The 121,185-nt window shown below is 42.9% G+C and overlaps 1 protein-coding gene and 1 long non-coding RNA gene across 8 annotated transcripts; both read left to right on the top strand.

The window, feature by feature from the left end:
* The first annotated feature begins 2,790 nt into the window (after window positions 1–2,790).
* On the top strand, window positions 2,791–114,221 carry LOC147199093 (uncharacterized). Of its 7 annotated transcripts, none has more exons than XM_086122025.1 (5): window positions 2,791–2,980; window positions 21,196–21,333; window positions 92,482–92,554; window positions 107,173–107,333; window positions 113,981–114,221. In XM_086122025.1, exons 2-5 carry the CDS (start codon window positions 21,208–21,210, stop codon window positions 113,993–113,995), a joined length of 375 nt encoding a protein of 124 aa, XP_085978151.1. In that variant the 5' UTR covers window positions 2,791–2,980; window positions 21,196–21,207; the 3' UTR covers window positions 113,996–114,221. The 7 variants fall into 7 exon arrangements, 2 of the variants coding, with proteins under 2 accessions (XP_085978151.1, XP_085978150.1); XM_086122024.1 differs by lacking the exon at window positions 113,981–114,221 and adding an exon at window positions 110,565–112,433; XR_015102042.1 differs by lacking the exon at window positions 92,482–92,554 and having other exon boundaries at window positions 113,981–114,214.
* Window positions 88,085–91,996, top strand: LOC147199094 (uncharacterized). The gene is made up of 2 exons (XR_015102067.1): window positions 88,085–89,110; window positions 89,244–91,996. It is a non-coding gene; the product is annotated as an uncharacterized LOC147199094 (long non-coding RNA).
* Window positions 114,222–121,185: the final 6,964 nt, after the last annotated feature.

Below are 121,185 nucleotides of genomic sequence, written 5' to 3'. Positions count from 1 at the left end.
TCCATGTCGCCGTACTAACACTTTTAGCAACGACCGCAAACGACCCAGCAACATTTGTAGGATGACAATAAAACACCACTGTCATGTATTCGATTTATTTAGCAGAGAACGACGACTATTAATTCCCTTGAGAAGATTTGTCTGTCCACCCCCAAGTGGCCACAGTGGGCACACCAGAAAGAGCAGCTCAATGGTCATTCAAATGATGCGGTGCGACAAAATCTCTGGAATACTAGTATTTGGTTTGATCAAGTTGAATATGATGGCATGTATGTATCTTAAATCACGAGGAGTATTTGGAAACCCCATTTTAATTTAGTTTGAGTCACAAACTTCATCGCCAAGTTGAAGTCAAATCACAAAATAGCGGCATCTTGACAGAAGAGCTAAATATTTGATGGCACGCCACTAAAATGAGCAATCGCTTCACTCGGGGACTAGACACAGTAAGATGACTTATAAATAATGCTGATCAGCATCTCCCTTTTTCTGTTGCTAGTCCTGCGCCTTTACTTCATCATGTCGCTATCGACCACAAGTGTCTCTCCCAAACTCCCCCACACCTCCTGCATCAATCATTTTACAAACCCCAATGACATCGGATCAATACGCACAATAATTGTCATTCTTGGGGACTGAAAAGTTAAGTGGAATGCGCAGGAAATTGAGATACAAGTTTAGTTTGTTCAGCGACCATGCTCTTAACGCCGTACATTTGGGTAACAATCATTTTCAGTTATGAAAGCTGTACGGCTATGAAATGTCTTACGATGCGATTCAAACACCGGCTGAGCAAAATATGCGTAGACCCCCGCAGGTGCCTGGCCAGATAATTGAGGAACGTTATTTTCTGATTTTATTTTTCCACATTTTTCCCCATTCTCAATAGGGAACATACAGTGAATATTTATCTCAGTTTTCTAAAGAATTTTGAGGTTTATACAAATAAATAAATACATGCATCAAAGTGGCACTCAAAGTGCGGCCCATTGGTCACTCTCAGTTGCCCATCATTGTTCTATACTCCCACAGTGTGTGAACTAAGTGAAAAGTGTGAATATTAAATTAACCATTGACAAGGATCTATTTTTTCTGACATTATTTAGGATGAACGTTTATAAACACTGTGTGACAGGAAGTGATGCCAGCCTAGAGGTTGCAATAGGCTTTATCTTTTTAATAGAGTGTGGCGGGCCAGACAACTGCCACCTATTGACATTTTCGAGTCTCAACTGAATCCAATATGCATGTCTTTGCAAGGTGGAAAGAAATCTGAACATACAAAAGGAATATCGAACAGCCAAAATTCAAACCCAGAACCTCAGGGCTGGGAGGCAGACATGCTCACCACTAGCACATCATGCTGCTGTACTGTAACTACTGGAAACAAAAATGTCAAGTAGCTTTGGGATGATTCCATTTTTAGCACCGGTGGCAGTAATGTGGTCGCCGTGGCGACGGCTTGACAACCAGCAGGACCTGGGATTTCTCTAAACCCCTCGACTCAATACATGTGTGGCCTCATGGCATCAACGGTGTCACGTCGGGGCGCAAAACAGAATGGAAAGAGGAAATAGAGCATGGCGCTCACCGTGTTTTACAATTCAAACGGGCCTCGGAGAGCTGTTAAGTTGCTTTGCCTCAGGCAAGCCACTTCATGTATTATGAATATATAAAGCAAATGGATGGCTGAGGGTGTTTTTTTCCCCCCCACTTCATTTTTGTCTGTGAAGTGCAGTATCTATTTAGTTCAGAGGCATCTTGCTGAGGAAACAGGGCGCTTTGGTAATTTCACAAAATGTGAGTCAAAATGTGTTTGTGTGTTGTTTTACACATAACTGGACTGTTTAGATTTTCTGAGAAGTGGTCCAAGTTGTAGGCGCTTCCCAAACATAAATGGCATCGTTCTTTTGGAATGCAAAACGACAGTCGTTCAGATACCTTGCAGAGAGGCCTCTCTGTGTCCATCAACAAATGCCTGGCTGGAAAACTCCCTCATGAATATTCCATTCATTTGTAAAAGAGAAGTGAAGCTCCCTCAACAACATATTGTCATTTGTTGTCGTTCCATCTCCACATGAATCAGACCTCGGAAAAGTACGGCCCCCAGGGGCCACATCCGGACCTCCCACATTGTCTGACCGGCCCTCCCCCAGTGAGTATGAAGTCAAAGTCAAATATATGCTTTTATTTTATGTGCGCTAGTAGAAACGAGGTAGCAAGTAAGAGCTATCTAACTTTTGTCTGGAGTGATGCCAACGTAGCAACGCTTTTGCTCTACTCAGCAACTTTTCCAACCCCTCCAGCAACTATTTTCCCACAAAACACAACTTTTTTGAAACTGTGCATCAAAAGCAAATACTGTACATTTTTAGTTCAGGTTATAGTAGTATTTTTCTCCTGCAGGTGAAGAAGGAACAAAGAACATCAAGCTCTTGTCAACGAGCTCATCTTATCCTAAAAGCAGTGCAGTGAGGTCCCCATGTGGAGCGTTGGGTTATTACTACACGCTAAGCAGTAAAACCGTAACCGGAGGGAAGAATTATGACATAACATGATACTGTATGACATATCATAACATCATAACATCAGCATAAGTGCACCTAAAATACTTAAATCAAATCAACCTTTCCTTCCAAAACAAGACTCATACGTTTATTGTAGTGGAAAAACAAACTGCACGACTCCTCCTGTCCAGCAAGAGGCGCTCAAAAAGTTACAAAACATAAGCGCGATGACGCCACAAAAAAGCGACCGGCACGCCCGTGTCGTCATTAGTTGCGACACACAGACAAGGATGGGGACAAACTAGATGGGGCTTTTCTACATGTTGCTCTTTCTCCGCGGCAACGACGATGATGATCAGTTATCCTCCAGGACGTCGTCTGAGAACGATGAGGTGGAATTTACCAGCCATAGAGATGCTTGACCGAAAGGTGGACGGGTGACGCTGACGCCAGCAATCGCAAAGAAGACAAATGTGAGACCCTAAACTTGTATAGGATTGCACGTGTCCTCGTTTTTAATCACGACTTCAAAAGTTTTTTTTTCTCCCCATGCATGTTTCATTGCCAAATTAATCCACATATCGCTTGACCAACTACAGGGCCCTTGGCCTTGTCTGACTACCTTATTTACCCTTTGTAAAAGTATAAAATGGTGCATCGGGTTTAGTCCCAGAAAGTAAACACAAAGATCAGGTATAGGTAACTTAAATGCTTGAATTGACCACCATTTTTAATGTTATCTTTCATATTTTTGATTTTTCCAGGATTCTTTCCTTCCATTCCCACCGTTTTTCATGAAAAAAAATTGCAATTGTTTTTGAAATGTTTGCGGCGGTTTGTAAAAAAACATAAAATAAATTATAAAGGACAAAATTGGTCACCATTTTGTCATCTTGACTCCGAGCATAAGATGATACGCCTGGACCAGGAATGGTCAACTGATGGCCCCCTGAGTGGCCATTTGAATAATTTTCAGCTTGAAGGGGATGGTAAGAGGTGACCTGGTTGTCCAGTGGTTAGCGCGTCGACCTCACAGTGCAGAGGTACCGGGTTCGATCCCAGCTCTGGCCTCCCTGTGTGGAGTTTGCATGTTCTCCCCGGGCCTGCGTGGGTTTTCTCCGGGTACTCCAGTTTCCTTCCACATTCCAAAAACATCCATGGGAGGCTGATTGAACACTCTAAATTGTCCCAAGGTGTGAGTGTGAGCGCGGATGGTTGTTTGTCTCTGTGTGCCGTGGATTTGGCTGGAAACTGGTTCAGGGTGTCCCCCGCCTACTGCCCGAAGACAGCTAGGATTGGCTGAAAATGGATGGAGGAGATGGTAAGGCTGCAGTTGGGTGTTTTGTTGCAGAAACAAACAAGTTACCAGGAAGCACTCTTCAGAGTCAATACAGAGCTTTTCATACAAAAAAATGAATTCAAAAGTGCTTTGCATGGACTAACATCAATATTAGTTTTGCTGACTCAGGAGCAGACAAATTACAGTAGTTAATAGCCTTAATGTACAACCACGAAAAGTACCACTTGAGAAAAATGCACATTAAAAAAAAGCGTCCAGTTACCAAAGTGAACTGGTGTATCCAACCAATCGGCTGCCTTTCTTGTCGCTTGCGTTTTATTCTTTGTTCGATGAGTGTCACATCATTTGGCATTCTTCATGTTGGGTGTAATCCGTCGTCGTCTTCATATCCGTCGTGTTCCTAGTCGCTGGCTCTTTGTCTGACATCAAACCCAAACTTCCTCCCGCCTTGTCTCGTCTCGTTTCGCCTGCGTGTGGGTCCTTCTGTCTTCACTTTGTGATCAGCTTCACAGTGATTGTAAGAATAGAAACAGTTATCAAAGTGGGGGTAAAAAGACCTTCCTTTGACCTGTGCTTTTTTTTTGTGCATTTCCACTGTAAAGGATTCTAAAATATTTGAACTGAACCTTGCGAGTACCCCGTCGTTATGGTCTACAGTGTCTTTTGAGTACAACATGCATGCCTGGAGGAGTTGCTGCCTCTCAGTACATCACATCGTCATGCTGAACTTCAGGAGTGTCAGTAACTGCACCCATTGACACACGGGCTCTTGCATGCACCGCCACTGATCCTCCGGTGATGGAACACGGCTCGGGGCAGACGCGATGACGGCTCGAGTTCTTCCGTGTTCTCCTTGCGAGCCATCCTCAAAGAAACAAATTGATCCGGCGCACAGAAGCGGACGAGTGGGGGCGGGGGGGGGGGGGGGGGGGGGGGGGTTAAAAAAATCACCAAAATAGAGTTTCCTTTGTAAATTGAAAAGGGGGGGGTAGAGGATGTGGAGACTTGGTGTGAGTCACAGCGGGCTGGTGGCAGCCACAATTGTTTAAGTTAAATGTCTTCTAATTGTGGGGGTTATTTTTACTATCCGAACCGAGTTCTACGTGCGTGTGTGTGATACTTACGTGATCGTGTAAGTGTGTATGTGTCTTTGAAATAGTTCATGTACTTTCCTAACGTGTTATTTCACTTTTATCTGTGCTTTTTATTTGTCGTGCCACTTAAGTTAAATACGTTGGGGGTTAGTCCACTGTAGTTCACGAGGCAGAGTTCTATTAAAAACTCGTTGCCCATTGTCATCTTCTTTCAATTGAACCTTCAATTTAAGTCTTCAGACGAGCAATACACTCAAAATATTTCCATCCTGCCTCAGTGTGTAAAATCCTAACCAGCAGCTGTAACACTCTTCACTACCACTTGAGGGCGCACTGACCCCACCACAAAATCCCTCCGCCCCGAAGAAGTCAGTTTTATCTTCTCTTTACTGACCTACATCTTTCTCTTTTTACGACTCTGCGTTGTGAGGGCTAATTCCACCTGAAGCCATTTAACAACGCCTTTTATATCTCTGCGTTTACAATCTTAAAGTTCTTTTTGCTCAGGGTCTTTTTTTTCCTCCCAGTATGTTCTTCTACCTCTTTTTTCTTCAATTAACAGTTGACTTTAGTGGAAACCACCCCATTTTATTCCCATTTCGCAATTCCAAAATATTACTTCGAGAAAGCTATGTGGTGTTGCACTAAATGTGTAGTTTAAAGGCTAAAAATTCAATGTCTGTCTGACCATCTTCTATGCATTTGTCCTTTTAAGGGGTAATGTGGAAACTGGAGCCTATCGCAGCTGACTTTGGGTGTGAGACGGAGGTACCTTGGACTTGTTGCCTGGCAATCGCTGGGTACATATAGAAGAACACGCATTTACACTCATGGAACAAATTGGGGTCTTTAACTCATTCACTCCCAAAGACGTTTTTAAACGTCTTTTCAGATTTGGTCTAGAATTGGCTGGTACTGAATGAGTTTTAATTAAACCGACATACCAGTTTTTGGAATGTGAGAGGAAATCAGATTACATCTTTTAGCTTCAACCCAAAGACTGATACATGGGCTACACGTATGCACACACACACACACACACACACACACACACACACACACACACACACACACACACACACACACACACACACACACACACACACACACACACATATTCAGTCATGTCGTTTAGGGACACTGCACGCTTTGCCCTTGGTGCAAGATAGTGAGCCGTACAGCAGGAGCCCCGTCAAAGTGCCGATACACATGGGGGGTGGGGGGGATGTCAGGGACGCCGACGGTTTGGACATCCGGGCCGACAGTGGGGCGCAGTTCTCCCTCTTTCACCTGCAGTCGGACTAACTAGCAGCTCTGGCAGCCACAGAGACAATTAATTCTGCCGCACTCCATTAGCCAATAGTTGCCCCACTGCGAGGAGACGAGGGAAAGTTTCACCAGCGAGGAGGAGGAGGAGGACAGAGAGATAAGCCAAGGAGAGGATGAATGAGGGCGAATGAATGCAGTCGGGGGACACAGAAAGTGATGTCATTGCTTTGCTGCATTAATTCTGTCTGCGGCGATTTAAGGCTATGCTACAAGATCACAGAAATCCCCCACCTTTTCCTGATTCTCTCTTCACTTATTGACAACCAGCTTTTTACCTTTATTTGCAAAATTCATCGCTTAGTGTTTTTTTTGTGCACTTTCTGAAACACCCGTCGATGCCCCCCGACCCCATGCCCGCAAAACACTATCCAAATTGAAAAGTAGTACTGTAATTGGTGTCAAGGAAGTGGTACCTTGACGATGAGTTTATTTCCTGATTACGCTTGTATATCACTCTACTTATTTATCAAAGCAATTTTCCCAATTAGTTGAAATGCTATTAAACTGTTCCGCCAACCCCAAAAGCACGATTTTCGTCTTATATTTTTCATCTATCCATCCAATATTTAATGGAGAATAATAATACTGTATTGTAAAAGTACACCCACACAGTTCGAGAGTAATGGCTCTCTCTCCTTGTGTGGAAAGACAAGTGAATGTCCACATAAAAAAAATATTTACTCACATTTCTGAACAAAAACAAATGCTCGAGTGATTATGCGCGATTAATTTCTGACCCATGTCGTTATACTGTAAATTTCCCCAGTGTGGGACAAATAAAGGATATCTTATTCAAAGGTGAATTCAGCTCTGAAATTCCTCATCCCTGTACAGAAAGGTCAAAGGTTGAGCGCTGACTGAAACCGAACTCGGCTTGAGAAAACCTTCCACGGCTACAATAAATAAAGCAAAAATAAAACATCAGATATTATTTTCGAACTAAATACAAGAAGAGCTCCCTTCCCTCTTTTGACAACGGTGCACACGTTGTGTGAAGTCGTTCTTCGGCGCCACAGAGGGCATCTTCACTTACCAGTATGAGGGCGCAGATGCTAAAATTTTAATCTTGGGATTTTAGCATGCACTGGCGTTAGCTGCAGCAGCCGAAGTAGTCGAAGCTTGAATGTAAGCATGCATGGATTCTGCATAGGAAGTATGACATGGTAGACTGATAGACCGGCAATGTGTTCATGCTACTTGTTGATAATGCAGCAATACAGTGGTACCTTGACAAAATCTTTTTCAATTCAGCTAACTTGTCAGTTGCCGCAATCGGAAGTCACCCTTGTACTGACGAAAGAGAGGTGTGAAATGAGTAAAGAAATGTGGGTGATACTGCTGAGCTGGCATATTAGCTGTCAGTAGAGGAAAAAGCATAAAACAAGTGAGTTCCGGTGGGTCCTCGGTGGCCGGTCCTGCCCGCTGAGTGTCTGCTTCCAGTAGTGGAGAAACGCTTGAACTGCTGCAAAAGAGTTTGTGGAAATGTTTGGCCGGAGGGAGGTGGCACATTAGTGTCTGCAGTGCCGCAGGGCAGCTTTCATGCAGGCTTACGACTTCAACGCCACAGGCGTATTTTCCTGGGATGCTGATGATGGACTTTTCCTTGAAGTTAGTGTTATTATTTTTGTGTATTTTTTTTCCCCCTCGCTCTCTTTCTGCTCTATTTAGTGACACTGAGCACAAGGCTATACGGTGACTTACTGATGTGACATCTGTTAAGGACAGCTGGAGGCAGGGGATTTTTCAGATTCAAGAATTTTATTGATCATCTGAACTTTGACTGCTCTTTTGCTCCTATCAATGAGAAGATGTTAGCACTGGAAGCATATGTATTACACTGGTGGGCAGCGGGCACAATTCAGTTCAGTCCAACAACTTCACGCTTCAATGGGCTGCACCACAGACGGCACGATTAAGTTAAGCATCTAATTTGATGCATAGATGAGCTGCAGTAATCTTCAAAACCAGTTTAGGCCGCCGAGTTCTCTGCCTTGATATGCTGCGGGGAATGTTAAAATCAGTTCTGGCCAACTGGCTGGATGGGCTGTGGCAACCATCAAAACATGTCTAGTGTGGGATGTTTTTCCAATCAGCAGGAGGTATAATTATTCTCCTGCATAGATGGGCTGCAGTAAACCGCCGCAGCAGTTCAACCAAAACGAGTTTGCGTATTTCAGTTTAGTTATTTGTTTTCTTTCTCTCTTTGCTTCCTTCTTTGTTTCTTTCTTTCTTAAACATTTGAATGCATCTCAAACGCAGTTCAGAGGAACATTAGGTTTTAAATAAGCCAAAAGTGCAAAGATTTACTTAAAACCGTGGCCGACATCTCGCGCTGCTAGTTCACTCGCCTCCGGACCAGCTCTGATTCTATGAGTTAGTAAAGAAAAGGGATTATGGGACCGGTAAGTGGTGCCTAAGTGGCAGGTGTGGGATAATTTTACCCCCTCATCAATTGTTTGAGAACTAAAAGGGTTACCTCTCAACTTGATTGAGAGTTGCAAAGGCGGATAATGTGGAACCTTCTATTGCTTCTTATCAGAATAAGTGGCAATAAAGAGAATAAGATCTCCATACAACACACAACGGCGGTCTTCTGACATACCTATTCAATCAATTTGTTAGGATTTGGGCTTTCGTGTTCTTTAGCGTGGGCTTATTTTTTTATCAAGTCATTTTGAACAATTATGTGCTTTAAACTGTGTGTGATCGGTTTGTGAAAGGCCTTTTTAATTTCCAGCATGACTGTGCCCCATATAGATCCAGATGAGTGTGTTGCCACAGGATTTTGCATGGGAAGATTACAACAGACACCCAGAGTAATAATTAGTTAAGTGGAGTTCCTCAAGGAAATTTTTGCGGTACTTTCATTTTCAGTTCAATTTGAAAAAAAAAATCCTCCATATTCCCTTCACCTCCTTAATGGATGGATAGTCAAAAAGAAACAGTAAGGCTTCAGCATCCATCCAAAGTATCAAAAAGTAGTCATACATTTTTTTTTTTAAGAGAGTTCCACAGGGCAATGTTTGAGGTCCATTTCTTTTCAATGCAAGGTGAATAGACAATCCAGACTGATTCTTGCTGAGGTTACTTCAGAATTACATTAATCAAATGTCATCAATGGTTAAGGTATGGCGAGAATCTCTCGATTTAAAACGGCTGGTGTATTTAGCCGACATCATTCTCACACTGAATCACCGCGCCGTCCCCCCCACCGCCTGCCCCCCTCCTCTATGACTCCGACTGGTTCCCTGCCATCTGTCTGCCTGGGCGCCTGAGGTGCTGCTTGCTATTTAGATGATTTAGTCGGAGAGGGAGAAAGGGATTTCATTAGCTGTTTACCTACGGGCCTCTGGCACATGCAGTGCTGTACGGGCGCTTTATTAAAAAAAAGGGAGCCTGTGGAGGGGCAAGGTGGTTTCGTGGGTGAAAGGCCTAGGGCATCTGGCTGCAGGTGCGAGTCCTCGGGGGGGGGGGGGGGATCTTCATTTCATTGCTTTATTTATTATCCTTCAGGTCGAGGTGTCATTTTCTGGCTGGCCTGCCCACCGAGAACAAACTTGCGGGGTCCTGTGTGACGCCGCTTCGTGATCGGGATTTATGTTGTGCTTGCCAGTCCCTTTCAAAGGGAAAGAAGATCACAACTGTTTACCTGAGGGCCAACCCAGCCTGCAGTGCTTTCATTAGCTCTTTACAACAACACACTTGAAGGAATAATTGCCTTCGTTCACTTTTAATTTCATTTGCTCAGAAGAAATAAGTAAGATTGTTTCAGATAAGTACAACCACTACCCATTCTGCTTTTTAGTAACCTCATTTGTACTGGAGATGTGAATGACTGGATTTTTTTTTCTTTTAAGTCAGCCAAGCCTGGTACACACATAAGGATTTGTTCAAATCTTAAAAGACTTCTTATCTGTTCCAGAACCCACACATGAAGATTAAAAAAAAATATATCAGTTCCACCACTAATCTCAATCTAGGCAGCCACGAGAAAAAGGTTGCGTGATCGCACCAATTCTTTCCAAGTGATGCTGAAGGGTCTGGAGGTGCGATTGTTGTAGAATGGTGACGCCATCAATAAAAAGACTTACCTTGGAAAATACTTCTTGCCGTCTAGTGAACCCACATACTACAACAACAACAACATATTGAGTAGGGCAAGTTCATTTTTAATTACAGCCAGGTCATTTCATGATTGATGACAATCAGTGCGACATTACAGTTCAAGAAGTCAAGGCGTTGGCTTTCCTCACACGCATTGCGATTTTTGATCGTAAATATTAAACAACGGTCGAATGCTAAAATAAAATTAGCGACACATCAACATGCTTTGGACAAAAGTACTGAGACACTGATGGCAACATTTCGGGGTTCTTGCGAAGCATCTTTTCTTTTTTTCTGGCAGGTTCTGGTCAAACTCCGAATTACAGTGAACCACCGACTTTATTGTGATTCAGTGTTACAAAAAAAAAATAAATACTCCTACTATTGGATTTTGAGGAGGATATAGAAGGCGATACTACACAACATTTTTGGGCGTTAAACATAATGATACCGCCGTAAGGTATGTGCAGCTCTCCATTAAAAGATCATCCAATATGTATCTTGATACGTTACACCTCCGAATCACAGTATCGTGCGCGCATGTCATTAGCGTTTCAACTTTCTGATGTCCCGCCCTTGTTCTGAGACTCTTTGCCGACTTTCACGCTGGAAGTGTCTCAAGAAGTCATCCCAGGCGTCAGTCAGCGAGCACAAAAGAAGCCGAGCGTTCCTCGTGGCGTCACGCGCAAAGAAGCTGCGCTGACTGACAAGGGGCCCGCTGGAAAGGTTGCACTCAGGGAGAGGCCTCGGAGCAGGCAGCGCTTCGACAGGGTGGTCGCCCTGGGAGGGCCCCCTCCCACCCCACACAAAAACAGGCGCAGCTGGAGTTGAAACATCTCAGCCCCCCATCTTTGCTTTGCCCTCACCGCTTACATTTTCCTCCCCGCAACCTTTTCCCGTGACCTATTCTCCATCCTTTTTTTTCCATTCCACCTGCGCCTGGTTTCTTCTCCTCAGAGCCCCTCCCCTTTTCCCCCGTAGCCCCTTTCTGTCATCCCCCCCCCCCTCCCTCACCCACTTGTCCACCCCGAGTGCTTCCGTCACCTTTCCATCTTAAGCCGCTTTTTCAGCCCCTGCAGGTTTTCTCTGTCAACCTTGAGCCCCTCCCGAAGCCTTGAAAGCCTCATCCTGTCACTTCACCTTTACTCCCCCTCTCCCTCCTCTCCACCTCCACTTCCTCCTCCTCCTGTCAATCAAAGTGGATGCATGACCCACTTTCATCCAGTGATCCGTCCGTCCTCCTTGGCCGCTTTATGCTCCGGTCGGTTTGTGTGACAACACCGAATGTGACGACCCTCACCTTCAGGCAACCTCTACGACAGGAGCTACACACAAGTGGAAATTTTATTTACGTTTTGCGTCTTCTATCCTGAGTTTCTGTCCATCTTTACTTTGTTCTGTGACCGTCACTTAAAACACTTTCAAATCATCTTTGAAATTATTCATCTGTTCCTTCTCCAGCAGAAAGTCCAACACCCCCCAAAATTTGAATCAGTTAAATAGCACTGTATAAGCAATCACATTTCTTTATGGAAATATAATAGCGTAATTGGAATGTAAAAAAATTCAAGCGTTTGTACAAACCTTCTGGTTTGTGTGACTTGGCCACTTGGACGCAGATTAGTGCAGTTGTGCAAACACAAAAGTATAAGGCACAGGTGTCAAAGTCAAGGCCCGGGGGCCAGATCTATCCTGCCACATCATTTTATGTGGCCCGCAAGAGCAAATCAAGTGTGTCAACTTCCATGACGGTGGCTAAAATCTGAAAAAAAATATCAAATTGTCGTCTGTATTGAACAACGTTAAGATTCTGCAAGAGTTTTAAGGCGTTCACACTCACTTGAACAATAATTGAACAAAAAATATATATATATTGTTGACTGATTTCAAAAGTAGTAATTTTTTTTGTGGACAAAAATATGATGTTATGATTAAACATTTATTCACTTTCACTGTTGTAATGGCCCTGCAAGGGAAGACGTAAATCCAATGTGGCCCCCGACAAAAAAGAGTTTGACCCCCCTGGTATAAGTGTTTCACAACATGGTTGTTTTTTTTCACGGAAGATAAAGAATGTATGCCTGTGACAGAATTCTTTGACGATGATAACTAGGAGATGGGACACTGATAAAATCTTATCAATGCTTCTTTCTCATACTGCTTCATATTGTCAACTGCCCGCTCATGTTTTTCTATTAATTCAAGTGCACTGCCATCTACCGGCAAAGAGTCTGAAGCTACTTGCAACACAAAGCAAAAAAATAAAAATAAAAAATTGACGAGAGTGATGGTCCATACCTTGAAAAACTCATAAGTTGGGCCTTGGAGATTGATTACTCGAACAAAAGTACCTAGACCAAAAGCTTGCAAGAGTAGGCCTTGAGGTTCTAAGAGTTGTAGCCATAAATGGCTTTACATGAGTAGATGCTTGGAAGTATCCCACCAATTACCCATTGACGATAACATCAAGCAAGTGGGACCATGTAGTATTTAACAAAAAAAAAAAAAAATCATAATTTGTATGAGAACGTTCCCAATTAAACTAGTGAGCATTGAATGGACCGAGGAAGACTGAGAAGCACTGCTCTCTTCAACTCAAGTGTTTCTTTTCACACTCGCACTCGACCCGTGCCCTCCATCGGCGTCGACGCGCCGCTTCGGTGCTGTCCATGTCTGCGGCAATGCGTTTAAGTGCTGAATCACCGTGCAGCCGTTTCTATACGAGTGGCTGAGCACAAAGAAGGGAGGAAAAAAAAAGATGGTACTTCACCTGTTTCTTTCACTTGAGGGGAACAGAAAGGAGGCAGTGTTAAGAAGGCCATGCCATCGTTTAACTCGCATCATTTGGTGCAGTGACACCATTACGGGGGACGCACCTGCACATCCAAAATGCTCCATTCATAATCATAAGAGGCAAGATTGACGGTATTTTTTCAATATTTCAATTAAGTCTTCAAAAAAAAAATTTGTTGGGGTAAACATCAAGGCCATTTAGTGAGCCAATTTACGTGTTTTCGTAAGCATCAAAGACGATTTAGTCATCGAACAACCTCACAAAGGCGTTTTTCTGAACCTCAATCACAACTGTGTATTTAATGAAATGATGAAATTATGTTTTTTGTCACCATCAGAGATGAATTAGTTTCAAATGAGTACCGTATGTGTTTTTCTTAAATAGCCAAGGTGATTTTGGCGAAGGAATCAAACATAAGCTTTTGCGAACATCAATCACTTAGTATTAAAAAAAACAACAACCATGATGTGATTTTGTCTTACAAAAACAGTTGACGTTGTCTGTGAAAATAAAGGACAATGAAGAGCCTTAAATTAACCTATTTGTTTTTTTTTAAACAAAATACACATTCAATATATTGTTTTCATAAACATCAAAAACAATTTAGGGTCATCAACATGTTTTCATAAATCATCTGGGAAACGACTACTTTAGTAGAAGTACAAATACCAAATGCTAAAAAAGACTTGAGTACAGGTAGGAGTACAGATTTTTGAAGTACGGACTTATAGACTAGTCACAGCTCAGTTTCTAGCTGAGATTTGACAAAAAATTGAATTTTACAGGTCACTATTTACAAGACTCCAGCTAGATTCTTTTCGCTTTATTTATTTATTTTTTTTTTTTGCCGCAATGCGCTCTGTGACTCCAGTAAAACTCTAAAACCACCTCTTGACTTTCAATTTTTAGTCTGTGATTATGAAAATAATTTGGTGTAAGACCAGCCAATACAGAAAAAAAGTGTTTTTGCAGAAATCAATGCTGGAGCTGGCACCATCAAAAACAACAACAAAAAAAGTAAATAAATAAAAAACGGCTATGGATGGGGAGGATTTTGTTATTCTCTTGCTGTTCTCATTAATGCTCCCAGGTTCACGTTACTCCATGTCTCTGCCGTCCCCATTTCTTCCACCTGATAACCCCCCAAGATCTCAATCGATAACCGAATCGAGATCTCACCTGCAGTGTCGCTTACAGAGGTTGAAAAGCATCACAAGCCCATTTGAACAAAGTCATGAGTAGAAAATACAAATGCCTCTACCCACATGTAGGGTTTACAAGTAAACCGTTCTTAGAAAAATAAATACGTACTGAAGTACATATACCTGGAAAAAATACAGGATACTTCAGTACCAGTAACAATGTACGTGTACTTGGTCACTTCCCACCGGTGGAAGGAAGAAAGGGAGAAAGGAAAGACTAACGTTATCGAGAAGGAGGGATGAGAGGATAATGTGAGATTGTGTTGAGAGCTATATTAGACAGTGCAGGCTGGCAGGGGAAATTGGAGTGTGCGGGTGTGTGCGCGGTGGTGGAAATTGGTGTCGGCAGGACCCCAAATGGCTGTTTTCCTGCCTGACAGCAGATAAGAGGGAGAAAAAAAATATATAAACAAGGCAGTGTGATAGCAAAGAGGAGGAGGACGGGAAGGAAAGGTGGACGTGATGTGGTTTGTGAACGCTTTCCGCAACGCAAACGCCTCGGAGCCGCCCGATAACCCCCAATCCATGACTTATCATCGATATTTATTTATTTTTTTCTCTGCGGCTGGTTGAGCCGCTCGGATCGATGAGAAGAACGTCTTTCTCTCTCTGATTGGCTTAACAGTTTCACTGTCGCCCCAAACTCTCCTGCCTACTTTCTTCTCATGAGATCCAATATGAGAATTTGAATGTACGTATGTAGATTTTTCAGGTACCTGTACTTTACTGTATTTATTATTTTGACTTTTTTTAAACGTGTGTTCATATGACGGGTGCAGTTAGAAAGGGGTGTTTGCACCTTTGTGGAAGTGAACATAACTGACTTACTTCCCGACCAATGAAAGCGGCTCCACTCATTTGCAGGAGAGGCGTGCGCACATTATTTAACATTGCTGTTTAAAAAAAAAAAATACAATAAAGGTGATGAGAATAGTAATAGATTCAAATAATTTATTTCTACAAACAACCAGAGGGTTTGATATTTGCTGTTGTCATACTTATGAATGAAATCGGACGACGCCCACCGCACATATCAGAAGAGTGTCTGCCTGCGCTTTGATCAAATCCACCAAAATTGCGTCACACCACCTGTACCTAAACGTAGACCTGCTTTTACCTGGTCGAAGGTCTAGTCTACTTTCAGTCACCACATCACCACATTGTCAGGTGCAATGGGGGCATGACGCGCCATGGTCTGCTAATTTACCAAATGTGGTAAGATAGACTTGTCACTTAGGTACAGGAGTTGCATCACTCCACATCCTTTTACCAAAGTCTAGTTTTACACAAGTATCTGCGCTTCTTCTTAAAGTACAGATTATGAGTACTTTTTGCCACCTCTTTTTCCTTTCTATCTCCTTTTCACTTCTAATCCTCCTCGCTTGCACCCATCTATCCATCTGCAGTAATGAGAAATCAGGGACCCCTGGTTCGCCCACCTGAGCAGGCGCGCGTGTTGTGTGTGTGTGTGTGTGCATGCGTGTGTGTGTGTGTGTGTGTGCATGCGTGTGTGTGTGTGCGTGTGTGTGGTTATAAGACCATGGGGATTGCATTTCAGATTGCTCTGCTCTGGTTCCTTGCGCCATCTTTGTGTGTGTGTGTCTGTCTTTGGGGGCAGTCAGGGTGGGGGTGGGGATGTCTCACCATCTTGAGACCCTCCTGAGAGTCAGCTGATGTGTGTGTGTGTGTGTGCGTGTGCGTGTTTGTAGTCTTCTATAGTCGATTTAATCGAATATAATTCAAGGATTGAACCCTTTCATGCACCCTGTAACCCAGGGGTGTCAAACTCATTTTTTGCACGGGTCACATTTTACTGACCATTTCCCTTGGAGGGCCGTTATGCCGTTTTATTCAACTATTGTTTAAGTTACTGTAGTAAAGGGTTTGGTAACAAGAAAATGCATACAATAACTCTCTTATTTATTACATATAAGAATTTTAAAATTTTGGTCGAGATTTTACCAATCATCATGGAAGTTGACGTGTTTGATTTGCTTTCGCGGGCCACATAATCTGGTGTGGCAGGCCATATCAGGCCCCCGGGGCTTGAGTTTGACACCTGTGCTCTAACCTGATAACATAAACTGTCTGCAATAGTAACCACTATCCCTGAAAGGGTTAAAGGCACAAACCGGCTGATGTTGTTTTGCTTCGATGTTTATACAGTCTGGGATAAAGCAGGTGAGACGTGTAGGGAGGGGGCAAATTTATCAAGTTGAAGGAACCATCAACATTGTGTGTGCATGCATTCCACCTTGTGTTTTACATGTACAGCGCATCGTAAGGGGTTTATATTTGTGTGCTGTTGTGTGGGCTTTATGGATGTTTAGTGGAACTGGACAGTCTTTATCGCTGTGGGCAGGAACATCCTGCTGTAGGAAATCCTTTCTGCAACCACGGTGTAAAAGTCGTGCACAGAAGGAGCTGCAGAGGGACACTACAGTGGAACAGAAGGGGGTGGAAAGTGTTGTCCATGATGGATGTCAGCTTTGTCCGCCAGCTTCCTCGATGTAGTCCAATGAACAGAGCCATCTTCTCAATCCGATGGTCACGTCTCTTTTCTTTCTTTCAAAGGTTTAAAAAAAAAAAATTGAGCGAACTCAAAATTTCAAGGTAACGCATTTCAATAAAATTGGACAAAAAAAGTTGGACGATTCAAGACAAGATTTGACGTTTTCCCGTTGTGAAAATTGCCATTCCGTCATTTCGCGACAAAGGAATAAGAGTTGACACAACGACTTGCTCCTTGTGTTGACCACCAAATCTCGACGACAACAGGCAAATTGCTTTGGAGCAAACAACTTGCTTTGTTGTCTTCACTAACATTGTGGCCATGAATGCCCAAAACGTGCATTTTAAAGTTGTTCCAACTTATCTTAAAAGTTTTAGCCCCCCAAAAATGCTTTTTTTTTTTTAAAGGCGTATCGATGCAAAATGTTGTGATGATATTCCCTCAGAAATCTTGTTACGTTATCAAGAAGTTATGACAGTATTAGTTTGTGGTACATTTTTCATTGCTATATTACCGTATGTGTTGTTATAAGACCATTCATCCATCACATCTTTAATGTGTTCTTTAATATGAGTGAATGATGTCATATTTGTTACATTGGTTTGTCTAAAGATTAGATTGGATTGGATGTGTTTTTTAAATGTAATAATATTCATAAATTCATTTTCTGAGCCGCTTATCCTCACAAGGGTCGCGGGGGGTGCTGGAGCCTATCCCAGCGGTAGGCGTGGGGGACACCCTGAACCGGTTGCCAGCCAATCACAACACACACACAGACGAACAACCATCCGTGCTCACACTCACACCTAGGGACAATTTAGAGTGTTCAATCAGTCTGCCATGCATGTTTTTGGAATGTGGGAGGAAACCGGAGTACCCGGAGAAAACCTACGCAGGCCTGGGGAGAACATGCAAACTCCACACAGGGAGGCCGGAGCTGGAATCGAACCCACAACCTCTGCACTGTGAGGTCGACGCGCTAACCACTGGACCACCAGGCCGCCCTAATTTAATAATGTCATAAAAATATGAATCAAACAATTTTATACTGTATATCCAGTAGTTCACAGTGAACCGATTTAATGAAATAACGAATTAAATAATAAAGATAACAAGGGAGAGAAAAGGAAAGCAATCCAGAGACATGCGTCCGGGAATACATGCGAGTTTGTATCAAGCGTCAGTTTGCTCTTCATGTAGCAAGACTGATGCAAGCGACCAACGTCTCCCTCCAGCCACCTAGGTGTCGTCGCACATGATGAAAAGCCCCTGGTCTGGCTCTTAACTACCTTCGAGCTTATTTCTTCACTCAGGCTCCCCCTCCCCAACCCTCCCTCTCACATTGATTCACTTGATCCCCATGCCCCAAGCCATTCCTTTCCTCACTGATGCTAATCTCCCCACAGTAAAGCATTGTCAGACTTTTTGATCACACGCCAGGCTCTCTCCTCCGCCCGGCCGCTCTCGGGACTCCTTTGTGCCAATACTCTGCAGACTTTGGGAGTACTTGCCGTATAACTGACACTGAAGTGGGATGGGAGGGGGTGGGGGGGCGGCGACCAATAGCAGCTAAAATGCTGACTTTCCCTCAGAACCAGAATGAGGCAACAATTAGCAACAGGTTGCAGCACAGGAGGAAAGCCCATCTCCCGCGGTTAAGACATCCCATCATATCCTCACAAGACATGTCGGGTAAAACGGCAGACAAGATGAGGAGGATGTCTTTTCTGCTGTGTTATCCGAGGGCCCGTTTTGGCATAGTGGCCATGTTTGTAGAGAGCATTGCAAGATGGCCACCTTGTGTATGGTGTGTGCATTTTGGCATGTGTTTTTTCTCCTTCTGTTTTGGCATTCAGGAATGTATGACTCCCAATTCATGCCCCGGAAGAAGAAGAACTTTTTTTATTATTTTTTTAAATAACACCAAATCTAGCATTTCAGAAAGGGCATGTAGATTTTTTGTGTCCACTGTGTTTGTCTTTGCAGTTGTTGGCTAGCTCTCACTTGGTACCGGTGTACATCATTTTAAAGATCATGGGAAAAAAATCCGCCATTTTGATTGGCCGTGAGATCTGCACTTTTGTGATGACATTCACCTGTGAGAGGGTATTTGGAATGTCAGCCACACTAGTTGAAGAACCGCACCTGCAAGTGGTGCTATTTCATTCACAGGGATTAGCAATGTACGCTAATGCTCAGCTAATAGCTAGCATGTGGTTTGCGTCCATGCGTGATTCTCACTGTGCTCATCTGGTTAGAAAGGTGTCAAAATCAATCGTATTCTTGCAAATTTGTGGGAAGAAGGAGCTAAGTGCACTTTTCCACCAGGAGATCAAAAGGTGAGCAGCATCAGCAGAGGGTAAGAATGACACGGCGTGGCCGTAAAACACTTAGTTGGTGTCCACTGAAATTGGTCAGGGCTGAAATCAGTCAAAATCAATCTCATTCTGGCATGGACTGGTAAGCGTTGTGACCAAAGAGGCGAAATGTGCTTTTCTGCCAGGGGATCCTTTTGATCATCAAAACACTCAGCATTCAGTCCAATTGCTTGGGGATGAAATAGTCAAACCCTAACCCAGGCTTGAAACTCACTTCCTCACTGTTTCAATTTCAAACTTTCAAAACCTAACGCAGACTTGAAACTCTTGCCCTGGCATCAAACCCATACTTTGGATTCAGAACCTTGGCCAGAAAACCTAACTTGAAACCTTAACCCTGACTTGAAAACCTAATTTGAGACTGTAACCCTTATTTGAAAGCCCAGCCATCATTTAAAACCCAGGCAGAGGCTCAAAACCCCCTTTTGAAAATCAACCCTGGCTTATAACCCTAATTTGAAACCCCAATCCTTGTTCAAAACTTCAAACCTTGCCCAGGCTGGAAACCCAAATTTGAAAAATATTTTGATTTGAAACAATAACTGTTGTTAAAACCCAATTTTCATTTCAAATGGAACCCCTGACCCTCATTTGAACCCTTAACTCTTGAAATCCAAACCCTGTCTTGAAACTTTTTTTTGACATTACAATTTGAAACCCTAACTGTTGTTGAAACCTTTTTATTAAAACCAAACCCTGGTTTTATACCCCCATTTGAAACCTGAACCCCGGTTTAAATCCACTATTTGAGCCGCTTGCAGTTGTTCAATACCTAACTTGAAAGCCTAACCCTGGTTCGAAACCTTAATTTGAACCCCTAAACCTAATTTTACAACCTAATCAAGCCTTACAACCCCAATTTGATTGTCTAACACTACTTCGAAATCCTAACTCAGGTTAGAAGCCCTAATTTGAAACCCCAACCTTAGTTTGAAACCCTAATTTGATATCACTACCTCCATTTGAAATCCTAGTTCGAAACCTTAACCTCAGTTGGAAACCCTAATTTGAACCACTAACCCTAATTTGAAAACCAAACCCAGGTTCGAAACCTTAAATGGAAACCATAATGATCGTTTGAAACCCTTAACCCTGGCTTGAAGCCCTGCTTTGAAACCCTTAACTGAGGAGGCGGCACCGTCCGCGCGTCTATCCGTCATCTTTCCCTTGTTGGCTGTCGAGAGATTTCTCTTTGAGCGGCATGCCTTGCCCCCGCTGCTCCTCTTCATCCATCTTTCTCTTTCTCCGCCCGTCTTATCCTCACGCCTCAGGCCTCGCTGGTAGTTTTGCCGCCGTCAGCACTTCTGGGAAAAGATGAGAGGATGACTGCGAGGAGGCCCACAGATGTGTCGGCACACGAAGGAGACTAGTGGCTGAACACTGACTGACTGAGCCGAATATTCGTCCCGAATTGCTCCAGATGATTTACATGGCACAGTTGTGGCGCTGTTACATAATCTGATATCACAGCATTCATGCTCTGTATAATTGCGATGTGATCGTGTGTGTGTTTGTGTGTGTGTGTGTGGGGGGGGAAGTAGGGGGGGGGGGTCAAGAGGTGGATTAAGTCGGGTAAATCCTATCCCAAAATTCACCGCTCGCCGCAAGGAGCAAGATGGAGGCCAGGAGATAAGCGCGGACCTTACACTCGGCTGACAAATGGCCGCCGAATCACCGCCGCGATTAGCCGGCGCAGAGGTCGGCGTGTTGAGAGCAAGCCGAGGGAGGGAAAGCGAGGCGGGAGGAGAGAGGGAGTGAAGGACATGACGGCAAACAAGACGGAGATGAGAGGGAGAACGTGCTGGGCTGGAGGCTGAACTGTGTTAGTAACAACAACGAGACGGGAGTGCGCTTGCGGTGCGCGCGCGGGTTTTTGTCTACTAACATGACATCAAGCACACAACAAGTGAACTGAAATCACTGCCTTTTCACGACATGGCGCACATGAACTTCATCTCTCCCATTTTGTTGCCAGGAAGAAGAAGCGATGGTGCCATTGACCCGTGCTGCTAAATTAATGAATTCCAACAACGGAGCAAGTCAGAGGACATTTGGCAAAGAAAACGTGTGCGGCGCCGCCATGCCGGGTGAACTTGGAACTGCTTTAAACGTGGTAAGCAAAGGCTTTTTTCGCTAGCTTGAAAATAGCTCGCGTTTAAGTGGTCGAAGGAGGGAGGAGGATGAATGTTTTAGATGCAGGAGCGTTTATTGTTATTGATGCGTCTCGGCAAGATTAATAAGCGTCATTAATACTAATTAGCATTCTTCGGCGTCAATAGTCTTTTGCTGATACAGTGAAGTGAACCTGATTTTCTGGAGAACTGGACTAGAATTATTCACTGAGAAACTCCCCCATTCCCACCGGCTGTATGAGTGTATTTTTGTGCTTTTGTATCTTTCTAAGATGTGACAACCCTATCATTTGCTTCAAACCCTAATTCAAAAGCCGAACCCAATATTTCAACTCTGGGATTTGATTTAAACCCCAACCCAGGCTTGCAAGCCCGATCTTGTTGATTTTTTTTCCAATCTTTGTTTTTTTCAAACAATCCAGGCAAGAAATGCTCCTGTGAAAACCTGTTTTGAAACCCTACCCCTCACTTGAAGTCCTGTTCTTTAATTAAAACCCTAACCAGGTGTAGAGCCCTAATTTGAAACATGGACCTTTGATTACAATCATAACCCCAGTCTTGAAACCCTAATACTTACTCAAAACCAGAACCTTGGGATGAAACTATTACTTGAAACCCAAACACTAGTTGGGCATCCTCTTCTACATTTAAACACAAACCTTGACTTTAAAGTCTAATTTAAAATCCTAAACCTGCCTTGAGGCCCTAATCTGACACCTTAAAGGTGCTTTGAAACCCAGATTTTGAACCCCAATTATTTCACCTTCGAACCCTAATTTGAAACACTACCCCCATCTTGAAACGCTAACTTCAAACCCTAAGCCTTGATTACAACCCTAACCTAGATCACAAACCCTAACCCTTTTCTTTAAACCACAACGAATCCTTTCTTGAAGCCCTAACGCTGTTTTAAAACCATACTTTGAAACCATAGCAGTGGTTTCAAACACTAATTTGGAACACCAACCGTGGCTTGAAAATCTCTCATTCTGTGTGTGTGCGCATGTGTGGCTCTGATTGTCTTTCAGTCAAGGTGTAGCCTTTCACTTCAGCATGCTTCCTTGACACCATATTACTGTACTACTTTCCTATTTAGACAGGGCTATGGCTGCATCTTATCAGCAACTGCAAATAGGGAGTGTTTGTGAATTTTTTCCTATTTGCATCAACTAGCGAGGATTGACTGCTTTTCGACAAAAATAAACAAGAGAACCTCTCAAGAACATGTTTGTCCCGACGAGAGTGCTCTTGGTCGGTCCCTGTTGACAAAACAAGCATCCCGCCCCCTCAGAAGAGGCTGGAGGCAAGGAGAGCCCTTCACTGCTGACCAACTTTGGAAAAGAGGAGCACTCCAACACAAATAAATAAACACGCACGGTGCACTCAGCGGCAGCGGCTCATAAATCAAGCGCCCCCATGCTGACTGCTGATTGCAGACAAGCGCCACCCGGCCGAGGTCTGCCGTCTTGCAGTTAAGGAGCTGCGGGAGGGAGGGAGGCCGACGTCCTTCCTCCCCTCCCTGCTTCCATACATCAAGCGGGCGGCTCGGTCCTACCTGCGCACTCATCAGGGCCATATTTCACTTTAATGGCGCGAAGCCTTTTCTTCAACCTTCTTATTGTTATTGGGCTCCCACCAAGGCAGGAATGTTGAGCTCACAGTTTAGGCAAGCAATATGCTGTAACCCTAATCCTGGCTTGAAACCTTACCTTGAAACCGCAATGCTGTCTGGGATATCAAAACCTTACTAAAGGCTCATTGAAATTAGGGTTTGAAGAGAAGTCAAACCTTAAAACCAAAGAACAATTATTATGAAGGCTGGCTTGACTTTGCCACCAATGTTAACAGACTGGCATCCCAAAAATGCGAACCCCCCCAAATTAATTACCCTGTCATTGTTTAAAATGCTCTAATATGACGCATATTGCCGGCGGTAGCGGCTAGTGACTGGCCAGTGGGCGACTTTGCCAAGGTAGTTTAAGATCAAAGTGCCTTTGATGTTGGACAGCCTGACACTGTTGCAATTCCTGCCAATCCATTTTCAGCAAAAGCACTACGACAGTTGCGACGTCACTTCTGGAGGTCGTTGACACCCAACATGGTAGCCGCCTGACATTAATTAAATACGCAGATATTGTTTACTTCTCATTCCAACAACTCCGAATTAACCAGAGGAGCCTTTTTTGACTAATGCTGGCACTTAAAACATATACTTGCGTGTTCTTTCCCCCTTTTAACTCAGCAAGCAAGGTTAGCCGAGTTAGTTTAGCGAGGCATTTAGTGGCTCCTTCATTCTGCAGTCAAGCATAAAAGCCTCACAGCGGTGTGTGCCGAAGCCAATTACGCAACTCCCGTACTTTGCTCGAAACCAGCGCCTCCTCGAAGGGTGGCTGTCGACAAAACAAGCCTCCCACCGCAACTCCACCTGCCTCCGCTGCTCAAGTGAGAGATGACAAGTGGCCCTCATGTGCAGCCCGTCAGAAGAATGAAGCGCTTCGCAGCGGCGTGCCCGCGGAGCCTGTGTGCACAATTGCTTTGAGCCGTCATAGTGAAAGCGGCCAATGAGATCCCGTCGGTGGGCACGCGTGAGCCGCCAGCATGGAGACACGACAATTACATATTCCTCCCAGCAGAGAGGAAGAACATTTCTACAAGTGGCCCGTCATTGATTGTCTTACGTGTTGTCGGGCGTCCTGAAGGTTGCGGACAGAATCGGACCCTAGAAAGTGAACTCAGGAAAGTTGATATTACAAAAATATTTATTTATAAAAAAATTGGCGCTAGGCCGACAAATAACGACGCTGGACAACAAGTTGCGGATAATGCGACGAAAACAAAAAGCGCTTGCACAAGGCAAGGAAAAAACACAAACGAAAAGAGCTTTAAAGTACAGGAAAGACCAAACCGCGTGGAGAACAAACCGTGGGTACACTTAAACACAAAAAGAACTCCTTACTTGACTAACGAACAAGCAAAGGCAAGAGCCAAAAAAACGGAGAAAACCTAAATCAAGGCAAGAGCCAAAAACGGAACAAGGGTAATAAGAGAGCGTCTTGACGAAATGCACATAAACAACTTGAACAAGCCGAAATTGTCCGACATCTTGACGTGGGTCCGTGCGGTCCTTAAATAGTCCCGATAATTGTGATGCCAGACAGATGCAAACCGGGAACGCCTCTGCCACCTGCTGGACACGAACAGAACGTGATCTTGACGCGTATGTAAGTCTGTGTGTGTTCTACTGTCTTGAGACCCTACTTTAAAACGCGAACCCTTGTTTTGAACTCTAAACCAGCCTCGAAACCGTAATCCGAAACCCTAAATCTTGTTTAAAACCCAAACCAAATCGTTAGACCATAATTTGAATGCCTAAAATCAGAACCCCGCTTGAAAAGCTAACTTGAAACTCTATTTTGGAACCCTAACCTTTGTTTGAAACCTTATTCATGAACCTGTCATGAAGCCTTAATTTGAAACCATAACATAGTAAATTGAAAATGAAATTCCATTTCAACATACAAACCCTTATTTCAAACACTAACCCATAGGCTTGGGATCTATACTTGAAAGCCCAACATTAGCTTGAAACCCTAACTGTAATTGAAAACCTGAACTAGTCTGACATTGTTTGAACTTGCAACTCAAGCCAAACCCCAAAAACCCCAAACCCCTCAAAGATTGAAACCGTAATTTGAATCCCTAAACTTAGTTGCAAATCCTAACCCGCCTTGAAATCCTTTCACCATGACCGAGGTCTGTCTCATGAGAGATGATGTCACATATGATGTAACATTTAATGACCACCTTTCGAGGTATATTTTTTTTTCCCCCTGAAAATCCGAGTTATTTGTTAGAAATCGACTCGCTGTAGACAAGAAAACCGCTCCATCACTGCTCCACCTCATTCGTCCCCATTTGAAATAGAAGCATCAAAGGTCACATTTGACTTACAAACTGAGCAAACAGCCTGAAATGTCACTCGAAAAGTGCACAGAGAAAACATCAACATTGAATGAAAAAAAAAAAAGTCAATAAATCAGCAAACTAATGAACGAACGTAGGGAAACCCCCCTCCCCCTCATTCCTCTGCCAAGGAAACAAATAGAAAGTAGAGATCCAATCCCTCGCTGCTCCTTTTGGTTGAGATTCATAGTTTGCTACGCTTCAGCCTGGTAAATAAACAATCTGTTATCATTAGCCTGGCCGGCGTCTTTGCCAATCGGTGGTCTGGAAAGCCGTTACTGGGCGGAGTAAGCTGCCGCGGGGCTGCCACGATAGGGCCAATTGCCTCTGAGAGATTGCTGCCTCAAATAGCGTGTTTGTACGCCGGGGTGTGTGTGTGTATGTGTGTGCGTGTGTGTGTGAGAGCCTTATGCTAACATGGCGGTATAAGGGGTGGGCATGGGGTGGATCATTGCACATTTGAGCTTTTTCTTGAGCTTTATTGAATTAAGTTCACGCTCCCCATCACTAAAAGACGTCGGCTACTTGAAAACGAGATGCATGTTCTTGTGAATTCTGCATGGGTGGGTGTACGGAACACCGTAAACGACATCAAACTGAAATGTTTAGAGACCCGTTTTGTCAATATATATTTATTGTAGGGCGGCAAGGTCGTCCAGTGGTTAGCACCTCACAGTGCAGAGGTCGTGGGTTCGATCCCGGCTCCGGCCTTCCTGTGTGGAGTTTGCATGTTCTCCCCGGCATGTTTTCTCCGGTTTCCTCCCACATTCCAAAAGAAATGCATGGCGGGCTGATTGAACACTCCAAATTGTCCCCAGGTTTGAGTGTGAGTGCGGATGGTTGCTCGTCTCTGTGTGCCCTGCGATTGGCTGGCAACCGGTTCAGGGTGTCCTCTGCCTACTGCCCGAAGATGGCTGGGATAGGCTCCAGCACCCCCGGCGACCCTTGTGAGGATAAAGCGGATCGGATAATGGATGGATGGATATCTGTATTAATTAACTTTTTAATAAATCAGTGACATAAATTGATGAGATGAAATAAATGACTTCAACTAACACATTTTCCTCAAAAATATATGTGGAAAAAAAAAAGGTGCAGCTTCATCCATCCATCCATCCATTTTCCGAACCGCTTGATCCTCACTAGGGTCGCGGGGGGTGCTGGAGCCTATCCCAGCCAACTCCGGGCAGTAGGCGGGGGACACCCTGAATCAGTTGCCAGCCAATCGCAGGGCACACAGAGACGAACAACCATCCACGCCCACACTCACACCTAGGGACAATTTAGAGCGTCCAATCAGCCTGCCATGCATGTTTTTGGAATGTGGGAGGAAACCGGAGCACCCGGAGAAAACCCACGCAGGCCCGGGGAGAACATGCAAACTCCACACAGGGAGGCCGGAGCTGGAATCGAACCCGGTACCTCTGCACTGTGAAGCCGACGTGCTAACCACTGGACTACCGGGGGGTGCTGGAGCCTATCCCAGCCATGTACGGGCAGTAGGCGGGGGGACACCCTGAATCAGTTGCCAGCCAATCGCAGGGCGGTGCAGCTTCATTGCAACTTAATGAATGTAAAACGGTTTGCACTCTAGTTAAAATGAGTTTTATATATAAATGCAATAAAGAACTTCAATTTGCGAAATAACACATTTGTGCAATACATGAGAATGCATTGGATTAAAATATTTATCTAGAATTAATTGAATACATTTAAATTAATACAATACATTACTTAATTCACCTAATTTAAAACAAAACAAAAACAAAACAGTGAACTTGTTTTTCGGTGTGTCCCGGTAATGAAGACCTTTTATGGTAAAACGTCATTAGCCTTCGTCTTGTTAAGAAGTCGCTCCCAATGCAGGGCAGCGCGGCGATAAAGATGTTTACGAAGTCTTTGGGAGTCCACTTTGTTCTCCCCATTGATTTTGGGAGAAAGTCGCGGGCAGCTAAAATCCATCTAACTCTCATCTCAGGAAAAGTCTGCCAGGCCGTCTTGATTGTCTGTCAGTTGAGAGAAAGAAAGATAAATAAGGATTGTTCAACAAGTTGGGACACTTTGGAAAACTTTTAAATCCTGGAAGCTGAATTCAAGCCTTGTATTTGTTCATATGCATTTGTGCTCTTTTAAAACGTCCTTTGGGTCAAATGGTAATCAACAAGTGAAAATCCAGACACTTTGTGGTCACGGTTTTGTTTGTTTGTTTGTTTTTTTAAACCCCTAACACTTGGGGCCTTAAAGTGTGGTTTCAGTAATACACGTTAAATATCGTTTTAGAATATCGATGTAATTAATTTATCATTAAATCCATGACAAATAATTTGGTGCAGACACAAACCAATAAGAGTTTCACAAATCTGCCAGAGATTCAGTAAACTGCAGTAATCCTCATTGGGTTTTTTTGGGGGGGGGGGGGGGTTGTTATGTCTTTGCTGAGGATAAAGAATATATGCCTGTCAGTATTTATTTATTTTTTGTCTCCATGTGGTGCACCACCATTTGGGTTCAAATATCCATCATTTCAATCTGTCGCCACATTGACACTATTCGTTAGCCCATCAATGGCGTTTCCCATGTGTTGATGCATTAAGATGGCAGATTTGAATGTTCAAAACTCAATAATCTAATTTAACATATTGCTTCATTTATATTTAAAGCTCCAGAAAGCCAGAAAGTGTAATGGAATATTTGGAAAAGAAAAAAAAAGGTGAAATTTGGTACCATTTAAAATGGTGGCCAAACTCTCCCACAATTAAAATGAACACATTTTTGCGCCTCTCGTTCCCTCGTGTGAGTGCTTGGACTAATCTGAGGCACATTCACATGCTTGCCATCTCGATATCTCTCATCACGCCTCATGTCCACTCTCATATTAAACTCAAACCAACAGTCGGATAGGAGAGAATCACATTTTTCATACCTCTCCATTCATTTTTGTTCTATCTCTTCGATTCCTGAATGAATCGGCCCGTCTTATTTCACGCCGGGTGAAGTGACTGGGGACAAATTAGGGGAGGAACATCAGTACATAATGCAAAAGCAATGCACCGCAAAAGATGACAACACAGGCAGATGATGGCAATACTGTCGAACTTCGGTTGACGACAATTTGCTCTGTGACACTGGTTGAAAAAACAAAAGGGGAGAGAGACAAACAAAAACAATATAGGGGGGAAAAAATGGAAAGATAGGCTTCCAAAAACAAGTCCAAAATAATTAGAGAAAAAAATGACAGAACAAAATGAAATTAAAAATTACTAGTCCAAAAAAAAATAAATTGAAATACTTAAAAATATCTAAAGGTCTCAAACATCAAATACAATTAGAACAAAATACCAAAATATATTAGTGGATATTAGAAAACAAATCAAATTAATTGAAAAAAACTCCCAAATAACAAGTTAAGGAAATGCAAACGTATTAGACCAAAAAATCAAACAAACAAACAAAACCCCCCCAGAAGCATTGCTTCAGAATTAAAAAAAATACAACAACATTACAGCAAATATACTGGAAAACAATTGAAAATACAGCGGAGGACCACGATGAGCAAAAATCTGCAAATAATTAAATATCATTTTTTTAAAAGTCCTTAAATAGGCAGAGATTTACCATCAATATGCATTTTCGACCACAAAAGAGCACCACCAACAAAATGAATAAATAAATACATAAAAAATATTAGCAAAAAAAAAATCAGGGCCCCACTGTACTTGAAAAAGAATGAAAAAATATTGAAGCAACACGCAAATGTATTACTCATCCAAAAATGCTAATTGAACAATGCGAAAAATAAGATGGAAACAAAGTGGTATTGGTGTCTGAGTGGTGTCTTCTTTTAGTTTATTTTCAGTTGCGGCACTCACAGCCTGAGATGCTAAATACAGTAGTAACGACGATACAAATTTGTAAAAGTAAGACTCAACGCCCACAATTTTTCGTTTTATCTCCAGCGTGCACACATCATTTGTTAGCATGAAGGTTCAATCAAAAGTAGACTTATTCCTCCACTTAAAATTCAGCTTGTGGCTCTGTCTTTTTTTTTTTTTTTAATCATCAAGGCGGCACACTGTAATTTCTGCCGGCTAGTGGTGGCGCTCAGGGAAACAATGTTATCCCTGCACATCATTATCGGACATTAATTGACTCATCCTATCGCCGGGTTGCCCTGCGTGGACGTGATGCGGCTCAATGATGAATTCACGCCTGCGGTGCTGGCTGAAAATTTGGAACAATCTTCTCCTCTTATATGCTACAAGTGAGCGACTTGCAGTCAAAAATATATATTTTTGGGGGGGGGCACACATCAAAGACACTGAAAAGTAAACAACAGCAGTCAGAACACTTTGGTTTACCTTTGATGGAGTTTCGGTGAAGATATGCGGGCGGATTTGACGTTCAAATCGGTCCAGCACAAATTAGGTTTTGGCTAGTATGCTAGCTAATCCTACCCATGATCCTCACGTGAACACGGTTTGTTTGGGTTTACTCATTTAACCCTTTCAGGGACAGCGGTTACCACAGTGGACAGCTTATCATGGTATCAGGTTCCAGGGTGCACGAAAGGGTTAAGCACAGCCCTTGTATGTAACATGAGTTCATGATTGTGTACATGCTAGAAGCAAGCTCGATGATCTTCTCTGTTTTAGGCGCGTTGCCGTCATCTTTTGGCACCTATATTCAATTACAAGCACCTTTTGAGGGAGCTGTCAGTTATTCAGAGATTTTTTTTTTGGACTGTATACAGAAGAAAACCATATCACTTAGCAAACGCAGCAGTGCCGCCCCGTGCGCGTTCTAAAACGCGCCCCTGAGTTTGCCATTTGGCTATGATTTGCCTCAAACACGTTTTATGTTGAGAAATTCTAAGATTGGTCAGTTTAAAAAAAGACGAATGGTTCATTATCATATAATTATAATTATATTTCTGATAGTTTATGGAAAAATAGTATATTTCTAAATATGATAGACTAATCATAATGATAACCTACATGAGCAACCACCCACATCACATACTGTCAGATAACGCCGACACTTTCGAAAGTCTGATTTCTGCTCTCCAGGTGCCCAATCAATACACTTATCAATGGCCATTTGAAGATTAAAGCACTTGCACTTGGCTTGGCCCAGTTAGCGGCGTAATGGACAGCCGCGCTCGGCCCGGCGTCGTAGCTTCACTGGAGCACGTTATGAGATTTTGGCCCACAATTGATTAGGCAGCTTGAGAAAAAGCTCCAAGGGATCTCCAAAAGTTGCCAGTGACCTGTTAGGAAAACGATTTGATTCGCTTAGAGCAGTTTGACTCTTGAAAATGATAGAAAGGGAAAATATATAGATGGACATAAAAGTGACGGTTACTATATTTATTGGAAAATATATTGGCTGGAAAATAAAAAAAATGCCCCCAAAATTCGAACTATTATCACCAAAAAAAAAAAAGAAAAAGTAATGTCCAAGAAAGTCGGAAGGTAGTTTCCCTACTGACATTTAATATATACACTCTATATATAGAGTTAATATATTATATATACTATGGTATCCGTGACTTTAAGAGAAAACCTTGCCTGGTGAGTGATGTGGGTGTCAACGAATGAAACCGTACTTTAAAACCCAGGCACTGGCTTTCGACTCTAAACCTACAAAACCCCTCTGCCTTTGAGCCCTACTTTAACACCCCAGCATGGTCTCGAAACACTACTATGGGACCATAATTATAATTTGAAACACAAACCCTGTCTTGAAAGTGAACTCAAACCCTTGTTTGAGACCCTAACTTGAAATCATCGGCCCTGTTACAAAAAAACAAATACTGCCTTGAAACAGCACTTTAAAAGCCTGACCGGGTCTTGAAATCCTATTAGCAGCCCCTAACTCGAGTACTTCTGGCTTAAAACCCTGAATTGAAATCCTCAGCCATTTTTGAAAACCCTACTTGTAGCCACTAACCCGACCTAATTGGAAACATTCTCCCTGACTTCAAACGCTAATCCTAACACAAGCTCGAAACCCGAATATGAAAACTTAACCCTGGCTTCAAACTCTTACATAGGCATGAAACACACTCGCACACAAATGCCCCTCTGTCCTGCCCAGCCATCATCATAGCCAGCCGCCAGTGGATTTTACTTTTCATCTTTATTCATTTCTTCTTGTTTACTCGAAGAAAATAAAAGCTTTCTGCCAGCTTCCCAAGGAGAAGAAGAAGAAGAAGAAAGAAAGCAGGCGTAATGACAAGTTTGGCACAGTGGGTGTTGATGTGGTGCCCCCGAGACAGAATAGCAAGAGGAGAAACCCCTTCCTCCTCTGAAAAGTACAAACATTTTGAGTCAATCAGATAGCCAGTGATTGTCCTAAAACTTTAGCTAATGCTAAATGTTATTGCTTTCTTGGTTCACAGTTCGACACCACAAAAAAAGCCAAGCCTGAAAAGCTACAGGAAGTGTGCCATTTTAGTTTGAAGCGACTATTTTAGGATCATTTACATTTGTCCACCAAATGACTTTTGCTTTGCTCCATGAAAATTGGTAGGCGTCTATCTTAAAAACACCCACAAAAAAGTCCCAAGAAGCCATGCTCCCAAAAAACACGGGCAGTCTGCCATTTTGGTTTGAAGTGGCCATTCCACGCCTATCATGTAAGACAAAAAAACTAACCCCTCACCCGATACTTCGATTTGCTTCCTCCATTTCCTCACGACGAAAAAGGACGGCGAGGTCATCAGAGGACACTCTTTGATAACAAGGAAGAAGAGGTCTGGACAGAACGAGTAATAGCCGACTCCCTAATTAAGGCCAGAGGAGGGGTGGCGGGTGGGGGGGTGATTCCCATCAGGTGTGTCGTGGCGATAGTTGCCAGGGTGACCCCCCCGTCTGCCGCCGAGGACAACCTTATTGGCCCGCTCTTATTGGCAGACCAAGATAACATTAGGATGCGATTACGCGCCAAGGACGAAAAGAACATCATGGATGTTATGTTGTGAAATATCAGTGCAAAAGATGTGATGTGAGGGAAATGGCTTGCAAGGGAGACGTCATTTACTACAACAGGTAATTTGACTCAAAAGTAGGCGCGGTGAATACTTCGGCATAGGTGACCTGATTATTGAGGGACTGGGTGATTAATTACGTTTTCTGTTGCCCAGATCAATTGCACAGGCATGCTTTTTTGATCTTGAAATGGATAATGTGCACAAGAAAGAGAATTTTCACTTTAAAAAAATCAACACAACAGTTGTGTTAGCTAACCCCATTTATCACCTTTGTGTTCCAACCTAAATTATTTCATTATTATTTCATTCCAGAGAATTGGAAATATTCACCGATGTCACCCACTAATATTTTAATTTCATGCTCCAAGTCACCCCAATACATTTCTAATGGAAGAGGTGGAGGGTGAGGCAGAGAGACAAATGGGGTGAAGGAGGGGAGAAAGAATCGTTTCCATTAGCTTTGCTTAGCTGAACCCCAAAACATTGTTAATTAATCTGGACTTTTCTTGATAAACCTTTTTCCCCCTCACCTTTTTCTTCTTTGGAATGATGACTGGGGCCCCTTTGGAGTCGTTAGCCAAAACTAAGCGACGCCCCTGATAAGCGGATTGGCCAATCATGCATTTGCTTCTTTGAAAAGGTAATTATTGTGAGAGGATGCACAAGGGACACTCACGTGAAAGGATGTGCACAAGTGACAATCGTGTGAAAGGACGTGTTGCGAGGACAAACTTAAATGAGAAAAAAAGACATCCTTTTTAAAGTTACTACATGTGCAGGAAAACTCATCCATCACTTTTTCGATCAGCTTATCCCAGCTGTCTTCGCGCTCATACGCACACCTCGGGACAATTTAGAGTGTTCCATTAACTTGCCATGCATGTTTTTGGAATGTGGGAGGAAACCCGAGTACCCGGAGAAAACCCACGCAGACACAGGGAGAACATGCAAACTCCACACAGGAAGGCCGGAGTCGGGATTGAACCCTGCACCTCCGATGCCGTAACCAGTCCTGCCCTGAAAATTCATCATCAAATTACATGAAAATACAAAATGTTCACTGCTGGTGCTACAAAAAAAAAACAAAACAAAACAAAAAAAAAACCCTCACCATGAAAAAGTACAGTCTCACTATATGGATGTTACAAAAACAGCATAAAAACGCGATGAATAGCCAGTGGCTGTGAGTTATAAAATTCGCAAGTAGGTGAGTTCCGCGGCAGTAAATTGAGAGCTCGCCAACTTTACAGCAACATCGCACCTTAACAACTCATCCGTGTGTTGTGTGTTATGTAGTGTGCCTCCCATGTGTGTTCAAAAGACAGGAAGTGACAGACTGGAGCGGCGCCAAGTCGACAGTATGCATGATGTTGATGCCCACTCGGGACTGGTGCTCGCCTCACACTGTCCAGCTGTCTGCTTTTATTTGGCTTTGGGATATGTTCGGCATCTATGATTCAAAAATGCTGAGACACCGATAAAAACGCGCACACACATGCTCAAGAACACAGACCTCAATATGCCAACGCACTAACAGAGTTCTCATTGCAGACGTCAAACCAGATAAGAAAACACTCGGTGACAACCCGGCCCGTCTTTCACTGTGTTCCGTACATGTGTGTAGGTGTGTGTGTGTTTTTTTCTTGTGTTGCCGAAACACAGACACACACACACACACACACATGCATACAAAAACATATGTAACATATCTGGAGCTCAAGTGATGTTAGCTATTGACATGTGGTCAAAAGCAGTTGATGAATTGTACGCCGCATCACAGTGTATATATAGTAGTGTAGGTAACTGTGTAAGTGCGCCCCCAGTGGCTGTTAGAAGGATAGCGCAATTTGAGTCGACCCTCAAGATGGAGCAGGCTGGAAGACTTCAAACTTTGATGCTGTGTTCCACACATATGAGACGCCGTCAGTAAAAACAAAACAAAAAACAAAATCTTAGCTATCTAGCGCAGAGGTGGGCAAACTACGGCCCGCGGGCCGAATCCGGCCCGTTGGTCTTTTTAATACGGCCCGCCGAAGGTCGGTCTACAATTAAGGTTCGATGTGAATGATTGCATTCATTTCAATTGGACATGTAATGACAGGAATTTCACCGCCAGGTGGCGCATTGACTTGAAGTTGCAGAACACAGGGGGGGGGCGGGATCTTTTCGACCACCTAGGACCTCTGTATCGCTCTACTTCTACTGGTCTGATCACAACCCATCTGCAGAAATGCACAGGCTAAAATAGGTCATCAACAACACTGTCGTCATTTAAAAAAAGTATATTAATACAGTACGTTCATGCTTTTGTTCTGTTGATGTTTGATATGGACTGTCAACAAATGCAGTTTTTTTTTTTAAATGTACCATAGCTCGTGCTGACCTGGCCCTTCTGTCAAATTTTAAAAGTCAATGCGGCCCCCGAGCCAAAAAGTTTGCCCACCCCTGATCTAGCGTCACCGAAATGTCTGGTATTCTTGCTTGTGACTGGGGCTCACTTGGGCTAATTCCCTCGATGGAGTTTGTCAAAGAAGTTGACTGGAAAATTGTGTGAGCAATAAACTAAAAGTTTCATGGTCCAAGATTTGAAAGTCTTAACGCCATACTGCACTTCACAAGTGCAACAACCAGCTGTCACAAGCTCTTCTTAGAACCACTGCTCCCATTCCGAGCTTTTTGTGTCCAAAGAACGACTGTGAGAAGTCGCATGATGTTGACCTGTGGTCGACACGACGTCACCTCTCTGGTGAAAACAGCTTTTAGTGTCACCAAGGAGGAACACAGCACACACACACACACACACACACACACACACACACACACACACACACACACACACACACACACACACACACACACGCACTCTGGCCCCAGCCACTGTTTTTGTCTACATTTCCCCGCAAATGTCATGACCCGTTCTACTTGCAGCCAGCTGCCGTCTTGTGTTTGTGTGTGTTTGCATTAGTAAACTTGTGTGTATTTTACTCTATGATTTTGTGCGTGTGAATAAAATCTAGAGCTCAGACTCGCACCCATGGAAAAATCTGCTTTTGCTAAACATTTAACGTTTCATGAGCAAGTCTCGTATCAACTCGAATGGGTTATTAATCGTACTTTTTGCAGAAGAACACATTTTAGTCCAAAACAAATGCAAAATCCCATTTAATCATCATGATAAATGGTAAATGGGGCACACTCAAGGTATATAGCGCATTATCAACACCGGTAGTACCGGGCCGCACAGAGACAGACCAAAAAATTAAAAAAGTGATATTACGTGAGCTGCGAGCATATTTATATTGCATCAAGACGCGACGAAAAGGCCCACGAGTGCAGCCAATCAGTGTCCAGCTTTCCTTTCTAAGTTCGGTTTGCAACTTGAAGTAAACAGAAACTGCCAATAAATGAAAGAAGCAGTGAACCGGAAGTAAATGTTAACGGTGATCAAACGCGCAGCTAAACGCGCAGTTGATTGGCAGCTATGATTCGGCATAATCTTCCGAAGATGAAGACAAAGAGGAAGTTCCTTTCTGTCGCTTGGGTGGCTGGATTTCCAAAGTGACGTAGAGGAAGCCATAGTTCGAGGCAAAACAAGAAAATGCAACATCTCTGCTGACTCATTTGTGGAAAGCATGAAATTGCAAAGCAGAGTTCGCGCATTTTGCTTACATAAGCATGAGCAATTTAGCCGCTAAAAAATAGCCACCGGATGAAAGTAGCAATCAAATGTGTCATCTTGTGACCATGCACACTTGCAAGTAGCGATGACGTTAGCGTCGTATGTAGGATCCTAACTGAAAAAAATTGTTCTGATTACATTTTAACGTGTATTCATCATTCTTGAGGGGTCCGTTTTTTTTTGTATTTCACTGTTCTTTCACATCGTTGTGCATTTGTTGAACAAAAATGTTAGAAATGAATGAAATGACTTACTTTATAATTATGTTTCTTGTGAGTATCAATGCTTTAAAACGGTCAATTTAACCCTTTCATGCAGCCTGTAACCTGATAACGCAATAAGCTATCCACTGTAGTAACCGCTGTCCCTAAAAGGGTTAAAAGCCAAGTAAAGTCGATTTCTAAAGCCCAAAATAACAGTGGTTAAAAAAAAAATAAAAATTATTTTCACTATTTGATAGGCTAAGATGGTTTGAGATATGAGCGTGTCCACAGAATTAATTATATTTGTATCTCAAGGTACCACTGTACAGTATCCTGTACTTTATATGATTTGGTCTTATGGCGAGTGTGTTTATGCATTTGATGTTTTACAATTTAGATTTGGAAGTGTGTGTGTGTGTTTTTCTCAATGAGATCCTCACTTTGTTTAATTGGGAAAAGCAAACAAACAAGCATCAAGTGTCTTCTTCAGAGGAGAAAATAGTGAATGTTTTTTTTTCCCTCCCCCTTCTCGTTTCTGTTTTGGACAAGTTAAGAAATGAAAGTGCTGTTATTTGCTCTCGACTGACTGACTGACTCAGACAGAGCCATTAAAGTGGGTCAGACGTCAGCGATTAACAGTAAATAACGTGTGGGCTCAAAGCTGAAAGCCATGCTGGGAGTGCTGACAAAAAAAAATAAAATAAAAGACTCTTTAAAATTAGCTGCAGTTGCTCAGAGTAGTGATTCAAAATCATCTGGGTGGAAATTTGATGTGGTTTTGTCCTGAAATGCACTGGACCGTGTTCTATTCTATTATTTGTGTAAGCCCAATTTTGCAGATCAAGCCAAAATTTGGAGAACATGCCCGGTGGTCCAGTGGTTAGCACGTCAACCTCACAGTGCAGAGGTACCGGGTTCAATTCCAGCTCCGGCCTCCCTGTGTGCAATTTGCATGTAATCCCCATGCCTGTGTGGGTTTTCTTCGGGTACTCCAGTTTCCTCCCACATTCCAAAAACATGCATGACAGGCTGATTGGACATTTCTAAAATTGTCCCAAGGTGTGAGTGTGTGCGCGGATGGGTGTTTGTCTTTGTGTGCCCTGCGATTGGCTGGCAATCAGTTCAGGGTGTCCCCTGCCTACTGCCTGAAGACAGCTAGGATAGGCTCCAGCACCCCCACCCCGCGACCCTTGTGAGGATAAAGCGGATCAGAAAATGGATGGATGGATGTCAACCAGTACAGGACGCACAAAAGAGTCTCATGGACACATGCCTCAGATTGAACAGAAATCATCCATTTTGGGTTTTTGGGTAAATTCCAGGACTCTGTCATATCATCGTGAAATAAGAAAAACATTTTTAGTCCCTGATATCAGTTTAACCGATCGACTCGAAATCAGGTGGGCACATCGATCATATCAGGGTGCACAAAAAAGTCAAAAGAAGCCATGTTTAAAAGTGAAAAGGAAGTTAACCATTTTGGTATGAAGCAACCATTTATTCATTTTTTTTTTTGGGAGCTGTTATATCTTAGAAAATACTTCACTTACGATGTCAATCACAATGGATTTTTAATGCAACTCTTCCAGTGAATCTCAGTGGATCGTGCAATGTGTACCGCTAGCGTGTCTGACAACTCTTTATTTTCTTAACCCTGGCACCAAATGCGTGTTAAGAACGACATGTTAGTTTGACGTTTCTCAGGCGTCACAGCTGAGGTGTCTCCATGCTTTACTTTTGAGTGCAACATGTCCGCATTCTCCATTTCCTGCCTTTCTCTCGGCTGGCTGGCCATCAATATGCAAACAACACAGAGACTGGCACCTTTGTGATAACCCCGGGCAGATTCCTCCGTATAAACAATCCAGCTGCAGCTTATCAATCAATATATTTTCTTGTTGTATGTCGACGGAGTGAGAATGAAGTTAGTTGACTTTACTTTTGCTTTGCTGATGTTTCTGCTCGACTGGCAGTCAGCAGTCAAGTTTATTGCTCCCGCAGCGACTGTAAAGAGCACATTACATTTGAATGTGTGTCACATCCTTTTTTCTGCTCTCTTGTGTTTGCAAAACAACATTAGCATGCAGGAAGGAGGCTAAGCCCGGCAAGTACGAGTCTCTTGAATAGAATATTATTTCATATGCAGTGGCGTAGGCCACATAGAAGAGGAAAAACGGTGAAAGAACGTCTAAGCGTTCCAAGTTATGCGATAGCTGTCAGCAATTAATTGCAGTGCATTCAATGAACGCTTTAATTTAAATCGTGTTGCTGTTTTTATTATTTTTTTATTTTTGACACAGTAGAATTGAAGCATCGGCACTTTGACCCAATATGGCAGACTTTCTTTCTTTTTGAGCCTTTTTGTGTCTTCTCCTGATTTACCTATTTACAAAATTTCATGTTCCTCCATAATATTGGCTTTGGGACTCAACTTTTGAATGAGTCAAATGGGACGCAACCCAGGCAGGACACTAAACTTTGCCGCTATGCTACGCCCATATGAAAAAAGAAAAATCGAGGGTCTTGCACTTCTTTGTGATTTATTCATCCATTTTCTAAACCGTTTAATCCTCACAAGGGTTGCAGAGGGGGGGGGGGGGGGCTGCTGGAGCATATTCAAGCTGTCTTCGGGCAGTAGGCGGGGGACACCCTAAACCGGTTGGCAACTAATCGCAGGGCACACAGAGACGAACAATCCTCCACACTCACACTCACACCTAGGGACAATTTCGAGTGTCCAATCAGCCTCCCATGCATGTTTTTGAAATGTGGGAGGAGAACGGAGTACCCGCAGAAAACCCACACAGGCACAGCGAGAACATGCAAACTCCACACAGGAAGGCTGGGATAGAACCTACGACCTCTGCACTGTGAGGTCGACACGCTAACCACTGGCCCATCGGGCCGCCATCTCTGTGTTTGTGGTTGAAATTTATTTGTTGAAATATACTTATGAAATGTGCCGTGAGCGGTGGCTCTTTTTGCCTTTCACTACATGAACTGCATCATATCCAAGTCACACACGGGACACACTTTCAACTACCTACCACAACACTTTATACAACGCTGTTTATACCAAGGATATACAGTACATACTCTGTTTGCGTGTGAGGCGCCCCAACACTCCCGACTTCCAACGTGTTAGCATTTCTCTCCCTCGTATTCAACGTGACAAACCAAGACTGACTGCCTAATCTTATCTTCTACTCAAAATCTGTGCTGACGTCAATTCCAAAGCGATGCAACGGCACCATCTACGGGGATCTTTCAGTCATTGCGGTGCTTTACAAACCCGAATTTCACAGACAAGCTGGACTAGACACTCATTGAAAAACGCACTTGACAAACACATCGGTGGCAGTAAACGGTCAGGCGGTGCTCTAGATGCAACGGGTTTCGGGCTTTCATCGCTAAGAACTTTGCCACATCACGCACGCTCGTGGTATGCGTACCATACGTTGAGAATCACTGCACAAGATGGAACGGCAGACAAATACCATCGCCATACGCTCACATATCGGCCTCGCGATATTCACGTATAATGCAATTAAACGGCGACATTCATCACCACAGGACGTGACGAGCTCTCCGCCAACTAAAGGTCGCCGGCTCGGGTGCAATTAACTCTCTTGTTTGCTGTTTCTGTCCAAAAGGGTAGCAATCAAACTGACGTCAGCGCATTCTGCAGCGCGGCGCTATTAGGCGCTGTATATTAAACTCGTCACGTCAACACCGAAAGAGCGCCTTCACTTTCCGCTGATTAAGTGGCACGGACGAGATGACACCCAAACATTTCCACAATGCAATTTGTACACCCGTGCCATTTGTAATGTGACACACACACACACACACTGAGTTCCACTCACGAGTGACAAAAACACAAATAAATCATGCTGACAAGGCTTTTCCCCGTAGAGGTGATGGATACAGCCTGCGGGAGGCACCGCACACACCGACACACACGCTCAATCCCTCCCTCCTTGTCTTAAGAGATAAAAGTAGACCGAAGGACAGATTCTTGTTGTTACTGTCTCGTACAAGATGGTCATGCGGGTGTTTTCTGCTGAGTGTCAGTGACTCTGAGTGACTTAAAGGTGACGCGGTGGTTGTTGATGTTGTTAAGGTTGTGCATGTGCGCGCGTGTGTGTGTGTGTCTGTTTCATGTGTATGTGTCTTTCTCTTTGCCCTCATCCATCCATCCTTCTGTCCATTCAATCATCTATACCTCCATTTGTCTGTCCGTCAAACTCCCAGTCCTTTCCTTTCGAACAGTTAGTCACACATCCATCTGTACAAATCTCCATCCAACGCATCCATCAACCCATGCATCTATCCAGCTGTCTGTCCACTGCCTGTCTGTCTGTCCGTCACAGCACCAGTCACTCGCTAACCTTTCAGAGGGTCAGTCTGTCCATCCGCCAAACAAGCCATTCGGCAGTCTGTCCCGTTTGTCCATCCATCCACCCGTCAACTCCCAGCTGCGCGTGCTGTGTGACCTTGCCACAGCCCCCATCTGTCAGCTTCATTTTGACCTCTCTCGCTTTCTCTCTCTCTTTCTCTCACACACACACACACACACACACACACACACACACACACACACACACACACACACACACACACACACACACACCGATGCTGCACACTGACACAGGGTGAAAGAGAAAACACTGAACAAGTACTGACCCAGCAAAGAAGCCTATACAGTAAACGAACTGACAGTAAACACAAACAGATGCACACATGTAAGCACAACAACAACACACACACACACACACACACACACACACACACACACACACACACACACACACACACGCACACACGCCTCGTGTCTATAGGGAATTGCGAATGCTCCTGTTTGTCTTTCGCACCACTGAGCTCCCTTTAAGCGGAGCGGGAAATAAACGGAATGCAGGAAGGAGGATGGACACATTCAAGGTGTTCTTTGATTAAAGGCCCGAGGCTCTTATATACAATTCGAGTCTATTTGTCTTTGCCCACACTTGATGACAAATCTCAACAGCTTTTATAAAGAAATATGCAGTCCGTGGACCTGCGACCTGAGGGGTGCCTATTAAAACTGACTTTGTTCTCAGAGCGCTACCAAGAACAGTGGAAATTGCAATTTGGTTTTTATGACCCCCCGGGCCCCTAAGGATTGGTAGCGCTCCAACCATAGTGTACATATACGATAAAAATTGGAAAATACTACGGGGTCCAATAACGAACCATGTAGAACTCCACAGGGAGATGCACTACTTCCATCTGCTGAAGTGGAGTGGAAGAGCATCAGTAGACACTTTTTGACCAACTGGTCGTGCATCCATCCACCCATCAACCAGTCTGCCAATAAACAGACACTCACTCATCCGCCCATTTGTTCATCCATCCATTTATCATCTATTATTCAAATCATTCATCCAACCACCTGCCTGTCCATCAATCAATTCATGCGTCTGTCCAACTGACCCTCCCTCGGTCTGTCCATCCATTTTCAGTCTGCCCACACATCTATCGTCTGTCTCATCATCCATTGTCTCTTCCTAACCGTCCATCTCTCCATCATCCATCCACTTGGCTGTCCCTCCTCATAGCGATGGATCCGTCTGCTTATTGATCCATCCATCCGCCACTCTGTCAATATATCCATTCCTCCCCACCCATCTGTCCGTCTGTCCTTACACCAATCCATTTGTCCATCCATCTGTGCGCGTGTGCTCGCGTGTGTGTTTGTGTCCACACTTGCTGATGAGGAAAAGAAGCCTCGTGAAGACAACGCAAGAGTTTTGTTGCTGCCGCTTGCATCATGAAAGCAGTGATGTCACGAACCCTTGACGACATGTCAAGATGTCCTCAGAAAGTCTCTCTGGGACGCCACCTGGCGATTGTTTTGATGTCTCCCCCATTTATTATTCAATTTATTCATCCGTACGTCTATCCATCCTTCCGCGCATCCGTCCCTCCACCCATCGGTCAATTCATTCATCGGTCCATCTGTTCATGCAGCAATATCTTTGTCCATCCATCCATCCATCTTGCAAATATCCCATCCAGTCATCTCGTTAACTGACCATTCATCCCAACGTCCTTTTGTCTATTTATACATCACGACAACCAGCAAACCACCGAAACAAAAATCTGTTCATCCATCTGTCTGTCCGTCCATCCGTCTCGAAAATTGTCCAGCCGACTCTCCAGCAGTTTGTCCATCCATCCGTCACATGTATCCAAGCAATTAACCATCCGCTCATTCATCCGTCCATCCACCTGTCTTGCTATACATTTGTCAAGTTTCTCATACATCTCTCTGGCCAATTTGCTTTTGTATCCATCCAGCTATCCATCTATCAGTACATCCTAAACGCCCACCAGCGCCTTACAATTATCCATCCATCCATCCATGCAAACTGTTACATGTCCATCTATCAACTGCATTTGTCCACCCATCAATCCACACAGCCGTCTCTCTGTTGACCTGTTGTCCATCAACTGTAAAATATCCAATTAAGACACTTTCAAAAAAAAAATAGGGCCACATACTCCCTATTTTTCAGTTTATTCACCGCTTTTTCTTCCTCAGCTGTAATCCGTCGAGGATCAAGGAGATTTGATCCCCCCATGAATTATAAAATCTTCCCCTCGTTTATTGTTCTCGCTTTCATCTGAAAAATGACTTCCTCTGTGATGTAGTCGCTCAAACGTGCGTGTGTGGGTGTGCGTGTGGGTGTGCCCTCATCTCCTCGGACATGATGAAAAACTACAAACGTGTAACATATGGAAAGAAGTTTCAACAGTGGAATGTCTGCCATTAAGACTTTAACCTCCCACTGGCTGCTGACCTCATGTCGTGTGTGTGTGTGTGTGTGCGTGTGTGCGTGTGCGGATGACGCCACACTGCAATCCGACAGCCTTGAACATCACTCAGCCTGATGTAACATTCACCCAAGCATTTTTTTAACTTTCAGACAGCTAAAGGAAATGCTTACATGAGCACGAACACACACACGCACACACACGCACGCACGCAGTCTGGAGGCCATGGCCAGAGTCAAGAATCCAGCCGTTTAATTAATTACAATCCAGAAGTGAGCAAGGTCGCAGTGAAGAAACTTGCAGAGGTTGCGACCTGTCCGTTCGTCTGCTGTCTCCCGTGAAGCCGTCAGCTGTCTGAGACGGCCTAAAAAGCGCAACGGCGGCCACCTGTTGACACACCCGTCTCCTCTTTTCCGCTTCCTCTACTCGACTGTGGCACCAGAACATTTTTCAAATTGACTCAGGCTGCGTTAGAACATTTTCACTCGTTCTCATACTCTCTCATCACTCTATGGCGATTGTCTGTGATTTAAATTTTTTTTTTAAATATACAGTATATATACATTTTTTTTTAAAAATTTGTAGACGATATAGTTTAGTAAAAAGTCCACCAACAATTTTTGTTTTGTCCACACATCTCTTTCTCTGTCCAGCCTTCATTCTGTTTTTCAGTCATAAAATAATCCATCCATCCATCTGACCGACCATCTGTCCATTCATCCATCCATCCATCCATCTATGTCTGGTCTGTTTGACATATCTGACATCTATCCATCCATATGAAATTCTTTAGTTAAATCTTACAAGCCTAACTAACAGCAACATTTTGACATTGTTGGATGTCTAGTAGGATTTTTTTTTTGGAGTCTGACCTTGTTTTGACGACAACCTGGCCCCACAAAGGACTTTTGATTTTTCAGCTCATTCAAGTTTCCACTTCTCCTTGACATCCGACTAAAAGATATTTGACTACCACTTGATAGCATGCATGTTGATTTCCTATTGTGCCTTTAAGGCTTGTGCAGCCAGCACCATCAAAGAGTCTTTCGTCTTCTTTTATCTAACTGTGACGGATCATTTTTCTAATGCGCTCTAGTCTCAGTTCAAGTGTTTGTTCAGTCGCTCCTTTCCAACAAGGCGCTTCTTAGCGGCGTCGCGGCCAGGCAGCCATATGGAACCGGTGTGCTTTTTAATTAATCAAAGTGTCAGCCGGTGATGAGGGTTATGAGGTGGAGCGTGATGGAGTGGATGAGTCTCGCCGGCGTCTCAAACACCTCTTTTGTCACCGGGAGGGAAACAACTGGAAAGTCATTCAGTGGAGCGAAATGTCATATTTCAGCATGTAGAATATTAAAAGCACATTTCCACCAAGAGGTCCAGCTGTCATCTCGCTTTGGAACCATTTGGAAGAAACACCTGCGTTTTTAGACATGGTGAAGCAGCATGTGGTTCATTGTCGTAGTTAACTCATTCACTCCCAAAGACGTTTTTAAACGTCTTTTCAGACTTGGTCCAGAATTGGCTGGTACTGAATGAATTTATTAATTGTGTTCAAATGAAACGATTGTATGTTTGTCACCACAAGGAGGCTACATGGAAGAGGCCAACTTGAGGAATGGATGCTCCGGTCCTGTGGAGTTTGATTTAGGGCACGGCTCCAACCATAAGTTCGGACCAAAATTCAAATTCTTCACAATGTCGCCCATCTGTTGGGCATACACAATCCAAATTTGGTAGCGCTTGAAAAAAGTTACCTCTGAAATGGCCAAAAATTATCCCAAAATGGCAGATGCCCTGTAGCTTTTCGGGCTTTCGTTCTTGCAACTTTTTTTGTTTCATAGACTTCGGGACGGGACGATGTCAAAAAAATGTTGAGTCGTCCCAATTTTGCTGCCGTGATCTGCCCTCCCTGAAGAAAAGTCCATTTTTTTTGCAATTTAGCATCCCCTGTACTGTATGTCTCTGTATGTGTTAACATTTGCTTGCAGTTGGGAAAATAAATGCTCAACCAGTTGTCATTTTAAGGACGCCTGAAAGAATTAAGAAAATAACCTTAAAATTGCTGTTTCAAACCATAATGGCAGTCGTTGTTTGGGGCATGAGTTCTTTGACGTTTTTTTTCGTGGGTCTACTCATGATAGACATGTCAACCAAATTTCATTTTGCTGAGTGAAATAATGAGCTGAATTTTAAAAAATACATTTCAGGGGTCACAATGAAACCAATTTGGGGGTTTTCACCAGGATGAACAAACCTGCAAAAACATTCAAATGCTACCATCCCACACATAGCAAACTTTGGTATTTCATGGAGGTGAGGCGATACAAACTCAACATATTCAGGTTAAATCAAGTTTGAAATACAAGTTGAGCCCCAGTCATCAACAGACATAAGTTGGGAGCAGACACTAATGAAGTCACTTGAGCACAGTTTAGTTAAGTGCAATACGCGAGGTACTGATATTTCTGATGTTTCTCCTCCCTCGGAAGCTTCTTTGACGCCTTGGGAGTTTTTATATAAAAAGCCGACCTCGCAGGGATGGAGCTCGTCTCGAAGAGAGTAATTACTTTGTGCACTTTAACAAGGTCACGGCGCGCTCATTGCCGACCATGAAAGAGTTTCAAAAGTCAAACTGTGCGACAATTTTCTTCGCACGCCCTTTTTTGTACTCGTGCCGCCATTAGTGGTTGCAAAATTCACATTGTGGAAAATGAACAGAGATTTTCTCCCATGAGTGTAAATGGTTTAATGATATGTTATTTTTAACTCCTCACCTATGCAACAATCCTTATTAATCAGGATAGTTGTTAGGCTAATGACTAGTTTGAAAATGATTATTTATGCCATGTACAATGTCCCTGAGGTTCAAAAATGCAAATTTTACGTTTATGCTTTCATGACGCGTGAGTGTAAATACAGCTGATAAAGTGATACGGGCGGATTGCTGACTTACTTCCTCATGGCTGGACAAAATGGAAGGTACGGTGGCCCTACATTTGGTTTCACAGGAGCAGAATAGTCCTTTTGCCAAATGGATCGAACGTAATTTTTTGTCATGGAAACAGTGAATCGGAATGTTGTTAGTTGCGTGCTCCTGGTGCGTATTCTCTGTTTTGACCTAAATGCACAGTGACTTTGTCATTTTACCCACTTGGTCTGCAATGAAAAGTTAGTTTTTAATCCAAATCCCAAAGAGCAGTGATGTTTTTTCATTTCATTTGGTTTTTAAAGCGGGAACTGTTGTTCTATTATTCATTTGCATTTTCTGGCACATAGTGTACCTGGGGAATACGGTTAAAAAAATCAGATTTAGCGATTTAATAATGATTCCAACTTAAGAATTACAAAGTACCCGTAGCGGTATCGTTTTGGTATCGGTGATTGTGATGATTTGGTATCATGTCAATACCTGCATGTACATATCTTGCACATTATCAGCGAATTCATACGCACACTTTAAAGACGTGAACATTCTTTGCCATTGACTAATTGGATGATGCATCTGCCTTAATTATGAAAAAGTACCCGTGTCTGTATCGCATCCGTTTTTTCGATACTGACCCTGTATTTGCTAACTATATCGATTGGTGACAAAATGTTTGCCAATTCTAATAGACAATACAAAAATAACGCAAAACACTTAAAGGTCAGGAAATTTAATTCAATTAAGCAATTTGATTATTTTAAATATTGGCTATACCAGCTCTGTATTTACTTGATATCATATCTTCCAGTATCAGACACTCGTAAATCACGTATTGTAAACTTCTGCCACCTCTACCCAAATCTGTCACAGGATGACTTTTCATTAAGTGAAATCAATTGAACACGGACTGTTTAAGTGTCACACTCCAAAGCCACGCCACTTCTCGCCGAGAACCAATTAGGGGCAGGCGGATGGCTGCGGGGCGGATCGTGTAAGAATTCACCTCAGGAGGAAGTTGAAAGGCATCGCCGTAGGATAGGCGACGGCCGATTGAAGTCAGGCCGCCGCTGTGTCTCCCGGTTTCCAAAAGTATGCTTCATTATTTGGCACGCGGTAGATTTGAATGGCAATATGCTGATGGGGAACAATGCCACGAGGGGAAGGCTTTTAAGTTAAGTTAAAAAAAGTATTTGAGCAAATTACAAAAAAAGGGCTTAATCCTGTCAAACTTATATTTAGAAAACATAAAGGGGGACATGTTTTGGTTTAGGGCGGCCTGGTGGCGAAGTGGTTAACGCAACGGCCTCACGGTACAGAGGTAACGGCTCCGGTCTTCCTGTGCGGATTTTGCATCTTCTCCCAGTGCCTGCGTGGGTTTTCTCCGGGTACTCCGGTTTCCACCCACATTCCAAAAACATGCGTGGCAGGTTCATGGAACACACGAAATTGTTTGACACGTGGTCTAAATTAATTAAAAAACTTAACTGATGGTCTCACTAAATGAAGCCTAACAGGTCGACCGGCACAAGAAACGAATTGACCGACTTTTCGAGCAGCCAACCGCAATCAAAGCATAGCTGCGAGCCGCGCCTCCTTGGTGGAGGTAACCGAGAACACAACACAAGGTCCGACATTGGAGACTAAAATGAGTCTTTCAAAGCGATTTAAGTGGAAGCGGCTCATGCTCCCTGAAAAGCCTTCATGTGCGTGCGTGTCTCCATGTGTGATTTTAACCAGGCCCTGGCATGCTGTCAGCACCCAGAAATGTGGCAAGATGAATGAGTGCAAGCGCGGGTTCGAGCCCCGGGCAGCACGCAAGTCTGATAGATGGGTGAAGGCTGATTTAAAAACGTCTGGTGTTATTGATGACTGGCCGCTGGTGCTAAAAATACATCGTGGCCGGCGCCCGTCTATAAACGCAGGCGCGCAATCACAAAACAGCGTTTCTCTCCTGCCTCATTGCATTTATGCCGTTGTTTGAGTCCAATAGTATTGCACTGAAGCAGACAAGATAAACCAACCCCCACGCGATGCCGTTCTACTTTAACTCACAGGTGTTAAACTCAAGGCCCGAGGATCAGATATGGCCCACCACATCATTTTATGTGGCCCGCGAGAGCAAATCAAAGATGTCAACTTTCATGATGCTTGCTAAAATCTCTACCAAAATTTCAAAATTGTCATTTGTAATAAATAAGAGTGATACTGTCAGCATTTTCTTGTTATCAAACCCCCCAATACAGCCACTGAAACAATAGGTGAATCAACCATTATTCGTGGCTTCTTTATTTGGTTTCAGTCATAACGGCCCTCCAAGGAAACGAACTCAAATCTGGCCCGCGACAAAGAATCAGTTTGACACCCCTGATCCCTCTGAAGCGGATCCTAGAATCGAAGACTGGAGGCCGTTTGACTTTGAAAACTGACTGATGAGATGGAAAATGACAGTATAAAGACTTTCAGATGTGAACTAAAGAGATTCCAGTTATTTTCTATTATTTCCAATGGAAAGTTAAAAAATATATATATATATTCTTCAGGTATATTCTTACAAATGCCTTTTTCCATGCTATGTTCCACCGTAATGCATACATTTATCGTTGGCATAAAAAAAAAAGTCAGGACTCATTCTGGGTCCACGAGTTCTATTAAAAACACATTTAGACTCAAAAGGACTCTCAAAAGCAGCCAGGATGTTTGCCGTGTATGCTTCTGCTTATTCGAATGTAAGCTTATTGTAACCGCTTTTGCATTTTGGACAAAAGCCTCCAAAAATCCAGAGTGAAGAGGCCGTCAGGATTCACACACTCAAATAAATGCATCGGCTCAGTTACTGCGTGCGAGTGTGTGCGCTTGAAAGGGAACAAGGTCACTTTGAGTGGCTTTCGTTGTCACGCCGCGTCTCAGACAGCTACACTATTTTTCCGCACACACTCACACAAGAACTCATTGTAAATCACACACAGACACAGCACGCACGCGCACACACGCACACACATTTAAGGAGCAGGGGTTAGTCCATTGAACTGTAAACGGTTGGGTGAACTCTTGACTGTTCAGAACAAGACTTCCTGACTTCCTGCATGACTTGTACGCCCTTGCGCTGTCACTTTTCCCTCCTCCTCATCCTCCTTTTATCCTCATCTTCTTCCACTTATCCTTCTCTCCCTCCTCTTACCCTCCACTTCCCCCTTTGCAGGACTTATTTAGCTACATTCACACACACATGAGTGGTTGGTGGACTAAGTGGGAATCAGTTAAAAAAAAATCCCAAGAGATCCAGTAGTGGTGTGTGTCATTTTGGTTTTCATGCATTTTGGTTATATCAAACGAATATTAGTCGGAACTGGCCAGAGGAAAATGTTTTGAATGACCTCTGGAGGAGTTTGTCGTGATATTCCGCTATGGTTTCTGCAAAGCTCCTGAAGGCCAAAATAAAAGGTTGGCGTGTGCCTGCCATGATTGTACCCACGAGTGCACAGCAAATGTTTGAAATGATCATTCTGATAGTTTCAACCAATGACAAAATGTGACAATAGTTGAATAGAAATATACATAAAATGTCATTATTGATCAATATAAAGTATTGTTCTGGCTATGTGAGATTCCTGCCAATGATACATAATACATTTTTCATACATATATTTTCCAATTATTATGAATAATTGTGAAATATGAACTCATTAAAATGTCAAACACTATATTGACATATATTTTTACAGCTGCTTTTGGGACGTTCGGTGTCAAGAGGGACACATTTGCATATTGAAAGGGTTAAGCACTCATTTTCTTGAAGAACAACCCAATCATCTGTCATCAAGACGCACGGCGCACACACGCAGACGGAAAAGTGTGCGCCCGTGCCTGCGTGTGTACCATATTCCGAACATATTGCCGGTAAAGTGGGTCGAAGTATTGAGGCAGAGAAAGCCAATTATCCCCCCGTCTTCCTCCTCCTCCTGCGAGGCCCGTCTTTAATTATCAACTTTTTATAACTCTGATTTTAATGATGCGGCCGGCTGTCTGTGTCGCTCCATCTGTGCTTTTGACGACTGTTTTATAATAAGACTTCATTTCCACCTCCCATCGGTGACGAGTGCTGCCGAATGACAAAAACTCGGATGTTCGACTAGAGCTGCATTAGCGCTCTTTGACAGTCACGCCACTTGAAATCTCCCCAAAGTAATCATGAATGGACAAAAATGGAAATAAATGCTGATCGAAACTTTTTTTTATTTTTATGGACTGATGAATGCAAATGATGTTCTTCATTTTCCATACAATCGTTTTGACTAAATTTTACTATTGATTGTGCTCAATTAGAGGTGCTTTCAAATAGATGGCATCAAATGGGAAATGCAATTACTGGGTCTAGTTGGCTGGAAACTGTGCAATGTGTGTGTTTGTGTGTGTGTGTGTGTGTGTGTGTGTGTGTGTGTTTGTGTTTATTTTAGGAGGATGAATCCTCCACAACAGGGGTCCCCAAACTTTTTCCCGTGGGCGCCACATAACTTTTTGCTTCTCTGATGGGGGTGGGGGGGGGCAGTTTGTAACAGAAAAAGTGTTACTGCAGTACCAAAATGTAAAAATGTATTGTTTTCCATAAACCCACACAAAATCAAATATCCTTTTCTGGATTTTTCACAGAACAAAAGTCACGAAATAAATAATAACACTGTTAATGGAATAAATAAATAAATACATAACCCTCCACGGGTTCTTCACAGAAAAAAAAGCCAGGAAATAAATTATGCCATTTACGAAATAAATAATAATCAAATTTGCTCTGATTAAATTTATGCATGACACCCCAACATTCATGACAGAATCCCAAGTCAATACTTTGCAGCACAGCGCTTGCTGGTGTATTAGGCAGTAAATTTGAAACCCCGTTCTTCCAGCTCCCGGTTCATGCGTCCTATTAGACCCCCGAGACGCGCCCACCATCCTCGGAGCCCCGTCAGTTGTGTTGCTGGCCAGCTCTTTTCTTTCTTTTTTTTTTTTTTTTTTTTTTTTTTTTTGTGAACGTGACACGAACTTTCTACTACCTGCACATTCTCTGTTCATACTAAACATATACTATAAGATAAGATAAGATAAGATATCCTTTGTTAGTCCCACACTGGGGAAATTTACAGCCTCCAGCAGCAAGAATGTAGGCAGAAAGAAGAAGAAAAAACAAACAAACACCGTTCAAATTAAGTGCAATATAAATACAAAATGGATAAATCGCAGTGCTATTTACAGTTGTTTTCCACATCATTCAATTATTAAATATTATTGTTGCTATTTTTTATTCAGCAGTGTTATTTATTTATTCATACATACCCTGTTTGAAGTCAGGTGCCTAAACTTGTCTTACTTCCAACGTGTTGGCATCATAATCAATTTTCAGCCTCTAATTTTGAAACTTCAACTTAAAAGTTGTGCTTACCTCAAAACTAAAGCAATGTCTAGCACCTATTTGTCATGACGGGCAATTAGAAGCTCGAATATAAGTCCAGCTGGGCGAGATCCTCTACCGAGCCTATCTGTTGACAAAAGTACTTGACAAACATATACGTCAGTGGCAGTAAACACTTAAATTCCAACTGATGACTATAAACGTCCACGATAGTGAATGAGAGAACATCCAGGACCAGTGTTTCAAATGGACACAAAATGCAGCATGTATGTGGTGAAGTATGATAATTCGCCCTCAAACTTTCGGTAAAATGTGCCATTTTCTTGGCGGTACGGGCCATTGTGGGAATTCACTCCAAATTTAAAATGGGTATCCAAGGCAGATGGAAGATGCTTAACTGCGCAAGTTGTGAGTTTTAATTAACGGGCGTGGGCAGAGCTTGTCGGCAAATTTGGATGATTTCGGCACTAGACACAAAAACTTTTCAAAACGCAACTCAAATGGCCGCAGTACCACTTTACACCTCCTGACTTTCTTCCGAGGCAATCCATGGCAGGTTTTCAACCGTGATGCCTGTTGCCCAGCAACCAACTCTGCTCTCTCTCATGATCTGGACAGATGAGAAGAGCACATATGTCCTAATATGTCTTTTGTCTTTTTTTAAAGGATTATCTGTCTTTGGTTACATGATATTATTCTGCACCCCAAAAATGTTTTTTATTATTGTTACGATTACTCAGTGCACTTTTTTGACATTTTATTGCTTTCAAATTTCTCTACCAATTCGACCTATTCCAACTTTGAAATATTCACAAAATTCTGGACGTGAGGAATCCGTTTCCAAATAATAAATAAATAAAATCCATATTTTGTCCATTTCGAACATTTCAGGAACTATTTTCCATATTCCAATAATTCCCATTTGGACACTCAACTCAAAACCTTTCATGGATCAATTCCCAAATAAATTATTATTATTATTGCAGAATTTGTGAAATATAGGCATTTTTGGCAGGGTGGAAGAAAAATCACTGATCACTGAATGGGGACCATCTCATTATTTTCAATATTGCTAATATTTTGTTTCATGATCGTACTATTCTGAATTGCCTGATGTTTCATTAGAAGCCCATGAAAACTAAAACAAAAGTGTGACAACTTCTGCCAGGTTATGTAACATCTACGTATGTATGTAACATCACACATCTACATATTTTATTTACCTCCTTCCACATTTCTTGACCGCTTGGAACCATTCTTCAAACTTCCAAGTTTCACGTCCTGCATTTCAACACAATTAATTTTATTCCACAGCATGTCAAACCAGCTTCATCTAAGCGTGATTACGTTGATAACGACTGCATTTTTCAAACTGGATCCTATTTTATGGCGCAAATGTACCAAATGAAATGTCCTGTGCCTTGCAAACATACAAAGATACAAAATGGGAGGATTTCTTGCAGAGCTGCAGGTTGCTGATAGCCAGCCAGTCAGCCAGTGGTCTGCATGTGTTTGTGTGAATGCGTGCGCGGATGAGATGATGGTTCATGAAAGAGAGTGGCAAAGTGTTGGAAGTCTCTCCGTCTGCACTCACAAGCCATTTGGAGCTCGTTCAGTCTCAATTTGGCAGCGGGCAAATGAAAGAGAGGAACACAAACAATGACGGATGAAGAGGAGCGCGCAAAAGAGATGAAGGCACCGCAGCGGCAGATGCACGTTTTTTTTTTCTTTTCTGCGCCTCCTTTTATATCATCATTTCATTAACCATGCATACGACATGCATCGAGTGTCATCTATTCGCTGTATGCCAAACCCCATGGACCTTTTCATAATTTCATCAAACAATAGGCACCAGCTTTACTTCTGTGTGGCAGAACATGAATGCTTAACACAAAAAATAATCAGAATCTTTAACCCTTTTATGGACAGCGGCGACTACAGTGGACAGCTTATCATGTTATCAGATTACAGGGTGCATTAAAATGTTAACAAAATTTCCATTTTGGAGTAGCGTAACTAGATATAGCCCCCAAACCCCCCCCCCCCCTCCCATTTTCTTTCAAAACAACTCCAGTTTAAATCAGCTAATCTTTAAAGTTAGGAAGATAAATGTAGTGTATATTATAAATAGTTGTCCATGGAAGATGCCAAGTAGTAGATGTTTCAAAAGGGACAGCCTGGGAATCATATTTCCATTATCTGAATTGTAGAAGGCCTTTTTTTTCCCGTAGAATCAGCTATGCATAAAATGTTGATTCGGGTTATCTTTGAGTAACTAAACAAAACACAATGGGTCCCCTACTAGCTAACATCAGCTCTGCAGCGCACTATACTGTACATCCATCCATCCATTTTCTGAACCGCTTGATCCTCACTAGGGTCGCGGGGGGTGCTGGAGCCTATCCCAGCCGTCTTCGGGCAGTAGGCGGGGGACACCCTGAATCAGTTGCCAGCCAATCGCAGGGCACACAGAGACAAACAACCATCCACGCCCACACTCACACCTAGGGACAATTTAGAGCGTCCAATCAACCTGCCATGCATGTTTTTGGAATGTGGGAGGAAACCGGAGCACCCGGAGAAAACCCACGCAGGCCCGGGGAGAACATGCAAACTCCACACAGGGAGGCCGGAGCTGGAATCGAACCCGGTACCTCTGCACTGTGAAGCCGACGTGCCAACCACTGGACTACCGGGCCGCCCCTATACTGTACATTTCAGTGTCAAAAGTGCATACCTGTGCCACTAATCTGAACGATATCAAAGTCAACTGGTTCGCCAGTCCCTCATTGTACGTCAGAATTTCCACCGCACCTATTTTGAATCAAATTAACTGCTGAAATCGAGGCCATTGGGCTCGCAGGCTACGCTAGCTTCAGAGCAGACAGAAACAATAAGTCCGGCATGAAAAATGGCTGATCGAGGGCTGTGGGTGAACGTGAACAGCTGATGTACACACAGAAATTGAGTTTTTTTTTGGTTTAGACCCTCTAACTGCCGAGGTAATAATCAACATCTACGTGCCACCCTAGCTAACGCTAAGGTTGCCTTGGAAAAGCTACACATGAATGACTAACATATGTCTGTGCACCCAAACTATTTTTTTTTTGTGATAATGACTAGACACTCATTTTTCTCCCCCTCTAGTGTGTGACGTAGTGGTGAAAAACTCTATAGGGACATGTGACATTTACCGCCTTGTCTCATGAAAACGCCATTATAGTTTTTTTCTAACTCTTGTAGCTAAACTACCAATGAGAGCCTATTTGACCATGACCATGGAGTGTCTCCAATGACCTCCAGATTTTTGTGTGAAAGGGGCCTATCAAAAAGCTGAGAGGAACACAAACAGGAGACTACCTGAACAATCCTTAACTCCGCCTGTAACTGACCCTCCCGATCCCACACCCAGCTAACACTTTACACTCCATGCTGTGAGGGTAGCAGGTGATTGTAGGGACATCGCCTCCTTCAACCCTGATACGACCTCATGTTGCCTTGTTATCTTTTCACATAACGCTCTGCATTATTCATGGCAGTGCACACGGACACATGACACACCTACACGCTCGCACATGGACAGGGCAGTGCAGGGCAGATAGCAGAAATGACCAGCGGGAGGGAGGGAAAAATGTGACTGATGTTATACTTGGTAATATCATTTAGATGTGGAAATGTCATGAATTTCGGGTGGTGTTCTATGATGATGTTAGCAGTGTCAATGATGTATCGTGGTAAGAGTTTAATTTGTTCTGAGACTATGTTAGTAACTCAAAACGGTGGTGTCACAAATCCTTCTTCACTCTTGAATCAAAAAGCCCAATTAGTTCCGGCCCTAAGCCCCTAAAATTATTATTATTTTTTTAAGGAGAGTAATAATATTAAATAGCATAAAGAATTCAACCATTTTTGCACCATCGTTTCATGCCTCAATTCCATTGTTTCTTCATACAAGTTACAAAAGAACAGGAGTCTACTTTGTGGCTCAGTCAGCTGCAATAAGTCGTTTTTCACAGAGGATAAAGAATATATGTACGTGAGTATTGTGTCGGTCTACCTACATTATTTTGCCCCGCTGTTTGTTTTCAAAGAGTTGTTTCTTAAAGGGTTATCAGACTTTATCAATGCTCTTCGTTAGCTCGTCAATGGCGTTTTCTATTATGTGTTAGCATTAAGCTAGCGAAAGTTGATTGGTTTTAATTATGGAGCATATCATTCTCTCATGTTTAGTTTCACAGGAAATTTCGATTGAGAGTGGCAATAAACAGCTTAAAAACTGGGGGGGGGGGGTTGTTTTGAAGAATTGCTAACTACCAGCCAAACTGCTGCGTAAGTGAGTTGAGTTTATGATGCTCGTATGTCACATGCTGACTTAGTCATACCCAAAAATATGGCAGAACAACAACTCATGAGTCAGTTCAGTTGTGATTCACGGGATCTTTGTCGTTTTCTATGATGGAGTCATTTTAAGTTGACTCGCAGCCGAGTTGTACTCGATTACATTTTCCCCACTGCTATTTTGTTGTGCCGTGGGTGCCTTCATAAATATTCCATTGCTCTGTCATACATAATGTGGCAACATAAAAGTGGGTGTTTGTTGCTCTTTATTCATGAAAAAGTGATGAAGAATCACATCGCATAGCCCAGAGAGTTTCGTCCACAAAAGTTAGTGCGAGATCACTTTGATATTCCCAGTATTTGTTTGTGTGTTGTTCCGTCCTCATGCATTTGCATGCTGATGATAACGATGACTTGATCAAGTACTCCGCTCAATTGAATGAATTCAATTGAGCCGGAAATGACATACCATATATATATATTTTTTTTTACATTTTGCTTTTCGTTTTCTTCATGTTTCACTTTGTTAAGTGACAATTTTGTTGCGACCAATCAACAGAGAGTAGTGTAGAACCACAATATGACCCTTATTGCAAACCGTGAGGCGAAATAAACCATACTGTGATACAAACACTATCCAGCAAAGCAAACCATACTGAAACACAAACCAAACGTCAACACAAAACATTCCTCACGATGACCCACGAGTAAACGAAAATGCAATGGAAATTGCGCATCGACACAAATCATGTCACAACACGAGCCATACACCAAAGCAAACCATGCCACTGCGAAACCCGTACCGCAGCACAAACCGTACTGTACCGGTATGTGAAAAGTATTGCAACACAAACTGTAAAACATGAATCATACCGCAAAGCTAACCAGACCATAAACTGAAATGTACGGCAACGAAACCAAGCCACAAAACAGGAAAACAAACCATAGCGCAATACCGAATGTAGCGCAATGCAAACCATGCAACAAAGGAAACCATAACGCAACACAAATTGCAGTCCCATTCATGACAGGAACTCTTTTCTTTATCCATGCCCACTTACAGAAATCATTTTTGGGTCAGCGTTTCCAAACACATTTGTGGGCTTTGAGAATCCAGGATGATTTTTTTTTCTCACTGTTCCACTTCATAACTTCAAATCGAGTTGAACTTCAAAGGTAATTTTCTCAAGTGAGTTTTCTGACTTCCTGCCCTATTTGTCAACATCTGTCACTTTGTTGGCACAAGCCCTGAAGTGGGCAGGCGGCGTCATGCATACATCATATGCGTGAATGTAGCTAGCGGGGTTACGCTAGGCAAAGTCAAACCCTGTGGCAGCCCGAAATAACTTGTCGCAGGCTGAGTGGGCTCTCAGAGGCTGACAGAGGTACGTAGTTGCTACACAATAGCGATGCACATGTTGATATTAAAACGCAGAGACCTCTATGTGTGATTGGATGGCCACTTCATTAGGTACACAATCTAAGGCCGTCCTTTTTTTACAATATGATGCAGTGATGTGTGAGTTTTGTGATGCAGGTAGTCACAAACTATGCCATATTTAGAGTGTTCCATAATGTGGGTAGTAACATCCAAAGATGTTGGCCACTCCGGTGTTCTATAAAGTGCAGTTGCTGTGTTGCAGTGTGCGTGTGTGTGTGTGTAAGTTTTGACAAAAGACAGGTTGATGCTCCCTGCCTTTAAAACAGCCTAACACCTGCTGTTGACATGACAAGCCACACACACACACACGCACACACACACACACACACACAGCACAAATGCACGTAGAGCGGTTCTAATTGCTCACTCCCTCCAACAGGGTGAGGAAAATTGGCCACCTGAAGGCATCTCTCACCCACTTGTTACCTCCCACCACTTCTCCTCCTCCTCCCTCCTGAATTACATCATCATGTTCTCTTTTCCACTTGTCTCAATATTTGTTCTTCCTCTGGTTGTATTGACCAGAGGTTGTTTTTTCCGCTACAGTGCCTCTGCTGTTAGCTAGGGTGGAACACTTGTGCAATGGGCTTGTCTTTTGTAGCTTTATTTTCGAGGAGTGACAAACAAAAACCCACACCACTCTTTCACACAAGGCTCAGCATCCTTTTATAGCGTCCTAAATGCGGTCATAACAATGACACTCCTTTTGGCTATGTATGGCATGTTGGGCTACACATGGTGCGGTCAGATTATGCATGGCATATTAAGGTAACATACTAAGCTACATGTGGCCGAACAATCGCACACGCCTGTCATCAAAACAATCACTCGCCAAGCTATGCGTAATATAACTACTCGCTCGTGTCATCAAAACAATCACTCTCAAAGCTATGTGTGGCATAACAACCACATGCTCATACAGTCACAACAATCACTCTCAAAGCTACAGTTGATGTGAAATAAAACTGCCATGCACCTGATCACAACAAACACTGTTAGATCTTTATGTGGGCTAAGCAGGTGATCACCTGCTTGTGCAGTCAAACCAATCACTTTCTAAATGACATGTGGCATAATAATCTTACACTTGTATCGTGAAAACAATCACTCTCAGACCCACATAAAACACTTCTGTCATCACAACAATCACCACCAATGCTTTAATTTTTTTTTTTAATGACCTAACAATCACGGGCTCGTGCAGTAAAAGTAATCACTCGCATAGCTATATATGGCATAAATATCACATTCTCATGTAGTCACATCACTTCCAAAGCAACATGTGGCATAACAATCACATGCCTGTGGAGTTAAAACAATCACTGCCGACGATGTCATTTCGGAGGTCAACATTACACATGCCGCTACCGACATAAAACAACACAACTAATGACATCATGGAGACGTGGTTTTCAAAATGTAGTGCGGATGGTGGTGTGTACGTGTACTCCCTCTAGTGGCAAGAAAAGTATCACTTTACTACAATACAATACATTTGGGCGCCTCCACTTGGTACCCTTCCTCATCCTTCTCCTATTCAGCTTCCTTCAAATAAACAGCTGTCACACAACATTGAAGGCAGCAACAATACTTAGTTGCCCCCACTCCTCCAAAACCATGTTTGTTTTGTTTTGTTTTTCTTTTTCTTTTTTCTTCAGTTTTTCATTGGATCCCTCAGCGGGATGTGGCAGCCAAATTGATGAGTCACTGAGTTGATCTTCATCTTCCTCCGCTCCTTCCTTCCTCCTCTTCGTTCTTTCTTCCTCGCCTGCTTTGGGCTCTTTGTGAGTGGAGTGCGCTCGCTCGTTCAAAACGTCCCCCTTCGCACTTTGTAATGTCTTCGTTTCCTGATCTTGTCGATCTTGAAAATAATGTAGATGCTCCCACATCAAATCCAACATGTTTGGGAGTAAACTTCTGACGTCTTCTGCGTGGCAAATTGATTTCGGCATAAATTAATGAAAACATACCAATGTCAACTTTGACCCAGAAGCCATTATTTATTTATTTTTTTGGGACTAGATGTTTTTTAGACGCCACGCTGACAATTGTTTTGAATATTAATGTTACCTAACATTAATCGTAAATCAGAAATGAAGGGGATTTGATCAGTTCTTGTTATTCTCTGTATTGAGTTGATTAGTGAGACTTGAAGGGTACGACTTGCTACTTACTTGCGACTTGCACATATGTGTCCTACTCCGACCTCTGTTGTGTTCGATACCATTTGAGGTGTTACATGACTAGGTATTATGTCCTCACAATGTGGTTTCTATGATTAGTGGTATTAGTGTAGAATTACAGTATGCTGGAAGTGGCCGCAAAGTGCGTCTGTGGTTTGAGTGGGCTGTGTACGAATGTATAGAAAGTAGGTCACCTCTCCCAAGGTATTACAAATCATCACATGTTGCCTTTGTGTGAATGGAACCGCGGCTTTCATGAGTTCGCCATCCATGCAAGTGTCAGATGTTGTAATCCCATCCAGCGCACCTCATCATCTTCCTATTATACACACGCGCTCTAATGGGCCTTTGGAATTTGAATGTCTCTATTAAAGGTCCGGCGCACAATGAGCATCGGGGAAGAAGAAAAAAAAAAAGCACTCAGAGCTGTGAGGAGTGACGGCCGCGGAGACAATACGGCATGTCTGCGCAAAGGCTTTGGCCTCCAGCGCGGGGACAATGTGAACGAGTGTGAGCGGGTTTGTGACATCAACTTGAAAAATGCTATCTCCGTTCAGCTCACATTTGGAGCAACTTGCTTCCATGCAAAGGCCTGAAGCTAGTGTTAGGGTTTGAAATTGGGGTTTCAAGGCAGGGTTGGTTAGGTGTTCAATTTCAGAGGGTTATGGTTTCAAAGTCGGGTGTTAAGGAAGGGTAAGGGATTACAAATGCGGGTTTAAATATAAAGTGAGGGATTCAATGGAGGTGTTCAAGCCAGGGTTAGGGTTTCAAACAAGGGTTAGGGTTTTAAGCCACCATGCGGCTTGCATATTACGGCTTTCGAAAAGGATTAGGATTTAAAAAGAAAGTTTCAAACCTGGCCCAGCAGACTCCACGCGAAAGGCGCACTACACCCTGAACACATAGAGGCGAACAACCGTCCATACCCACATTTACACCGGTCCCACCCCGCCCGAACACAAGTCAGGCGAGTGTATCAGGTCGTTACAGGTTCAAATTTGGATTTCAAACGAAGACTCTGGTTTCAAATGAGCTGCAAGCCATCATTAGGGTTTGGAATGAAGGTTTTAAAAGTTTTCGAATTTGGGTCGGTGTTTCAGATTCGGGATTCAATCCAGAATTATGGTTTCAAATTTGGGTTTTAAGCCTTGGTTTTGGTTTTAAACAATGGAAAGAGTTTTAAAATAGAGTTTCAAGCCAGAAGTAATATTTTGAAAGCAGCCAATCTGTTGTCGGTCATTCCCAATGATTGTGATGACGTGTTAAATCAATGTCATGTTTACGGCCTAGTTTGTCAAGCTGTTTCGGTGGGAGAACGGGGGGGGGGGGGGAGAAATGAGAACAATTCATTTCATGAATTCCGTCCGTCTCTTCGGCTGTTAATTACACAGCGAGGAGCTTTGGCGTTTGCAGAAGGAAAGAGCACGCATGAAGATGAAGTGCCCGTCGGAAGGTCACGGCAGACAAACACAAACAAACACACACAAACACGGTCATCCGTCTTCATCTCCATTGTCATTTTCACCTTCATCTTCATTGTGGCTTCATGATGATGATGAAGAGAACACAGATAAAATGTGATTTAAACGTTTGGTACTTAGCAATTCATGATCAGCGGTGACCACGTGTCCTCTTGTCCAAGGGCGACTCCACTTTTTAAGGGTGTTTGACCAACACAATCAGAATGTATTTTTCTTTAGACTTGGTGAAGCAGCAAGTGGTTCACTGGATAAGGTTTTCCACAACCACTCTGTAAAAAGTGTGTGGTGACCGGATACTATCTTTTTCCAGGACATATCCACTTTTTACGATGTTGTCATGGCCATTTACCAAACGGCCTACATGTGATAAGAGAACCTGGTCGTTCGACTTGGTGAAGCAGTATGTGGGTCATTTCTCAAGGTTACCCACATAACTGTACCAAAAGCATCTCGCTGGGAATTCATTACGGTGACCATTTATTGTCCTTTCCGGGACATATCTACTTCCGCCCTCGTGGTGACTAAACAGGATACAGGTGATAATCATTGTCTTCAGACTTGGTGAAGCAGCACGTGGTTCATTTGCCACTGTGATGGGCACAACACGATGCAAAAAGTGTGTTGTCGCAAGTTAATTGCAATGAACAAATGTCCTCATTTCCCAAGACATGGCCACTTTTTCAGACACTTTCTTGGGCATTTACCCAAAAAAGGTGACGTGTAAACAGATAATCATCTCTTTAGACTTGGTGAAGCAGCATGCGGTTCATTCGCCCCAGCCGTTCGCGCGGGCTAAAGAAACGATATCTCGCGGTGAGCGTGAGACAGTGACCAGATGTCGCGCTTTTTAAAGTAAATCCAGCTTTTACTATGTCATTACGGAGAATTATCGACAAAGGCTGCGTGCGATCATATAATCGCGCCGACGATCAGATTATTCTCATGATACCAAAAAATGCATGCAAGTGGGTAACAAGACATTACAAGCGCAGTTGTTGCGCGGCTCACACTGCACCTGACAAAGCAATCTTACACAAGGGCAAAATAGGCGAAATAGGTCGCACACATGCAACAGCCCGCAGTCAATAGAAGACGCACACGCACACGCACACACACACACACACACACACACACACACACACACACACACACACACACACACACACACACAGACACACACGTGCCCTGAAACAAACACACCACCTCTGGAGTCAATCAGCGGAAGAATTGGCCAAAGCAGACACATTCGTCAGGAAGAAAAGCCTCACGGGGGTCTATTGTGGTTATCTCTAAGCTTTACACCCACCCACCCACACACCCACCCACCCACCCACCCACCCACCCACCCACCCACACACACACACACACACACACACACACACACACACACACACACACACACACACACACACACACACACACACACACACACACACACACACACACACACACACACACAGACTGACTGACTGTATGTTCCATCCATGTTCCTTGTTGGATGTGCTTTTATGTGTCTTTGTCGTGTTTCACCTGTAAACCGTGGCTTGAAACCCTAACATAAAAATCTAACCTCGGCTTGAGCCTCTACTTTGTTACTCGAATTTGAAACACGCTCGTTATGAAACCCTTAAACCAATTTTGAAACTGTTTTTTGAAACTCTAAACCTGGATTGAGCCCCGATGTTGAAGCACTATTCGAGGCTAGAAACAATTTGAAACCAAAACCTGATCTTAAATCTCTCATTGAAAACCGGAAACATGATTTGAAACTAGTTTGTAAACTCCGCTTTGGAACCCAAACTTTGTTTGAAGCCCTAATTTTCAAACCGTATCCCTTTGTTTGAAACTAATCCTGGATTTAACAACTAATGTGAAACCCCGACACTGTAATGACTCCCTAATTTGAAACGCAAACCCTCAATTAACCCCCATAGTTCAAAACTCAAACCTTAACTTAAAATCCAATTTTGAAACTCTAACCTGACTTGAAACTCAGACTTTGAAACCCTAACCCATCATTGGTTGAGTTGATTGGTCTGAAACCTCGAATATTTTTTGGAAAGGTAACATTAGCCCCTAATAAGTTTTTTAAATCACGTTGTTAGAATCCTGGAGTTTGGCCATCCATCAGAGAAGTTTGTGACACATTTGGTCGCCATGCAGAAAACATCGGAACACGCAACATCCGTCTTGCAACTGACAGCCTCCAGGTGCTTCCCCCCCACCCCCCATTAAACTGACAACACTTGCTTCTGTTCTGCTGCAAACTATTGGAGATGCCGGACGACGCTGAGAGAAGAAAAGTAATTTCCCCACACGGACTAACTAAATTTATGTTTATTTCTTCATCTGTCATGTTCAGACGCAGACAGAGCCGCACCTGATTACCAATGCCAAAAGGAAACAAACAGGAAGTAAGGAAGGAATGCCAGCTGCGCACTGAGATAACTTGTTGTTGACTTTCACAGTCGGATTGTTGATTAAAATCACGTCAATCTTCTTCAAGCACTTGGCGGAGGTCTGCTCTTGATACCGAGAGACGCTCTTCTTAGTAAATGTTATTGTTATGTTCGTTATTAGAGAATAAAATAACATTATTGCCCGAGTTTCGCTCAGTCATGTGGGTCTTTCCTTTACATCTGGTTATCTGGTTGTTTGTCTCTATACCAGTGGTTCTCAACCTTGTTCGAGGTACCGAACCCAACCAGTCCATGTGCCCATTCACCGAACCCTTCATTACTGAAAAATAAAAATATGATTTTTTTTTAATACAAATTCAAGACATAAAAAACACATTTATTAAAAACAGAAAAAAGTAAACATAATTCGTATAAAGTATGAAGTATACTGTACGTTTTTTTATCGTGCATAATATGAACCAGCCAGTGATGGCCAAGCGAGCATGCCATAATTGAGTCGGGTGTGTCCTCCTCAATGGCAGAGGTTCTGTCGAATCCCTGATACTGTTTCACCAAACACCAAGGGTTTGATCGAACCCAGGTTAAGAACCATTGCTCTATACAGTAGTTCCTCTCCTTACGAACGTCTCTTCGTACGAAATTTTCAAGTTACGAAACACCTCAATCGGAAAATATTGCCTCTTGTTACGAAAGAAATCTCAAGATACGTAAGGTAAAAATACACACAGTATGGGCCACTTCTGAGATAGAACATGCACTAAAGGGGGCAAAAAATTATGAGGACGCAGTTCAAAGTTAAATGACCATCATTTTAATTCTTTATTCTTTGTTTTTTTTAAATGATGCACAACTCTCACTTATTGTGCAATAATCTAATTGTAACATGTATGGGTTACATATTTTGATGCATTTTTATGCTTTAGAACACATTTATGTCTGAATTTTGGGGGGGCTTGGAAAGGATCAGGGAATTTACATGGAAAACGCATCTCTGCTTACAAAATTTTCTCATTCAGAAATTTCTTCCAGAACCAATTAATTTTGTAACTAGAGAGGTACCACTGTATGTGCCCTGCGATTGATCGACGACCAGTTCAGGGTCTGCCTTCTGCCGAACATGATTCAAAGTTCCCTTATGAAAGTGAATGCAGCATTTTTATGTGTGCTGCCCGTTTTCTCCTCCATCACAGTCCTGCGCAGTCTGGCATGATGATTTTAGCAAGAAAGAAAGTTTAAGAGTAAAAGCAACAAAGTTCTTCTCCTTTTCCTCACTAATGGATCACTCCGAATGCGCTGATTTCAGTCAAAAAAACGCTAGACAAAGTATGTGTGTGTTTTTGTCTACACGGTACATCTACAAGACAAAGATCCAGATTTAGCAGCGTGAAAGAGCCACACTTTGTACCATGATGACAGGAACAGATTTGTCGTGAATAAAACATAAGAGCGCCACCGCTGCCACCGGAGCCGTCGCCACCTCGCTTTGCGCATGGCGTCACACAGCGTGCCGCCGACGACAAAGCGGACCCCACCGCCGCCTTGCCACTCAGAAAAAAGCGCTGACACTTCAGATGCGCAGGTGCATCCAAAGAGCCCTTTCAGGGCCCTGCTGATGTCGCCGCTCCGCCGCCATCATCTTTTTCTTCTTTTTTTTTTTTTTTTAGACAACCAAATGGATCCAGGTAGGTCCAAGTCTGCACTTTGACCCGCTTAAGAGCAAGAGGCAAGCAAGACATTTAATATTTGATTGGGATTTATTTTGGTTCTGATTGGACTCTGTCCTCTCATCAAAAAGAGCCAGAGTACCAAGTCCAGCACATCTTTGAAAAAGTTCACTTTCACCGCCCCTCATTTTTCTTCATCTTAGCTATTAAGAATCAGGGTCCTGGGCTGGACCCTTTACGATCTTCAGTCCAGAGAGCAACATTCCAAGTCTCTTCTCAGATTCTCCAAGAGTCTCTTTCAAGCTTTCCAACATTAACTACACCAGATTTTCCTCTAGATTCTCACCTGGGAAATCATTTAGGTTTTGTGCACCAGAATCTCTGATTCTCCAAGGAACTAAGGTTGCTAAGTAAGTTCATACTTATGTGATCATTCTGATCCCGACTGGGAAATCCTCCTGGTTTTACCAAAGGTCTCCTTCAAGCCTTGTCACATGATCTCGATGGGGCTTTGCATTAAGCTTTCATCCAGGAAATCCTCCAGGTGTTACGTCAGTGATTCTCCTAGTGGATCTTTTCCCGTTTTTTTTTTTTTAAGCTCTACAACATGAACTCTTCAATGGTTTCCACCAGGCATTGGTAGGTCCATCAGTCAGTAGATACCTTCTTGATCCCGAAAGAAATTCTGTTTTTCCCCTTGAAAATCCTCCAGATTTGAGCTCAGATTTTGAAGACACCTTCAAGGTCTCCAACATGATCCTGTCTTTTTTTTTTTCAAGATTCTCCCCAAGGAAATAATCTCTTTCAGGTCCAAGGCCCACTTCCCACCCCCTGACACCTCTGATCCTTCTACTTTGTCCCCTTCCGACTTTTCCATCATTTGCAGAGTTGTGCTCCTGACCACCGGCTGCTCCTACCCGTCACTCTGGCAATCTGAGTAAATCCCCCATCAAAATACTCTGTCAGGCCATAAGAATGGTTGCGCTGTAAGAGACAATGACAAAAGTCAAAATCCAAGGCATTGACTGTTTTACTTGAAGATCAATTCCATCATCTACTCCAGTATCTTCTACAAAATCGTACCTGTGAAATTCTTCAGGTTCTCCACATATATTTCCCTGTGAATGTTGTCCAAAGTCTCCTTCAGGCATGCGTAATCTCTTCCACCTTTGACTGCATCTTCTGACACAGTGGATCCATCATCCTGTTGTCCCTATCTTTGTCTCTAACTTTTCGTCTTTCTCAGATCTGTCCTGTTCACCGCCTGTTCCTCCCCAATCGCTCGGGTGGACAGAATTGCATCCTCCTCTCCAGCGTATCCTGTCAGGCCATCCACCGCGGTTACTATGTAAAGGACAATGGTAAAGAACAAGGTCCGTCCAAGCCAACCAGGTCACATACTTTTTAGATCCCTCTGCTCATTACTGGTCAGTTCATGTCCCTTAAAAAGAATATAATCTGTATCAATCATACATTCACAATAGGAATACAACAGCCTCTTCAGAAATGGCAAATATTTTGTATTCAGAACTTCTCTCACAGAGACCAGCATCTATATTTCATCCCATGGAGATGCTGTGCTTAGGAGGCCACTGGGTATGTGGCGGACAAAGATGGGTGGGTGGCGGCGGTGGGGAGGTGACGAAGCGTATTCATAATTCAGCAGAGGCTCGGCTTGGGGAAGGGACAGGCTTGACCGAGGGGACTCACATTCATATTTCAACACATAGTTAATAAAACAGCAAAACAGCCGAGGTTGGGGACATGCAGCCAAGACGCTAACTGATAACTCTTGGGACGGGGTGGGGTCGGCGGGGGACCAGTAAATGGGCATGAGGGACACTTTTATTGAAGGAGAAGGGACTGCGAAACGGACCGAGCATCCATATTTGATCAGCGGGTTGAGAGGAGTGACTACCAGGTGGCTATCATCACACGCGCATCCTCGCCACTTAGATGAGCGGCTGAGTGCACTTTGGTGGGAGAAACTTGATAAGCATCCCTTTGGAAACAGACACGGTGGTATTTATAGGATGCCATTAGACGTCGAGCCATTAGTTTGCGGGACAGTTTACAGCCTCCCTTTAGATGGCTGTGCCATTCGCTCTACATCTTGTCACATCACAGTTATCAAGTGGCTGTGACGCTGTTGTAATTTTTTTTTTTTTTAATGTGGTGCATAAAGGCTTCAAGTCGAACCAGCTGCAAGTGTTGACAGTAGAGTTCTGAGTGGATTTTACTGGTCGTAGAAATTCAGCCCATTTCCAATCTGTCACATTACATCACAGATTAGCATCCCAAAAGCAATTTTGGAGGACATTGTGTAAAACGGTAACCTCAATATTAGTCCTGGACTTCTCTGCAACCTGATTTACTGACATTTAGTATACAAGACAACATATTACATTGTCAGCCTTAGCCTGGACACATCAAACCTCCCGTGGAGAGGATCAGTACCACGTTGACCCGAGCATGGATCCTTTTTACTGCTAATGTACAACCATTAAACACCCCAAAATGACCTTTGACCGACGAACAAAAACAACAATAAGATAATCTTGCACAGTGAGAATGTTGTGACGCACGGCATTGTGGGTAGCCGCCTGACTAATGGCTGTGTCACAAGCGGGACGCTCCACTTGTATCTAAGCTAACGCCTCTGTCTTGGATGTTTCGACTGTGGACTATTGAAAGATGCGTGAGCATATATTTGTTTTCATGTATGATGATGCTCTTTGTCAAGTAAGACAATTCAGCGCACTAGTAGAAGGACTGTCTTTTTAGGAACAGTTTTTTTTTCATATTTGGTCTGACAGGGAAATGTGCTGCTAAGATGAGTCTTATTTATCGCTCTGTGTGTGTGTGTGCATGTGTGTGTATGAGTGCCCTGACAGCATAATTGCCTGGCCCGCCATTTCAATTGAGCCTCTAAGATTGCCACGGGCTACATTCTATTCTCTGCTCTGTTAGCCACCACCGCTAATAATTTTGGGAGAGGCTGGAGCTCACATACTGTAAATATATATATTTTTGTCCTCATCCTATTATGACTTTTGGATATTTCACTTTTCTCCAAATTCAAGCCAGCATAACAGCATTCAGCATAACAGAAACCCTAACCCTGATTTGAAGTTCTAAATTATTGTTGGATATTTTCACACAGGCTAGGAAGCCTACAGTTAAACCTTAAGCCTATGTTGATACCCTAACCTTGGATAGCAACTCTTGCTTTATAACAATAAAACACTGTGATATCCTTACCCAAGGTTGGAACCCTACTGAGAAATTGTGACATTATCTTGAAACTCTAATTCAAAAAACCAAACCTTTGATTGAAAATCTCAATTAAAATCCCGACACTGACTTGAAATCCCAACTTAGAAATTTAAACTCTTGACGGAAAAACCGAACTTGAGGTCAAACCATTTTAGGATATCCTGAACCAGGCTAGAAACCTTATCTCAAAACCCCATCCTTGTTTCCAAACCCTAATTTGAAACCATAATAAAAATCCTACTTTCAATGAGATGAAGACACACATTTTTATATCCTTATCCAAGCTTGGAAACCTACTGAGAAATTATAATACCGCCTCAAAATCCGAGGTCAAAATACGAACCCTGTCTTGAAACCTTTATTTGAAAACCTAATCCAGGTATGTGTGAAGAAAATTAAAAAAAACAACCCTTTATTCTGCCCCAGTGATTGCATTACAGTGCAGGAAGTAGTTAAGCCATATTTAGAGTACTGTACTGCATTACAGTGCAGTACAGTGCAATATTTCACCAGTTAATCTCCTTAGATTCTTACCATGCAATTGTTGAATAAGATAGAGAATAGGGCTGTTACATGAGTGTCATTTCTTATGTATAATTGGATGGTGTACAAACATTCGTGTTGTGTCTGTTTGTTTACAGTTTTACAAGAAAGACTTCTATAAAAATACCAAATGGTGGATTCTCGTCTTTGTGTTTTCATTGGAGGATTGCTTAGCTCGCTGTCTACACCAAGCTCTCATATCGAACGCGTGGTTAGGGCGGAAGAACCTTCCTCATCACTTGCGGAATGACGGCTGTAGTACCTGGTAAGTATAAAGTGCCTGTGAGATCTAATTAGTAGCGCGGAGGCAGCAACAGAAAGGTGAACGCAGGTACATCAGGACAAGAATCCCCAGTGGCGTCTCCTCTCCCGTACGCGACCCAAACAAAAGCATCCTAACGACTATTTAACATTTGCATGCGCTGGCGCCACGCTAACGAGACACCGCAACGGCACTTGGGGCCAAAAGTGACGAGAAGCTCCATGAATCAATCGGCCCGCTTTCTGTCGTAATGAGCTACCGGGAGCGCCGTTGTTCCCGGGAAACCCAAAATGGCTCTCCGGCGTTTGGTCCAGGACGCCTAATTAGCTGCCGGACCGGCCGCCGACAAAAGCTTGTCGGGTCTCGTTGGCTGACACGGGTGCTAAAACAAAAACCCAAACAGCATTTACAGATGTCCAGGAATGTTGGAAAGCTCATTGAGCGTCAGACTTTTGATCGTGTATTGCCATCAGCTAATCAGGATCACTCACGTTCATTCCAGCCCCATTTATAGAAATTCTTTTATTTTACTACCACTTTTATGAGGCTGAAGTCAGAATTTCTTCGGGAAAAGCAGATTCACTATTATGATAATAAATTTGTGTTATAGTTTTTTTTGGGGGGGGGTTGCTTAAGAATTTTCGAATAAGAATACCTTTTTTTTAAACAAAAATGTATATTTTCCCCCCATATTGTTACTTTTTAAAATGGCATTTTACATTCAGAGGATGATGATAGTAAATTCTGCTTGGTACTCAAGGTCACCATATGAAAAAAACCTGTACATTATAAACAAATGAAATACAAATACAACATCAATATAAAGTCATAATATGTGTTTGTATAGTTTACAATTTAAAAACAAATCTATATTTCTTTAGTTTTATCTCTATAATCTTTTTTTTTTTCACAAACCACAAGATTCGTGTGTGTGTGTGTGTGTGTGTGTGTGTGCGCACGTGCGCGTTTGTTAATCCCTCTGGCCCCGGAGTGAATTTGCGGGGATGCATGAAACACGTCCACCGGGTCGGCTCTTCTTGGGCCGTGTTAGCCGGCGTGACCAACCGAGACATCACAGCAGCTCCACCGGGGGCGCACACACGCTGAGGAAAATGTCTCTCATTTGCATATTGCACCAACATTAGTTTTGGATGTGACGGGAAATCTTCACGGTCATGTCGGACGGTGAAACAAGAAACTTGGAAAATCAACTGGCGTCGATTAGTGATTAGTGTTGAATGAAAATAAGCGATTTCACAAAATATCAACTTTGGCAACACAATCACGTAGAGAGTATGTAACAATACTCGCAGGCGTGTAATTTCAACTTAACACAGGGCTCCCACGGGTCCTTAAAATTCATTAAAATCTATAAAAAAAGAACTTGTAAAATTATGTTCTTAATTGTCCTTAATTTTCAGGAAAAACTTCTAAAATCAATAAAAATTAACCTGTGGTGTTAATTTCATTTGTGTATGGGCCGAATAAAATGTATAGTATGTATAGTAAGAGACCATGTATAGTAAGGCGTTTTGGGCCGAAAGAAACGACCACGTATAGTAAGGCGTTTTTAGCCGAAAAAACGACCATGTATAAACAGTAAGGCGTTTTTAGCCGAAAAAAACGACCATGTATAGGAAGGCGTTTTTAGCCGAAGAAAAACAACCATGTATAGAAAGGCGTTTTTAGTCCAAAAAAAACGACCATGTATAAACAGTAAGACGTTTTGGGCCGAAAAAAACGACCATGTATTGTAAGGCGTTTTTAGCCGAAAAAAACGACCATGTATAGGAAGGCGTTTTTAGCCGAAAAAAACCAACCATGTATAGAAAGGCGTTTTTAGTCTAAAAAAAAAAAAACGACCACGTAGAGTAAGGCGTTTTGGGCCGAAAGAAACGACCATGTATTGTAAGGCGTTTTTAGCCCCCAAAAAAAGACCATGTATAGTAAGGCGTTTTGGGCCCAAGAAAACGACCATGTATAGTAAGGCCTTTTTAGCCGAAAAAAAACGACCACGTATAGTAAGGCGTTTTTAGCCGAAAAAAACGACCATGTATTGTAAGGCGTTTTGGGCCGAAAGAAACGACCACGTATAGTAAGGCGTTTTTAGCCGAAAAAAACGACCATGTATAAACAGTAAGACGTTTTGGGCCGAAAAAAACGACCATGTATTGTAAGGCGTTTTTAGCCGAAAAAAACGACCATGTATAGGAAGGCGTTTTTAGCCGAAAAAAACGACCATGTATAAACAGTAAGACGTTTTGGGCCGAAAAAAACGACCATGTATTGTAAGGCGTTTTTAGCCGAAAAAAACGACCATGTATAGGAAGGCGTTTTTAGCCGAAAAAAACCAACCATGTATAGAAAGGCGTTTTTAGTCTAAAAAAAAAAAAACGACCACGTAGAGTAAGGCGTTTTGGGCCGAAAGAAACGACCATGTATAGTAAGCCGTTTTGGGCCGAAAAAAACGACCATGTATTGTAAGGCGTTTTTAGCCCCCAAAAAAAGACCACGTATATAGTAAGGCGTTTTGGGCCGAAGAAAACGACCATGTATAGTAAGGCGTTTTTAGCCGAAAAAAAACGACCACGTATAGTAAGGCGTTTTTAGCCGAAAAAAACGACCATGTATAAACAGTAAGGCGTTTTGGGCCGAAAAAAACGACCATGTATTGTAAGGCGTTTTGGGCCGAAAGAAACGACCACGTATAGTAAGGCGTTTTTAGCCGAAAAAAACGACCATGTATAAACAGTAAGGCGTTTTGGGCCGAAAAAAACGACCATGTATTGTAAGGCGTTTTTAGCCGAAAAAAACGACCATGTATAGGAAGGCGTTTTTAGCCGAAAAAAACCAACCATGTATAGAAAGGCGTTTTTAGTCTAAAAAAAAAAACGACCACGTAGAGTAAGGCGTTTTGGGCCGAAAGAAACGACCATGTATAGTAAGCCGTTTTGGGCCGAAAAAAAAGACCACGTATAGTAAGGCGTTTTGGGCCGAAGAAAACGACCATGTATAGTAAGGCGTTTTTAGCCAACCCCCCCCCCCCCCCACACACACATATAGTAAGGCGTTTTTAGCCGAAATATAAACGACCACGTATAGGAAGGCGTTTTGGGCCGAAAAAAACATCCATGTATAGTAAAGCGTTTTTAGCCGAAAAAAAACCCGACCATGTAGAATAAGGCGTTTTTTGCCCAAAAAAACGACATAGTATAGTAAGGCGTTTTTGGCCCGAAAAAAACGACATAGTATAGTAAGGCGTTTTTGGCCCGAAAAAAACGACATTAGTAAGGCGTTTTTGAGCCGAAAAAAATGACATAGTATAGTAAGGCGTTTTTGAGCCGAAAAAAACGACATAGTATAGTAAGGCGTTCGGGCCAAAAACGCCTTACTATACTATGTCGTTTTTTTCGGCTTAAAAACGCCTTACTATACTATGTTGATTTTTTCGGGCAAAAAAAGCCTTACTATACAATGTTGTTTTTTTCGGCTCAAAAACGCCTTACTATACTATCTCGTTTTTTTCGGCTTAAAAACGCCTTACTATATATACTATGTCGTTTTTTTCAGCTCAAAAACGCCTTACTATACTATGTCGTTTTTTTTCGGCTCAAAAACGCCTTACTATACTATGTCGTTTTTTTCGGCTCAAAAACGCCTTACTATACTGTGTTGTTTTTTTCGGGCCAAAAACGCCTATGTCTTTTTTTTCGGGCGAAAAACGCCTATACATGGTCGGTTTTTAGGCAAAAAACGCCTTATCACATTGTCGTTTTTTGGGGGCTAAAAAACTTTTCCTACAATATCGCCTGTCACTGGGGACTTGCTGGAGCCTTTCCCAGCTTTCAGCAATCGGACCTGACATTTATGTTGTCACTGGACGGGTTTTGAACCTGGACTGCCTGGACGGAAAGCCGGCGTTACACCTCTACGCCACCAGTGACTGTGACTTGCTCTGAACTGTTGGCGTATTTGACATGCATTCCGGAGGCTTTGCAGGAAAAAGTAACTGTTTGGTCTTGTATTTTCACACATCACTGAGCGGGGTTTGAACCGGGGTTGCCTGGAGGGAAAGCCAGCGTGCATACCTCTACACCACCAGTGACTGTGAGCTGCTCTGCACTGTCGGCCTATTTGACTTTCACTCTGGAAGGTTTGCAGGAAAAAGGTGCCTGGTATTGCATTTTCATACATAACTGAGCGGGGTTTGAACCTGGGTTGCCTGGACGGAAAGCCAGCATTTATATCTCTACGCCACCAGTGACTGTGACTTGCTCTGAACTGTTGGCCTATTTGACATGCACTCCGGAGGCACTCCGTTTTTTCGGGCGAAAAACGCCTTACTATATACTGTCGTTTTTTTTGGGGCGGAAAACGCCTTAATATACATGGTCGTTTTTTTCGGCCTAAAAACGCCTTACTATACTATGTCCTTTTTTTCGGGCGAAAAATGCCTTACTATATATACATGGTCGTTTTTTGTGGCAAAAAACGCCTTACTATACTATGTCGTTTTTTTCGGGCTAAAACGCCTTACTATACATGGTCGTTTTTTTTGGGCGAAAAACGCCTTACTATACATGGTTGTTTTTTTTTGTCTAAAAACGCCTTACTATACTATGTCGTTTTTTTCGTCTAAAAACGCCTTACTATACATGGTCGTTTTTTTCATGCTAAAAACACCTTACTATACATGGTCGTTTTTTTGGGGCTAAAAGCGCCTTACTATACATGGTTGTTTTTTTGGGCTAAAAACGCCTTACTATACTATGTCGTTTTTTTCGGGCGAAAAACGCCTTACTATACATGGTCGGGGTTTTTCGGCTAAAAACGCCTTACTATACATGGTCGGTTTTTTTGGGCTAAAAACGCCTTACTATACTATGTCGTCTTTTTCGGGCTAAAAACGCCTTACTATATACTATGTTGTTTTTTTGGGCAAAAAACGCCTTACTATACTATGTCGTCTTTTTCGGGCTAAAAACGCCTTACTATATACTATGTTGTTTTTTTGGGCAAAAAACGCCTTACTATACGATGTCGTTTTTTTCGGGCGAAAAACGCCTTACTATACATGGTCGTTTTTTTCGGCCTAAAAACGCCTTACTATAACTATGTCGTTTTTTTCGGGCGAAAAACGCCTTACTATACATGGTCGTTTTTTTGGGCGAAAAACGCCTTACTATACATGGTCGTTTTTTCATCTAAAAACGGCTTACTATACATGGTCGTTTTTTTCGGGTTAAAACGCCTTACTATACATAGTCGTTTTTTCAGCTAAAAACGCCTTACTATACATGGTCTATTTTTCTTCTAAAAAACGCCTTATTTATACATGGTCGTTTTTTTCGTCTAAAAAAGCCTTACTATACATGGTGTTTTTTTTCATCTAAAAACGCCTTACTATACATGGTAATTTTTATCGTCTGAAAAAGCCTTACTATATACATGGTCGTTTTTCTCGTCTGAAAAAGCCTTACTATACATGGTCGTTTTTTCATCTAAAACGCCTTACTATACATGTTCGTTTTTTCATCTAAAAACGCCTTACTATACGTGGTCGTTTTTTTCGTCTAAAAACGCCTTACTGTACATGGTCGTTTTTTTTTTGGCTAAAAACGCCTTAATATGCATGGTCGTTTTTTCATCTAAAAACGCCTTACTATACATTGTCGTTTTTTTCGTCTAAAAACGCCTTACTATACATGGTCGTTTTTTCATCTAAAAACGCCTTACTATACATGGTCGTTTTTTTCGTCTGAAAAAGTCTTACTATACATGGTCGTTTTTTCGTCTAAAAACGCCTTACTTTACATGGTCGTTTTTTTCGGGTTAAAACGCCTTACTATACGGACATGGTCGTTTATTTCGGCTAAAAACGCCTTACTATACATGGTCATTTTTTTCGGGCTAAAAACGCCTTACTATACATGATCGTTTTTTCATCTAAAACGCCTTACGATACATGGTCGTTTTTTCGGGTTCAAGCGCCTAACTATACATGGTCGTTTTTTTAGTCTAAAAACGCCTTACTGTACATGGTCGTTTTTCTTTTTTAAAAACGCCTAACTATACTTGGTCTTTTTTTCCCTCTAAAAATGCTTTCTATACATGGTCGTTTTTTTCATCTAAAAACGCCTAACTATACATCCATCCATCCATCCATCCATTTCCCGAACCGCTCGATCCTCACTAGGGTCGCGGGGGTGCTGGAGCCTATCCCAGCTGTCTTCGGGCAGTAGGCGGGGGACACCCTGAATCGGTTGCCAGCCAATCGCAGGGCACACAGAGACCAACAACCATCCGCGCTCACATTCACACCTAGGGACAATTTAGAGCGTTCAATCAGCCTGCCATGCATGTTTTTGGAATGTGGGAGGAAACCGGAGTACCCGGAGAAAACCCACGCAGGCCCGGGGAGAACATGCAAACTCCACACAGGGAGGCCGGAGCTGGAATCGAACCCGGTACCTCTGCACTGTGAAGTCGACGTGCTAACCACTGGACTACCGGGCCGCCCCTAACTATACATGGTCGTTATTTTCTGCTCAAAACGCCTTACTATACATGGTCGTTTCTTTCGGCTAAAAACGCCTTACGATACATGGTTGTTTTTTTTCGTCTAAAAACGCCTAACTATACATGGTCGTTTTGTTCGTCTAAAAACGCCTTACTAACTATACATGGTCTTTTTTCCCCTCTAAAAACGCCTTCTATACATGGTCTTTTTTTCCTCTAAAACGCTTTCTATACATGGTCGTTTTTTTCGTCTAAAAACGCCTTCCTGTACATGGTCGTTTTTCTGGGCTAAAAACGCCTTCCTATACATGGTCGTTTTTTTTTTCGGTTAAAAACGCCTTACTATACATGGTCGTTTCTTTTGACCCAAAACGGCTTACTATACATGGTCGTTTTTTTCGGCTAAAAACGCCTTACTATACATGGTCGTTTCTTTTGACCCAAAACGGCTTACTATACATGGTCGTTTTTTTCGGCTAAAAACGCCTTACTATACATGGTCGTTTCTTTTGGCCCAAAACGCCTTACTATACATGGTGTTTTTTTTCGTTCCAAAACGCCTTACTATACGTGGACGTTTTTTCGGATAAAAACGCCTTACTATACGTGGACGCTTTTTCGGCTAAAAACGCCTTACTACATGGTCGTTTTTTCGGCTAAGAACGCCTTACTATACATGGTCATTTTTTTCGGCTCAAAACGCCTGACTATACTGTACATGGTCGTTGTTTTTGGCAAAAAATGCCTTCCTATACATGGTCATTTTTTTTCGGCTAAACACGCCTTACTATACTGTACGTGGTTGGGTTTTTTTTCGGCTAAAAACGCCTTACTATACATGGTCATTTTTTTCGGCTAAAACGCTTTACTCTTCGCGGACGTTTTTTTTTGCTAAAAACGCCTTACTATTTCAGTACATGGTCGCTTTTTCGGCTAAAAACGCCTTACTCTACATGGTCGTTTTTTTGTCAAATAAATGGTTAGCTGATTGCACCTAAAATAAAGATGTGCCCTTCCTTTGGCAGCAATGATTTGAACACCAGCTCATTGAAATGTGGCTTTCCGTTCATTAAATCCACCGTGAATCCCCTGCTGAATGGAGAAAAAGTCCTTAAAAAGTGGATAATTAGCCCTCAAAAGTCCTTCAAAGGTTCATAAATAAAAAACAAGTGGAAGAGTGGGAACCCTGCAACAGCATTTTCGTTTTGATTTTTTGAATTATGGGTGTGCTCACAGAACGAATGGAACTCATAAATCAAGGCGTCACTGCATTAAAAAAAAAGTGAAATTAAACATATAGAACTGAAGGACAATAAAACTTTTTTTAGGTTTTATTTTCTCTCCTTATCCTCTCTGAAGACTTTCTCAGAAAAACTTAATATTCTTGTAATATGATGACAGTCTGCCTTCAGAAAATTTAAAAAATATATATTTTAGAGAAATAACGATTTCTTCCCATACTCAAATACGAAACCTTTCCTTCTGAAAATACATATTTTTTGTTTTTTTCGGGAGATAATTTTTTTCCCCCGCACAAAAAAAACATCATTTCATTTGTGCAGTATTACAATTTTTTCTTCAAAATTAACATATTTAATTTAAAAAAAGACACTTTTGAGGGGGGATTTTTTTTCCCTGTAAAATATCCATTACCACTTTTTTCTGTCCTTTAAAATACAATCATCTCTTGCCCTTTAAAAAAAAAAGAAGACTTAATTGTCATAAAATGACAACTTTTTCTTGTAAAAAGTATCCTTTTTCCCCCCCAAATAGATAATTAGTACTGGTATCAGAAATAAACGGGACAAAAACAACAGCAGATTCACCGTGTTCATTTTGCCTGCAGAAATAAAGCAAACGAGAACCTTTGCTGAACTTCTGAGAACAACAACAACAAAAAAACACCTTTCAGCTTCCGCCTCCGTTCCGTGTCACACACTCTTCACGCGCGCCTGTGGATACATGCACCTGTTTGTTGGGTCTTTGGAGGGGATCTCAAAACGGTCAAAAAGTCCGAGTCACGTCCCTGCATTTTTATGGGGCAGTATGTCTTGAGCAAGGAGCCATTTTGGGGTCGACATATTACCGTAATAACCATCGGATTTTAAGGCGCGCTGTGAGCATTTAAGAAAATGGAAGGCTTTTAGGTGCGCCTTTTCATGCGGAAAATACGGTAAGGTCTTCATTGGGACACTCCAAATGTGATCTTCGACACCATTTAACCTATAACACATGCATTTAGTTGATTATAAATTGCACACGCTGGCCAGTCAGTCCTAATTTACATCCCAATTAGAGTCTCTCCAAACGTTGGGTTGACCGCCTCACATTTGTGACCCCGTGAGCCTCTCAGGCATGTTATTGGCGCAGTGATTTCTTTTTAATAGAATCATATTAATAATGCCAATGTAGAGGGAAAAAAATGTCAATAATTAACAGGGCGCAATGGGAGGAAAAGAACGATAAAAGGGCCTACGGGGGCCCTCACTTTGTCCGTCAATTTATTTCCTAATGTCATATGGATCGCAAGTGGGTGTGCGTGTGTATTTTGTCATGTGGACATGGTGAAAATATAACGTATGTGTACATCTATCATATTAAAGCTCATATTCGTTGAAAGTCGAGGCAATCAGGAGAGATGCTACGCGTTATCTGCCAAATCCGACCGTGTGCAGGCGCGCACGAATACAGATGAGCGGCGTGCTGCGATGTGGCCGCGGGGTCGTGACGAGACGTCGCACAGAACTAACTCGGCACGTAATGAGTGATGCTTATCAGCGGGCGCGCGCACACATGCGCGATAAAGACACACTCCACTCGCACACACCTCGTGACACTTTGAACTTCAGAGGCAGCATCAACATCTCCGCGAGCACTTTCCTGTGCTTTGACCTTCTTCAAACTCGGCATTACCAAGGTGTTATTGCCTTTTTTTGCGAGCCTACAGTATATTTTTTTATTTTTGAATCGAACGCCTGCAAAAGCCGTTTAGAGCAAAATGGCGCCATGACTACAAGCGGTGGCAGACTATCAGAGCATGTCCGCGGTTGCGTTTTGCAACAATTCCATTTCCATATGTATTTACATCATCACATACTTGGTATTCGTCGCGCACATCCTCAAAAATATCCACGCCTGTCAGTTGTCATTAAAATAACTCTGATTGTGCTTAAAATTGAGCGGAACGTGTTCAGCCGTATTGCCTACGGTGAATTGCGTGAAACATTTCGAGAGATGCATGCAATGAAAACTCATTGGTGGGATGGGTGTTATCAATTCTGCAAATTCCACAAAGAAACATTCGCCGATGGTCGCCATCAAGTGCGTTGACGGGTTCTGAGGATCACGGCAAAGAGAACTCATTTGTGATTTGGATCAGGATGAAGGGTGAATTATTGGAATACAGGGATGGGGCTACTTCACAGCCAGCCAACTCAACAACATTCTCTGCCACCCACGTCACTCACCTACAGGCCCCGCCTTTTAAAGCCACACACATTCACAGTTACCGATACGACAGTGTCGAACATGCTGATGGCGACCTGTGCCTCACATCAAATCAAGTCAGATGGCCGTCTTTATATTTTTTTTGGGCCCGGATCTCTGTGAGCGCCCCTTTCAAACTCGGTACCATAAGGCGATGTTGTTTTTTGTCTTTTCTTTTCTATTTGTCTCTGTCATCTCCAAATAATAGGTACCATGATTGTATGTCCCCCTCTCAAACCACATACAGTACCAGCAGGTGTTATTGAAATTTCCTTATTGCTTTTTGTTCGTGTATTGTCACTCTGTTTTTCTCTTTTCAAAAGAAAGGGAGCCTCAGCTGTTCAATCAACTCATTTACCGGAATGCCTTCCTGCAAAATGTGCTTGTTTGTAGCAACGCATTTGTTCTCCGGCAGCCATCGTGTTGTTTGCACATTTTCACATCTCTTAAAAGCTTTTTTAAAAAATAGCAACAAAAAAAACCACCAAGCTCCCCACTGGTGCCCCTGCCACGTCATCAAGGTGTTTCACCGCTAATTGAATAACGCCGCTGCTGTAAACAAGCTGAGGAATGAGTTTGGTTTTTTTTTTTCCTCCCACCACAACAGCCAGCATGCGGACCGCCTGTGAAATAGATTTTGAAAAGTGGGAAAAAAATAAAAAAGTAAATCAAAGTCAGAACCAAACTTGTCTGCGAGACATGAATGATGAATTAAAGTGCAGGTTTGGGATGTCATATTTAAAACTCTGAGAAGACCCTCTGCCCCAGTGATGGAATAAAGAACAGCCTGCACCGTTAATTAATTCCAAACTAAATGACAGCTGACTTTTTTTTTCTTTTCCTCCATTTCACTGACAACTCAATTAAATGTGATGAAACGCTAAAATGAACAAGGGCCAGGGACACGACCAACACGTTCGAGGGCAGTTTATTTATTAAAATTGTCCCCCTGCATTATTAATCAATACTAAATCAACATATTGATGTAGCGCTTAACACACTATTAATATAAACCCATCGCAGTCAAATATTAGTCGAAAAAGGTCGAACTCAATTTTCGAGAATAATGCTGTTTGTGAAATGCCCTTGCGAGGTTACACTCCCGAATTGTATCAAAATGTTTTTGGGGGAAAAAATAGGCTTGAAATTTGACCCACGAAAAACTTTGGAGCTCCAATAGTCCAAATGCATGACATCAGGCGAGACCTCAGTCCAGCAAGTGACCATTCATTGTTGCTAATTTTCTTCCGCTGACTCTGCTTCATTCGCTAACCGTGTGCTTGCACCAACTTCTGCGACAAACGTGCGTAAGTTCTTCTCATCAGCCCCTCTAGCAGTGACACCCGCCCAGAAAGGGTTACAATTGCCGATATATGCCACTAATTGACAGCAAGGCACTTGATTTGCTATAACACAATGCTATGGCCTTACAAAATGAAATTCCTTATGTAACTTCAACGTACTGCAGTTGTTTAGCAGCACGATGGTTCACTGTACTTGAAATTTTAGGATGACTGGGACGGATCATTTCTACCGCCATTATTTCCAATGAGAAAAAATATTTAGTTTGAATGTGTCAGTGTAGGTAGATGTGTGTTTGCGCGCATAGGTGTGTGTGTGTGTGTGTGTGTGTGTGTGAGAGTGTGTGTGCGGTTGGATGCCTTCAATGTGCAAAAGCCATCGGCCTCAAAGGTTTCACAGATGTGCTGGTTGCAGGGAGCAATCTAAATGGAGATGCTTTCTTCACCCTTTTTAGCATCAGGGAACAAAAGACCACACACGCACATACTTTAACACAGACACGCACGCAAACACACACTTTTGCTTATTCATATTATTGCGGGTCTCTGTCGCCCGCCTAGGACTTGGTATATTTATGACTGCGCCGAGATGTACACCAGGAGTGAATAGTCACTAAATAAAAATATGAGCCAATCTAAAGTTTTTTTTCCTTCAAGTGCATCAAAGTGAGTTTACGTGCTTGCTTTGCTCAACTTGTGTCTGTGTGTTAGCAGTCAAAGTGTAGCTTTCGGTGAGTCCTAAGGCCTAACTTGTAGGCATGTATCACACACTATCAAGGATATCGACGGCTTTATTAATAGATTTTCAGGAGCTATTTCATCATCCGTGGTGGCAGCTGCTCATTCAAATGTGGGGAAGCTCAACTCCGCCTCAGACAGATCATCCAATCACCATGCAGAAACTGAGCGTCCGGGCCAGGCCACTGCCCCCATAGAACCCCCCTAGGTTGCTGAGCGTTCGATGGGCAGGACAAAGCCCAGCATTTATCCAGCGACTATCCAGTTTTGCGCAGTGGACCAACCCACTCTTCGCAGCAGCAGACGCTCAGCGTCCAACTGTGTGAAAAGCTGCGGGTATAAATGAGAAAGAAGTTGTGTTAGTTACCACCTGCGATGATAAGTAGCTCACTCTGAACAAAAGATGAAGGTATTCTAGGGCAGATTTATTCAATGAAATGTACACACAGCAGTACATAGTTGATAGTTCACCATTTTATTTTCGTTCAGGGGGGCGGGGCTTTTAGGGGATGCTGAGCTTCCATTGCAATATTCAGTATTTTTTCAATCAATCAATGAACAGTATTCAGTATGTATTCAATATCCAATCCAATATCCCAATATGTAACTTAAAACAAATGTCATATGACATTTTTCATAAAAGTGGAAAAAATGTTTCACCCCATACCGGTTGTTTCTTTTAATTTATCAATACAGTGATTTTGTAGTTTGGTTTAAAGATGGATATCAAGTACAGCGGTACCTCTACTGACGAAATTAATTGGTTTCCGGAAGAAATTTCTGAACTCGAAAATTTTGTAAGTAGAGACGCGTTTTCCATGTAAATGCCCTGATCCGTTCAAGCCCCCCCGCCCCCAAATTCAGACATAAATATTTTCTAAAGCATAAAAATACATCAAAATATGTAACCCATATATTGGATTGGATACAACTTTGTCAAATGTGCTGTGTGTGTAACATACAGCAGCACAGATGACATAAAACAAGAGGAGCCGCTGCATGTTACATTTAGATTATTGCACAAAAAAATGAGAGTTGTGAATCATATTAAAAAGAAGAAACAATAAAGACTAAAAATTATGGTCATTTAATTTTTAACTGCCTCATAATTTTTTTTTTGCCCTCTTTCGTTCATGTTCTAAGTCAGAAGTGGTTTTTGCCTGACGTTTTGTAAAGAACTGCTCCAAGGACGTTTGCTTTTGTCGGCTTTTAACAATCCTTCAAAAATGTCCAAGGCAAACAACGGCATAGTGAGCGATCACCCGACTGCTGAACAGTTTTTCTGGGTGCTTCCCATTCACGTAAAACTATCCGAACGCCTCATGGCCTGAGGGACGAATGGCGAGAACCCTGCATGAACACATATCTGTCTATTTATCTGTCTACACACAGACTATTCGGTCGAGGACCCTCTTCGCCATTGAGATGCCAGGAAGATGCTCGGTAATAGCCAATGGCAGAGCAGCTATAAGTATGTTGCGTTCAGGGAACTCGGAGCTGCGAGTAGCAGTCCATACTGTCTTTTTACCTTTCGTGTCTTGATATTTCTTTCGTAACAAGAGGCAATATTTTCCTGTTGAGGCATTTCGCAACTTGAAAATTTCAAATGAAGAGACGTTCGGAAGTAGAGGTACCACTGCATATCGAATACATGCTTTCCGTACAGGACCCAAGACAGCCTGCTTGACGCTGCATGACATCACAGATAGAACGAGACAGAAACAACAAACCTGGAGTGTTGTCGGACAAAATAACGACGAGGCTATTTAATAACGCCGGTGCTCACGGGAAGTCACCGGTTAAGCTCCAAACAAGGCGAGAGGGGCAAACTGACATCACGACAGCGGGTAGCTTTCGCACAGTCACCACCATGTCGTTGGGGAAATCACACAATATGCTCTTATTAAAGCCAGAGAGGGCCCAATCTGAATACCGGGGAAACAAAAGAATTGTCAGAGGAAGGACAGGCGACACTTTCCAAGAAGGGCAACTTGACTTCCTTTCAGAATGAAAAAGTGTGACTGCGTCCCCAAGGTCTGAGCCCTCTTTGTAAACCTTCATCTTTGTGTTCATTAAGTGACAAAAAAATCATTTCTCCCAGAGAAAAATGATTTGATTACTTGTTCTTTTATCTCACGTCTGGGTGAGTCAGAGAGTTTTGAATGAAGAACAGAAACCGGTTTTTATTACTATAACTTTAATCCTTTCAGGGACAGGTTACTACAGTGGACGGCTTCTCAGGTTATCAGGTTACAGGTTGTCGTTATTGGCGCATGAAAGGGTTTCAAGCAATCTCATGCTCGCTGTGGTGACATCATCAAACCATTTGTCAATAGCTGGCCGCTTTAAAACAGCAAGACATGACTATACAATCGAAAAAACAAAACAAAACAACACAGTTTCTCAATCGATATCCACTGTAGTGAGTGATGTGCAACTTTGACCGGTGCGGTGGAACACATAATTTCTGTATTGGTTATTTCCAATGGGAAAAATACGTTTCTGCTGATACGAGTCATGCGTTTAGGTTGTTAACCACACTGCCCAACAAGAACGATGACTAGCTTAGCATGTGGTTTGCATCCGTCATCCGACACGCTGATGAAAGCCCCCAAAGTTAAAAAAACAAACAAACAAAAAAACACATAGATGTTCATTCAAGACCTTCCCCTTTGGTGTCCAACAACGGCACACAAGTAATCTTTGTGTAGTGCAGATGAAAGTCCCTGGATGTTGTTTACCAGCCGCTGGTGTCATTGAGGCGACCTTGAGTCTTTGAAAGGAACACAGCTGCCTTTGCGTCTGCCACATTTTGTCATGCATACGTGGAGTACGTTGTAAGTACAACCATCCATTTTCCTATACACAACATATGTATCATTTTTAGGGAGGGGATTTATCAAGTTTTTTTGGGGCAGAAATAATCAGTATTTACATTCTTCGCTCAAAGCGTTGCAGATGTATCTGTCCTGGGATCATTAGTGATCTGTGCAAGACCCCCTTTGCCATGTTCATGCACACATGCATCCTTCACTCATTTTAATTGCCCATTTGATTGTTTTTTTTTCCTCTTTCCGCTTAAGGTTTATGATGAAAAATAAAAATGCATTCACCATAAATGACCTCCGTTAGCCGCTCCTTGTGGAACTCGTCAACAGAGGGTGACTCCGTGGGTGGGTGCAAAATCACCATACAAAGGCCAATGATTTACATGTTATGATGCCCCCCCCCAAAAAAAACATTTCACAGAGCATTTTTTGGGGGGTGGGGAGTGGTCCCTTGGCCTGTACCAAATGTCACCACTCGTCATACTGATCTGTTGTCAGTTTGGCTCCAAGGATGTTCAATTGGACTCAAATCTGGGCTCTGCTCAAATAGGCTGCTTATGTGCATGTGTTTTTATTTTTATTCTTATTTATTTTGAATTAATTTGCACAAATGAAAAAATAAGTCTATTTCATTATAGTGGCTTGGCTGTAGAATTTGGAGGCGAAACATGACTTTACGGACAAATAGCGAAAAACGGTCAGCAACCGATGCCCTAAAAATATATGTAATTGCATGGATTAAATACGATAAAGTCTAAATACTGTATACACCAAGCTACGATCCCAGTATGATCTAATTTAAAATTCACATTACCCTTAAGAATGAATGGCTTGCACATTGAATTTTGAAATGATGGCAAAACTCTCCGGAACAACCCATGCTAAACTTAGCTTCTCCCCGACTTACAAAGCGTGTCGCTCGGTGCATATGTATCACATCAACATACTTCCTTGACACCAATTCCGATGTAGACAAGGCCTTTCTGATTTGACAGCGCAAAAACTATCACAAATAAGTGAGTCGGTGGTCGTTAACCACCAAATATATTTTTATGAATGCTTAAGTCAACGTCTTTTTTTATCGGTTGTACTTGATGTAAATCTTTTTGCGAACCACGACTGTAACATCATAAAATGTAGAAAAACAAGGTTTGTGAATATGTTCCATCTGCACAGCAAAGCGCAGCACGATCAATCACACAACCAGTCGGTATTTTGTCTAACCGGGTACAGGTTGACCGGCCATTACGCATCCATCTGTGTCGTTCAACCCACGCCGGCGCGCTTTAACATTCAAAACAGGAAGCTCATTACAGACGCGTGTCGCAGCATAATAACCTTCATCGTGTCCCGTTTCATTTAATAAATAGCTTGTTTATTTTCCACAGAGGGTAGCCGAGCTCATTAGCGATTCCTCGTGCAGGATGTCAATTATTAATCCGCTCATTCGTCGGCCGCTGGGCATTGGAATGCGCAATGCACGGCATACATGCAATGTGGACGCCGTGCGGGGAACAAACGCTTCCCATCCCAGGACACTTTTGACCTTGTGTGTGAGTGGAAAAAGAACAACCAATAATGGGTGGCAGTTGGTCCAGCAAAGCTCGATGTAAAATAAATATAGGTATTTTTTGGAAGCCTACTTAGTAGAACAGTAAATCGTCAGAACGATATATTTGGTCTGGGTTCAAAATTCAGTTGAAGCTGCTTTCAACGCTCCACTTTTACCAGTAAAAAGTTTCAACACCCACACATTTCCCGTTCTCAGTCGAAGACTCTAAACACCAACATGGATGTTTAATCCCATTAAAAACGTGGAGAACATCCAAGCTTATAGACTTAGCGGCGGAAACCTGTGGTGTGCTTTCATCTCGCACATTTACAAGACTTTATTTGGGTTTCAAGTTGAGCCCAGATTGGATTAGGGCAAGTCGCCGTGTACCTGCTGAAGATGTGGCATTTCGGGCGAAGATTAGCGTGTGCTCGCATGGGAAGTTCGTCAGGAGCAGAACGGTTCCGACGAATTATACGACGCGGATTTGGTGCGTCGTATGAGACGGCCAGGAAGCCCTCACTCACAAAGTTCATCGAGCAGTGCTGTGATCGTGCATTGGTTCACATGTAGCCGCTAGAGGAACACCGTACGATCTACAAACAGCTCATTAGAGAACGTATCAAAGGCCGGAGCTGCTCGACACAAACGGACGCTCCTCACCGCCAACCTGCCGCGCGTCTTTGAGTTTAAAAAGCGAGCTCCACTAACGAGGTAAACGAGAGCCGGAGGCGTCCAAGCACGAAGGCGGCTTCGGCTTGCTGGACGTTTGGAGATATGTTCTCTCTTTGGAAATGTGTGCTCTGGCTTCTCTGAAGACGTCAAATTGTCGGGAGAATTTAGTCTTTTGTCAAAATAACAGTTACATCGATTGATTTTTTTTTTTATACTGCTTTACAGTTTGCCCGTACAGCAACACAAAGCTCCAGCAATCGACTTTTCTGAAAGTCAAATCGACGAAACTTGACATCTCCTTTCAATCATGTTGTTGCTAACCGTGAGAATCACTGAAGAGGAAACATTTTTGTTGAAAATCACTGCCCCCAACGTGAATAAGGCATTTTACTTTTTATTTTCTTGTGGCATAAATTTGGGGGGCGACGAAAAATTATTTTTGTGTCGTCTAATATCAACATTACAAGTTACTGTTTTGTAGCCTAACGGTAATGCTTACTCAAGATTAAAAGCTTCTCATCCAGAAGTGTTTTCTTTTTGCTTTTGTACTCTGGAGCATCTTTACTTATCGTCAGTACGTTGAATATTGAGACCAAAAAGGATGATGAGTCACATCCTTTTTGCTATGGAGTAGTTTTGCGATGCTAAAGGTGGGTAAAATGCATGCTAATTTTCATTAGCATTTGGCTCGCTAACTTTTGTTGATTGAAATTAGATGGTTTGGTGTTTGAATTTACCGTTTTGAGTTACTTTTACTTTCCTTTCATCAAAGTGACGCATTACAACAATAGTCTACCGTTTCTTCAGTGTGAGAGCGTTGTTTTTTTTCAACATGTTTGAATATGTTGCATATGATTTAATATGGTGAGTGTCCGTCCGTCCCCTTTGTTTTCTTCTTGAGCTGCTTTACGTGTGAGATGCCGACTGGCAGACGAAAGGCTCAATGTCGGAAAAAGAACGAGACAATGCGCTGACAGCTGGGGATGGAAGGGTTAGCCAGGCTTAAAGGTCCGTAGACCTTTTCATAATGTTTGTCATCAATAGACAGCAGGACACTTCTGGGTGGCAAAAAGTGATTGACTACCACTGACCTATACTGAAATCATGACAAATACTTGGTTGTGCCATCAAATATACTCCAGTTTTTTTTTTTTGGATTCCCGAAAAAAATAACCATTAAACCGTTTTTAAAAAAAATGTGGATCAACTTTAACCCTTTCAGGGATAGCAGTTACTACAGTGGACAGCTTATCATGTTATCAGGTTACACGGCACATTAAAAGTGTTACTTCGCATTTCTTCAATCATCATGTGATGTTATGTCTAAATTCCCACCACGTTTATTTTTGCATGCAAACACAGAAGAAGAAGAAGCTGCGTTTGCTCGCTTCTCTACCTGACGCGACTCAGTGCTCCTTCAGTGTCCCCCTCACCCCCAGTGAAGTGTGTGCATGTACCTGAAGGCTGCTCAGCGGGCTGGCTTCACAGCTGTGAAAGGTCATGTGTCGCCTGGTGACCTGGCTCAGCCCCTCCACTCTCCCACCTTGTCACTCTGCTCCACCGAGAGCACAAAGAAGCACCGTTGTGACCGCGCAGGTGGCAGCTGGGATCTCTTTTTGCCTCTTTGCTGGTCTCAGGTGGTCTGAAACAGCCACAGAGACAGCGTTTCTCTCATATCATTAACCTGACAGCATCGATGCCTCGTCAGTTTTGAAGGAGGAACCAGAATAAATACAAGAGATTTAACAAACAAGAAGATTCCAGTTGCCACACTTCAACCAATGTGGAGTACAAGGACCTAGAAGACTAAGAATGTACACAATGGAAATGGAACAAATGTTATTTTTTTGCTCTGTCCTTTGAAAAGCACGAACACGACATTTTAAAGCCTTTTGTAAGTACTGATTGAAGTGTACAATACTCACACACACACACACACACACACAACAGGAGGCGCCACTGCACGCTCTGTCGATTTCTATTAGTGACGCTCCTGTTAGCATGCTAACAACCGCTCGGCAGCCCAGTAGAGGATGCCATTACCATGCTCAGCGTGGTGCTGCCGCCACATCGCTAATCAAGCTAGCACGCTCACACAAGTGTGGCTAGCGGCGGCGGCTGATAGCTTTGGTCAGGTGAGCGCAGTCCATTCATGACCTGCTGGGACATTGATTTCGTGTGTGTGTGTGCCTCAGCATATTTCTGGGTGTTTCTGTGTCACAATACAGTGGAATGGACCGCAAAGTGACACTTCAAAATGATTTTCAATGTTCAGGTGTTTGTTTAGAGATAGCGAGTGGTGTGTATTGTGCGGGTGTTTGTGCCGATGTCCGTCCGCGCGCGTGTACGTGTGCCACATCAAATCAATGAAATGGAACAAAACTGGTTGTTTCAAGAATGATTTGAGACGTTCAGGTGTTTGCTCAGAGATAGAATATTGTGTTTGTATATGCAGGTGCGTGTGTGTGTGTGCATGTCAGCATATTTCTGGGTGTTTGCGTGTAAGTGTGTGCGGCGAACAAACAAATGCTTGTAAAATGGTCCTACGATATCACCTCGGGGGAGGATTGCTATTCATTGAAACAAGAAATCCTTCAAATAAAGATTAGCAATTAGTGGCGAAGGATCTGCAGAAAAGCCAACATTGACACAAGTGTGATTTTATTCCATCAAAAAAGCTCAAAAACAAACAAAGCTCTGTTACTTTGCTACGTCACATTTTGATATTTAAAAAAATGTCACTTCAGCAATGTATTTCAACTTCTTACACTGACAATGCATAAGTTTAGCAACGCCTCATCAAAGCATGAACGTTTTACTACGAGATTGATATCTGAGGAGACAATGCTTCAATTTTATTTACATGACAATTTTCCTTCAATGGTTTGTGATGCCGGTTTCTTATCCCTTAAATTCCCATGTGAAGATATTTCCGCTGCTCTCTATTAATGGCGCTTCAATCTGATGACCGACGATTGCGTCCAAGGGCGGGGCACCTGCGGCCAGCCAGCCTGCACAACATCCCCCTCAGCTTATTGACAAGTGACAAGTGTTTGACGAATGCTACCGGTACTTTCCGCCCCGCAACATCTCTGCACATTTTCCTCTTCATCATGACTGTCTAATCCCTTTCGGAACGGTTAATTCATTGTGTGTGTGTGTGTGTGTGTGCGTATGTGTGTGTGTTTGTGTGGGTAAACAGCAGAACACCAAGGTGAAGGAGGACTTTGTGCTGACATACATTAACCTTGCTAGAGCAGAAAGGACTGATGGGTAATGGAGTTGGCTCAGCCTCAAGACTCATTATAAACACACAACAGGAAAACAGAAGACAACTAACTTTTAGGGCAAAAGTAAGTAGACCTTTTTTACAATGAGGTCACACGCACTGTGTACTCCAAATCAATTGTCCACATTGAAATGAATTGACATGCCATTAATCCGTTCCTGCGCCCCCCAAAATTTACAATTTCTTGGCGGGGGTTAAGTTTTCAATCCAGAAAATTAGCTCTGTATCGTAAAATATAAATATAAAACACTAAAGACAATGTAAAAAAAATAAACTGATTTTATGATGTGGAAACAAGCCAAAAGTCTCACAAACACACACACACACGCACACACACACGCAGTGTTGTACTGTGTTTGGTTGTTAATGTGCACTTTAAAGCCAAGCGAATGACGTTAGCATCTGTTCCTTGCTCCTTCTGTGTTTTCATTTCGCATGTGTGTTTGCCTGCTGTTTGTTGTTTGTTTCAACGCGGCAATTGTTTTTTTCATGGTGGTGCTATCGAGCATGACAACGCCTCGATGCAAGCTTCCTCATATTTGGTAGTGCTTGAGTAGCAGCCAAACAGGAAGTAACAGGCAGGCTTATCCCGCTGGTTGGTCTCTTACTGTAGCACTCTGAAATCACTTCGCCAGATTCTCCTCGATTGTCACGGTGTTGGTTCTTTGAGAAGTTTGAGAACCATCGCTTGAGATGCTCACCGCACTGAAATTTCAGTTTTGTGCACATATTTCCCATTGAACGACATCTATGGAGTTCCGACAAATACGATGTATGTTTTGGTGTTCATGCCATACAGGTTCGCTTAGAAAGAGTCCTCCGGTGCCAGATTGTGTGTGAAATGAGGCTAATTGTAAAACATGACACAACGCTTGATGGGAGTCACGGCGAGTTTGTGGACTAATGCGAGATGTCGAGGCAGGACGTCATCTGTCAGCGCAAATAGGCCGACTACGGACGAGCGTGAGGACAACAGGCGTCTCTTTAATTGCAGGTGTAAAGGGAGACATCAGGCCACCGATGTCACATAGAAATAATTATACAATAACTTTTAATTTCCCACGAGAAGTCATTCCGCTACCATGCCCCGCTACACATCCATCCGCCCCTTCTCGACATCTTCATGGCACTCCTCTTTCTCTGCCTCCTTCATCGTTCGGCTAGCTTGCCGCTATTCGTCTTGCGTTTGCCAAGGTGTACACAAGCCCCCCCCACCCCCCCAAAAAAAAGCCTCCAGCTGCCCCTGCCGTGATGTCATTTATCCTACTTACACTGTTGCCATGGCGCCCCCCCTGGAGCTAATGGCACCGTGGGTAAACAGAGTTCCGCATGACTGCAGATTCATCAATAAAAACACACTTAATGGGAAACTGGCGGAAATACACACATGCACACGATTGGATGTGTTTGTGGGTTGGCGAAGGAAACGACTGGAACTGAGATGGTCGCATGGGAAGGTCAAAACATTCAGGGACATACTAAACTCAAAACCTGGCAAAAAAACAAAACAAAACACAAAAAAACATGTCTGATTAATTTAATCCAAGCGATTTATAAACATTTAGTGTACCGGTACATGAAGCAGTTTGGGAAGTATTTGAAAAATCGAACTTGGGTATTTTTGAGGAAAAATTACAGTCATCAATGTGCAGGTTTTTGTAAACAACAAAAAAATGAGCCCCTAAATGCTGGACCACATTTCCTTCGGTCAACACTGCCTTTGTCCCGGAAACATTCCATTCACATTCGAAGTCGCATGTGTTTTTTGTAAAGGGAACGAGTATCTAAAAATAGAAAAAGATCGGATTTAACAAAAATTTCAATTGGGGCATCACACCCTGTCGTGTGAATGTTGCCCTAGTGGCTTGAACACACCCACCAAAAACACAAAGCTAATTAAGAATATTTGGTGAAAACATTTTGTAAATAAAAGAATACAATTTAGAGTCATGGCTAGATGTGTTGTCATAAATATCAAAGATAATTTAGGCGTTCAAAAAAAAGGCAAAACCGATGGATATGACTTTCATGAAATAGCTTCTCATCCTCATACGAAACATACAAACTTTGGTGCGTAAACTTCGGAGGCCATTTGGTCTTTGACAAGTGCAGTGAAGATATAAAAGACAAAATGTTCAACAGCATTTACAAGCGGTCTTCACAAAAACAAAATACCGGGTTAGTTCAGGACTCTAGTTATTTGCTTTTGATGTTTTATAAACATCAGGTTAGTTGACCATCCAAATAGACCAAAACACATTTGTGAGATTTGTCAAAGCCTGATACGTCTTTGATGTTTTGCTCGCTTTTGTCATCGATCAATCAGCTCCTTAAGTGCAACAGACTGTAACCATCTCGAGCGTATTGCGCAGAGTAGCGGTTTATTGGACCCCCGATATGGCTCTCTTCACTCTTCCCGTCATCGTTTGTTTTGCTTTTAGTTTTTTTTTTACTCTTCACTCGGTTTGTGCGTGTGTGTTTGTGTGTGTGTCTTTGTGAGCGTACTCGTAACGTTTGAAGAGAGTTCGATTGACACTGAAACATCCATTAAGAGCCAATGAGGGAAAACAAAGGTGTCGATGTTTTCGGTGGGCACCTTCTCGACGCTCCTTCCTCCTCTTCATATTCACTTATTGCCTGCATTGTAAATAAAACCCACAAACTGAGATTTATTCTGCCTCATTTTTTTTCTCCCCCCCACCCATCTTTTGCATTGGATCATGAGTTTCCTACGATGTTCTAAGCCTTCTGTTGGCTTATCTCGTGTGTGTGTCTGTGTGCAAAATGATGACTGTCGTATATCTTCCAGGAGTACAAAGCCATATTGCAAACATTATCAAGCCACTTCCATGACATGCAAGTCCAAGAATGGCAGACAAGCGCAGGGAATTATTTCCAAAACAACTAAATCATCCCCAGCGGATGGAAAGTAGACTTTCTGGATTTGCCTTGAGATAAAGTCGGCTCTGAAAATGAATCGGGTGCCGAGTGTTTTCTTTTTTTGGTTTTTTTTGCATAATCCTGCAAAGACACAGAAGCAGGACCTAAGCGCTGGTTATTTAGTACCAAAACAGACAAAGTAAAACCTCTTTCACAGAGATCCTACTGAATAAGTTATGCCTTTCCCGGCTTTTGTTTTTTTTTTACACAGAGCCAGCAAAGTGTTGACTTTCACACAGCAACACAGTCTGACACAACCAGACGGGAGCAAAGCCAGAAAACAGGTGAGCGCTGGTTTCAGTCAGCAGCGGGTGGCAGTGATGCGTAAAATGTCAGCCTCTTTGGTTGGCTAAAAGTGGGTGGATTAGTCCATTTAATTCTTATTCCACAAATGTGGTATCAATCAGAACAGTGTTTAGACTGACATACATGACTAAACATACAGCAAAAAAAATTTGACTTCCGCTTTAAGTAACACCCCTAAATTATTGTGTTTTGGTGGGAAACTGGAATGGTTTGCTAATATTTACATTTATTTGAACGAGGGGCGATGAGTTGAGATGTTTTGAGTTGAAATATTCATATTTCAAGGGACATCATATTTTTCTTTTCTTAAAAACATCAGGATAAAATTCTTGACAGACTCAAACGTACATGTTTTTGATCCATACAACAGTTGAGTCTTCAGTTAACTTTGTCTTTAGAAATCGCACGGCTATTTTTTTTTTATTTTTTAAACCCAAAAGCTTTTTTATGTAAAGGAAGTTGCCTCGCAAAAAAACATCTTAGACAATTTGAAGTCGATGACGAACCTGTTTTTTTGCAAGTGTTCTGGTTAAACACACACACACACACACACACACACACACACACACACGCAAATAACCTTCAATAACATGACTTTTTGTAAAACCAAAAAAAATGTAGAATTCAATTCACCAAATGTCAAGGACAATGCATTCTTAGAATGGATCTAATGTTGGGGCTTTCATAAATATAGACAATTTTTAGGCTGACATTAATGCACTGCAATATATCCATTACGTCATCGGCAAAGACAATTAATCTTCGACATTCCTCCCCAAAAAACAAAAGCTAGAAGAATTCAGGCTTTATACAAGTTTTTGTAAACACTAAAGGCGATTTATTGTCCTAAAATAACCTAACATGGATGATTTGGTTGACAAAATTTAAATCTTTGACAAAACAAACGAGTGTTATTTCCGCACTTGGCAAAAACCAGACAATTTTGAGTCTCCGATGAACCCGCGATGCGCATTTCCGTAAACATCAAAGTGAGTTTAGCACCTTGTAAACATCTTTTCCTGGCATTGGAAAGGATGAGGGATGAGAAATGTTATCATTGTTTATTGCATGGGCATCACATCTAAATGTGAAGCGAGGAGCAGCCATCCATCAATCAGTCAAAACGAAAACGAAGCCGGGAAGAGGAGGAGGAGGAGGAGGAGCGTCCCACTGAAAAGGACGGCGTGAATGACAGGAGAAGAGGTATGACGAGTCATCGCGCGGACCAGGGTGACAAACAGAGAGGCCGCGGGAAGATGAATGACACCTCTCCAAGCGCCCGCACTTGTTTGCCTTTCATGTGACAAACGCTGAAAGGACGACAAGCAGGCCAAGGTGAACAACGTGCCGGGCGATGACGTGTTGCTTCCATTCGGATTTGCAACATGAAGATGCCTCGGTATGCGTCAGCGTGACGCTCGTAGAGTTGGAACATTGCGTTCTAATGTAAATGAGACGGCAGAGCGTCGCCTACAAGCTTTTGGGTGAGGCAACCACGACGGAAGCAAACTCACGTAAGATATTATTTTGGCAAGTGGGAGGAAACCGGAGTACCTGGAGAAAACTCACGCATCAAACATAGGTACTCACTATCTTTGAGTACTCAAATGTAAGTACTTGAATATGGTCTGGAAAAAAAAGTGGTTATGTACATTCCTTGTTCCAACATGAACAAACATTCTGTCAACAAAATGTCGTCTGAAAACTCCCCAAAATGTTTTGATTCGTGTGCGCACTCACTTTCACTGCGTGCCCACAAGGGGCCGTCCAACCTGGCGCCCCCTGCAGGGTGTTAATTATTGCGCTGACTCTCAAAGTGCGGCTCACTTGGTGAAGAACCTCTCATCAGCAACGCAACACTTTAATCAAGCCACTGTCTGCTCCTTTATGGCTCTCAGTGTAGATAATTAGGAAAAAATGTTGGCGGCATTGCAGCGTATGTGTGTGTGGGTGTGTGTGGACATGTGGACACAGAGGAATGCATGTTTACAGCCCTCATCACTCCCTTATGATTATTATTTAATCATGTCCTCATTTTACCCCTGATGATCTCAAGCTCATGCTTGTAAAAGTTTAGCTTTACCAAATGTGATGCTTGCGTTTCAACCACTCATGATTGATCACACATCACCTGTGTGGTGTCAGACATAAAAACACAGACGTACGCGTTGCTTTGAAAAATCTTAAGACAATTTTAGCCTTGACAAACCCTAATCCTGCTATGGAATCTCTTACTTGAAACTCCAACTAAATTATAACAGCCCGATTTGACAACCTAAACCCAAATCTGAAATCCTTAAACTGGCTCAAAAGGCTCAAAATTTTAAACCTCAGGAGCAACTGGGCGTTCGAATACCTTGCTCAAAAATAACTCGGTGCTTCGTTTAAATTATGATTAAGCAGTATAGTGTGTGCAGAATAGATATTCAGAAAACATCAAAAAATAAATCAACGCAATAGATCAGCGCCACCTACTGATAGCGTCTACTGGTTGCCCTTCTGCTCCCTCTAAATATTTGGAAGGACTGCATACGTTAAAAAGAACAGTTCAACAACGACTCCATAAATCACTGCTAAGATGACTTACAATGCTAAATGGCTAAAATACGATTACAGTCATTATTCAAAAGCATTGAAGTTGTTTTACAGACAGACATTCAAAGTGAAGGTTTCACTTTCGGAGAGGAAGTACACCGCATTGCTGTCTGACACCTGGGAGCTGAGTGGCGAGCGCTCCCACTCTGCTCATGTCGTGAGTTTTTATCAGCTACTCCACGGACGCCACGTCTGCCATATGCTAAGATGTGGCTACGGTACACAACATGGCAACCAGGCTGCTGCGCACTAAATTCGACTAGAACGATTGATGGCTTTTCCAGTTACGAGTGTGATCATAGAATAAATTAAACTTGTGTCTCAAGACATCTTTGTACCTAAGCTAAGGAAAACTAATCGAATAAATAAAAGAAAAAAACCATGTCTGCTAACTTCTTGCTAACCTTTTGCTAGCGTCAAGCTAACTTGGTTACTCTTCTTCTCCTCACTAGATGTTTAGCACCAACACTTAGGTCAAACTTCAAACTTTTTGCGATGTTCAAACTGCAAAGAACCAATCAAGTTGTGCGCGAGTGTTTGTACGCGTGCGGTGAAAGTACACAAAACAACACACGACGGCACAACCGTTGTAAAACCATTAAAATTAGTTTCTCCATTATGCTAATGGTTCCAAAGAGACTAAACGAGCCGGCGTCTAATCTCCAATTTTACCTTTTTTGCCTTGATTGTCTGCGCGGGTATCGCAATGGAATAATTAAACGAGATGTTTGAGAACGCGACGTGATTGTGGAGCTAGTTCCGGCTCAGGAGGCTTAATGCTGACGCCTTAATAAGACAATAAGACACACTTTACATCCAAGAGTTCATTTAGTTCACCCACTTGTTACCTCAGCTTTGTGCGCAGGCACTCAACGAATGTGAACACACTCAAAGTTAGTGCTAAACTTTAAGGTACTCTTTAAGTACTAAAAATTTTGCACCATATTACTTCTGTGACCATAGTGGTTTTGAGTGACATGGGCCATTAGGGTTTCAAATTAGGATTAGGGTCTCAAGGCAGGATTTAAAGATAGGTTTAGTGTTTCAAAGTAGGGGTTCAAGCCATGGTTGGTGTTTCAAGACATTATTAGGATTTAAAATTAAGAGTTTCAAGCCAGAGCTGGGCTGTAAAAATTGGATTAGGTTTTTAAAGGCAAAATAAGGATTTCAAAGTATGGTTGCACGTATGGGTTTGGGATTTAAAATGTGGTTTCAAACAAGGGTTTGGGTTTCAAGCGAGTGTTCGGAATCTAGGTTAAGGTTTCAAATACGGGTTAAGGTTCCAAGCCAGAGTTAGGATGTCAAGCCAGGGGTAGGGTTACAAAGTAGGGTTTCAAGGCTGGTTTACAGTTTCAAGTTAAAATTTGAAGCCTGGATTTGGTTTTGAAGACAGGGTTTAGGTTTCACATTCGGGTTCAAACAAGGGTTAGGGTTTCAAGTTTTGAGTAAGATTTCACACTCGCGTATGGGTTTCAAATTAGTTTTAGTGTTTCAAGGTCTGGGTTAGGGTTTCAAGCCTTGTTTAGGGTTTAAAATAAGAGTTTCAAATCGGGGTTAGGGTTTCAGTATTGTCTGAACATTTCAAGACAGGGTCAAGGTTTCAAAATAGCATTTCTAGCCCGAGTTATATAGCAGGGTTTCAAGTGTGGGTTATGGTTTAAAGACAGGGCTTAGAGTTTAAATTTATGGTTTCAAGCCTTGGTGTTTCAAATTGGAGTTTCACACAAGGGTTTGGGTTTCACAGGAGGATTAGGGTTTGAAGTATGTCTTTGGGTTTCAAATCCGGATTACCTGGTTCCATCTAATGTGTCAATCAAAAGTTCTTTTCTGAAAGACGCCTGATGTGCGCGCCTGATCCGCGCACCTGCTCAGTATTCATCAGCTTTAGCCGACCTCCCCTAAAGCGGCTCAGACATCAGAGCGGCATCTCGCGAGCCATCTCCGATGTTTGTCGCACGGCTGCGAGCTGGATATTAAAGGAGGAGCCGGAGGAGCTAATCTGAGATGTTTGTCTGAATGCTCGAGATGAAAATGTGAGCATCATGACAGACGTCGACATCATCATCTTCAACGTTGTCTGCAAAGGATATTTGGACAACACCGCCGATAACACGGACAAGACGAGACGTCCGAGCTGTTTACATTTAAAATGCCCGAGAGTGGAAGCAATTTTGGGTAGTTGCTCAAGGCCGGATAACAATGCCACATGAATTCTATTTGTTAGCCCAACTATGGCGTTTCCCAATATGTGTTAGCATTAAACTAGCGAATTTAAAGGCAAAAACTATGTGGTTGGTTTAAATACACAATGCGTCTGGGTTTTTGACACTTTCATTTTAAAACCTCAGCCTTTATTTGACACCCTAACTCAGGTATAGCACGCATATTTAAAAGCCTGATTATTGTATCCCAATATTTTTGTCTCTTGAATTAATTTGAACATTGGCTGCACAGTAGCGAACAATTATTTGGCTTATTATCCCCATGCTGCTTCACCACGTCTCAACTAATAATTCTCTTGATCACATGCTCATGTAACTTTCGCCCACTCCGCTCTTTCTTCTCGGCTCAACGCTGGCACATTAGTGTACGGCGTGTGAACGCCACCCACGCCTACGCGGGCGAGCGTTTTTTTCTCGCCTTACCGCAGACCCCTCGCAATGCCTGCTTTGTAATTGGCCCCTCGCAATGCCTGCTTTTTAATTGGCCTTCTTTAAAAATCACTTGACCTTCTACACTTGGCCGTAATGATTCGCCGCCGTCTCATTTGCAGAGATCAGCGAGGAGGGCACATGAAGGAACAAGGAACAGGAATTCATTACGGCTCGCGGAACAATAAGACTTTTTTTTTCAACAAATGAATGAAAGCAAATAAAACAGAAAACAAATAGACCACAAAAATAAATGATCTCGCGTGCAGTCAACACATACAACGCTGCCGACTATTCTTGCTACTGTTCACATTCACTTCTTTATGAATCGTGTGTTCATAAAGTCTGACTTTCAAAATAAAAGAATAAAAGACTATTTTATGGTACAGTGGTACCTCTACTTACGAAATTAATTGGTTCCGGAAGGAATTTCTTAACGAGAAATCTTGTAAATTGAGACGCGTTTTCCATGTAAATGCCCTAATTTGTTCCAAACCCGCTAAAATTTAGACATAATTCTTTCCTAAAACGTAAAAATGCATGAAAATATGTAACAAATACATGTTACAAATTAGATTATCGCACAAGAAATGAGAGTTGTGCATAACGTAAAAAACAAAGAATAAAGAATTAAAATGATGGTCATTTATCTTTTAACTGTATCCTCATCATTTTTTGCCTTCATGTGCACTCGCAAAAGTGTTTTTTTGCCTGGCGTTTTGTAAAGAACTGATCCAAGGACGTTTTTTTTGTCGGCTTTAAACAATCCTTCGAAGATGTCCAAGGCAAACACCAGCAGAGTAAACGATTGCCCGACTGGTGAACACTTTTTCTGGGTGATTCACATTGAAGTAAAACTATCGGAACGCCTCATGGCCCGAGGGACGAATGGCGAGGACGCTGCTTAAACACATATCTATCTATCTGTCTATCTACACACCTAGACTTATACGGTAGAGGTCCCTCTTAGCCAATGGGATGCCAGGATGATGCTCGGTAATAGCCAATGGCAGAGTAGCTATAAGTATGTTGCGTTCAGGAAACTCGGAACTGTGAGTAGCAGGCCAGACTGTATTTTTACCTTTCGTATCTTGAAATTTCGTTTGTGACTAGAGGCAATATTTTCCTGTTGAGGCATTTCGCAACTTGAAATTTTTATTACGAAGAGACGTTCGGAAGTAGAGGTACTACTGTACACGTTTTGGCTACATACATCGCTGCTTACTAATATTGGTGCTGCTCCTTTTTTCAACTACATCAAATGTGTAACTCATATTTAGTTGCCGCTTACACTTTCCAAGAAGAAGTGAAATTAAGATTCATATCACTGCGCACTGATTGACAGCGCGAGTGACTCATGTCATCTTTCACTGTGCTCCGGCCCGCACGGAGAAAGGGGGACTTTGTTTGACGCGGGCCAGATGTAATTAACACATGTGTGATGGAAGGTGCCATCTTGGTCATCTTGGACGGATATGAATTTAAATGCAGATTAGCTGGTGTCTTGCATGTCTTACACTGGAGATTTATTACAAGGCAAATCCATTGTAATATACTTTGGCTCATTATATTCGTCTGAAATGACAATTTTATACAGAAATATAACCCGAAATTGAAAGCCAAACACATTTGAAGCCTGAAATCAGGCTTGAAAGCCCTCCTAAAAAGCCAATCTGAAACCTTAACCCTTGTTTTAAAACCCTTAATAGGGTTTGAAATCCTAATTAGCATCCTAAGCATGACTTTGAACCCTAATTTGAAATGCTAATAGCCATATTTTTCCATTGTCATGAATTTCAATGCGGAAAAGCAACCTATTGGGACCGGGAACTCAAATGTTTTTTTTTAGCCATCCGGACTTGAGCAAACTCCTTTTGGGAGCTGGAACGTGACGGGCGGTGCGGCAGGAGCATTCTGCACACTCATTGCTTTGTCATGCCAGGCCGCCTCGGTTCAGGTCTCGGCAGGAAACAAAAAGGGAGCGAGGACGCCAAAGGACGCGTCATTCATATTCAGCGGGTGATGATCGCGCACCCCCGTCGTCCGTGCAATATTTTCTAGGCTGGGGATAAATATTCATGGAGGGGTTTGTTGTCGAGATGGGAAGAATCCCACACCGGCTGAATCGTTTCTACGAGGCGAACATGTAAGGGGGGATTCAACGATAACCCTTCTTCTTGTTCGGGTTGCCACCGATGTTTCGAGTACGATTCTACAAATGCACATTTAACGAACACAACACGCAGGATTGAAGCTATGATGATACTCGCTAGTGCTGCCAAATTATCACGTGGGAATGCTGAAGAGCTGAAGCGAAACCGAAATGCTGTCGAAGTTCGTGAGTGAAGCTTAGCTTAGCGTGCGTGGCAAATGCTTGCGAACGTAACACCTTTTGGGTTTCGTCAGGGTTCGTAAAAGGTTTCAAGCATAATAGTCCCATCGTGGCTGAAGCCACAGGGGCATCCATCTTGCATTGTCAATGTTCCTGACAACTTGGTTTTATGTTCGTAGGCATTCGCTAGCTTCAGGGATAATTATAAGCCTCCGTTCTGGAGAATATCAGGAAGGTTTTCACATTTGGATGCCGTGTCCTAGCAACTCAGCGTGACTCAGGAAAGCAGCTGTCTTCATGGCTTCTGAATTCAATCAGTATTGAGTGTTCAATCAAATAGGTGTTAATTTCTCATCTCGGCTCAAAGCTTGGAGAGGCTACTTGACAAGCCGGCGGCGCAGACGATTGGACACCTTCACTCCACCACAAAGAAGGGCTTTGCTTTTAGTTGCCTCGCATTGGATTAGTTCACTCAGACGTTTATTACAACTAAATAGCGGCGGCAGAGTCCCGCGGGACTGAAAGAAACAAGGACTCAATATACTGACAATGGAATTACTGCACATTAACAATATACAGCGGCTCGACTTAATACTTTTGCCGAGCGAAGCGGGGGGCACGCCGGACAATTTACGTCAATTAACTGAACGTGCCTGTTTTACTCGAAGCGGCAGAACCCCAACGTGCAAGCTCCACCGCAGCGGATCTTCGAAACACGAACATCACAACTGTGAAGCAGACGTGCCAACCACTCACACACCGCCCCGCCCGTTACATCCAATCCTCCCTCAATCCATCCATTTTTCTAACATCCACCCTGCTATCGATCCATCTGTCATTAATCTCCCATTCACCCTCACATCGAGCTACTCAATTATCTTCAATACATTCATCTAGCCGTTCATTTTGCACCCATGCATCAAATGTTCAAGTTTTATACAAGAAGGCAATCAATAACGGCCATGCATCCTGACACGCGACCACCTCTTCTACAAAGTACAAGCCATATCGCATCTTCAGGCTTCAATAGTTTCTTGCTCTATCCATTTCGGAGGAGAGATGACCATTATTCGTTCATTCATTCATTCATTTTCCGAACCACTTTTATCCTCACTAGGGTTGCGGGGGATGCTGGAGCCTATCCCAGCCGTCTTCGGGCAGTAGGCGGGGGACACCCTGAACCAGTTGCCAGCCAATTGCAGGGCACACAGAAACGAACAACCATTCGCGCTCACACCCACACCTAGGGACAATTTGGAGTGTTCAATCAGCCTGCCATGCATGTTTTTGGAATGTGGGAGGAAACCGGAGGACCCGGAGAAAACCCACGCAAGCACGGGGAGAACATGCAAACTCCACACAGGGAGGCCGGAGCTGGAATCGAACCTGGTACCTCTGCACTGTGAAGTCGACGTGCTAACCACTCGACTACCGGGCCGCCCATGACCATTATTATCATCATTATTACATTTTGATTGTCTTCATGTAACGCTCAACGACTGTGATAAAAATTCACATGCTATTTTCCCCTCAGGAACAAGTTCAGCTTTGCATCAACGCCAATTTTGCTTCTTGGCGGCGCAGTGAAATATCTTAGAAATATAGCATATGGAGTTCCTCAGAGTGTCACTTGTGGTGAACAGTGTCGTTTTTGAAGCCGGGCCAAAAATGTCGTGTTTCATAGCCAATCGCCAAATTTTGCCGCCCACACCGAGATGATGAAAGCTCAATGTTACTCCCAGTTCAAGCTTACTGTCATACTAAACCTAAAACAAAGAGAAGTAGTTGTTGTGTATTGAACCAAATCACAAACTGTTTCCTTACAAAAGTCCACTAGCTTAATGCTAACACACAATGTAAAACACCATCATTGGGCTAATAAAACTAGCATCGATGTGTCGATAGTCATAACCCTTTAAGCGACGGATGTTTGAACACTTGATTGTGTACCTGTACTTTTGTATTAGGTGTCAGGTGTCCGTGACGTACACACGAGAAGGAGCAGCGCGATGACGATTGAATTTTTATTCTTTCCATTATATTCAATTATATAATTAGTTTTTTTTCTAAACTACAATCACTTAAAGTGTTTTTTAATATTTAAAAACACGTTAAAATTATATTTATTGTTTTTTTTAAAAAACGGATTAATGGCATTTGAATTCATTTCAATGGGAAAAGATGATAGGATATGTAAATCACTCCAGATAACACTTTCAATTTAAACGAGCCAACTATCAATGTTTTTCATAATATAGGTTCTGCATTGATTTCAGTTTATCCTGTCGTGACGAACATGTGTGCTAAATTCTGTATCATTCGGAGGTCCTAGTCAACACGTGTTGTGGATGTGTTGGTTTTCCAGATTGCAAAGTGGTGTCTCCACAAGGACCGGTGTAAATCACATGTCCATCTGGAGTGTCACCTAATCGCGTGTCACAGTCGCGGCTTCTAATTGAGCTGTCCTGCGAGGTCGGTGCCGGTCGGAGATAAGTGTTTTGGCGCTGCGCCATCAAGCAATATGCAAATGAGATGGGCACACGCAGGAAGGAAGGATCTCAACGGCCACACTGGATTTTGGAAATGGACCATACGCATTGGCCGAGGCATTTGTTGGAAAAAAAACATATGGTGATATCAAATCAAATGTTAAATACAATTTAAAAATGCATGCAGTACGGATTTATTTGTAATTTTCAACCCGTATTATCGGACTCTTGGGCCGGATTAAAAAAAACGGAGTGGTTTTGCCCACCCCTGGATCAGAAGATGAGCCAAGTGGCCAGAAGAAAAGGATGAGGATGAGTATTGAACACGTGTGAAGTCCGCCTCCCTTGCCATCTCTCTTGTGGCTGAAAACCTCCCACCCAAGACCCCGCCGGAACTGGGATGGTTCTGTTCTTAATCCCCCCCCACCATTCCTCGTCTTTGAAGTGGGCCCAACTTTCTCTTCCTCATCCTCTTGTCGTCACCTCGCCCCCGCCAATTCCACCCCTAGTATCCCCTCCGTCTGTACCATGCATCGATGCGCTTACCCCAAACCGCCCACCACATCCCGCCCTTTGCAGGCGCCACCTGCTGGTGCAATGCTCCCAGGGGAGATCACCTGCACATGGAGGGAACAAAAGCAAAGTCTTCCACCATCCATAACAGCTGGAGATTTTGCGCAGAGATCCCACGCGGTAGTCAACACACAGCGTGTGTGTGTGTGTGTGTGTGTGTGTGTCTGCGTATGCGTGTCTGACGTGTCAAGAAAAAAAAATGTGAGAAAGAAAAAGAAAATGAAGGAAAAACAACAGGAACAATATTACAATCCAAATTGTTTTCTCAAGATGCTTATTCTTTGCAAGAAAATGGAGACATTGAGCAAGCAGATGCACGGAGTGCAGTATACCGTGCTTGCTTTTGCAAATTTTTCACATTAGGTGAAATTTGTTTTAATCATGTTTCCATTATTGATGCTTTTTTTTGTGTCTGTTGACCTTTTTAGGTTATATGTAAAAGGGGTGTGCAATATCCGCACTGAGGTTGCAGTAGCTCATTCAAAAATGTGTATCAGTGTAGCTTTCTACAGTCATCTTTCAAAGCTATGAACAAAAATGCTTCATACATGTCGTCAGAAGGATGCAGTAAGTGTCTAGCCTAGATTGTGTTGGCTACTTTTTCCGGAAATTATTTTGGTGCCTGATTGATCATTTTTGAGGGCGCAAAAAAAAAAAAAAAAAAGTTTTGCCTTTTGAAAAAAAAAATGGGATTTTGGAAGAACACAATCAAATACATGAAAGGCAATGCAAGCCCCCTTGCTTGACCTGTGGTAGCTATTTTTTTTTTAAATTACTATTTCGGAACATATTTAGTGGTACAGTTCTGGATGGGTCTGGACAAGAATCAGACTCTCAAACCAATAAGCAGCTATTGCTGCTGCCTTCACACTTTTCGCTGTCTTTAGTTCAATAACAATTATTTAGCCGTGCATAATCTTCCGCCAAGGTACCTGTTGGCCAGTAAAATCCCAATTACTAAAATCTTCTACTTGAGAAGAGACTGAGGAGAAATCTTGTTGAAAGATACCTCCCCCCCAGAAAAAAAAAAGAAAAGAGATTTAAGAGAAGGGCGTCAGCAGAAGATGATGAAGATGGATGAGGACGATAAGGCGGGCAGCGATGAGCAGATGACACGAGAGGAGGAGGTGGCAGCACTTCAAAGCGCGGCGAAAAAGTGGAACACCCTTTCATAGAGGACGCCGACTGAGGGGCGGATTGCGAGCAGTGGCGGGGATGGAGGCGGAGGAAGGATGGAGGGAGGGAGGACAAGAAGGAAGGAAGGACAGGTGGGCTCAGCTGAGGTAACAAGCAGAGGTGGTCTCAATCTGGTGGCTGATTGTGTTTCCACACCAATTTCAACCACTTTGACTTCTCTCTGGGCTGCAGAGTATCTCCTGCATGCAGCCAGCGCACCTTTTACATTGCATTTGGACACTGCTTTTTCTTCTACTTTTCCACTCACAGAGAACATTTCACTGCCGAAATGTGCCTTGTAGCTGCAATCGCATTTCTTTTTTGTTCCTTGCTTCTACATGCCTCTGAACTTGGACACGTGTCGATGCTGGACACATCGCGAGGCGCTACACTCAACGCCAATCCCGAACAAAATGAACTCCATATTGCATATGATACAGCGCTTTATGTGTACATACTGTATTAGTGTGTTGGATGTGTGCCTTTAAGGGGAGTGGCCTAGAGGGTGCCGGTTATTCTGCAGATGAGCAACTGGGTGTGAGTTATGTTCTGCCGCATCTCCTTGCGAGTGTTCTCATTTTGTATTTTTGGTGACGCGTTCAGTCACTGTGGCTCTCCTTGCCCACATGGGAGGGCATTACAGTTCCGTAACTCTCCATATTTTGTTTTTCTTTCACTGAAGCAGCGGCGCATCTGAAGCTCGCTCAAAATTAAGATCTTGGATCGCAACACGAGAACTCTTGGGGATGTCATTAAATTAACAAGAAATGGGAAATTTGCACCCAAACGCGATTGCAGTACTTTTTGATTAACTTTCGTACATTTTAATGACACGCTTAATAATAATATTCCACGTAATGTAAAATCTGAATATTGTTCAACCAGGGACTCCCAACTTCTGTGCATTGGCACATAAGTGTGGAACCACAGGAAATGTCACTTAATCGGTCCATTCCCATATTCATTCATTTATATTAATTAAATCAGATATCAATTTTCATCGATCGATGCTAGCGATGTATAAACGGCAAGCAGACCAATTTACTGCTCTAGCAAAAGGTAACCGGTTACCTTAGGCTACCTAAGGTGTGCCCCTACTTTTGACCAGGAACTGAAATGTGTCAGAATCGCATTGCCGGCATCTCATCTGACGTGTGCTGTGTACGTGCGGCAGAGAACCACGACCCTGTGTGGACTATTTATATGACAAAAGTGTCAAATTGTGCATAATGTATGCGTGTCGAGACTCATCTTGTACTCACGGAAAGGGCCGCGTGTGTGTCTGTGTGTGTTATTGTAATTGTCCAGTTCCCTGGGAGCTTGTAAGTCGGCCACAGTTCATTTAGCGTCCCTATTAGAGCCAAGCGCAGGGGGATTTTGGTGGCCCCTCGTATGATAACCGTACCGAAATGCGCCTGTGACCTAAAAAAATGTTTTTAATGACCTCTCCTCCTCTTCTTTTTCTCCTTCATGCGTGGCTCTCATTCTCAGAGCAGCACTATTTCACTTACATACGCCGTTAAGAGCACTCTAGCAGATGTATTTATGGATGAAGCCGCTCCGAAGTGTCCATTTAAAAGGCCTTTCCTTGAAAAAGTTTAGCGGGGCAGAAGTACTGACTTGGCATTCTTTTCTTTCCCCTTTTCGTGGTTAAAATAATGAGCCTTTAGACAACGCTCCCCAAGAGTCGGATCGCCCCGCTGCGAGCCGTCACCGTCGCTGCGCCGTTTCCATAATGGTGCAAGACAGAGGAAGAGGTCAGCCGCAGTTCTTTTGCTCTCGGTCGCCCGCCTTCCGCCCGACGTGCCTGATTGGAGTCGACAAGTCGCTCACAACTACACAAGTAAAGGGAGGGAAAAAAGAGAAAGCGAGTGAGGAAGAGGACAGTGAAGGAGGCAACATGTTCGATGACAGTTTACAACTATAATGTCCATCACTGGTGCGCCAAAGTTGAACAGTGAAGAAAAAGTGAAGGAAAAATGTTTGTTGCTTCAACTACTCTCCTGCAACAAGAGCTGTGACAAGAATGAGGCAAAGTCGGCATCAGCAGAGCGGGTGACGGCAATCTGCGCATAAGCCGGTTCGAATCTGTGTTTGTAATCGCGCAGATGTGCGCGAGCCAGTGTATTGAAAATAAGGCGGGTTGCATCGTTGTGGGCACGAACGCAGCCAACTTGATTTGCCACCAATCAAGGCTGCTTCGCTCATTGCCTTTAAATCAGGCACAATGACAGCTTGTATAGGGGCACCTCTCTGCGGATAATGACGCAATGATGTGTGCGTGACTGGAGCGTTGTCATTCTTCTTAGTCAGTGTGGCAACGAGTAAGTTCTGGCTCTTGAGTGCAGAACGAGGAATTGCTCAACGTGGGGGTGGCCCTAAACGTTTGACTCCGCTCAAATTGTGTGCTAATGACTGTAAATGAACTAAAACGTGCTCCTAACATGGTTCTGGGAGAACCATTATTACGGCTAGACTCGGAAAAGTTACACACACACCCATGAAAATCCCATTCATTCCTAAACTTTCAACATGACAATATTCCCACCATGATGATTATTTTCCATTGATTTAAGACATAAGGGGAAATCACAAACTAATTTTACGCATTTTTGTTGTTGTTGTTGCTTTCGGAAAAGTTAATCACATTTCAGAATGAAGCAAGGACATTTAGGCTGTTCCTTAAATTGCTGTCGAATGTCAAAACAGGTTCAAATTTGACCCAAACAGGATGTAATGGTGAAATATCTTTCAGGCTAGTTTTCCTTCTGTCTTTGCAGAGAACGAGGATATTTGGAAGGAGCACTCCATCCTCGGTGCCAGCCCAGTGTCCCTCGTGGACATTTTCCGTGTCCAGCTCAGAAACAGCGGGAAGGCCCTCCAACAAGCTGGAGGCACTACAAATTCCCATCTGGCTCAGGAATACACCAGGAGCCACCGGGTAAGACGCTCTGCGTGTACGTGTGTGTGTGTGTGTGCGTGCGTGTGTGTGAGCTGTGCTTTCCAGAAAATGGACAGATTTTCTTTCATTTCGACTTTTGATGTCACAGTCAGTACACTTGACCGAGTTACCTTCGTGTACACGATGTGGCATTTCTTCTATTCGACCGTCCATCCATATAACCATCAATTGATCCGCTCAGCGATCAATCTACCCATCAATCTGCCCATCATTCTACTCACCATTCTGACCATCGAAAACCATGCGTCAACCAAGCCGTCACTCTCTCACTCCTCCATCAATCTACCCATTCAACCAGCCATCAATATGACCAGCAATCTACCCTCGATCCATCATCACTTTACCCAATCTAGCATCAAGTAGTACCAAGCAATCTAAAAAAAAAAGGAATCAATCATCCATTCAGCCATCAATCTACAAATTCGCCCATCGTCAATTTGCCAGTCAATCATCCATCAATACACCCATCAAACCATTCGGTAATCTATCCAACAATTTCCCTGTCAAAAATCCATCACACTATCCATCAATAAACAATAAAATCTGCCCATGAATCTGCCATGATCGCGATTTGATTTTACCCTTCCATCATCCCAGTTTTCCATCCATCTATCGGCCATCAATCTACCCCGACCATCAATCTACCCCGACCATCAATCTGCCCCGGCCATCAATCTACCGATCCATCCACCCATCACTTATGGAGATGCAATATGTAAAAAAGTAATTATGAAGGAACATCATAACTCAAATATGAACACACTCCTCGTTGCGTTGAGTGCAGTCATTCTAACCTGAGAAGATTTCAGCAACATTTGATAAAGGAATTTCAAAATGAAGAAACCAAGAAACGGGACCCTTTCCGACACACAGTTGAGCCTCCTTGCTGCGTTGGCACAGCGCCGGGAAGCAAAACAGGGCCGAAAGGCGACACTGACGCTCATATTTGGAGGCCAGATTGGATCCTCATGTTCTCAATCACGTCGTCTTATTGCCAAGCTCATAAAAAAGCCGGCTAACTTCATTACACAGCGCTCAATAAGAAACACATGACTGCCACGACGCCGCAATATTAGCACCGCGTGTGTGCGTGTCAGACTCGGGGGGTGAAGGGAGTTCACTGGAAAATCTAAACCATTAAAAACATTACCACCTTATTATGTCTGGCTACTCTACAAAATACGACTTCAACGTTGGCCGAAGAAAAACGTCCATGTGGAGTTCATGCACCGCTGCGAATGTTCAACATGACTTTACTCGTCAAAAAATGTCAAGAAACGTGGAAGGTGGTATGAAGAGAATTTTTGGAGAAATTTATTGCGAAAATGTGGGAATTTGGGGAATGTTATCATATCTTCATACATGTTCCGAATGAGGCGAACAGTTTGAAGCTGCAGTGGTTAGAATTGGTTGAAAAATGTTGCCCTTAAATCTCCAAAATGCCTATTTGGGAGATTGAAAAAAAAAGATAAACAAGAATTTAAAAAAAAAACACCATCTTGCTTGAGATGGTGAAAAGATGAAATCTAGCATTCATCAATGCTAGATGAAAATCTAGCATTCGGGTTAGTATTATACATTATATTGCTAGCATACACTGCTGGTCGCTAACATCAACACATCATCTGAAAATCATGTTAAATTGCTAATTTAATTTGCTACAAAAAAAACCCAACAAAAAAAAACCCCAAAACACCCCGCAAATTCAGTATGAGTTCATTAGTTAAAATTATACAAACCCAGCATCCACGTCAAAATCTGCCTGCACGATGACCCCCACGAACCAGAAAACACGCACTCGCACTGCTCGCTTGCTCATGGTAAAAGAAATAATAAAATAATAAAATCAAGCACAGAAAATGCAAGCTCCTCCAAACAAAAGCATTTTTTTTTTTTACCATTAAAGTTAAATACAACTGAACTGTACTCGGGCAGTTATTCTGTCACGTACCTCGAGAGGGCATCTGCGCATCACCAGTGGTACTCATATGACATTTTAAGAATTGTTGAATTAAACTACGAGATAATATATCAACATCAACACCCAAAGCGGTTCCGAAAGGCAAAAAAAGTTAAATCTCTTTTTATTACGTCGTCGGTGTGAGGCACCAAGTGACAGATGAAGAACAAGTCCCTCCTTAGATGTCTTTCATGCTGCTGCAAGTAAAAGAAGGAAGGTGAAGGGGAAGAAGAAGATGACATGGAGAGGAACGCTAATCGCCGTCGCTGTCTGACTGCAAAGAAAGGATTGAGGAATGAGCGTCCCTCATCTCGATGCACACGCACGCACACACACACACACACACACACACACACACACACACACACACACACACACACACACACACACACACACACACACACACACACACATACAGACAGGAACAGCATCATACATCAAGGTTAATACATTCCTAACAGAACGTCATTGGCACGGCGTACGACAGGTTGCAATGTTTTAATAAAGCAGTGGCGAATCGAGTCTTTCAATTTAGGCACCGCTGTGATGGAATTATCTGCTTTATAGCTGAAACTTAATCTAGCCCTAAATTGCTTCGATACAACTTTCGGTGCGTTTACACACACACACACGCACGCACGCACTCGCCCTCCATATGCATGTGTTTCCCACCCAGGCCTCACAGAATGAACCAAGTATTGAGATACGAGTGGCCGGATTTGCACATTTTTGAGATACGAGCCATCGTTTGACCACTTTCTATACGGTGGCGTTATCATGCTTCAATCGACGATTATTTGAACACTAACCGTGCAGCAACACAAGTAGATAGACGACATGCATAACATTTCTTAGTCATCGGTATATATTCTTTATTTTCCAAAAAACCCCCCCAAACTCCTCTTTTCAACTGCTGCTTACGTTAACGTCATTTACAGTAGTTGTGAACGTTTTGTTCATTTGTCTCTGCATTATACGGTCCACGCCCATACCATGGGGGCCTATTCGGGCACACCAGAAGGTGCCATAAGGAATTCGTCAAGTGTTATCAAAGATATAATTATAACATAGGGGTTGCTATTTTCCTTTTTAAAAAAACACATTACAAAAATGTTGATAATTTTTTTTGGGTGGGGCAGGAATTGATGAGAGGCATTTCCATCCATTTTGTTTAAAGGCCGTTCAAAGATTGAACAGTGTTGTGTTGTCTACTTTGCCCAGTCTTCTTTTTTCTTTTTTTTTTTTAACAGGTATCTATACTTCTACTTAAGTACAAAGTGGGAGTACTTTTGAAACCTCTGTCTAACAGTGCAAAACCCGCATGGAGCGTGAGATATGAAAGGCCGGCATATTCCGGGGCGTCCTCATCCCAAGACTCGCCCAAAGCCGCCGAGCTCCCGCTGTGCTAACACAGCTGACAACATACGAGGACTTGAAAAGAAGATTCTCGGCCTCTTTTCCCATCACTCTTGTGCTTTCTTTGGACTTCCATCCTCATCCACCTCCTCTCGCATCATCATCAAAAAGCGGCATATTTCTAGGACAGCTTCCTGCTGGTTTTTTTTCCCCCTCAATGTTTTCTTCATGATCACCTCTTCGGATTTCTTGTTTTTCTCACTTTAATGCATTCCTCGTCTCCTCTGCCTGACCGCCCCCCCCCCTTCCCGCTCGAGACCGCACCCCCCACACCCCACCTCCCCTTGATGCTCTGTCATTTTCGACCCCTACGCCACCTTCCTCGCTCAGGGTTCACTCGACACCCACTAAAAGAGCGATTGTGTCCAAAGGTGCAAAAACCTAATCAACTCTTACTGACCTTTTCTCCTTTGGGTGTGAAATATGTTTTTGTCAATTCTATACTGTACTGATCCTTATAGAATCTACGAACATGATATGAAAAGACGTATAGGAGGAAAAAAGAGCGTATATCTTTTTAAGTGAATACATTTACAGAGATTTGTTTCTAGATTATACATACTTGAAGAGAATTGCTGAAAACACGGGATCAAGCCTGAGAATAATGTAGCAATAAATTAGGGAGCTATGCTGGATGTGTACATAGTATTTAACTGCTTTTCACCATTTCACGTTTCCTGATTTTTGGAGCTTGGCTAAAATGGACCCGAGTGAGAGACTCGGGTATCCGACGTGAGGCACTCCTTCACCAAGAAATTGAGTGCCTTTGTTCTCCTTAGTTAGCTAGCTCTGCCTATAGCGCGAACATGTATTTTGTCTTTGGATAGTCCACAGGCACGGCCGCCTTAGAGCGCTTTGTTGTCAGCAGCGAGTGCAAGAATATCACACAGAGAAAGAAAGAAGGAAGAGCGAGGAAGGCACATGATAGCTCCCATGTGGAGTCGGGCTTCTGGCTGGCATGGCTGCTTTAGAGCACCTCGTTTTCAGACATGAGTGCACGTATGTCACGGAGTGATGGGCAAAAGAGAGTTTTTTTTCGTTTTATTTTTAATCTGACTTGACAAACAGTTCGTGCATTTTCTATATATATATATATATATATATATATATATGTATATATATATATATACAGTATACAGAATATATACAGTATATACAGTATACATACTGTATATATACATACACACCATATTTTCCGGACTATAATTCAGTTTTCTTTATAGTTTGGCTTATACTCTGGAATGATTTATTTGTGAAATTATTACCACATGATTTTGTCATTTCACATGTTATTTTCACATGAAACCACAAGAGGGCGCTCTCGGCCCGTGTTGATTAATCGCCGATGAGTCTGACGTAAGCGACGTAGGAGAGGAAGCGGCACATTGTCTACCTCCCAAGTTGGAGGAATTGTTTAAAAGTGACACAGAGGATGAAGATTTCATTGGATTTAGTGATTTGGAGTGAAACTCATAGTTTGGTAAACTTGTTAGCATGTTCTTTATGCTAGAGTTGTCTGAATAACTCTTAATATGTTACGTCGTTACTGACATTACCAGGCATGACAGTCATGTAACGTTAGCATACCGTACACTTATTCAGCCCGTTGTTCTCTATTTTATTTTAATTTTCAATTGCCTTTCAAGATGACATGTATGTTTTTGGTGTTGGATTTTACAAATAAATTTCCCCCAAAAATGTGACACATATGATTTTTCATTCTTAATTATGCATTTTTTGGGCTGGTGCGACTTTTAATCGGGAGCAACGTATAATCCGAAAAATACGGTACACACAGATTTTATATATACATATATATATATATATATATATATATATATACAGGTATATATGCTCAAAAAAAAGGCCATATTTCGGTGCTTAAATGATAGGATTGTTCTTAAACAGGATGCATCCCCACTTGTAAATTCATCCCTTCTCTCTTCAAACAATATTTGCTCATAACAGCGAGAAAATATGACAATTTTTGCATATCAAGTACGTTCCATTTGAAGCCGGGCAGTGTCATCACAAACAGGAGGAGGTTTTACTGTGAGTTTCAATTAAGAGAGAAAGCAACAAAGGAGGCAGCTGGCACAGGAGAAGAACATCCAAGCCGTTTGGCCCTCGGGTTCAAAGAGTACGAGAAAGGCTCGGCTCGTGCCAAATGTGGCTGCGAAACTGACGAGCGCTTAATGTGCTCTGTAATTTGTGGTAAACTGCATCATTGTAGCTATTTAGATGCGTGATATGACTGTGTGTGAGTGTGTGTGTGTGTGTACGTGCGTATGCCGGCAAGGGAAGTGTATTTAATGTCCCGGAGAGCAAGACTCGTCAGTTTATTACAACTGGAAATTGGAATTTAGGCAAATTTGACAATGGGGTTCGGGTAAAGGTCAGGGTTACCATTACTTTATATGTAGTTTGGGTTTAGAGGAATAGGGTTAGTGTATGAGTTTGGGCGGGTTCGGGATTTGGGTTGTCATACTCCTTGACAAGGTTGCACAGTGTGGTTCTTTTTGGCTGACAAGCATGAATGAAGGTGCCAAATAATCAAACAGATGCGTCACCCAGTGTGTCTTCCTCGGTGCGTGTGCGGCGCGGAGGGGGACTTACTTGTTGTGGAGTAGTGCTGAATAATAGACGCTGCCGGGAAAACGGCATGTTTTTGAGGCAGCGTCTGAGGTGGGAGAGGGAGGGCGGGGGGGAGAAAGCAGCATCAGGGGCGCTGGCGGCCAGTGAGTCAACAAACCAACATAAATGCCGTCTACGATCCTGAAGAGGCAGCGAAACATTTGGAAAGAAGAAAAAAAAACGACAGCAGAGGTGGTAAACGTCTGAGCCAGTGTGCCATCTGTTCCAGCAGGTGGGAATATTCATCACGTGGGCAGCAGGGGGTGCTCATCCAAGACGAAGCACGAAGGGAAAAGTACAACGTTGTTGGGTCCAGAAAAAAAAAAAAAAATCCTGCTTCCATTTCGATGCAATTCAAGACAAACGATTCCTCCGTTGTTGTTTACTGTGTCAACTCTGTGATTTCACTTTCAGTTGCCAACTTGTTACCTTAACCTCCGATGGATGTGCTTTTAAAGCAATGCCAGAGTTTCATCTTTCTTTTCACTGGACGAGAACATTGAGGAGGAAAAATGAACACCAAGGGATAAATTCAATCTTTTATGGATATGCAAATACCGCTCTCCTTTTTTCTTTTTCTTTTTTGTCTAAATATTTTTTCTACTTGCATATTCAGATGTCCTTGGACTGACCCATCTCTCTTCTCAACCACGCTACGTTTATGTTGGCCCTCCGCCTTGGAATCCCCCCTATCCCCCCCGCTCCCTGTGTTTTCTCTGGAGCGCCTTCCTGTGGGACGTCACGCTGACGACGGCTACCGGCTGTCTGGGAGAGAGGAGAATTTGATTTTTTTAAAGTCGCAGCTACTTCGTTTACAAAAAATAAAAAAATAAAAGAAATCTGCGACAATTTGACATTGGCAGGTTGCCTTTTTTTTTCTTTTTAACACACCCGCCGAGAGTGACTCCCACGTAGGTCATGCGTGATTAACTTTTTTTAATAGCAAACTTAAAAACAATAAAGCATGTAGCAAACCTTTTGAGACCTTTTGCTCTCTCATGAATATAAATGAGCACTAAAATATGGGATACTCAACATATTTCTTTGGTTTTGGAACTTTGTAAATACCAATTTATGAAGGTCACAGGTCAAGGTCACAGGAGTGTCCCACTTAAAAAAAAAATCATCCCATCATCTTCAATCTTGCAGGAAAAATACTAGGTAGACAGCCAATCAACTCATTATTTTTGGGCGGCAATGAAATTTGAATTTAAGATCGCCTGAGGTCAAAGTTCACTGGTTAAAAGGTCAACATCTAATTCCACCAAAGCATATCAAATGAAACATCAAATTAATAGTCTCAGTGAGAGCTTTCCAGATTGTCAATTGTTTTTTTTCCTCAAGTCACTCATAAGATGACATCATGACTAAAATGTTTAGTTATTATTATTATTTTTTATGTCACCAAACTTCTCCAATTACTTGGCTGGCAACCGGTTCAGGGTGTCCCCCGCCTACTGCCCGAAGACAGCTGGGATAAGCTCCAGCACGCCCGCGGCTCTTGTGAGGATACAGCGGATCAGAAAATGGATGGATGGACTTCTTCCCTTAATGAAACAAAATATGTACACAAAATCAGCTCACCGCCGCATTATAAGTGAAAACATATGCTTTGGGAATGCATTTGTAATATTCAAATCATAAAGTACATTTTCTGAAAAGAAAAAGGGCCTAAGTGTCAAGAAAAAAAGGCTGAAATTGAAGTCTGATTAAGAAAACAAAGTGGTATTTTCCTCAGAGGAAAAAAAGGGGCCTGCTTTTTGTCTCAAGTCTTGAACTCCGCGTGACCGCGGATCGAGATGGAGCCGCGTCCACATGCTGAGTGACGGCCACTGTCAGCTCGACACCATCCCGCTATTGCCGGGTTTCACTTTACGGAGCGGGAGACCGCGGGGTGGGGTGGGGGGTGGGGGGTTGTTACAGGAAAAAGAGGGCGGCGTGGCTGTCTCACAATGCGGAGATCGGCGTATAAAAGAGAACCCGAGAGAGACCGAGCCAGCAAGGCGAGCTGGAGGAAGGAGGGAGCAAGAGGAGGGAGGACAATAAGGCTTTTGATGAGGCCTTCCTAGGGAGCATATGTGGGTCACGACATGAATAAACACACTTTGACGAGTCCCTATTGATGATTTACACGCGTTGTGTTGTTTGTGTTGCGCGCACGGCACACACACACGCACACACATGCACAAAAGACAGTGGCAGCTTGTCTTGAATTCACCGTTTATGTTTCTCCATTTCACTCATTTATGGACATGACCCATTCAGGCCACTGCCGTAAATCAGACAACTCGCTTGCTTACTCAGTTTTATTACCCCCCCCCCCGCTGGCTTTTTTTTGTTTGCTTTAAATTCCAGGGCCTTAACATGTTTTACAAGGGTGGAATGGAACCACATATGGAACATAGACACAAAATGAAAAGATTTTAACTCCACACACAATGTACAGTATTTATACCTGATGGAGCTGAATTATTAGTATTTCATATTTCATGGTGAGGCATCAAACTTGGCTATGATACTATCTCTGTTCCATCTCGTAAATGTGTGTTCATTTTGGGAGCTAGCAGAAGAAGAAAAAAATCCAAAATAATAAATCTTAAGTCTGCTTTCCCGTGGAAATGGCGAAAATTTCCCGTCAATGACACTGTATGATGAACCAACGTTCATGTTGCAAAATAAAACTGTTCACTTAAAGTGACCTTAAAATGCCAAATTCAAACCCAAAATGGCAGATCTCCAGCTAGGTTAAGGTATGGCTTTTTGAGTGCCTATAAATGTTACGTTGCAATATTAAACTGGCAATTTTTCAAAAAGGTGATTCAACAAAGACATAAAACAAAGCTTCCAGACACAGATGCCTGTAGGTGTCCGAACACTTTTGTAGTGGCTCAACAGATGACATAACCTATTAAAGATGAGTAGCAACAAATGGGGAGGGGGGGTGGAAAACCACCCCACAATTCCCAGGATGACATTTGCACAGTTGACCTGCGGGCAACACGTACACAAACAAACACAAACAAAAAGACCCTCGACTGAAAAACGAGCTTCGCTCCATTCACTTTCCCCGCGAGCTCCATCTGAATGCAAAGATCGCTTTCATCGTATAATCGCCACTCGCGCGCCACAGAGTCACTGTCGGGAGATCAGTCACCGTGCCGTCAGATTATGAGAAGATGAATATTGTAAAACGCTCCCGCGGCCATTCCACCGGCGCCGACTTGCGACGGCTCAGCCTCTCGCCGAGGCCGTATTGTTTGATGGCTTTCATTACTTGCGCATGCTGTTTTCTCAGCCTTCTTTACATGGTTAACTTATGAGCTCATTTCCCACGGCGGGCGGCGGCGCTACATCATCCGCTATGCGGCGGCGCGGTCCGAAGACCATCGGTCACGTTAACGCTCGCACGGACGTGATTCGGCGGACATTTTGCTGTTGTGTCGTGACGACCGCCAACGGTTCAATTTTGTAGCATTTACGGGCGTCCTTGCTCCCCCGCTGGTGAAAAATGGTTCCTGGGGTGATGTGAATAGATGACAAAATGATTGGAAGCATTCCGAATTCGTCTAGAGGTTGTTTAACCGAATAGGACATGTCGTACTTGGGGCTTACTTTACGAGGTCAGCCCTCAGAGTAGACAAATGATAAAAATGGCCGAGAACTGATATTGTGTTGTTAATTTTAATACGGTGGTATCTTGGACTTATAAGCGCCTCAATTTAAGAGTTTAGTGAGTTGCGAGACATTTTTTGATGATTAGTTTTTTTCATTTATGATCCAATAATCTAGACAAAGGGTCCGCAGTCCAGTTCGTATGCTAACACGGTAGCGAAGTCATAATTAAGAGTCGTGAAAAACACTCGCTAGCCTTTAATATAAAACAATCCGATGGAAGACGGTAAGTACGGCGTTAACTGAGCTTGTGCCGGATGACCATGTCATAAATTCATTTAACCTCCGGAAGGCATCTCAGGATCCCACACTCGTTTTATTATTTAATCAACTCATCCTTCCTTCCTTCCTGGGCAATCGGCCCCCGTCAGGGACTTGGCCCCCCTCCCGGGTCCCACACCCGGTACGACTCTCGCTGGTGCCCCGCGAGGTTCACACTCAGTGCGGGCCCCGGAAGGGCCCTCGCCTGATTTTTGTTTAAGGAGGGTTGTGGGGCGGCTACTCCCACTTCCCTCCGTTCCAGCGGGGTGAGCCCTGGGCGCCTCACCTTCCGGTGAGGCCCCACCTCCTCCCCCGCCGGCTGGTGGGCATTTAGCCACAACTGGGGCCCAAGAGCCCCGGCGTTCCCCCCTCGCGCCACTTGGAGGCATCCCACCACGCGAGGAATCAACTCATCAAGATGGCTATCATCATCATCAGATTTACCATAGGACAACTTGTTGCTGGGCAGAATTCATTGGCCTCAATCATGACCGCACTATCAAAATCCAATTAATTGAACGCGTAAACATTTTTTGGAATCCAGGGAGCAATTATTCAAAATTAAAAACAGCCACATACGCTCAGTTGCTGGTTTGATCGACAAACAAGGCTGACAAGGGGACACCGGAAATTATGTTGACTTTATTCATATAATTATTGCAATTTAATATCCACTCCATATTTATTCAACCATCTGTCTAGTTTGCGTGGTTGGAATTTGGGAGCAAATCTCCAGGAAACTGGCTTCAGGCGGTGCATTTTTCATCAGAAAAAAAGAACATATCTTTTTCTTTCTATCGGTTTCACGTGTCAACACAAAACCGGTTGGCCTAGTACGATGCACATGGAAAGGGCTAATGAAAAAAGAATCACTGCAATGTGTTTCGTGTCAACATGCCATTGGTTAACATTTTGAGTGAGTTGATTTTGGGGGGGAAAAAAATGCACACATGAGTTCTTGCATGAGTTCTATTTATGTGCTGTTCAGCAATGTTGTGCCATCCTTGAATGGTAATTTTTATGGATGGGAGCCCTGAGCAATGGGGGGAAAAGTCACAAGATGAGGTTATTTTTTCGGAAGCCTCTTTTGATATTTTTCACATGCATTTAGTGTGGAAAAAGAATAAGATACTGATACATCTGGTTAGGAACCCGCCCTATGTAGGCCCCCCCAGCCACCCAGTCGCGCTGATAAAAAATGGTGGCCCCCTCCAAATTGCCAATCACTGATTTTGAGTCTTCAATGAATATCACACGTTTTGGAATGTGAAAGTAAGCCAGCGTAAAGAAAGCACAGGGAGAAACATTTTATGCAAGCTCCAAACACATACAGGCAGCAGCCTGGAATTGAACCCTCAACCTCGGAATGGTGATGCAGATATGGTAATGCTCATCCACGCTAGTGCCGCACTTTGGCAAATTCCTTCTAGGTAATTATCTTAAATGAGCCCCCGGCAGAAGCAGGTATCGAAGACAGATGGGCAATGCTAAATGGTGAAGTTTAATGCCGAGGCCATCTCATGTAGGCAGGGCATAGCTTCAAAACTTTCATGATCATTTGGAGGATTGGCCATGAAAAAGAGAGTTCATTGCTCATCGCCGCTTTCAGCTTGAATTTATTTTCTTTCTATTCTGCAGCTGTCTGCACGCGAGACCAGAATGTGCTGGACCAATTTGTCCAAATAATCGTCGTCCCGACCTGTTATTTCTCCCTGTACAGGAAATGTTCACCATTTGCTTATGTTGACACGGCAAATAGCTTAAAAACCCTGCAAACGGGCTGATGTTTAGCCGAAAGGGGGAGTCAAAATTTTCCCCCCACCGCCCAAAAACAATCTTTCTAATTCCAGGATGTCCAACTTGGCCGGCTGCTCGTATTTTCCTCATAAAACATGGAACCACGACCACACGAGTCTTTAATTCCCTGCCAAAGTCTCTGTTTTGTTTTGTTTTCTTTCTCCCTGCAGCATCTCCAAAAACACAACATGCTCTTCGTTTGTTTTTCAAATGTAATAAATCAAACAACGGTGCTAATATCGGAGTCGCTTCACCCTCTTTAGTCAACACCAGGCTCCTGGAGGAATAGGAGAAGAGAGATTGACAAGACTAATTTGAGTCCTTTTGTGAGCGCGAAGTCACATTATTCATCGCTAAATGAATATGTTAATAAGTTCTTTCAGGCATGAGGGCAATGAGCGAACCATCTGCACATACGCTCCTATTAATAAAATCACACATGCAAAAAAAACAAAACAATGGTCAAATTATAAATAGAATAGGTGTGATTGTGGAGAAATATTACGATGATTATATCAGCAACAATTCTAGTGCTTTTCGGGGGATCTCATGAAAGACCATTTTTGGCCAATTTCAGGATAAAATTGATTTTAGTTTCACTTCGCAACATTCACTTTGGTAGGCATGTCCATCAGAAAGAGAAGCACAAAAAAAAGTCTTCAGAAACCATGCGTGAAAATACAGAGGACGTTGACTCTTTCGGTTTGACAGTAGGTCACCGTTTGAGGGTCATTTCCAGGGCTCCTTCGAAAACGAACTTTCGGGACCACTTTACTTTGGCAATGGCAAAAGTGGTTGTGAATTTTGTTCTGTTGAATGTAACGAATAAAGTAACATGCCATCGAACAAAGTTATTTTCAAAATCAAGCAAGAAATGATCTCAATGCAATCCATGATGCATTTTGAAAAGTTAACAAGCAATGTTTCTCAAGAGATGATCATGCTAATTTCCCCATGATGCATTGCAAAAAAATGATTTTCCATCTTCAGGACGGGGATGACAATTAGGAACCCCTAAATAGTGATTAGTTATCGGGAAGGAATACTTTCCAAGACAGCCCAAAAGAAAATCACTAGTCAAGTTGCATTGGGGGATCCAATGAGGCCACGACATGGCCAACTCACTTTATAAGGCACGACAGAGCAGCTAAGGATTTATTCCAAAAACAAGCTAGGATTTTCTATTTAGTATTTTTTTTGGACCCAAAACATTTGTTGGCTCAGGCTCAGTTACAGACACGCTGATGAAAACACTCACTACGGAGCAGTATACGACATCTAAGGGTGTAAAAAGAACACTTTGACAATGGCGGCTGCTATTCATCACCCAGCCGATACTAACATCTATTGAGAAGGGGCCGCATGACTAGGTCTCCGAGCCGCATTGCGGCGTTTTTATGCTCGGCCGTCGAGTGAGCGGTCACCTAAGTGCTGTACATGAGACGGATGAACGCGTACTCTCCCTGTGAGGGGAAGGAGCAAACGCAACCCCTCCTTCACTACCTAGACTCCCACTATCGCGCCTGTTCGAGGACTGAACCTCGGGTTGGTAGCTACCCGTGGCTTCCGAAGCTTCACCCCCACCCCGCCCCAGCTCCATAAGGAGTGGCCGAGAATGGGCGATCCACCCAGATGCCTCCCTTACCGGCCTTCTCGGACCCTTCTCCACCCACTCTCTAACTATACACAGCTATACCGGTGCTTGTCCGCAACATCGCCATTACCAGCTTGGGTCAAGTGCGTTTCACAAGGTATGGCTGTAGCTACCCATAACGCTCAGCCTACCGTCATTGGGCTTGGCTTTCTCAGCGGGGCCAGTTCTCCCCGAATCGCCCTCTCTGCTACCACTGATTCTGAGACCTGAGTCTCCCAACAACCTCCATGGAGTCGGCACACGATCCGACCCCACTCGACCAGGGTCGCCCCTCCCTGGTCGTTGTCCCATATTCTGTTTCCCCAGCAGGACATTCGGGTCACCCTCCAGTGGCCCAAGGATTGGCACCGACATAGAGATCCTCTCAGGTTCATGCAAGGGTACTCTTGATATGAGCTAGGGTAGGCACTGCGAACCGACCCAACTCAACCGGGGAC

Source organism: Hippocampus guttulatus, chromosome 10, assembly GCF_054856545.1.
Source record: "Hippocampus guttulatus isolate MCC_2025c chromosome 10, RoL_Hgut_1.0, whole genome shotgun sequence".
Taxonomy (NCBI): domain Eukaryota; kingdom Metazoa; phylum Chordata; class Actinopteri; order Syngnathiformes; family Syngnathidae; genus Hippocampus; species Hippocampus guttulatus.
Note: the sequence above shows the minus strand (reverse complement) of the source record. Positions and strands in the feature narration are given on the sequence as shown.

Coding starts and splice junctions, on each gene's coding strand:
- LOC147199093 (XM_086122024.1), top strand. CDS start 21,208: ATGGTGCCATTGACCCGTGCTGCTAAATTAATGAATTCCAACAACGGA. Junction 21,334..92,481: donor TTGGAACTGCTTTAAACGTG/GTAAGCAAAGGC, acceptor TTTTTTACACAG/AGCCAGCAAAGTGTTGACTT. Junction 107,334..110,564: donor AATACACCAGGAGCCACCGG/GTAAGACGCTCT, acceptor TTTTTTTAACAG/GTATCTATACTTCTACTTAA.